Raw genomic sequence first — 144,179 nt, forward strand, 5'->3', positions numbered from 1 at the left:
AGCAAGGACCTAGGGAATGGTATCATAAGTTTGATGCTTTCATACATTCATAAGGATATTCTTGGGAATGATATAGATCCGTATTTATACATGAACAAGGCATGTGATGGTAGCCGCATTATCTTGGTTCATGTCGATGATATGTTGATTGTTGGGAGAGCTCATGATAAGCTCGATGCTTTGAAGTCTCAACTCAAGAAGAGCTTTAAGATAAAGTACATGGGGTAAGCCTCACATATTCTTAATATACATATTACACATGATCAAGGATCTAGACATATATACAGAAGGTGCTTGAGTGATTCCATATGCAGGATGTTAAGTCTATTAGCTATTATTTACCTTTCCATGTGAGGAATAATCATGCCGATTGTCCCCAATTAGATTAGTAGATGGTCAAGATGGCCAAGATCTAGTATGCATTCCACAATGGGCAGTTTGATGTTACTCATTCTAATATAACATTTGTAATAGGAGTTGTGACATGTTATATGGCTACACCTCACCAATAACATTTGGATGTTGTAAGAATATCATGAGGTACCTGAAAGGCACTACAAATGTATGCATTTGTTATGGTGGCCAAGATATTATAGATGTGGATTACACTAACTCTCACTATACAGAACATGCCGATAGTAGGAAGTCCACCTCTAGGTGTATCTTCACATTTTGCCAGAGGTGCTATTTATTGGATATCCAGGGTGCAAAAATACACAGCCTTATCTACTACTACTAAGGTAGAGTATATTATAGCCATTGAGACTTACAATGAGGCTCTATGGTTAGGCAATTTGATTGGAGACCTTGGTATTACCACTACTCCTACACAACATTCAGATTCTATGAGTGCTATTCGGTTGTCCAAGAATCGGATCTTCCATATGAAGACAAAGCACATTGAGGTGCACTACCACTTCACAAGGGAGGTGATAAAGGACAATTGTGTTGATCTTGTCAAGATCTTGACTGATGAGAATCCTACAAATCCACTCACCAAAATCCTCTCAACAGAACATTTATCCTTCCTTAGAAGATGATGGGTATAGGATGAGATGACATTTATTCCTTATTGTGTTGTAATTCATGTACATTTGTACTTTGTCACTTTTTTCTTATTCTCTCCTCACTAGAGGTACATTTGTCTTTAAGTGGAGGGTTGTTGGTAGTAAAGTATATGTGCATATGCTTCCCTATATTTACTTCATAGTGTGACCACACACTTTTATACTATAGGAGGTGGGCAACCTTATCACGCATAACTAACTTCCATTAGAAGGCATGGAGTCAATGTAGTTGCTATCAATAATAATTCCTGGAGAGAGGTGAAATATGTCTAATGGTTTCACATAGAACATGGCCTTTGTGTGACAAACAACTTTCCTAGTAGGCTTTTCAAGGTAGCAACTCCTTTGACAATAGAGGTAGTGGTAACCCTTGGTGATTCAGGAAGCTCCTCCTTTCTTGCAATCCCCTAATGACTTTGCTATGGTGCCTAAGCAAGATAACAAGTTTCCTCTCATGATGACCCTTCCACTTCTTTATGATAGTTGACTCTGACATAGCCATCACTTGCATAGTGACTACTCCCAAGTACACAATATTAGCAACCTTCCTATTGTAGATACCTCTATTGACACCTCTCTAAAATGGTATCACCCTATAGCCATTTTATCATCTTCAAATGTACCAAATGTATAACAACCACCTTCTCCTCACATGTATTTCAAGGTTTCATGATCTTGCCTCTTCCAAACTAACTCTGTAGCACACCCTCCTAGTTCCTTCACCTTCCCTCTTTTCAACCTCATCATCTTGACCTCTTGCTATAGATCACCACCTCTACATCCACACTTCCTCCTCTTATGTGATGATCTCCTTCAAAAGCTTTTTAACTGTAGTTCTATACATATTTTAAAGAACTCGTCACCCTTCCAACTATGCAAGTAGGAGAAATTTAAAAGATCACCTTTACTTCTTTAGGTTGCACAATGAGAGCTGGATTTTAGGACCCTATTTGGACCCGTTCTTGAAGCGTTGGAGCCCGTTTCTGGAGCCAAAAAGTGCCTGAGAGGCGTTAAAAATCCAATTTTCATGAAAAATCAAATGGTGGCAAATGGCCGAGCTAGAGTTTATCTAGATGAATTTTGATGTCAAGAATCCAACGCAAGTCTCGATTCATCGATCGGAGGTTGTTTGACCCTCCATTTAATCCCCGCAAGGTTTGGCATTGTAAAGCAATCACTAGATTCGGGAGCCAGAAGGTGTGTGACGGGGGTGATCCGGTACCATGCCAGACAAGCATTCACCACCCGGGCTTCATCTCCCTTCTTACGCAAGAACTACCCCTTGCAAGAGAGAGAGGCAGGAGAGAGAAATACTAAAAATCAGAATTTCATTCCCTTCATCATATTACACATGGTTACCATCAAAATCTTGCCCTCTCTGCATAGATCAGGGATCTCCCCCTCTCTCTCTACATGATTGAGCATCCAAGAGGCACATACATCCCCAAAAAATGGGGCATCAATCAAAACACGCCCCTCCCTACATCTCAACATATTTTTGCATGTTTTCTTCATTTAGAGTTTCATTTCATTTCATTTATAAAATGTCCGCTTCAAAAAAACCACTTTCACACTTTCGAAGAATTGGACGGCTGGCTTTGTGACGTCAAAATCTATAAACTTGGGCCCTGATTTTTAGTCTTTCTCTCTCCTCCCTCTCTCTCCTGCAAGGGGCAGTTCCTATGTGTGAAGGGAGATGAAACTCGGGCGTGGTACTGGATCACTTCCAAATCGACTTGGGGCTGAAGATGGATGATATTGGAGATGGACTGAGCATTAATGGTGGACTATTTTTCTATCTGGAATCCAATTTTAGAAACTCACAACCATTAAAAAACTGGTAATTCTATTTTATAAAGGAAAAAATGTTTCTTTTTTAAGTTTGGTTGACCAAATGATGTTCATATTTGACGAAAATTGGTAGGAATGTTTTTTGCTGTATGTTTGATGATTCTATGTCAGAAAAATTAGAATACATAATGCCCATAATGCTAACAATAGTTTTCTAAAACCCGAAAACCGCATTTTACAAAGAAAAACTAGGATTTTGTGTGTTTCGGGTGGGGAAAAATGTGCACATGGGCTGGAAATTTGTTTGAGCCTTGCTTGCATCATGTTTGAGGGCTGCACATGGGAAAATGCAAAACCCATAATAAATTATGGTCATAACTAATTACTTAAAACCCGAAAAACATGCATTTTACAAAGAAAATGGGATTTTTGTCATTTCGGATTTGATAAAAATAATGCACGAGGAATGAAATGTAGAAAATGACTGATTCTTAGTTGTCATAATCAGAAAAACTAGTAAATGCTCTATTTTCTTGATAAATAAATAGGGAATAATAGAGAAAAAGTGGAAAAATAGGTTTTTGTGCTCCGAAAAATAGGAAAAAATACGGATAATGTACGTGCATGTTTGGCAAGGTTGAGGCATGAGGTACAGCCTTAGCTCACCATTTTTTTTATGTTTTAGAGCATCTTTATTGCTTTTTATATCGAAAATAACCAAAAAAAACAAAACCCTACCTATGCAACGCAGCACAACCTAAATGTTAGAGGGAAAGGGTGATGTTAAGATATTAAGAGGGCTAAGAGGGTTTAAATCTTTGAAATATTTTATTGTGCATTCCATTTAAAATTGCGATATTTTAGTTTAAGGGGCTAGTAGCACAAGAACTCGGTGTAGTCTCCATACATCGAAGCATACGTTTAGTGAAGATCATGAAAGGGCTAGTTTTGCACATCACAAAATGTTGATTTGATAAATATTTTTTGTGCACTAAGATCATATGCACTATGCATGATGCATGACATTGTATAATCTCTTAGATGCATAGCACTTATATGCTGAACATTGAGCAACACTGAGAGTGTAAGGAGGTCCTAAGCTGTAGGTTAGTTTTGAGGTTTCCTTGGGACTGTTTGGTGAGAATCTATATATTCTTGGATCGTACAAAACAAGAAAAGAGTATAGTTTTTGTGTTATGTTTCATATGTTAGGCAGCACATCTTGGGGCCAATCCCTTTGATGTAGGAGAGCTGCAGTGGAACCGTGGCAGTTAGCCGAGAGGTGCTTCCCTATGTTTGTGATGCAAGGTGTTATACCTATATGTTATGGGATCTCCCTCTGAGGAGAAGGGAAGGTAAACATTGGACTGTGTCCTACTACAAATGCAAAGTCAATATTATAGTTTAGTATAGTGTGAGCCTTAGACGCTCCTGGCCGCAGGGCCTTGCGGGGTGTCTTGTGCGTCTTACACGTCCGGCTAGTGCTAGGGAGCCAGTTTCAGGTCCACTTTAGGTCCTGACTAGTGGCGCGTCTACGGGGAGCTGCCTAGAAGTGATTGTTTCTGAATCTTGGTCATCATATACGGGACCTGTTAGCCTTATTCTTTAATTGAGAGCCGCCTTGAAGCAATGGATGTCAAGTCAGACTGGTTCAAACTTTGGTCATCATTATGCCGATTAATCTAAGAAATCCCCAAAACACAAAAGATACTCTGTCTATCTTGAATGGTCTAGTGGGATCTTGGACGCGTCATGTGATTGAATTTTTTAGCCTTTGCCCTGAAAGTGACACCATGCTTGAGTTTGGATCACTATGGGAAAATATCCATGGAGCTACCCCTAAGGTTAATAGCCCATGAGGATTAGAGAAACGAGAAAGTGAAAGTAATTCTAAGATGACACAATCATCTATGATCATTCATGATGATAATTTCATAGAAGAAAAGACAGTGACAACGATGGTCAATATGCACATAGGAGGACAGGGTGACTATGATTTCAAGAAACATCCGATGCTAGTGCCCGATGCAATTGGGTATAATAGTGTGATTGCTAAGATCCATAAAGCATTTGATGATGTCTATATGTGTGGAACACCATTGTTAGCACGAAAGACTTTATTAGAATCTATCCTAAGTTCGAGCAAAGTGGGGGCAGATGAGAATAGGCTCACTAAAACACCACTAGCAAATGATGGGATAGATTCCATATTGCATAGTGTTGGCCTCCCTAAACCACTTTATGAGTTGGCAGAAAGGGAAGTTCATGGAGCCAATGACTTTTCAACACCAGTAAAGGTGGAAGTGGAAGAAATTAAAGACCCTAACACACTGGTACTAGGTCAAGAGGAATACGAGGATTTTAATGCCCCAATGCTAATCCCGAAGGAAAGGAATAAATGCCCTCCTCCTTAGAGGGATCTCCCAGTGTTTCATGGGCTGGTTAATGAGGATCCGATGGTGCACTTATGAGAATACGACCTAACTTGCCTTGCAAGTGGATATGATGATATTCATCGAATGCTCGTATTCTCAAGTACCCTAAAGGGAGAGGCTAGAAATTGGTACTGGAGCCTCCCAAGGGGGTCTATTAAATCCTTTCAAGAGTTGAGTGATCGATTTTTAGATGAATATGAGAAGAAGGTGCCTATGACCCAAGTTTTAGGGCAACTGATGTAGATTAGGCACGAGTCCTATCCTTCTGTTAAAGAATATGCTAGAGCCTTTAATGATATTTTAAGGCTTTGGCCAACAAGAGCTACTACATTGCCAGGTGATGTGCTATCTGAGCTCTTTTTGAGTAGCTGATTAACATGCAAATCCAAGTGGAAATGCAGAATCCTAAGTCATTAAGGGAAGCAAAGATGCATGCCATTGATTATGAGGGACATATTTAGAGATGTTGGGAAAACTTTTGGAGTTTTCTCCGCTCAGTGCATCCTAGCTTCCAACCATTTCTACAAGGAGATAGCTCACTTGTTGAAACCAAAGCAACCTATGAGGAGAACCTTGGTAGCCAAAATCTCCAAGCAGAAAATGGAAATAGTAGGGATAATATACCCCCAGGGGATAAAAAGCTTCCAAGCCCAATAATTCCCATCAAGGCTTGCAATGATCCCATGAGAGGTAGTTGTGACAGAAACATTGATAGAACCATTGGGCCTGTGAATGTGGATCAGTATTCTATGGGTGGTTCTAGTTTTGCCAGTGGAAAAGCTCTAAAGATACCTTTGCCATCCTTAAATGAGTCATGCTTTTGAGTAGATGTTGTTCCTATCAGTAAGAGCATGGTTCCTATAAATAGGCAATTTGCAGAGTGGAAAAAGACAAGTAAAGACATCTTGCACAGAGAAGATGCGGCATGCCAAAGGTCCACCTACACTAAATAAAAGCCATAAGGCTGTGAGGCCATCTGATAATAGTGATAAATCCATAGTGAGTCCATTGGACCAATGTGGGCAGTCGAGGCAGTCTAAGAATGTAAGAAGGGAGGTGAGATGGGTTTGGAAACCCAAGATCTCTCAAAATGTGGCTGGTGCATTAGATACAAGGCCAATAACACTATATGGATATATTGTGATTAATTCCCACGTAGGTTTGATAAAAGGCCATAATGATACATCTGACAATATGCACCGCCCTAGGATATAGTCATGTGGTGGGTCTCGGATTGAAACTCTACCTAGTTTGGGTTGCAACACTCACTTATGTCAAAACCCAAATAGGGAAGGTTTGAATGAGCACGAAGTTGTGATTCTTTCTGCCGAAGGAGCCTCTAAGCCACTTGAACAACCAATTAATTTGGATGACAATAAATGTGGGACATGTGAGCCCAATGATGGAAGGATAGGCCATATTGAGGCTATATTGGTAGAAAGGCTCGGGCTAGTGAATTTACAAATGCCTAAGATCAAGCCTTGAGCTGCGTGGCATGAGTAGCATGGGGCTAGCCGTCTTATTGTTGCTATCCTTGGTATCCTGGTTAGTTTGATAGGATGTGATGTATATGCCAAGGAAACCATGTATTGTGTGGATTAGAATGGCCTATCTATTTTAGGCTAGGAAGGTTGGTTGCTTTGGATATTATGATCAGATTACGTTAGGCCAAGCAGGCGTGTTAGGTTGTTAGGCACTGCTTGATCTCTTTAGGCCAAGAGGGTCATCTATCTCTTTGGTGCGGGTGCTTTTAATAGTTTTCTGTTTTAATGTTGTACCAAATAGGTTTAATGAAGTGCCTGGAGGGAGCCTTTGTTGCAGTAGAGCTTCTGGTAGCCAATCCAAGTGGTGTCATTTTTTTTGTGTTTCCCTCCTTTAAGTTGTCTTTATATATGTCCTTGTAGGGATTTTATTTTCTTTTGTTGGGGACCGGCAATCAAGGCACGAAGTCCCAAGTTTAGGTTCAGTATGTTTGAGGGAGGTCTGTGTAGTCATTGCCTCCTGCAAAGGCATTGTCAACAAGCACTGAAAGACCTGTTTTAGAAGGCAGTTCTAGTGACCCTGTTCTGCTGACTTGCTAGGAGGCTGTTCTAGGAGTTCTTGTTAGTGTGAGGCAGTTAGAGAAGCCTGCACTTACATATCAAGAGACGAACAAGTTCTGAATCTAGCTAGAAATACATATACGAAGGTGTGTAAAAAGGGATTCTAACCCCTCTATAAAAATAGAAAAGGAAAGAAAGAAAAATCCTTGAGTAGTTGTTTATCGCCTTGCAAAGGCTTGGTAGGTTCTTGGGGACGAGACAAGACCCGGGGCCGATGCCTTGTCTTCTTAGGGGTGGCATCTAGCTGGAAAAATAAGAATAAGCGACGGTTGGAGCAAAAATAAAAGTGAGCGTCAGAAAATGATTGTCACTTTGCGAGGGCTTGGTAGGTTCTTGGGTACCGAGACACGACCTGAGGCCGATGCCCAGTTCTCCTTGGGTCACTATGCTCAGCTCCCTCCTTTTTACACGCCTGAGTATGGACAATAAAGGCCTAAAAGAACAATGTGTTAAAAGATAATACCTCTTGCTCAGGCTATAGGAGTCCTCACCTAGTAGGAGCTCCTAGTTGAGTTGTCCTTAGTTAGGATGGTAGTTCAGACTATTGCTGAGGATGACCTCTTTGATAGTTCTTTTTTGCTTGGCTGTGTTGGAACAGTTGGTTCCTAACTAGCTTTGGGCTTTCTGTCAGATTGTGCTAGGCCTACTCCTCGTGGATTTCATGCGTTTATTTTTGGCAGGGGGTAGGGTGAGAGCTCTAATGTGTTTTGTTACGTATCTATTTTGTATCAGCTTGATGCTCCTTATGATTGTGTATGTGCAGATTTGTTTGTGGGATTCGACGAGCTGAGTCACCCTATCCCGTGGTCGCCAATGAGACCTGGATTTTAGGACTCGATTTGGACCTGTTTTTGAAGCGTTGGAGCCTATTTTTGGCGCTGAAAAGTGCCCAAGAGGAGTTAAAAATTCAATTTTCATGAAAAATCAAACGATGGCAACCAAGTGGCCGAGCTAGAGTTTTCCTAGATGCATTTTGACATCAGGAATCCAACGCAAGTCTCGGTTCGTCGATCATCGGAGGTTGTTTGACCCCCCATTTAATCTCGGCAAGGTTTGGTATTGTAAAGCAACCTCTGGATTCAGGAGCCGAAAGGTGCATGATGGGGCCCAAGTTTATAGATTTGAACGTCACAAAGCCAGCCATACTGTCGCGTCAGAGTCTGTTTGCACCCCCGAATAGGCCGAAAACCCTTCTGTGGTAGTATGAAAGTGATTTTTTTGAAGTGGACATTTTATAAATGAAATGAAATAAAACTCTAAATGAAGAAGACATGCAAAAATATGTCGAGATGCAGGGAGGGGCATTTTTTGATTGACGCCCCATTTTTTGGGAATGTATGTGCCTCTTGGATACTCAATCATATAGACAGAGAGGGAGAGATCCCTGATCTATATAGAGAGGGCAAGATTTTGATGGTAACCATGTGTAATATGATGAAGGGAATGAGATTATGATTTTTAGTATTTCTCTATCCTCCCTCTCTCTCCTGCAACAGATAGTTCTTGCGTGTCAAGGGAGATGAAGCACGAGTAGTGAATGCTTGTCCGGCATGGTACCAGATCACTTCCAAATCGACTTGGCCTGAAGATGGATGATTGGAGATGGACTGAGCATTAATGGTGGACTGTTTTTCTGTCCCGAATCCAGTTTTAGAAACCCGCAACCATAAAAAAATCGGTAATTCTATTTTATAAAGGAAAAAATGCTTCTTTTTTAGGTTTGGTTGGCCAAATGATGTTCATATTTGATGAAAATTGGTAGGAATTTTTTTTGCTATATGTTTGATGATTCTATGTCAGAAAAAATAGAATACATAATGCCTTAATGCTGAAAATAACTTTCTAAAACTCGAAAATTGCATTTTACAAAGGAAAAATGGGATTTTGTGTGTTTCGGGTGGGAAAATTTGTGCACATGGGCTAGAAATTTGTTTGAGCCTTGCTTACATCATGTTTGAGGGCTGCAAATGGGAAAATGTAGAACCCATAATAAATTATGGTCATAACTAATTACTTAAAACCCGAAAAGCATGCATTTTACAAAGAAAATGGGATTTTTGTCATTTCGGATTTGATAAAAATGATGCATGAGGGATGAAATGTAGAAAATGACTGATTCTCAGTTTTCATAATCAAAAAAACCAAGAAAACCAATAAATACTCTATTTTCTTGATAAATAAATAGAAAATTATAGAGAAAAATGGAAAAATAGGTTTTTATGCTTCGAAAAATAGGAAAAAATATGGATAATGCCCTTGCATGTTTAGCAAGGTTGAGGCATGAGGTATAGCCTCATATCACCCTTGTTTTTATGTTTTAGTGCGTCTTTATTGCTTTGGGCCAATCCCCTTGATGTAGGAGAGCTGTAATGGAGCCGCGGTAGTCAACCGAGAGGTGCTTCCCTATGTTTGTGATATGAGGTGTTATACTTATATGTTATGGGATCTCCCTCTGAGGAGAAGGAAAGGTAAACATTGGATTGTGTCCTACTACAAACGCAAAGTCGATATTATAGTTTAGTGTAGTGTGAGCCTTAGACGCTCTTGGCTGCGAGGCCATGCGGGGTGTCTTTGTGTCTTAGAGGTCAGTGTCAGGTCCATTTTAGGTCCGGACACACAAGCAATCTCCTCTTTTTCATTGGTCATGTTTCACTCTCCCAATCTTAGCTTATGCCTACTCACTATCCTAAATCGTGTGGCAGAGAGACTTGCTCAAGTAGCTATGTTGAACACACATAATTCATGCATGGAAAAGCTCACTTAAGACACAAGAAGAGAAATGGAGACCAAGATGTTTTCCTCCTAGTTTTCCTTTCTTCTTTCTTGCATAATATCATATATGCATACTATAGATAAGATAGATAAGATACAACATAAAAGAAAGTGTCCTCCTAAGAGTCAAATGGTATATGACTAACTATACTTATCGGCTCATATTATAATTATACCAACTATAGGTAGGTGTAACTAACTAAATACAATGTCATGAGTCAAAAACCATGCGAGGATCATAATAACCACTAACATACTAATGTAGATATGTGAACCCATGTAACCAAGTGATCCATCATCAATGTCCACACATGTTGGGCTTGCCATCTCAACATCCCCCCTTGCCCCCCGCTCAACTATATCTACACAACTCCAAGTAAGCTTCGAAATCTTCAAACTTCTTTGTACCCGATATCTTTGTGAAAATGTCGATTACTTGGTCCTCTGAGCTAGCATGCACCAAGTTTATCTCACCGCAAGCACTTTCTCTCTCAAAAAATGATAATGCACTTCAATGTATTTTGTCCTAGCATGGAATACAAGATTCCTAACCAACTATATATTGCTCATATTATCACAATGAATGAAAACTGGATCATGTCGCTACATATCTAAATCACCAAATAACGTTTGCTGCCATACTATCTTACATGCTGCCATAGTAGGACCTTTATACTCAACTTTTCTACTCGGTAAAGCAACCATATGATGTTTTTTATTGCTCCAAGAAATTTTACACTACTAAGAGAAAATATTAATTCACTAGTAGATCTTCTATTAGACATGCTATCAGCTACTACAAATTGTGTACCCAAACACATGTGCATCCTTATTTATCTCATAAAGAAATACATAATGCAAAGTGGATTTCACATATCTCAATATATATCAAACTGCATCCAAATGAGGCTTCTTATGTGATTGCATAAAATAACTCACAAGCCCAATAATATAGGAAAAGTCTGGCCTTGTAATAGTCCCAATTCTTTCATGTCAAAGATCTCCCACAATCTTTTCTTGAAAGCATTTCCCAAGTCCTTCATGTCAAAGGTTTCATGCAACCTCTTCTTTAAATCATGTACATCCATTAAGGACTTCCCAGCAATCAGCATGTCATCAGCATAAAGAATTAAGATCATAAGGCTACCATCCATAGCCTTCCTAATGTATGGGCAGTGATCATTCTTACTCCTCATGTATCTCTGAGACTACATAAAGGCATTCAACTTATGATACCATTTCTTTGGATCCTCTTTCAAACCATATAAGCTCTTCTGTAGCTTACACACCAACTAATCATTTTCTTTCCATCACAACAAATGCCTCATGCTACTGCATGTAAATATCCTCATGTAAGTCCCCATGCAAGAAAGTGGTCTTTACATACATCTAAACTAACTCAACATCCTCTCTAGCAACCAAACCAAGAACCTTATGAAGGGTGGTCATCTTGACTACTAATGAGAAGATCTCATCAAAGCGAAGTCCCGTTTACTTACTTGAATCCTTTGGCTACCAATCTTGCGTGTACTTAAGCAATGCATCAAATGGAGATATCTTTTGCTTCTAGGCCCACTTACATGGTAGTGCATGTTTACCATTAAGCAAAGGAACTCTCTCCTAGGTGGCATTTTATCCCAAAGAATCTATATGTGATTGCATATCCCTCTGCTACTTATGACTATCATCCCTAGTCATAGTATCAACATAATAACCAGATTTTCCATAATCAATAAGCATCACATAATCCAAAGATGGAGTGTATCTATTTGGCTCTAGAACCCTATAGACGTGCATAAAATTGGCCCAATAGAAGTTGCTAGCTATCCATCATCATGTGGTACTTGTTGGGAGTAAAGGCGCCTCTACCTCACCACCCGTGTATTACTACATTGATAGTACCCGTGCTGCTTGCACACTCTGCAAAGGCAGCAAGTGCCCATCACTGTCACTTCATTCTTTGTTCTTTCAATGACATTTGAATAAAGGGAAGGATGGTCACACATTGTAACCATTGGAGTTCCCACATTGTGTGTGTCTCTCTCTCTTGCTCTTGCTCCTTTCACCATAGCTCTTGCTCTCGCTCGTGCTTCCACTTCTAGGGCTCACCTCCCTTCAATACTCTCACCTTAGTATTAAAATGTTGTCCAAGCCCTTTATCATGTGGAATAGGTCATACCATTTGCTCCTATACTAGTTTCCCATCCTCCTAAAACACGATTGTACATATCTCAACCATTTTGATAGGTCGAGCATGCATCTTATCCTCATTAAAGATGACATCATAGCTGCATGCCACCCTTCTCAATTCCAGATCCCACAAGCAATAGCCCATTTCATCAACTCTCCAGAACCAAGAAAAGTGAATTTCTTTGAGGACTAAAGATCAAGCTTTCTCTGCTTATCCCTAAGTATATGCATAAATGCCTCACACTCAAAAATACACAAGTGATCATAAAGGTTCCTTTGTAGACTATAATTCCTCTAGTACCTTGCCATTCAATGGCTTGCTAGGATACCTATTGATCAAATGCACTACTATCTGTATAGTTTTAGCCCAAAATCCATTATTAAGACCAATATACCATAAATCCTTTCTTGAATGGTCCTATTCATCTTCTCTACCATACCATTTTAAGAAGGATTCTCAAGAGCTCTCAATTCTCTCTTCATACCACATCTTGCATAAAAGTTCATAAATGCATGCAAGATGTACTCTCCACCATTATTAGTCCTCAAGCACAAGCTTCTTACCTTTTTTTTTCTTTTGCAAATGCCAAGAAATTTTGAAATGCATCTAACACATCACCCTTTTGTAAAGAGGATAAGCCCAAACCTTTCTTTTGGCATCATCTATAAAAGTGACAAAGTAGGATACTCCACCCAATGAAATAGTAGATATTAGCCCACACAAATCAGTATAAACCAAATCAATATATCTTGATCTTCTATTCCAACTACCTCTTCTATGCAACATTTGAGTCTTCTTTCCAAAAAGAAGATTCTTATAAAAATCGAGATTAGAAAAAAGTAGATAAGATAGTTCAAATTGCATAAAGCTTTCATTATAATGTGACTGACATATATCTGAAATGGTGATGCCATAAAGAAATAGATGGTTGTTAAATAATAGCTGCAATATGGTCTTTTAACACTAGAAACATGCAAAGGATACAAAGTACCAAACTTTGGTGCTTTGGCATAACAAGAGATCCCTTGTAAATATTCAACATTGTTGAGATATCAAGCTCCACTCGTGATACGCCAGGGTGACCGTTGTGTATTTATGTCACCGACTTGTCAGTTGCAGACGCGGTTGGTACACCGCCCATGAATAATAGCTACATGATAGCTATCCTTATCTACTCTAGTTCGTGGCTCAGTTAGTATGCCACCTTAGTTAGTTGAGTTTGGTTTGAGACCCATATATAGGGTTCTTCTATTTCTTTGTACAAGAGTTCTTTTGGCTTTCACAACTAAGAAGAGGAAAACTGTTTTCAGCCTCCACCCTTGTGTGTATTCCCCCATTGTGCAAGCAAGAAAGCTTCAAGCGAGACTCCTTCCTTCTCTCCCACAATCTTGACATGGTATCAGAGCCTTGTTCGTGGTAAGGAGCTCAAGAAAGCAAGCCAAGCTCGCGGTGTTCTGGTAAGAGGAGCAGTGTTGCTTTCATTTTCTGTTTTGGGAGCAGATCTCTGCAGGTAGCACAGCCGGAAAGTGCAGGAGTGCATTGTCTCAGGTTGAGACGCCCTTCGCGGTGAAGCAAGACGACCTTGTTTTTTTTATTTGAGGCCATTTCGGGGCCTGTTTTGGAGGCGGAAGTTTTCTGCACGCACTCAGGAAAAGGCCCAGTTTTATGCTGTGCAGCCACTGTTCTACAGGTCGGTGAATAGTTACTGTAAAAATTGCATTGTATGCTTGTGCGCAGAGACATTGGGAGTTACAGAATCATCCCTGTTGCCTGTTGATGCAAAATCGTCACTAGGAAGTGACTGTGTGGTCAAATACCACTTTCGTCAGTTTTGCAGATTTTCCCTTGTGAGGGTGAAGCTGTGGTTTTTGCAGTGACAGAATTTTTTGCAGTCTTCTGTAATGGCATCTGATTCTCTTTCACAGATTGTCACTGAAAAGCTTGACAAGAACAACTTCCAGGCATGGAAGTTTAGAATGACGAATTTCCTTATGGGAAAAGGATATTGGGAATTTGTTGCAGGAAATGAAGAAGAACCAGTTCTTCCTGATGTTCCCAATCAACAGCAAATGCAGGCATTCAAATCATGGCATGAGAGAGCCAGGAAAGTTATGTACTGGCTATCTATCAGTATTTCAGACTCTATGATTGTGCATATTCAGGATGCAAGTACGCCAAAGGAGGCATGGGATACTTTGTCAAAAATGTATAGCACAAATACGCAAGCCAGGAAAATGCAGCTCAAGCAAGAGTTGCATAATGTGCAAAGAGAAAGTATGAGCATCAATGACTACCACATGAAGGTGAAGAAGATTGCAGATTCACTTGCTTCCATTGGGTCGCCAGTGGAAGATGATGATTTAGTTTCTCTGACCTTGAATGGTCTAGGAAAGGATTATGCACAGTTTCGGACATCCATTTCAGTTCGTGAAAGATTTCCTGATTTTGAGGAGCTGATTGCTCTTCTAATTTCTGAGGAGCAAAGAAATGGTGGTGCATCTTCTTCAGGAGGAACTTCAAAAGAAGCTGTCTTCTACTCAAATGCTGGAAGAGGTAGAGGCAGAGGTAGAGGAGGCCGATATGGAGGCCGTGGTAGAAATCAGAATATGCAGCAAACTCAAGAAAACCAGTCCTATGGAGGAGGACGTGGTAACTCTAGAGGCAGGGGGAGCCAAAGAGGTCGTGGTGGATGGCAAAGAGGCCAAAATGCAAACAGTAATGTTGAATGCTACTACTGTGGTAAAATGGGTCATATGGCTAAAGACTGCTATAAAAAGTAGAATGACATCATGAATGGAAAACTGCAACAAGGAAATTATGCATCTTCTAGTAGACAGGGTGATGACAGAAATGAGCATTTGTTTATGGTGCAGCACATGAACAATTCTGTGACAAGTGCAGAAGAAAGCAATGATGTATGGTATGTTGACTCAGGTGCATCAAACCACATGACAGGTCATGCAGAATGGATGGAGGATGCAAGGAAAATGGAAAAACCAGGATTTGTGGAGACTGGTGATGATACTGCACATCCTATTGTGCAGATTGGAAAAATTCCTTTGTCTATGCAGGATGGGAAAAAGAAATACCTGTCCGATGTATTTCATGTCCCGAATATCACCAAGAATCTGGTTTCTGTTGGTCAAATGGTTGAGCAGGGCTTGCAGGTCATATTTAATCCTCATGGATGCTTTGTTGAGGATATGAAAAATAAAGGTCGCTTGATAGCAAAAGGAAAGAAGAAGGGCAGAATGTTTACATTGGATGCAGACATGTCTGAATTGAGTGCAGCAATGTTTGCACATGGGACCGGTGTAGTTGCAGATATTGATATCTGGCATAAACGCATTGGTCATGTTAATGTACAGCGACTTAAATCAATGCAGGCCCAAAATATTGTTGCAGGATTGCCTAAATTCAAGGTTGCAGAAATGCATAAGGTATGTGAAGCCTGTCAGTTTGGAAAACAGGCAAGGAAACCATTTCCTAGACATGTTCAAGAGAGTAAGAAGCCATTGGAATTAATCCACTCTGATGTGTGGACAACTAAAGCTGCATCTCTTGGAGGCTGTCATTATTTTGTCAGTTTTATTGATGACTATAGCAGAAAAGTTTGGGTGTATTTTATGAAAAAGAAAAGTGAAGTTTTTGGGCATTTCAAAACTCTTAAAGCTATGGTTGAAAAAGAAACAGGTCTGCAAGTAAAATGCCTAAGGTCAGATGGAGGGGGAGAGTACCTCTCAAATGAGTTTGCAAGGTTCCTGCAGGAGCATGGCATAAAGCAGCAATATTCATGCAGTCATACCCCACAGCAAAATGGAATTGCAGAAAGAAAAAACAAACATATTGGAGAGGTGTCTCGTGCCATGCTCAATGAAAAAGACTTGCCAGATTTTTATTGGGCTGAAGCAGTTGCTACAGCAGTCTATATAATGAACAGGACTCCCACTGCAGCAATACATGGAATGACTCCAGAGGAGAGGTATACTAGTAGGAAACCAGATATTTCTCATTTGAAAATTTTTGGTTGCATTGCCTATGTACATGTGCCAGATGAGTTGAGATCCAAGTTGGATCCAAAAGCTGAGAAGTGCATCTTTATTGGTTACTCTCTACAGCAAAAAGGGTATAGATATTATAACCCTTCTACTCGTAAGTTTACAGTGAGCAGAGATGTTGTTTTTGATGAGATGAGTAGCTGGTATAAACCAGTAAATGTGATTGATGATGTAGATGCACAAAATGGTAATGCTGCACAAAATTCACAGCAGCAGTCACAAAATATTAGTGGACCTGGAGCGTCCTCTAGTAGTGGTTCACATTCTTCGCCATGGACAGGCAGATTGAGATCAGGAGAATCTTCTCAAAGTAATGCAGATAGTGGTATGCAGGTATCACGAAAAGGAAAAGAGAAGGTTGATCGGCCCATGTTTGATGTGAATGCAGGTCACTCTTATGTGGATGGTGAATCCAGTGGCTCAAATCAGAGCATTGATGATGAGTTGGGTATTCCTTCTATTGTTACACCTGGAGTAAGGAAGACCAGGGATGTTTTGAGAGCACCTGGGAGTGAACCCACTTTGCGCAGGTCTACCAGAGTTAGGTATCCTGTGGATAGGCTGAAATATGATGGATTTACAGCCATTCACTATGCATATATGGTCAAAGTGATACAGGAACCAGAACCCACTTCTTTTGAGCAAGCCATGGGAAAAGAAAAATGGGAGAAAGCCATGGATGAAGAAATGGATGCCTTGGAAGCAAATGCTACATGGGAATTGGTACCTTTGGCTAAAGGTAAGAATGCAATTGGCTGTAAGTGGGTTTATAAGGTGAAGCACAATGCAGATGGTTCTGTGAATAGATACAAGGCAAGATTAGTAGTCAAGGGGTATGCACAAACATATGGCATTGACTATGAAGAAACATTCAGTCCGGTTGCAAGGATGGCAACCGTAAGAGCAGTCATTGCTATGGCTGCATCAAAGGGATGGTCTTTACATCAGATGGATGTAAAGAATGCCTTCTTGCATGGTGATTTGCAAGAAGAGGTATATATGGAGCAGCCACCAGGTTATGTGCATGCTGTTCATCCTGAGTTTGTTTGCAGGTTGAAGAAAGCTTTGTATGGCTTGAAGCAAGCACCTAGAGCATGGTCTGACAAGATAGGACAGTATCTTGTCACTATTGGCTTTCAGATTTCCAAGGCAGATTTCTCACTTTATGTGAGAAAAACAGAGAAAGGTATTATGCTACTTGTCATTTATGTTGATGATTTGATTATGACAGGTGACAGTGATGAAGATATCCTTCATGTGAAAATGCTATTGAAGCAAAAGTTTGAGATGAAGGATTTGGGAGAGCTGCGTTATTTCTTGGACATTGAGGTGATTAGATCACCAAGTGGGATACAGCTCTTGCAGAGGCAGTATGGATTGGACATGCTGTCCAAATATGGGATGACAGGCTGTAAGCCTATTTCAGTTCCTTTGGAGCAGAATGTGAAGCTGAGCACAGATGCAGGTGAGCTTCTAGAAGACCCTACTATGTACAGACGCATAGTAGGAAGTTTGATTTATATGACTATTACCAGGCCAGATTTGAGCTATGCTGTTGGATTGGTAAGTCAGTTTATGCAGGCTCCAAGGAAATCGCATTTGGATGCGGCTAGACGCATACTCAGGTATGTGAAGTCCACATTGCAGTATGGACTATTTTATGAGACTGGGGTTCAGATACAGCTGCATGGATACACTGATGCTGATTGGGCTGGTAGTATTTCTGATAGACGATCTACCAGTGGATATGTGTTCTCTTTTGGGAGTGCTGCAGTCACTTGGAGCAGCAAGAAACAGCCTACAGTTGCCTTGTCGAGCACAGAGGCTGAGTACAGGGGTGCAGCAATGGCTGCATGTGAGGTAGCTTGGTTGCATAAGCTACTTTATGATATGCATCAGTCTACAGATGGACCAGTTGTCATTTATTATGACAACATGAGTAGTATACACTTGGCAAATAACCCAGTCTATCATGCTAGAACAAAGCACATTGAGGTGCATTATCACTATGTGCGAGAGAGGGTTTTACTAGGTCTTATTGATCTAGTTTATGTCAGCACAGAGGATCAGGTAGCTGACATATTCACGAAGGCATTGGGCGCAGAGAAGCTGCGCAAGTTCAGAGACCTGCTTGGTGTGCAGGAATTGGGATTGAGCTCGAGGGGGAGTGTTGAGATATCGAGCTCCACTCGTGATACGCCAGGGTGACCGTTGTGTATTTATGTCACCGACTTGTCAGTTGCAGACGCGGTTGGTACACCGCCCATGAATAATAGCTACATGATAGCTATCCTTATCTACTCTAGTTCGTGGCTCAGTTAGTATGCCACCTTAGTTAGTTGAGTTTGGTTTGAGACCCATATATAGGGTTCTTCTATTTCTTTGTACAAGAGTTCTTTTGGCTTTCACAACTAAGAAGAGGAAAACTGTTTTCAGCCTCCACCCTTGTGTGTATTCCCCCATTGTGCAAGCAAGAAAGCTTCAAGCGAGACTCCTTCCTTCTCTCCCACAATCTTAACAAACATATGATCACCAAACATCACTCTAGAAACACAATCACCAAGCTATCCTATACTAATCAAGAAAATTTTCAAGTTTAAAACATGTCGTACATTTTCCAAGACAAAAATGTGCCATTTGACAATGATATATGTATATCGCCAATGCCCACAATGTTGCATGCATAGATATTTTCAAGATAGATGCATCCTCTCTTTCCAAACATGATAAGTAGAAAACCACTCCCTATGTGGGGCACTATGAAACGATGCTTCGAAATTTGAAAGTCAGTTTTGAGACATGTCAATATGCATGGCAATTAATGCAAGACCAAAAGGGAATAAATACAAAATATCACCATCATCACTATTGCATGCATTTATCTCCTCTATATTTGCCTTGCTTTTCTCTTCTTTTTTGCCATAATCTGCCTTTACCTTTTTGCATGTTTACTTGTTCTTTCACTTGTAGTAATCCTTTTTTATGTGTCCCTTCCTATTATAAAAGAAGCATTCTACATCCTTTTTGTTGCTAACTTACCTCTCCCACGATAAGTGCATTGCAACTCTTTGACCCTACATTGTTCTTTCTATTCCTTAGTGAGTTGATTGCTCTCAAAATCGACACCCATAAGACCACTTGCAAGTGCATACTTATTAATGGTAGTCTTGAAAGTATCTCAACTCTCAAGCAAGGTGACTAACAAGAATATGGCCTTCACTAATTCATGAACGCCAGTCTTCACAGATGTCAATTGATTGAAAATAGTGTTTAACTCATTGAGTCAATTAGACATTGAACCCCCCCTCTTCCATGCAAAGGTCAATGGGTTTTTTCAATCAATAAACCTATGAGGTTGCACCTTCTTTTTCATACAAATCATCAAGCTTTTGTCATGCACCATATACACCTTTCATGTTTGTCACATTAAAATATATGGGCATTGAGAGAGTCAACATAATAGTGGAGCATGCCAACTCATCCAATCCATCCCATACATTTGGATCCATGTTCTCAAGCTTAATTCCACTACATTTAATTGGCTTCACCTACTTCTTCTAGACCAAAACATTGTATATTTACTCTTCCAATATGAAAATTTTATCCCATCAAGCTATTCAATATTGAACGATGCATTCATTGATCTTGATGAAGAAGCCATAGTGAGAAAATATGTTAGTGCACCAAAAACAACAAGGTATACCAAACTATAACCTCAAAATAAACTAATGCACTGCAAAAAAAGTGCCTTGTAAAGCCAAAAAATGGCTATCCACATATCAAACCTACATAATACCGATGCAATTTTAATATTTCAGCACTCCCAAAGTTATATATATATATATATATATATATATTTGCAAGATTTCCAAATATTATGACTATCTTTTGAGCATAATATAGCCACCAAAGTCCAAGTATACGCAAATGCGTTCACAAATTGATTTCAACCCACATAATCACTACAAGAAGCTGAGCATAAATTAGCATGAGAAATTTCACCTCCCAGATAAAGTTTTTGTCAAAATTTGTGTGCAATCCAAAATCTAAGAGTAATCTAGGAGCCTCTAACTATGAACTAGTCACTCTTGAGACTAATGTTTAAATCTCACAGAAAAGTTTCTATATTAAAATAGATGCCCTATAGCATCCAAATCATTGACAATTTTGAAAAATTTGCATGAGCAACCCAAATCACCAAAATGCATCAGCACATATTGCTTTCATCATAAACGACCTCTTCGTACATCCAATTAATAGCAAAACCCATAAACATTGTGATCGCAACAAATGATCAAGTCTCTCACTCTTTCCTTTTCTCTAGTTTTACAACACACGCAAAGCCTTTGCTTTTAAGGCCCTAGCTTGATCCCTCTATTTAAACCCTCTGCTTACACAAGCAAGGCCCCTACTTTCAAGCGACAAGCTGCCCCATGCTTAAGCATGCCATATGCTTGCATACATCAAAACCATGTACCAAGATCTCTTCTCGAGTATCCAAAGCCAAGCTATTTTGTTTCACTCCTAACCACTAATGGCTACCCAAATCAATGCCAAAATGAATTGTTGTTGCCTCAAATTAAGCCTCAATGGCTCAAGCACCTGCTTGACTTAAGTCTAGATCCCAATGATGAGAATAGTAACTCTATCAAGCTATAGGCAGAAAGCATCAATATCAAAGAAGAAGCTCAAATCCTCAACCTTGGTGAAAATTTTTACTCCTTTCCCTCCTTGCAAACAACTTGTTGGAGGTGTTTGAATGGTTTTGTAGACAAATTTGACACAATATCAATATTTACATTACAATCACATCATGTAATACATCCTCTTTGGCAAAAACTATATGAATAGTAACTCAAAAAAGAAAACAAAGAGAGATGCAAACTCATGAGCAAAGCAAATATCTTTACAACCACTACAAGCAAGGTAGAGAGAAGGCTAAAGATGGGTTTCAAGACAAAGGAGATGTGAACCATATAAGAGGTTCATGTGCAAATGGAAAGTCTTCACAATGGTTGGCCTCAGAGATAAGAAAAAAAGTGGGTCCACAATCAAGGATCAAAGCTTTATTTTCCCTATGTGGAATCGCAAAAAGTGGCTCCATCTGCTTTTCTAACCTTCCATCTACTTCATCTCTTAGCTTTGTAGCTCTATAATTGGTGTTGCCATAGTTGGAGGTAGTGATTCTATATAGGAGCCCTTCTTTTTTTGCTTGTAAAACTTGCATTTTCTCGTAAGGGTGCAAGTTGTCCAATTCATTGATTCCCACTGTAACAGCATGAGCATCATAAGAGAAGTAATTGGGAGCCCTCAATGATTGACACCCATATCTAAGGTTAAACACCCACAACATAAATTGATTTTCGACCAAAAGTACATTTGTTGCATTCACTAGGAGGGTATAACCACCACAATGCCTAGTTAACACTTCAAGTGCGAACATGGGGAACCTTGCATTGTCCAAAGAGAAATACTTATGGAAGATTATGATCTGTAAAGCACATGTACATTATTATTCAAAACAATTTTATATTTCTAAAACAAATTAAGAGCCATTGATTGTTTATATGTTACCTTTCTATTGTTCAATTGACTAATATATTGAGAGAGAACCACATCCTTGTTATATGCAAGCACCAAATATCCTTGAGCCTCTTGCTCAAAAGTTATCATCCTAAACCAAGGCATGTTGCAAAGTTCCATTATTAGAGAAAAATAACCAAGAACTCTTAATTGAAAATAATGAGACAAAAAACAAAATACATAAGCAAGAAAACTTTGAAAAATTGGAGCAAGCTAGAGTACATGTGCTTGCTTGCTTTCTCAATCTTTTATAATGTATGAAGCTTCCTTTTTCTTTTAGGCTTAGTTACTATAACAAAAAAAAGTTAGGGAATGTAGACTCCTTTGTACTTTGACTTTCTCTGTCACTATGTGCAAGCACATACAAGAAACACCTTCTCTCACTCTCTCTCTTTGTCTCACACATAAAGATACTGGAAAACTAGTTCTTCTTCTTCTTTTTCTCCTTCTTTCTATCTTCTACTACATCTCATAAAGTACATGTTAGACTGTACATGTGTAGATTTAATTTACTAATGTAACAAGACATATATGATGGGCCAACTATTGCATCTAGTAGGTGTATTTTTTTGTTGCATCCACAAATAAGATTGATGATGCATCCCATTAATCATGCTAACACTTCTAGGTTGAGTAGACAAATCGTCCTAGCTAGAGCTTGCTATTTCAACAATTTGTGATAGGTTACTTGGGACTTGTAAAACTATAAAAATATGAGTTTCTTGATTATGTTGTAACACCTCATTTTTTTAAGAATTCCAAATATAATACTTTTTTTTTGTTTTTTCATCTTTTACATGCTACAACCAAGACATAAAAGTAGTGATTTTAATATTTTTTGGCTATTATATTATTTGAAATCTTCATTAATCATCAAATGCAATAATCAAAGTTGATAATAAAAATTATTGTACATGGATTAAATTTATAAAATAACATTGTTGAATTGAGGAGATAAAGATATTACACATTTTGGTAGGGCTTTGCTTATGATTTTTCCAAAAGGGATAACAATGGGACCATGAGTTCTTATTGCAAGGTGGGTAAGACATCCAGAAGGGTCCTAAGATTTAATTTTTAAGCCATATAACCTTGTGAATGACATCCAATTTGATTACTAAATTTGGGTTCTATGAAAGAACTATTCGTACTTTCCAATAAAATAACATCCAATAAAAAGTTAAACTACTGGCACATATGGCTATCAATTGAATTATCATTGAGAACAACAAAATAACTAGAATCCTTCATTACATCCCATCATTCACTATTATTAATGAGTTATGATCATAACAATACTGGTAAAGTAGACTACATGAGTAGAGAAAATTACAAAGATACTCAATGAAGACCTTGAATTTCACCATTAAAGAATAACCTTTGGTGTAGTATCTAACATTACTTCTACAATGCATCATTACTTAAGACAATTTACATATTAAATGAGTAAAATTTTAATGTGACAATGTCAATATGCTTTCGTATCTCAAATGACTTTTATATTCTAATTTTGTAGTATTGCATTTATATGTAATTATAGTTTAAAAAACCACAGGAAAATAGGCATATATGCAAATCAATTTTTGAAAGCATAGGAGCTTCATGCATTTTGCGTGTACTCTTTGTCACATTTAGATGCATGTATATTTGTAAAGCATTCTCAAAATTGTGATTCATAGCACTAATATATGAAACATTCTCATAATTACGTCGATATAAGGGGACAATGTTGTCAAATGGACCGATTGGGCACTGAGTCAAGTCAAAGCAACCAATGCATGTACGAGTAAAAAACCTATGGCACAATACAAATATGAAATGCCTCCTCTTCAAGCTATTGAGCCCCTATATCTTCTAAAGACACTATCCTCCATCTAGTGCTTCAAAGCCTCATAAGAGTGCATGGATGGACAAAGTCTTGGACCAACAATTGTATTAGAATATATTTTTACTTTAAATAGTTTCTTGGTATGTGTTTGCCAACTTCTCTTTCATAGGAGAAATATAAAAGGACCATAGTAGCCCACAAAGACCTCAAAAAAAAGTATGACACTCTTTTATTATGTACTTGTGCCATGTCTTAAGAAGATTTGTTGGGCTTTGACATTTCTAAGTTCTTTGTTGCTTGCTTATTATGTCACTAAAATTTGCTATTTTAATCATAGTTCAAGTTGCAAAGTATCATGCCTAGAAAGATAGATTTCATTGTTGTTTTGCCCACATGGGTATTCAATGTTCTAAGTAATTTTATTTATTTGATGTTTATCATATTGTGCCTAATCATCTATTAATAAGTCTTGGTAAGAGGAACTTCGCAACTATGGAACAAAAGAAATAAGCTCTTAAAGGAGATAGAGATATCCATCTATTTCCACTTCAAGTTTCCAAGCAAAAAGATATCTATTTATGGCTAGAGAGTCAAATAAATGCTTGGAGAGTTGGAGAAGGAAAGTCACATTCTCCCAAAAATACAATGTTATGTTTTCGATTTATATAATAAAAGAAGTCTTAGATTTACATTTATCATGATTCTTGTTGGCTTCCTAAGCTTTAGATATCTACAAACATGTATCATTATTCATTGATAACACTTTTAGATTCACACTAACATCAAAGAAGTCTTTTTCTTCACACCCATTCTCTCAATTTTTACATCAAACCACTCAATTGGAAAAAATGGTTCATATGTTGTTTTAATACACAATTCAATGCTCACTATTTTATCAACATGTCTATTGAGATTCTATTTAGCAACCTCCCAAAAATCAACCAAGATTTTGTTATTTTCAACTCATGTCCAAGTTCTCCAAGATCATCGAGTCTATTTAGCAACCTCCCAAAAATTTTCTTGAAACATGATTGATTGATAACAAGAATAAGAGCGTTGATCTCAAAAGTGACAACAAAACCAATTCAAACAAAGGCATTTTGAGCTAACAAAACTCAAAGAAAACCCCAGCTCGAAAGAAAAGCAAGAAAGAACCTCAAACATAGGAGAGCTAAATATGAGAAAATGTTAAAGATGACCCTAATGTCACTAAGCCTAACAATGAGAGGGGTTCTTGGAGAAAATTAACAACATGCTACATTTGCTCCTTTCTACTAGACATTAAAAAATAGAAGCTTCTCTCTCTCTTTTACTCATCGATAGAATTTGTAATAAGCTGTCTACTAGAATTGTGCTTTGACCAATTGTAATCCAATTCAATGTTTGCATCTCTAAAATGATAATTTTTTTATTTTTAAATCAATATTATTTATATTTACAAAAAGAAACAACTAAAGACACAGACTATGAGATAAGATAGTCTATTGAGGATACAATGTAGTTAATGCAAAAGACTAATTTATTCATTATGGCATAATGGCACTTTTAGATATTTTATTGAGGATACAATGCAGATAATTGATTTAAAAAATGGTATAATAGCGCTTTCGAAGGACTCTAAACATTGGAATTTTTTTTCACATCTTTTGATCAACTCTCTATTCATATGAAATTAAAAAATTCGTTTTATTGTGTTGATGGGCATTTGAAGAGATTAGTGTGAATCTTATAATATGTGTCTCTGAAAAACCTAGAGGTTACCTTGTATATATGTGATTGATAATGTGATTTAATGATCGTGGCCTAAATATAAGGGACACATTGTGAAAATTTTTCTACATTTAGCATCAATTTCAAATAGGAGTATATATAACTCTCCTCTCATTTCAAAAGCCGAAATTGACAAATGATTTATATATATTGGCTAGAAAAAGCAACATGATATGGACTTGTAAATGTGAGAATGAGCCATGGAAGCAAAAGAACACAATTGTTGAATGCTGAGAAGATTGGATAGTCAAAGAGAACACAAGAACTCAAAGCATGAATGGATGGGAAATGGAAACCACAACACCAAGACATAAGATTTATTGTACAAACCACACAGGGGATGACATTCTCACTCTCTCCAAGTGGATGTGATTTGATATTAAAAGATTAAAGCACCTGAGTAGACTATAAGAAAAGACTTGAGGCGAATAGAGTAGCCCTAAGTGAGCCACCAGCTACACATACAGGTGCCTTAATACAACCTAATGAATGTGCCCATCTAGCACCCATCAAATGTACAACACAAATGTACTCTTGTATATCATGGGTGATCAATATTATAAAACATACAATGATGGAGGGCATGTGAGTCACTAGAAACTTCACCATGTCCCATACCACACTAGGTCTACAAAAAGCTTGTAACTATCATATGCATAAAACAAAGTTGCTTGAAGACCATGCTTGAAGTACTTGAATGCACCATCAATATTACTCCAAGACTTCATTTCTAGATCATGACTCCCAATCCAAAAGAGATCTAAATAAGCAACACCAAGTTAGTGCCAATCATACTCAAAACCCAATCACAAAAGGTAGAAATAGCTAGATCTATGAGTTTATTATGGAAAACCTTGCAAAAGACACATCGTGACCATAAATTCCTTGAGACTTCAACTAGACCACTGAAGTGTCCACCCATGTGAGACTAGACTAGGAGCAAACACATCTCGTTGTCCAAACCTCCATCATAGACTTGAAGTCAAAGTAGCTCCAATATTTAAACCACCAGACTATGTCAATGCATGTAGAAAGTGCCTCAAAATCCACCGCATCATGTAGCTACGTAAATGCATTAACATGCCAAAACCCCTATGCTCTCTCAATAATCCTTCTTTGGCTTGGGGATATAATGGGCTATCATTCCACCACTATAGGACAAGGGCATCCTCGCTCCATGCCAAGCCAGGCACCAGACGAGAATAGATATCACACTAGAAGAGACAAATCTCACATAGGCAAACCCACCAAGCACTCTAACCTAGCTATGTCACAAGAGAAGTTGACCTCCCTCCCTAATCCCTAACTTGGAGTAACCATCCAACCTATTTGGAGGCATCAAGGACTAAGGCAGCATCCATTTGTCTAGCAATCAACCAAAGTCAACCATGCCACCAAAGAACCTAATGGCCCTCTCTCCATCGATCACTCCGTCAATCAATCAATATGATCACCATCACAAAGCATGACACCATCTCACTTATGTAGCATAAAGATGTGGCGTCAATTTAACTAAAAAGCAACTACCAAGAAGACTCAATGAAGCATGTCAAAAACCACCATCCACCATCAAAGCGACTTGGAGCATCAAAGAGATAGAGTGAAGCTCAAAACTCAATCAAAGCATAAAGTGGTGAACTTCTAGTTACAAACCAAAAACCAAGCATACTCCAAGCTCGAAAAGGAAGTTTCAAATGATCAATGTCAAACCATTGTGAGGAAATCTCAAGCCAAGCATTTAGAATAGTTATAAAGAAAATTCATATGCAGGATGATGACAAAGAATATAGTAAGAGATACATGGAGTACTTGTGGTCAACCAAACCAGACAATCATAAGATTCAATGGTTCAATAATATAGGGCACACACAAAAAGTAGTAAAAAAGTAGAGAAACGAAGGCGAAAATGAAGTGAGTTAGGCAAGGAATTACAACCACGAACATAAGAGACCCTCTACAGCTAAGAATGCGAAACATATGTGAAAACAAACAAATCAACAAAAGCACAATGTTTACTACAATTCAAAGTAGGCAATCCAAAAATGCAAGACATGGTTCAATAATGTAGGGCACACACAAAAAGTAGAGAAATAAAGGCAACAATGAAGTGAGTTAGGCAAGGAATTACAACCACGAACATAAGAGACCCTCTCTGTAGCTAAGAATGCAAAACACACGTGAAAACAAACAAATCAACAAAAGCACAATGTTCGCTATAAATCAAGGTAGGTGATAGCATCTAGAAGCAAAACAAAGAGCATTGTAGTAAAATATGGGTGGGCCAAGTAAAAACACAAGGTCTCCAGCACACGAGGGTGCTAAAATAGGTCTCCCATCTTCTAGACAAGGTCTCCTAACATGGAAGTATGTCATGTAGCCTCCATAAGAGCTTGCAACAACAAAACACAAGTATTAGCAAAACTCCAATAGTGAAAAACATGCACTTTAAGCAACTAAGGGAATAGCAAATCAGGTTTCCTAACCTAGAAGCAAGTCATTCTATATCCAAGAGACTAGAGATCATCAAAAGGCAACACTTTTGAGTCCAGAAAACAATGAAAAAAGCAACATAGCACCAAACTAGCAACACAAGTTGTATGATACCATATGAGAATGAGAGATGAAAATGAAAACTGAAGTAGAGAACACAAGAACTTAAAGCATGATGCATTGTCAATGGAATCCATAACACAAGACATTAGCTATAATGTACAAACCACAAACAAATATTCCACTCTCCTCTAGAAGTATTAGATCATATCTAGTTGGAGAGGGAGATTGGAGACATTGTTGGTCATTATACTTACCACACAAACTACAAGATGAGACCTAAGAGTGGATTACCCCCAAGTGGGCCACCCAACTACCCATACATGGGCCCTAAGTACAACCTAATGAATGACATCCATGAAATGCACACCACTAACAATATGGACCCTCTAGAGAAAAGCACTATTTTCAACTAAAATTTAAGGATATGTCTTTTATAAGCTTTCTATTAGTCTTTTAGTGGATTGATGAATTATAAAGCACATTTCTTATTACAAATATTACTATTGTATAAAGGCAAGTACAAGTATCGTCTTAGAATGCATCTAATTTCAAACAATTGAATTGCTTGCTTTCCACAAACACTTCATTGATATGTCTTGCAATCAACACACTGGCCCTATCTTCCCTTCCTTTGCAATAATGCAATTTGTTGGCTAATCTACTCCTCATTAACTTGTCTATTAAATTGATTTCAATGCAATTTATATAAAGTTTAAGATATTTTCCCACTATTTAAATGAATGTCCATAAGTAGCGAGTGGATTTTTTCCTCCTCCATGATTATCATAGCAACTATTGAAAATTGCTCTCAGATTCGAATCTCTTGCAATTTCTCAAAATATACTACTAATACATTTGATCAATTTTTGCAAAAGAATTAGTTACTATATTGAGAAGAATGATTCTTAATATGAGATTTTGTGTTACACTTACCAGAGATGCTTTTGGCACAACCATTATCGAGCCAATTCTCCTCTTTAAAAGCTTATGCAACATTAGTCTCAATCTCCTATCCTAATCTAGTTGACCAAAGGTCACATAACATAACCCATGTAGCCTTTTACTATTCAAAAAAAGCCTATGCAATATCTACCTTTCAATCTCTAATCTAGTTGATTATGGGACACACAACCAACAAGGCCATTCAGCCTTGCCCTTCGACACCCCAGGAGAAAAGAGACCAACAAATGAGCTCAAAGGCTACTTCCTTAAGAATTTCCCATCAAACCATAAGTATTCTAATGTGATGTTACAACTCGAGCTCAAACACTGCCATTAAAAAGCCCTACACCAAAACTATTGGTTTTCTTTTCAAGCAAGCAAGCTAAACACTGGTCTAGAAAACTAGTGTCATATAGTTGCTCAAACAATTTGGCAAATTCAAATGCCTCACGCGGCAAAGAAGTTTTCAATCACATAGATTGGGCATTTAAAAGGGGTACAAGATCCCATGTGAATTGCACGAGTTTGTGGGATGCATTGCTCGGGAAAGGAAAATCACACAAGTGCAATTGGTTTGCATTTTGGCCAATGCATCCATCATATATGCTAAGAGAACTAAAACTAGGCTCTTGCTTCTGGCCTTGAAAGATGGAGACTGAAAACCATCTCACTTTTAGGTGCCCAATTTATGCAGTTTCAATAATTAGCCTCGTTTGAACTAAGAAATACAACTTGATTATTATTTCCCGACTTGCTACACCTATGAATTACAGACATAAAAGATTGAGGTACTCATGGGCACGGATAATTTAAGAAATGGTACAAGACCAGCAACAGCAACTCCATAGCCAATCGAGCTCTGCTTTTCTTGTAGCACATAAGAGGGCAAACCACTTGCTTGCATTTGCTTATACTCAGCTTGCATGCTTATACTCCTAAGTTGTTTATACATCTTAGGAATGCTAAAGATGAAGTACAGATGGCATCCAAGCATTGTCATTTTTTGTGCCCTTTTGAACTCTTCTTTGAGACGCTGCCATGTTGTATCTTGTATCTCTGCTGTTGTGTGTGGATTTCTCTGTCCCTCCTCCATTGAAGTAGACTTTTCACCCCTCTTTCTTATGTTTTTTGGAAACACTGCCATTCTGTTTTTCGCCCCTTGAACTACCTGGACTCCTCTGTCCATCCACTGCTGTACTCCCTGCCGCCTTCCTCTTCTTCTTGGCACGCAGGACATCCCTCTTTTCCTCCCTGAGAATTACTCCCAAGTTAACCATTGATACATGAGAGAGATAAGTACATGGAACCACACAAGGAAAAGCACCTCGACTGTAAGATCTCTAACAAACTTCAACCAAATTTTGAGACCTAGGAAAAATACCTTAACTTTGAGATCTCTTCCTTGGAAGGGAAGCTCTTAAAATCTCTTCTTAATAACCTCTTCCGTTTTTTCTCAGTGGTGGGGCCAGAGTGGTCCTCCTCTGTTAACTCTCCATTGCCAGATCCATTAGTAGTTCTAATGTTATCATCCACAACCTGCATTCCGTCTTTGATGCTGTCCTGAGACGCATGTGCACAATCATTCTCACTCTTGCTCTCCAGTATCCTCCCTTCCGTATCATCCCCGGTCGAGTTCCGCTTATCATGATTGCTGAGCTTCCTTAGCTGCCATATCCAAGAATTTGTTTTCTTACCAAAATACACAGAATGCACACCCGGTTATCCCCACAAAGAACATTAAGTACTCACCTTAGCAACAAAAAACCCATCTAGATTGTGAACATGGGGATAAAAGCGACGTGTGTTTGATATCGAAGGATGAAACCGATGCTCTCTGAATCGTGTAAACCTGATATGACAGAAAACCAGTTGGAGATTAACAGCTGACGAAATGTGGTTTGGAAGGGAAGTATTATTCTTGCAGTCCATACCCAGGTCGGCCAAAGTCCAGCCCGCATGGAACAACCTTAACATCTCGCTTTCTGAGGGCATAATCAATGACAGCCTCATTCTGATGGGCAAACCAAGAAAGAAAAACAGGCAGCTTATATCAAGCATTGCCATCTCCACTGTTGCTATAAGTTGCAATAGATGCATAGCCCTTTTACCTCCGCAACTGTAATTGAACAGGTTGAATACACGATGAAACCTCCTGACTTTGAGAATGCATCCACCATGTCTATTGCAGCTAGAATCAACTCCTGAAACCCATAAAGAACTATAGTACATGAAAAAACAAAAATGCATGAAAGAATACAGGCGGGTATAGAAACTTGTTGAAGTAACAAGACAAGAAACCACCATTTCTAGCTAGCATAAGCAAAGAAATCATAGGAAGATACTCGTGATAGTATAACGAGGGAGTGGGGAAGGACAGAGGGAGTGTGACCGACATAGTAGTTGCAAAACAGAATCCAAGCAAATAGCAAGCGTTCACCTTCTGAAGCACTGCACATTTTTGGATATCCAGACTGCTTTTGGAGACTTTCACAGATTGATCCTTCGAAATAATCTGCACAGAAAAATAATATAAGATTAAAACCCCTAAAAACTGCCCTTTTCCCACTGACCTTTATGGAAATCCTGTGGACAGTAAAATAAACTTAAGACTTTTGAGGCACTCTACAGTAGAATCTTTATGTGCTGATAGGTTTTTCTAGTGCATATCTTACACCAGTTCCACTGCATGGTGCATCTAGCAGCACTCGATCAATTCTGTTTAGTCCAACAACCTTGGGTAGCTGAAAGCAAACATCGTATGTTAAATTAATTTGGCTGCCGATCCAAAGTAACACAATGTACACCCACCCCTATTTTTTCTCAAATTTAAACTAACCTCTCGCCCATCATAATTGCAAATGATGGTATTTGAAACACCCATCCGATGCAGATTCGCAGTCAGTGACTTTAATCTTTTTTCCTTGAGTTCATTTGCAAAGATAATTCCTTGGAAAGTAATGCGATGGTTTAGTATTGAATGAATATAAAAAGGTATGCAACAAATATTATCAACAACTACAAAAAAGTCTGGCACAGATATTATCAACACTAGTTTGCAGGCCACTATACATCAGTCCCATCTGCGTTACTAACCTTCCTAGTATAAGCAATTCCTCTCGATACTTTTTGAGAGCACATTAAACACACAATGTGGACAATTAAGATGTAAAAACCTGTATTCTTCAGCAAAGCAGCTATATATGTAGTCTTGCCTCCAGGTGCTGCCCTGCAACAATTGGAAAAATGAACTTACAACACACGATGGCAACATGCTAGAAATTTTTTTGAAAGTCTGAACAGTTTAATATCAACAAGGTCATACGCCATATCAACTATTGTCTCTCTTTCCTGCGGTGCCAGTGCCATTACGGGAAGAAATGAACTTGCACTCTGGAGCTGCAGAAATAGTTTCAAAAGGAAGCTGCTCAGCCCACTTCTAATGCTGCATGACTCTTAGGAGAGCACATGGTGCAGAGCAACAAAAGCTTACCATATAATGCCCTGCCATGTATTCTGGTGTTGCACCAATAGGAACTTGCGAATCATAAACTACCAGTCCCACCTTTCAAATAATACAGAAAACTCATTGAAACAAGAGTTCCAAAACCAATGCCACGTTGATTTGGACAGGACTGCTAGCCATTATTATTACACACAAATACAGAAGGGCACATGAATACCATCAGCAACTCTCACTCGATAAAAGCTTGCATGCTTGAACATCAAAGTTCTTATAAGAAACACCAACCTTAGACCATTTACTAAGAGGGTCTAGATTAACCCCTCTGTTGATAAGTACCCCTGCAAGATCTCGCCGTCTAGTCTGCAGATTGAAAAGTTACATGTAAGAACAAAGAGAGCATCTTAGCTTACAAGCTGACCTAATTAATAGACAGCAACTAGCTATAACAAAGTACTACCACTGCACATATACAATTGTCCTCTGTGAAGACAAAGGACTAAAGCCTTTTAAGCTAATAGGGTTGTGTGTGTGTGCGCGCGCGCGCATGTGTTGGGGGATAAAAAAAGCTTTCTTTGTGAGCCGCTCAAACCAAAGTTCATCTGAGCAACTGGAGGGCAAGAGCAGCAGCAGCACATACCAAACAAGTCATTAGGGAAGTAATAGTACTAATCCAAAGGACATGCAATCCCTCAATATAAGATCAAAATACCTCCTCCAACAACATGAAGTGACAAAATTCTTCACTCCCAACAACAAAGGAAAATCACTGGTGAATATGTCATAAAGAGGGGGCATATCACAAGAGTGTCATCTTTAATGAAAAGCCAGTGCAGGACAGTTCTCCAAGGGCCAAGAATCAATAAGCCAATGTCAGCAGGATGTGTTTTTACAAGTTCAAAAGTAATATAAGCTTAGCTCGTAGGTCTTTGGGCAGACAAGGCATTGCATAAGTTGTGCAGGACGTGGGTAGGGCCATTAATGGCAAGGATTTGATGTGTGTGTGCATGCACGCACAAATGCGCCGGGTATTTGAACACAATTCTCCTTTGAAAACAAGATTCAAACAAAGTTAAGGAAAAAGTATAAACTGATTTAAAGATCGTAATGTCTCGACATCTTTAGAAGTTAAATGTCTAAACAACATCTTATAAATCATGTGACTATAATATATATAGTTTAAAAAAGATTCTTCACACTAAAGTCTCCAAGGTAATCCTAGGATACTTTAGATCATTAAGGTAAAAAACACTTCCAAAAAGGGCCCTTTCTTAATCCCTAGATTAAGAAAACAGCCAAAGAAATTTTGCCACATATATAAGAGTTTAGGCTTCCACGGCATGCTTGTTATGGATACCCAAGTTTTGATTCTATTCAACAAGTCAGTTGGAAGGGTATAGTAGAGGGGTTGCCGAATTTCCCTTCGAAGATTCCATCTATTTGCCCTAGCTATTTGAGGGGCAAATACCATATGCACCTATGCCCAAGGCATCTACTTGTAGGGCTTCTATATCTTTGCAGCTTGTCCATCCAAACTTGTCAATTGTGTGGCCCCATGTGCATGGTATTATTTGGCAAGGCCAAATACCTTACGCCCCTAGTTGATGATTTCTCAAGTCCCTCTTTGTTGGAGCTCAATTCAAGGTTTATTTCCAAATTTGTGAGTAGAAGACCTTTGTGGAAAAGTAGTCTCCTTTGAAGCTTCAAGGAGGACCTTAGAGAAGAGTTCGCCTCTCATAAGTTTGACAAGTTTTCAATTTTGTAGGCAGCAAGGCATTCATATGGAGTTTGCTACCAACACGCCATCAAAGAATGTAGTGGAGCGATAAAACATAACCATGTTGAAGATGGCTTGAACACCAAGGATTATCCCATACCCTTTGGGATGAAGTATTACCGACAATAGATCTATTGCAAAGACAGTCCACATTGTGGAGATATGGTAGGGTTTGCAAAAGAAAACATTGAGTGCCCAACCACAACCGAAACACAAAGAACTCAAACACAAACGCAAAACACAAAAACACAAACAAAGAAGGAGAACTTTGAAGTGAACGAAGGAATGCTATTAATGAAGAAAAGAATATACAAGATGCTCAGGGGGAGAGCTGTCCAACAGCCGATGGCTATCGTGGGAGTGAGCCAAGGGAGGTGTCGATGTGTGTCATCCACCGGAGATGAATCCAGAGTGCAATAACCACTAGTCAAAGTAAAGGCTTTTGGCCTAGGTGTGGAGTAATTACACGATTAATTTAATAGAAATTGAAAGATTAAATCAATGCATAAGAATCCTCGATCACAAATGAAAGACAACGTATTAATGAGCAAGAGAGAATACAATGCTCAAGGCGACCACAATGAACAATGCTACACTATTGTGCTAATGACACACAAAGTGTCTTTTTATAATAAAATGAAACCCTAACGGCCTAACTGTCAAAGAAACTCTAACCCTAGTATCATTTAATACCTAGTATCACTTAGTGCCTAGGAAGCTAGGGGCAACACTTGTGTTTAATGACAGTTTAGATACCTAGGCCTAACGGTATTATTTAGCAAGGCCAAATACCTTACACATTGTATTTGGCATCAATGTGTAGTCCATGAGATGACCTAAAAAGTCCCCTCCATGAAATGGGCGGACTGATCTAGGAACAATGAAAAAACCCTAAAAAATAAAGAAAGATATAAGATTATATTTGCACAGTTCATCCTTGTCGACATAGCAACCTATGGAACAAAGAATGACAGACCACAAAACAAATGGAATCAAGTTCAAGGCTTGTCAAAAAGCCCAGAACTTTGGTTGAGGAAGAGCCTTTATTAAAAGATTTGCTAAGTTTTCAATGGGTACATAAGACAACTCTATATCTCTAGCTAACATCCACTCACGAACATAATGGTAATGAACTTTTATATGCGTTGTTCGGGCATGGAATACTAGGTTCCATGCAATGACCAAAGCACTCTGGCTATCAATGTAGATAAGTGTCAGAGCCATCTAGTGCACATGAAGATCTGCAAGTAACTTGAAGAGCCAAACACACTCCATTGTGGTTGTGAATGGTACTCTATACTCGGCCTCACAACTAGAAGTAGTAATTGTAGTTTGATTCTTGTTGAACCAAGAAACAAGAGATGTACCCATGCAGAAGCAGTTGCTACTATGAGAGACGCAAGAATCTAAACATCCAACCCAATCGTTGTCAGAATATCCATGCAAAGAGATTGTAGTTTATCCAACCCAATCGTTGTCAGAATATCCATGCAAAGAGGTTGTGAACGATACCCTATACTCAGCCTCACAACTAGAAGTAGTAATTGAAGTTTGATTTTTGTTGAACCAAGAAACAAGAGATGTACCCATGCAGAAGCAGTTGCTACTATGAGAGACGCAAGAATCTAAACATCTAACCCGATCATTGTCAAAATATCCATGCAAAGAGATTGAAGAATCAAAACATTCAACCCAATCGCTGTCAGAATATCCATGCAAAGAGGCTGAAGAATCAGTTGTGTAGAAAAGGCCTAGATCATGGGTGCCTTTAAGATACCGAAAGACAAGTTTCCTTGCCCGCCAATGAAATGAAAAAGAGTTGTGTATAAATCTGCTCTACTAGAAGACAGCAAACTAAAGATCAAGCCTCATGTGACACAGATAAATCAAGTATCCAACAACCTATCAAAGGATCCGCTAGGATCATCAGAAGTGAATCTAAAACCAAGCTCCAAGGGAGCAAACAAAGGCTTGCAATCCTCAAACTAAAAGCACTAAAAAAGCTATCCAATATACTTTGACGGTATCATAATGATGGCCTCATGTGACACACATAAATCAAGTATCTGTCAGAAGTGGAGCAGCGGTGAAAGCATAAACATGTGCTGAAATAAACTGCTGAAACACAAGACAAAAAGAGAAAAGAAAGAACACGATACAGATGAGAACTCAGATGTATGCACGGGAAATGGAATCCATATATCTGAACACGAGACAGTCGCATACAACAGTGAGTCACTGGCTGCGTGGGCACTGGCACTGGCTCCTCTCTCCACAGAGTCTGCAGATGGTGAAGATGATGATAATGACTGAGGAGGAGCCACTGAGTATATATAGACTGAAAAAGTGGGGAGCAATAATGCTGGTCGGACAGCATTAAAGCTGGCCGACTGGTGCATAAAATGCTCCACTGGCATAAAATGCCACACCAGAAAAATACCTAAAATACCTAATAAAAATGCCCAGCCCAGATCAAGCTCAGACTCACACATGAGCTGACAAATACTCTGCTAACACCCTCTCTCAGATCATGAGTGATCTGATACAATACAATAGTACAATGAAAAGGAATCAGAAACTATACAACATAGAACCACCAAGTAGAACCATGGATACCCAAGCAGTGGGTGATCAAGCCACCACCAAGGTGCCTCGGAGAGAACCTGATGTCGATGTCGATCATACCAAACATCTGAAAATAGAGAAGATCATAGCATGTCTCTGTGTCCATCATCAATGTCTCGCAGTAGCATACAAGACCATCCTGTCAAAAATGCCTCTGAACATAGGTGACCATGGATTCCCCGCCTTTGGCCAGACCGCCAAAGTGTCCCCTCATGTGAGCTCTAGACGAAAGCCTCCCGCCCTCTGTCAGAGAACCAGCTCATCATGAACCTGGATGTCAATCCCAGCTCCAGGATTTGATTCCGCCAGACTGAAGTGGATGCATCAGGGACGTCCCTCTCTGGAACCTGTGCACCTGTATAAAAATATAGATGAGGCGCGGCTGCCCCATCCGAACACCCGCTCACACTCCCTCTCTGGCACAAGAGAGTCGTGAGGGATGACCTCATCACCACCACTAGAAAGCAGCCGAGGAAGGGGCCACCAAGCCCTTCCCGCGATCCGAAGAAGAGGATCCCTTCCGCGCCTTGGACTTCACCTTGGTCGGAGGATCGGAGTCGGAGTCCGATGAAGGAGAGAACTCATCGGTAGAGTCAACATCCCGCTTCGTCTTCTGCTCCTTCTTCCTGGAAACCGCTAACTTCTTGCAGTCCTTCCGCAAATGTCCCTTCTTGCCACAGTGGTAACACTGGGCCTTTGACTTCTTCTTCCCGTCACCCCTCTCTGAAGCTACATAAGCCTCACCTCCATAATGTGCCGGAAGCCGCCCCTGTAATCTCAAGGATGCCTCATGCAACTTATCATCAGGGGAAGTGTACGGAGGAGCCATATGGAGAGGAGAAGAAGAGAAGTAGAGAAGAGATGGAATTTAGAGAGGAAACACAGCCAAAACACAAGCACAGACTACAGAAAAAGAGAGTTCACATGCAACATAACCCAAAATCTGATCAATAGAAGACAAAATCTGCTGCAGAAAGTCAAAAAATCAATCAAAAACTGCCAAAAACAGAGAAAACGGCCTGAAGGAACAGCCACCCAGCCACGAGAGATGCTGAATCAGCAAAATGCAGGCTGTAAACTGGAGAAAACAGGTAGTAAACTGTCGCTAGCAGCTGCAGATGAAAAATGCAGGCAGCAGAGGGTGCGTAGGCAGCAGGCGATGGCAAAACTGCAAAAAACGCAGGCTGAAAACAGCCCCAAAACAGGGCGCCTGGCTGCAACAGCAGTCGTCTGATCAGCAGGGGTACAAAACAGTCCTGAAATCAGCAAGAAAACACAGCAGAAACACAAATCCTGAAAACTGATACCATGTCAGAAGTGGAGCAGCGGTGAAAGCATAAACATGTGCTGAAATAAACTGCTGAAACACAAGACAAAAAGAGAAAAGAAAGAACACGATACAGATGAGAACTCAGATGTATGCACGGGAAATGGAATCCATATATCTGAACACGAGACAGTCGCATACAACAGTGAGTCACTGGCTGCGTGGGCACTGGCACTGGCTCCTCTCTCCACAGAGTCTGCAGATGGTGAAGATGATGATAATGACTGAGGAGGAGCCACTGAGTATATATAGACTGAAAAGTGGGGAGCAATAATGCTGGTCGGACAGCATTAAAGCTGGCCGACTGGTGCATAAAATGCTCCACTGGCATAAAATGCCACACCAGAAAAATACCTAAAATACCTAATAAAAATGCCCAGCCCAGATCAAGCTCAGACTCACACATGAGCTGACAAATACTCTGCTAACAGTATCCAACAGCCTATTGATATAAAGTAGTATCAAAGGATCCGCTACCATCATCAGAAGTGATTCTAAAACCAGGCTCCAAGGGAGCAGACAAGGGCTTGTAATCCTCAAACTAAAAGCACCAAAGAAGCTATCCAATATACTTGGATGGTGTCATGATGATGCCCCCCTCAATGGTGGCAAATTGGATACCCAAGTAATAGTGAAGGAGACCAAGATTTGTCATGGCAAAGGTCTGTTGTAAATCAGCCTCAAATGTTGCAATTTGAACAGCATTGGTCCCAATGACAAGCATGTCATCAACATAAAGTACAAGAATAATAAAATCAGATCCATGATGTCGAATGTAAAGAGTAGCCTCAATAGGGCTATTCTAAAATCCAAGATGCAATAGATGAGAATATATGTGAGTATACCAAGCCCATGGAGCTTGCTTTAAAGACTACAAAGCCTTCTTGAGACAATAGACTTTGTGCTCGAAGCCTTTGACTGCAAATCCCAATGGCTGAGAAACATATACCTTTGCACCTATCAATAGCCCATTAGCAATGAGATTGAGAAACATATACCTTTGTACCTATCAATATCCCGAAGGCTAAGAAACATATTCCGAAGACAACAACCATTAGCAACAAGGTAGGCTTTGTACCTATCAATTGAACCATCTAACTTTCTTTTAATTTTATAAACCCATTTGGTACCTTTTGTATGCTTACCGTGAGGCAAATCACATAGCTCTTAAGTGCCATTCTAATGGATGGAATCAATCTCTACCTTCATTGCTTCCACCCAACAATCATCTGAAAAAGCATCTTGATAGCAAAAAGGTCCTTCATTGCACGTTGTAGCCACCAATGCACATGCAAGAAGATTACCTTGTTTCTTGAGAGCGGAGGCTTGTGTATGGGCAGCCAAAGGAAGAGGCTGCTTGCCGTCCTAAAGAGTGTTTAGCAGCCAACAAGGGACTCTTTTAGGCTGCTGAATTTCAGCCCTTGTGTGCTCCAACTGATCATGAATAGGGGGACTGCTCATCAAACAAGGTATCATAATGCTATTCTAGCTGTAAATCAGGCTGAATGGGCTGCTGTAATGTATATGTAGGTGGTGAAAATGAAGGCTGAGAAGAAGGAAAAGCCATGGAACCATTTTAAAAAAGTGGTAGTAGGCTGTCAAAGATATCCGACGCATCAATAATAGGCTGTTTTTGCCAGTCCAACAAGGGGTGAGAAGCATTTTTGGTGAAGATAACATCTTGGCTGACAATAATCTTGCATGTAGAGAGTTGATAAAGCAAATACCCTTTGCTTTTAGCACTATATCCAATAAATATGCCGCAAACAGCCTTATCATCTAGCTTGTGCCTCTTCTAAGAAGGCATATGGACATATGCCAATGAACCCAAAGTCTTTATGAGTTAGAGCTAGTCTTCATATGAGTTAGAGAGAAGGCATATGGACATATGCCAATGAACCCAAAGTCTTCATATGAGTTAGAGCTAGTCCATGTGAGTGCACAAGGCTCTTGTGGGACACCTGTTCAAAACATAAGCAGCACATAGAATAACATCGAAACAAAAAGAATTAGGTAAATTCTTACTCTTCAACATGCATCTTGCCATCTCCATGAGTGACATGTTCTTCCATTCCGCTACTCCATTTTGTTGTGGAAAGTAAGGGATGGTGCATTGATGATGAATACTTGGAGATGCAAGATACTCGGTACAAAGGGTCTGAATACGAAAGCCGCTTTGATTCTCCACCAAGGCAATAAAAGTCTTGAAGTAGGAAAAAACTTTAGACTTAGTCTTCAGCTCATATACCAAAGTGAATTGGGATTTTTCATCAATAAAGGTGACAAAATATAGGAATCCACCAAGAGATTTGGTCTGCATAAGACCCCAAACATCATTGTGAAGAAGATGCAAAATACATGGAGAAGGAAGATAAGGATACTTAGGAAAGAAAAGTCAACACATCTTACCATGTAAACAGCCTTCACAAATGTGATTCGATAGCAAGTGATGTTTGGAAAATCTCTATCCATGTCCTCTAATTGGAGCTTCATCAATGCTCAATAGTTAATGTGACCAAGCCTCTAATGCCATAAATATGTATCTTGGAAAGATTCATTTGTTAATAAGACATTGTTGATAGGATTTTCAATAGATTGTTCATTATGTGTCAAGACAATAGACACCTTTAGTAAGGTTGTTTGTCAAGACAATGGAAGAAGAAACTTGATCATCATATACCGCACAATAGGAGCCATCGAAAATGACCTGAAACCTTGAAGTTGCAATGATTAAGATAGAAATAAGATTCTTCTTGATGTTGGGCACATAGAGAACATCATGCAATGTGAAAGGAGTGCCCAACCTACACATGAACAGTACCTTTAACTACATAAGAGACATTGTTAGCACACATGATTGTACCCCCTTTAGCTAAATGAGAGAGAGAAAAATAATGCTCGGTAAGAGGTAATGTGCTTAGATGCACCACTGTCAAAATACCAAGTAGAAGCCGCATCAATGATAGAAAAACAAGTATCATGAATAGAAGGATTATCCTAACACTAAATGAAAAAATTATAATCCTTAAACTGAGTATAGTTCGCGGTCTCGCGTATGAGGGCAAAACCAGACTCCTTCTCCAATGCAATGTTCTTACGACATTCAATGATATCATGCCCCGTCTTTCAATAATAATCATAACTCTTGGGTTTGTTAACTATATCCTTTGAAGGGTTGGAAGAGGATGGACTAGTATGAAAGGATGTCTTCAATGGAAAAGGAGTGGAAGTGGAAGGATGGATTGTACCCTTTGAAGGGTTAGAAGAGGATGGACCAATATGGAAGGATGTCTTCGATGGAAAAGGAGTGGAAGTAGAAGGATGATCAGCATCAAAGTTTGCTGATTTTTTACCAGCACACTTGTTTTTTACTTTCAATTTGGATTTTCCACGATGATGAGTGAAAAAGGCCTCTTCAATTGCCATAGTAGCATTGCAATTGAGACGGGTTTGTTCTTTCTACAACAAAAGAGACACAAGCTAGTTGAAACTGTAGGGAACTACCAACCACAAAGTGGTAGCGAAACCTTGATATGACTCTGGTTGGCCATTAAGAGTGATGGAAACAAGCTGATTATCGAGAACCACTTCATCAATATTTAATAACTATTCACAAAGATCTTTGATTCTGTGAAATAGGCATCCATATTACCTCCCCCTTCCATGCAAACATCTTCCAATTGCTTAAGTAGGTAAGCAATACTCACTTCATTGTGCACTTGATACAATGATGCAAGCTTATCCTACGCATCCTTGGCTATCTTGCATCCATATTACCTGATTCTGATGAGATAGGCATCCATATTGCCTCCCCCTTCCATGCGAACATCTTCCAATTGCTTAAGTAGGTAAGCAATACACACTTCATTGTGCACTTGATACAATGATGCAAGCTTATCCTATGCATCCTTGGCTATCTTGCATGATTGGATGTGTGGAATGATACCTCTCTTCATGAATAAAGTAATTAGGGCATGTGCTTGGGCATCACGGCCATCCCCATGAATCTGCTCTTGAGTGGGAGGCGATGTGGAAAAGGAAGATGATTCGGAATCATGAACCACCTCTCGAAGTGGAGGCGAGAGGTGGTGTTGGTATTGGAGACACCTACCTTTTCTCGATACCATTGACAATATGCCATAAATTCTTTGTGAAGCAACAAAAACATATCGCATCATGTAAGCCCACATTGGGTAATTGGAGCTGTCAAGCTTGTTATCGGTGCCAAGCATACCCAACAAATCATTATTATTGCTGGCCATGAGTGGATATCAAAAATAAAATAAAAACTTCCAAGTGAAGAGAGAGAAAATAAATGCCTGAATAATGATGAAACACTGATGGAAGAGATAAATGCCCGAATAATGATGAACCACTGATGGAAGAGATGCTGGCTGCTTCAACGCAGTATAATAATATGAAGAATAATAATTGTCTCTTGATGTTTTCCTGCTGAAGAGGGAGAAAATTATGCTGAAAATAATAATTTTCAGAAAGAATATATTACCCAAACAAGGCGGCAATCAGCAATGTATGAAATTAGAGTGGCTGAAAATGCTCCAATAATGTGAATAGCAGCAGAATTTGAGAGAATTTTCCCAATAAATGCACCAAAATAATGGAATTTGTCTTCAATGTCAAGAGAAAACAGGACCAGCAGCCAAATAATATCATTTTTTAGCACATCAAGGCCAAAAAAATGAATTGAGGCAAATGCCCCAAATTTCAAGTGCCTCGCAGGTGAATTTGGGCAAAAGCCCTAAATTTTACCTGAAATTTGAATAGAAATTGAAGAAACTAGATAAATTTATCACCCAATAGGTATCGAGACTGCCACACCTCAAGCTGAACTGAGCCTTGATTTTGATGAAAATTGATGGATTTCAGAAAATCCCCAAATTTTCCAAAGAAATTTGGATGAGATTGAGCTTGAATGGTGAAAAGCCCCAAATTTTAACGGGAAATTGAAGAGAAATTCAAAGACTTTTTGTGAAATTTTTACCTGAATGATGTTGAATGTTGCGCCTGTTGATGAATTGAGCCTCAATGTGGATAAAGAATGCCAAATTTTAGAAAATATCCAAATTTGGAGGTGAAATTCGAACAAAATTTGGCCAATTCAGTGTGAAAAGCTCCAAAATTCATAATGATTGACGGCACATTTCTTCAATTCAATGAAGATTTTGGGAAATTTGATGGAAACCCCCAAATTTTCATGAAGCTTGGGCACAAATTGAATGAAATATGAGAAAAACCCCAAATTTGTGCTTGGGAAGGGGCTTGTGTATAAACAAGGGCCTACTCGTGTAAAAGAATAAAAATAAGTGGTAGACTTTTATTTTTAATTTTAAAAAGAGGCTCAACTTGTCAACTAACAAGAAACACGGCGTCAAGTTATCAACGTGTTTCGATGTGGCAGGTCAATCATGACGAACGAGCAACAAGGCAATGACGTGGCATGGGGGCTAACCTTTGGCAGCAACAGTTTGCAAACTGCACACCACTTAGCAAGTCGGCTGATTCGGGAACAAGTAGCGTGCATGGCCGAAGACGGCCAACGTCAGGCACCTGGCAAGCAGGACATTGAGGCAGCTTGCACAATGGTGATCAGCAACATCAAGTGCATGACAAGGGAGTTACTGCTACAGGGACTGCCAGCAATCATAGTGTGCAGACTGCTAGCAAGTATGGGCAGAACAGAATGGTTCGAGGTAGAGGCGGAGGCAGGTCAATCATGGCCTCTTTGACAGTAATGTTTGTTGCTTGTTCATGCAACAAGGCAATCAAGCGTCGATGACAATGACAATACAGTGACGTGCAATGATCGGGGACAACTAATCAGATTGACAAGAGTCGGTGTAGTGGCAATGGCTTTGTGCAACAACCATCCGAGGCATAGCACTCAATGGCAATGGCTATGTGGAATGTGGTCGCAAGCAATGGCAATGGCGATGAAGGTAGGCCTCTTTGATATCAGTGTTGGCCTAGGGGCGGAGTAATTGTACGATTAATTTAATAGAGAATGAAAGAATTAATCAATGCACTGATAATAATAATAATAACAAGAGGAGGAGGAGTGCCCCGAAACGGACCGCAAGATGTCGAAACGCCGGTTTGCCGTTTCCGTTTTGGTCCGAAACGGCCGGTCCGTTTTCACAGCCCCGAAACACCGTTTCGGGGTACTAAGATATGTACCTTGACAAACTCAATACTCTTGCTATCAAGTACATCCCTGATAAAATGATACTTCACCTGTATGTCCTTTGTCTTTGCATGAAAGACAGGATCCCATGCTAGCATGATAGCACTCTAACTATCACAGTGGATTCCTGTCCTTTGGGCAAATGCACCAAATCCCAAGTGCCATTTTTCATGAGAGATTCCATCTGTGACTACATAGCCTTATGCCATTTCTTACTATCTTTTCTGTCCATTCCTTCTTAGAAGCATGATGGCTCACCACAATATGTCAACATGATATAATCAGCCACATAATTGACACCACAAACAAACCTATCTAGTCGTCTTTGTATTCTAGTCGACCTACGAACCAAATGATAAAGATTTGCCGACTGTTCAACCTACAATTCTGCATTAGCAGCTTGTTGTTCTGCAAGTTCGATGTGCTGTACAACTAGTTCCGATTGTTCCAAAAGCATGTGTTCTTGCTGAATTTGTGGTACATCATGGGTAATATCTTGCTAATCATTTTTAGCATTATTCCCTACATTTTCAAGGACATTTAAAGCAAGTATTTGCTGTTGTCTAGCGAGTATCCTCTGTTGTCCTATCAATACATCTTCCCTAAATACAACCCTTCTAACTTCCTCAATCTTTTCAAGTTATTTGTGGATACAATCTTCCCGGAAGATAACATCATTGCTGCATACAATTTTCCTTTTTTCAGAATCCCATAACCTATACTCCCATTTCACCCTCATCACCATATCCTAGGAAAATACATTTACGTGACTTTAGCTCAAGTTTGCTATATTCTTCCTTGTGAATGTATACAAGTGCCTCACAATCAAACAATCTCAAGTGAGCATACAAAGGTGGCTTGCCCAATCACACTTCTTAAGAGACTACCCCCTCCCCAAAGACCTATTTGGTAACCGATTATTCAAGTGTACAGCTGTCCTAACAACTGTTGCCCAAAATCCAGAAGGTGAAGCAATATGTGACAGCATTGTATAGACCCTATCTTGAATGGTCTTGCTCATACGCTCTACAACACCATTTTGGGATGGATTATGAGGGGCGGTGAGCTCCCTTTTAATCCCTTTGCTGTCACGAAAGTCCTAAAAGACTTTGGACACATATTCTCCACCATTGTCAAACTGAAGACACTTTAATGTCTTGCTAGTCTAAATTTCAACAAGTGCCATAAATTTTTTAAATTTATCCAAGGCCATTTACGACGGATTGGATAAATCCATACTTTGCGTGTGGCATCATCAACAAAAGTAATGAAATACTTCTTTCCCCTTAGAGATAATCCCAACATTTGACATACATCTGAATATACCAACTCTGAGGGTGAAGACTTTAAAGAAAGAGATATGTGACATTTAAGCATGCTTACCATAAATACAATGATCACATTGTTCAAAATCAGCACACCTCAAGGGTAACAAATGACCCAAACAAGAAAGCACTTTCATTCCAATTTGACTCATATGTCCCAACCGACTATGCCACAAAGAAACACTTGGTTGCTCGGTTATGGCGACTACATAGTCATGCATGCTAGATACATGCAAAGGATACAAAGCATCACTTTTGGAGCCCTCCCTACTTGCAACTCAGAGTGCTAGTGAGGGCACCAAATGGAGGCAAGAGATGAAGATGATGATGAGGACTGGCACAAAAGGTGAAATGCCTAAATAAATGACAGAGTGAGAGGCAAGCAGCTATAAATAAGGGTAAATTTTGAAATTATCCAACTTGCATTAATGCAAGTCAAACCAACAAATAATGCAATAAATGTCAATTGTAATGTACTCAATGTTGCCCATGTGCCCGATAATCCGTCTTCCCCATGGAAATAAATGCATGCCTAGAAATGAGAAAAATAGGCTACCAAGTGACAATGCAAGGATGAATCTTTGCCTAAAATATTTGAGATAAATAAATTGACAAAGGGCAAATACATGGTTAGAGGTCCTAATGTCCTCATCTGACTCAAACTAAGGTTCATAGGGAGGAGATAACCATGCATGAAACACATGATTGCTAACACCCTCTCTTAAATCTTGGATGTGGTGAAAGGGCCAAGGAGATGGAATGGATCTGAGGGTGGTGGGAATGCCACTCTTAATGAAGACCATTGATGAAGAATGCCAATCAAGGAATAAGATTCCCTTTCCAAACGAAAGCCTAATCCAAAGGGAGGCCACCATATGCCAATGTGGAGTGAAGAGGCCTCAAATGGATCACTCCAGGATTGTCCAATCGAAAATGGGTGGGCCAAAAGCCTCTGACCCAATAGAGAGACGATAGCAAAGAGCTATTGAAGGCACTGAAACCCACCAAAAAAGAGCTGTAGGGACCATAGGCCAAGGCATGGGCATCCAAGCAACACAAAATGGTAGCCCAATGATGTTAGAAGTGGATGCAGTGATGAAAGCATGGAAAGTTGTTGTAATAGACTGCTGAACACAAGAGACAAAGGAAAAAGAAACACTACAAAAGAAAAAGAACAAAGCATATCTCCAATATAGCACTTGTAGATAAGTAAAGAATATTTGCATGTTAACCATCAAGAGGAGATGCCGGAGGAACCATGATGAGGGGGATACAAAGAAGAGGAATAAAGACAAGAGATCATTAGGGAAAATAGTATGCCAAAAATAGAGACTCACAAGGATTGTACGAGTTCAAAGCAGAAAGAAAGCAGATAGAGAAAAGATCAACAATAACTAGAGTGTAGTGATGAGAACACAACCACCAAATGCACATGAACCCTCTCCAAAGGTGAGGCAATGTATCACAAAGTGAAAAGACGGACCAAACACAGCCAGAACAAGCCTGAAATACTGTCACCCAGCCTTGCACAGGAGTGAAAAAAACAAAACGCAAAGGCTGATCGGTAAAACACAGTCAAGAACTGTAATAAATGCAGTCAACCTGCAGGAAAACAGGTCGCCTCAGCCTGCTGTCCCCACAACGGAGATGTGGAAGGGTCAGTAACAGGTCCCAGCTCTAAAACAGCCTAATAAACTGTAAACATAGATGGCAAACAGCGAAACACGGGCCAAAATGAGCAGAGGATGGTTGCCTAGGCTGGAAATTAGTCACACAATGTAGAGCATGTCCAAACAGCAATGTGCCCAGCCCTAAATGGCATGCACAGACTCACACATAAACTGACATATCCACTAACAAATGATGACAGAAAGAGGCCTCTGCATGAAAGAAAGGCCTGTCGTAGACCACAATCCCTAAATTATTTCCTTACGATTTTAGGAATCCTTGTCTGAAACAAGGACCAAGGAATCCATAGTTGCATCTCCAAAATCACCCCCCTCTAAAAGAGAGGAGGGTACTAGGGAAGCACTAGAGGAGATGGTGGGGAGTGGAACATATGGGATAGGAATGGGGGTGCACAAATGGGAATGGGTGCAGCAATGGAAAAATGCCTCGGAGGGACAGGGAATGGAGCTGGTATAGCCCCCTCTCCAGCCAACCTATTACTAGAGGCTCTTGATGTAGAGTTCTCAATAAATACGGCCTGCTTGATGAAGACAACCCAAGACAAGTAAGGCCATGAACAGAGAGGATGGAAGCCAAAGTTTGAAACATGGAGGACTTCCAATATGGAGCTCCAGAATGGACGGGACGGTCAGAGCAAGGTGCCAGCACCACAAATAGCCATCAATAGATGTCACCAACATCAGCACTTCTAATTTCATTTTTGAAGATAGCCAACATCAGAAAGCTGCAATTCAAGGCAGCACTGCAGCAGGAGGTTATGTTTTCAGTTGGAAGCAAAAAGAGCTGTGCCTCACCAGAGACTTGTTTTCAGATGTGGCAATGGCCAAAGTCTGTGTTCTCATCAGGCAAGCCAGAGAGCTACATTTTAGCAGAGACCGTTGTCAAACAGAGGCAAAACAGCATTAGACAATTATGTTTCAGTGGCAGCATCAGAGTGCTATGTTTTCAGCCCTGCTTCTTTGGGCAATCATGGCCCCAATGAGGTTGCCCACATTTGAAAAGCTGATGAGAAATATGGCATATCAAAGAAGATGATTACACCTGCACTAGACACGTTAAATTCTGGCTGTTGTAGGTACTGAGTAGCCTGTCAAGATTAACAAGGCGAAGGAGAACTAGGACCAAAAGCATGATACAGCTGACACGTGTTTGGTATTCTCTCTTTTTAATAGAGTGTCATGAAATCATCTGCATATCTTAACAGCACAATAAGGAGCTTTACCTTCAGGGTATTTGTTCGCAAGCAAATAGGTCGAGGAGTTTCATTTGATTCAAAAAATTCAAGTGCTTCAGCAGGAGGAAACATCTGCAAACAAAAAAACAGATATTATTGGAAGCAAGACATAAATGTTCAATTAATCACAGCAGATGCATACCACTTGCCTGCAAAATCATATCGATGTAGTAGTCATTATATCCATAGTAGGAGCTGAGATCAGCTGAGAGCTGTTTCACATAATCTTTCCGGGGCACTCCATCTTGATGAAGAGACTTGAAATCAGACAAGACTCTCACGACTGCAAAAGTGGATTCAACAATAAATCAGTTTTAAAAATAAAACAAAAAGGCACTCATGCAGCAACAGAATGCCTGATCAGTGATAGCACTTACTATCCTTGATTCTCTGTAAAATTGCAGGCAAATTTGGTGGTCTCCGCCCCTCCTCTTCCACTTCCTTCAGCCAAAAAACAACAAGATTTTCAGATTTCTGATTGTGATTGCTAAGCTGTGCACCGCAACCGCCCCCCCCCCCCCGGGCAGCCCGTCTCATCCTCCCTCCTCATGTTAGGGCCTTCACCTCCCTTCCTCCAACCTTCCTTTCCTACTTCCTGTTAGGGGCCTTCTCACCCTCCCTGCTTTGGCGCTTCATAGCTATGCCCCTCTACTTGTCCAAACGGACTAATAATGGTAGTACACAAGGCTGCACCTATAAATGGGTATGGTATGTGAGTTTGGCCTTTCAGCCATGCTAAGCAGAAAAGTAAAGTTTTTGAGTCCAGAATTATTAAATAATGGAAGTCAAGCTACGAGGTGACAAGTCACACCAATGTGAAAGGTGTAAGTTGTGATAAAGTGTCACACAAGGGGAGATGGCAAAAAGATGATCCACAAATGGGTTCAGCATGCAACACAAGCTTCTGCAAAGTTGAGACACAATCCTGGCCAACAATCAGACACACTTCACATAGTGTTTTAGTGTTAACTCCATTTTGGTTTCAAAGAGCCATCAAACATCAACATTGTAATTGGAATCAGAACAGTAAATTTAGAACAGATAGACCATAAACAGAGTTTGGCATCCCCGAGATGTGCATGCAATAGGTGACATGTGGTAGTCTGCCATGTTGAAATTGGCTCCCCATGCTGACACAGGTCCCTATGCATCCCTTCTGTAATTTTCCCAAATTCTAATTCTGGCAGGCCCAGAAAAGGATCTTTTCGTTTGTAGATACAAAGTTACAAGTTTGTTATCTTGCAGCCAAAGCTCTCATCTCAATCTGTAATGAAGATCATCAGCTGTACATCTGAAGATCTTCCTATACATGGCTGGACACCATATGTTACACCTTAAATATGGCTCAAAAACATTTTAGCATGATGTACTTCCGTTACATTCTTGATTTTCCAGTTGATTGTATGATGTAATGAAACAATTACAGGTTCAGAAAATTTTTACCTCTGGAGTAGGCAATTTGAAGTCATCCTCTCTTCCTTCTATATTCAACTGCAATTCTGCTTCTGCTTCTTCCTCTTGCTGAGCCTTGTCAAGATCAAGTAACCTAGCCTTCCTTTCCACATCAAGTTCACCATCGCTCTCTGCAGAGGAAAACCCAGGTAAAGACATCCAGAGACATTACTATCTGTGTCAGTACAAAACCTCAAAAGACCCAACACCACTTTGAGAAATATTGCTGCAGAATAGCTACTTCAATGAGCAAATCCTAAGAACCCCATCAGTTTCAAGAAAAGGGAGAAACTTGAAGTGCAGGATACCTGTCTGCACAGCTGCTGCTGCTCTCCTAAAGAGGAGTCTTTAACAGGCCCAAAAGGGGGTTGACAATTTTTCTAAGTTTTTCATCCCAACCTTACCTCGACACATCTATCACTATGAAATTGAGAGTTCCTCTCGGATGATACAATAACCACCTACACTCACCCCTGAAACTACCCATGCTCCCACAAGCAAACTGTATTTCCATATTAAGCTTTTTGTGTTTCTGAGATCAAACCCCCCTTAAATGTTCATAAGGTGGGGTAGTCCCTCCAAGCTCCAAGTATTTGCAAGAGACCAAAGCAAAAACCACATTTGCATGCTTCATATAGCATGAAAGCCAAATTAACAATGGAGCTTGATCACAACATGATCCTCGCCTAAGTGAATCTACCGAGGATGACTTGAGTAGGTTAGAAACAGGACTGTACATTAGTACAACACGTGTGAATCTACCAATGAGGACAACAAACCAAGTGCTTGAGTAGGTTAATGGCCAAATGAACAATGGAACTTGATCAAAACATGATCCTCTTCTAGATGAATCTACCAAGGAGGACAACAAACCAAGTTACCAAGTGCTTGAGTAGGTTAGAAACCAGACTGTACATTAGAACAGCATGTGTCTCCATCAAAGTGATGCGTCCAGCAAGACTTAACTATGACTGCACAATTATTATGTGCCCAAAGTGTTAACCAATATGGCATCACCTTTTCAACATTAACATACTAACCAAGCATCAAATTAAGATAGATCGCACTTTTGCACAGATGAGGTGTCTAAGTAACATATGAGTTTTAAGTATAAGTACACATTATAGTTTTGTTTCCAACTATCCATCTTAAGTTTAATTTGACTAAGGAACAGCCACTTCTCCATGTGTTGACTACATTCTTGCATTGGCAACACAAGATATATATCTCAGTTCTAATTTTCAAACAAATTAGCAATCTTTGAACTCTTTGCAAACTGGATTCCTCTTTAGATAGGAAACTGGTGGTATGCTTTATAATATCCAACTAAGAAATGCACAACACAAAATTAAAGAAGCTCTTGGGCCTATTGTGTCACTAATGGTTTAAGCTCACTATCTACATCATGCAACAATCCAGCAAAAGGAGATAACATTCTGATGTAATTCATCTGTGAAAACTTTGACAGTCTTAGGAAAGGTTCCATAGATCAGGTCAAGCTAAATGTAGGGTTGTTTTGAACTCAAGTAAGACCTTTAACCAAGAGACTGCTCAAAATCTTAAAGGTAGCAACTTAAAGTTGAAATCTAATCCCCTAAACTATTTAAAAACTTCCATACCTTCATTCGACACCTCATCATCAAAATCCTCGAAACGTTTGAGCTCTTTACTAGCTTCCATAGTAGGAAATGGCAGCTTCACCTAAGCTCATCATAAATTCAAGACAAAATCCTAGCTTGAGATTGTGTCAGCACCAGCTAGATTAACATATAACTCAGAGCATGAGAAAGAACAATCGTAAGAGGCATATCTACAAATAAAGTGGTTACAAGTTTACAAAGACATGCATCAAGATATGCATAGATGTTTTATGATATACACACAGTGTATGACGTGCCATCTGTAGGTGGTGTGTCTGTTTATGTGTGTGCAGTGTGCACATATGTACATGCATTCATTTAACTGCATCTGTATATGTGCCTAGAGCAAGCTACTATCTGGAAAATAGAAAGGGTCCAAGTGGTCCTGTCAAGAAAAAGAACAAGTTATTGGGCCAGTGATTCCCTCTCAACAAAAATAACTAACATCTCTGTCCCAAGTTGCATGCTTTTGATCATTCGGAGTCTTATCCCAAAACTTCACCTAAGAAGAAAACAAAGTATGTACAGAGAATCCAACTTTATATCTAGCAAAAATTTTAAGAACATTGAAAAGAAAAAACCATGGAAGCTCAACAATACAGTAAATATTCTTTTCAAGCCAAACTATATACAGCATTTTGCCCAAGTGATTTTATTCTTTGCAAAAGCTTACCCACACACATTTTGGGAATATGCAATACAACTATACAGTTGCATTTAGAAAGCGTAAACTGATATCAACCACAAAGAACAACACAAACTCATCTACCTATCACGTTTACAAGAAGCAAGATGATAACCATTACAGTGGCAATAAAAAGCATGTCAAACTTCATATCACAATATCCAATATAAAGAATATAGGAAGCAAAGACAGGGCACCAAGATCTCAGAGCTATATATCCATATGCCATCAATGCAGATGTCTAAGATCATCTTAATTGTTAATCACATCATTATCTTGTTTAATTTGTGAGTCTTTACCTTTTTTTCACTGTTTTCTTCCTCTTTGGACCTTTTCTTCTCTTTTTTCTGCATTTTCAGCACCTTCTTCGTAGCCCTGGCAACACAGCCACTTAGTTAGAGCAGAAAAACATGAACAAGTTCCTGCAAAATAACCAACACATACAATTGTGCTACACCAGACTCTACAACCTCAAAATAGATGTTCTTAAAAAGTTGAATCCCATCATATATTTGGAACTGTCCATTTAATGGCATGGGAGCAGATGGCTGCTTCTGAATCCCAATAGGTTCCTTTGCTTGTGTAGCATTCTTGCTTTTCTTCTTAGCTTTCTCAAGAGTGCACAAAAAATTCAGCAAATCTGGGATACTCTGTGAGCTGAGTAAACATATCAACTGCATTAACCAGCTATGTTCTGAAAATTGCATCTGCCTCATTATCTTCCACCTATTTTGGACCTATACGCTGAGATACATTCACATCATGAGCATCTATACACATGCTGTGCTTCTGCATGTTGGTTGCCTAATACATGCTCATCATCTAACAATTCTTTCCGGTAAAGATCTCATCCCAATCACAGATTCACATTAATATCTTACTGACTTTCAATTGCTGAAATCAGATTTAGCAATCAGTGTTTACACCAAAGACAACCTCAGGATTGTTAGTTTTATGCATATCATGGGTATGGGCACTATATGTATTGTGCATTTCATGGGCTATACCATTGGATGGCTATTCACACTATAGGCATCCACTACTGGTGCTGGTACCCTGTTGGTATTGTACTCATTCTCATGCTTTCATTATGATTCCATTGCCCATTCATGAGTTCTCCCTGAGTTCATTGTTCATTGTGCCGTGTTTGTGTCTTGAGTTCATTGCTTCTACTTCCGTCATTCATTCTCACACGATATCAAACACCTGATTCTGCTACATCTCGGTGCTCTCTATGCTTGCATTTGGCTCATTTCACATATTAAACTGAAATGTTTGACTGGTTAGGAGCTGTTGTCCTTGTGTTTATCATCCTCCTTGTATAGTTGAAACTTTCGAGCTGCTGTTGATCATTGTGTTCCACCTGTCTCAGCATTGCTAACCCTAGAGGGCCTGTTTACAACCTTGGTGGCCCACTTTGTTGGCTGACAGCAACAATCTCCACCTATTTGAAGGAATCGATTAGGCACGGAGATCGATGCAGACAGTCGTTACGCGCAGTGAGAGACAGAGGGAGAGTGCAAGAGAGCAAAGCATAGAGTGAACACGTTTTTAGGTACAATGACGAGTGTACCACTTTAGGTTTTAGATAGATATATGTATGAAAGTACAATGTGCTAAAGGTGTATTCACACCCGTGCACATATAAAAGGCACGATGGCCCTTTATTCCCAACAACCTCCCACCTAAAGGCAATGTGCCTTAACAGGAGAAAAGAATCAGCTAAGTCTAAGTATGTACAAAGCTGAAATAAATATATCTATCCAACTCCCATCATCTGTTGGCAATGAGCTAACCGCTCTGCTAGAAGACCCTTCGTGAGAAGGTCTGCAGGATTATCATCTGTATGCACTTTGACAAGCTCAATGCTCTTGCTGTCAAGTACATCTCTAAAGAAGTGATATTTCACCTATATGTGCTTTGTCTTTGCATGAAAGACAGGATTCCGTGCTAGCATGATAGCACTCTCACTATCACAATGGAGAACAACTCCATGATGCCAAGCTCTCCCACCAGACGTGAAAGCCATAAAGCCTCCTTGCATGCCTCAGTGGTAGCTACATACTCTGCCTCTGTAGTAGACAATGCAACACACTTTTGTAGCCTGGAGATCCAAGAGACCGCTCCTCCTGTGAAAGTAAACACATACCCAGAAGTGGACTTCCTGCAATCCGCATGACCAGCATAGTCTCCATCCGTAAAGCCAACAACAGATGCTTTCTGCTTTCCAAAGCAGATGCACAACTCCTTTGTGCCTTTGAGGTATCTTATAATACCTTTCACTACATCCCAATGCTTCTTGTCAGGGGTTGCCATGTATCTGCTAACCACTCCCACTGCAAAAGCAATGTCAGGACGTGTAGCAACCATAGCATACATCAAACTCCCAACAGCTGAAGCATATGGTATCTTGGTCATTTCAGCCTTCTCATCATCAGATGTAGGGCTGTCCTGTGCACTGAGTTTCACATATGGAGGCAATGGAACCCCAATTGTTTTCCCCCCCTCCATATTGAAACACTGCAAAACTTTGGAGATATACTCCTGCTGAGATAGATAGAGTAAACCTTTAGATCTATCTCTGAGTATTCGCATGCCAAGGATGTGATTTGCATCACCCAAATCCTTCATGTCAAAGCTGCCATGAAGACTTTGCTTCAGTGAATCCAAGGCATGAGTATCTCTGCCAGCAATCAGTATGCCATCAACATACAAAACCAAGATAATCAGGCTGTCATCTGCTGCCTTCTTGGTGTACAAGCAGTGATCCACTTGACTTCTATGAAAGCCTTGGGACTGCATGAATATATCAAACTTATGATACCATTCTCTTGGTGCTTGTTTCAGCCCATACAAATTTCTTTTGAGTTTACATACCATTTGTTCTTTCCCTTGTTCAACAAACCCTTCAGGCTACTGCATATATATGTCTTCATGCAGATCACCATGTAAAAACGCAGTCTTTACATCCATCTGTATAAGCTCCATATCCTCAACTGCAACCAACCCCAAAATGGTTCTGAATGTGGTCATCTTGACTACAGGAGAGAAAATCTCATCAAAGTCAATTCCGTACTCCTGCTTGTACCCCTTTGCAACCAATCTTGCTTTGTACTTTGGTGAGGAACCAGAAGTGACCTTCATTTTGTAAACCCATTTGCATGGAAGGATTTTCTGCCCTTTAGGCAACTGCACCAAGTCCCAAGTGCCATTTTTTTCAAGAGATTCCATCTCTAACAGCATGGCTTTATACCATTTCTTGTTGTCCTGTCTGTCCATTGCTTCCTTGAAGCTTCCTTGAAGCAAGACAGTTCACCACAGTCTATCAACATGACATACTCAGCCACATTAAGTGCACCAGGAACAAATCTATCAGGTTGTCTAGTAGCCCTAGACGATCTCCTAACCCAATGGTCATTGTTTGCTGGCTGTTCCTGCAAATTTCCATTTTCAGCATGCTGTCCTGGCATTTCAGCCTGTAAATCAGCATTAACAGCTTGCTGTCCTGGCTGTTCCTGCACATGTAATGGCTCATTTTCATGGACAATAACTAGCTGATCATTCCCAACATCATTTCCTGCATTTACAGGTTCATTTACAGCAGGTATTTGCTGCTGCACAACGGGCACATTTTGCTGTCCAAAAGGTATTTCTTCCCGGAATACAACCCTACAGACCTCCTCAATCTTTTCGGGTTGTTTGTGCATGCGATCTTCCCGGAAGATAACGTCATTGCTACGCACTATTTTCCTTTTCTCGGGATCCCACAATTTATACACCATTTCACCCTCGTCACCATATCCTAGGAAAATGCATTTATAGGACTTTGGCTCAAGTTTGCTGCGTTTTTCTTTACAAATGTGCACAAAGCCTCGCAGCCAAACACTTTCAAATGAGCATATGAAGGTGGCTTGCCCGACCACGCTTCTTGGGGAACCCCCCCCCCCCCCCCCAAGACCTATTTGGTGACCGATTAATCAAGTGAACGGCTGTCATAACAGCCTCTGCCCAAAAACCATGGAGTAATGCAGCAAGAGACAGCATCATACACACCTTATCCTGTATGGTCCGATTCATACGCTCTGCAACTCCATTTTGGGGTGGATTATGAGGACCAGTGAGCTCCCTCTTTATCCCTTTGCTATCACAAAATGCCTGAAAGGCTTTGGACACATATTCCCCACCATTGTCAGAGCGAAGACACTTAAGTGTCTTATCTGTCTGATTTTTCAGCCAATGCCAAGAATTTTTTAAACTTGTCAAGCACTTCATCCTTGCTACGAATAGGGTAAACCCATAGTTTCCGTGTAGCATCATCGATAAAGGTGACAAAATATTTCTTTCCCCCTAAAGATAATCTTGGCATTTGACATATATCTCAATGTACTAACTCTAGAGGAGAAAATTTCAAAGAAAGAGACTTTTTGTGAGAAGTCTGTGCATGTTTGCCATAAATACAATGATCACAGTGCTCAAAATCAGCATAACGAAGACAAGGCAAGTAACCCAAACGAGAAAGCACTTTCATTCCGGTTTGACTAATGTGTCCCAACCGGCTATGCCACAAAGAAATACTTGGTTGCTCGGTTACAGCAACAACATGGTCACGCACACTAGATACATGGAGTGGATACAACGTATCACTCTTGCAACCTCTGGCAATAACCCTAGATCCCTTACAGATCTTCAATTTTCCATCACCAAAGGTGGTATGAAAACCATCATCATCTAGTTGTCCTGTGTTGATCAAGCTCTTCTTGAGTTGAGGTACATGGCGTACATGCTAAAGTGTAAAGACAGAGCCATGCTGAAACTGTAACTGCATACTGCCGATACCTGCAATCTCACATGCATAGTTGTCCCCAAGACGGACAACACCATGTCGACCCCCTGTATATGCGGAAAACTACTCACGATGAGGGGTGACGTGAAAAGAAGCACCTGAATCAAAAATCCAGGTATACATGTCATCATGTGTATCTGCAAGTAGAGCATGTGCACCAAAATGTGAAGAGACAAAGAGTACATTACTCCCACTGTCACTGTCATGAGTGACTACATTCACCTCTTCAATTTTTACACTGCTTTTCTTAGGCTGACTGTCCTTCTTCTCTTCCTTACAATCATCTATCTTTTTGTCTTTTCCTTTCTCTTTCTTCCATTTGTAGCAGTCACGTTTAAAGTGACCCTTCTTGCCACAATGATGGCATTCAACATCTTTGCCACATGATTTACTGCGTCCCTTGCCATCATATTTTCCCTTTTGCTATGATCTGCCCCTAGTATGCAAAGCACTGGAAGACTTGCTAGATACATTGTTCTGCCGATTCATCTCTTTCATAAGCAGAGCACTCTCTACATCAGCATACAAAAGGATCACATTAGAATTGCTCATAGCAGTCCTGAATGTATCCCAACTCTCTGGTAGAGTGCAAAGCAAGAAAGTAGCCTTAAATTCCTCATCGATCATAAATTTCAAGGCAACCAGCTGGCTGAAAATGGAGTTAAACTCACTCAAGTGAGTAGACATTGCTGTACCTTCTTTCATACGCAAATCCATAAGCTTTTTCAGCCAATACACTTTACTTGCAACGCTCTTCCGTGCATACAGTTCTTCTAGTCTAGTCCATATAGCATATGCAAAATCCAAACCTTCAATTTTGAAGAGCAAGGCATCAAAAATCGATAGCTCTATGGTTGAGCGTGCAAGCTCATTCAACTCATCCCAATCGTCCTGATCCATGTCCACAGGCTTTGCCCCTTTAGTTTTGATTGGCTTTGCCTGCTTCTTTTGTAACAGGATATTGTAGCACTGTTTTTGCCACACAATGCGCCTTCAAGCTACTTTATATGCATCAAATTATTGCTGTCATTGCTGCCAACCACCATGGGTTTCAGCTCAAAAGTGACCAAAAAACCAGTAAATGCAGGCCCAATTTGTCACCCAAGTGACCAAGGTACAAACGAGTGCCAATCAGCAATAAATGACCACGCAGAAGTACAGATTTCAGATCTGTAATTCAGTTTTCAGTAGCACCAAACCCCTAGCAAGATCGCCAGCACTATCCAACTGATTACAGCTGTTCCAAAGGGCATGTGCATCACATTACATGAGAAATCCCAAAATTTCAGCTGCAATTTCTGTTGTACGTGTACCCACAGGCATAAAATTTGACACGAACGGTCAAAAAAGCCCCAAAATTTTGTGCTTAAAAGCATCAAACACACATCTACATTTCCTCTGTCATGCATAGGGCTGTCCAATTTTGCCAAAATGAAGCAATTTCAGCAAAAACCCCAAATTTCACCAAGTATTGATGTCCAAATTGCATGGAATTCAACTTGCATATACATAAGATGACCAAATGCTGCACAAATTTTGCCCAAATCGCAAAAGCCCCAAATTGCACGGGGTCCAATGTGCCTCAATGTCGAGAAATTGAGTCAATTTCAGCCCAATTTGTGCATGTACATGAAAAGCCCCAAATGTCGGGGACAAAATGTTGCAAATTCCTGCAATTTCTGAGACAAATATCACTGCTGCATCTTGCGCGCATAAAATCTGGACAAATCCCCAAATTTTCCAAGTCCTACGTGCACTAATTTCAGTGAGATTGAAAGAATTTCACTAACAATGTGAAAAGCCCCAAAATTCCCAGGCAAATGTGCACCGACTTTGCAATTTCTGAGTCAGATTGTCCAATTCTGTGTTGAGATCCCCAAATTCAAGAAAAGCCCCAAATTTCTGAGCCAATTTTGCACAGATCTGAAGTCTTGTGCTTACGCGCGCGAAGCCCCATCAATGGGTGAAGCAATTTTTAGAGAAAAAAAAGTTGAATTTTTTGAAGAAAAAAAATGACGAGAACGGGTCCGTTGACCCGCCAGGCATCGCCCGACAGTTACGCCTGCCAGCTGGTCGCATTCGTCAGTGTCCGATGCAGTCCCGTCGCGTGAAGCTGTCGTGCCCTGCTACAGCTCCTGTTGCGCCGCCTGATGCCACGGGAGCTGTCGCCTGCACGTCAGAAGCTATTGCCAGTCTGTCGCTGACCTGTCGCATCCCTGAAGACTATCGCCTGCAGCCCGTTTCATCAGACCTGGTCTGGTCGTTGTCACCAGGCTGTAGCGCTGGACACGAAGTCCGTTTGTCTGCGACTACTGCCCGTCACACATGCTGCTGCCCACCGCTGCCCTTTGGTCCATGCTGGACCAGCTGTCACTAGCTGGACCTGCCGCCTGCTGGCCAGTTTGAAGTGATTGTTTCCACTCTCCTGTCTGCCAACAGACAAACACCCACCTGTTGGCCAGTTTGAAGTGATTGTTGTCACCAGGCTGTAGCGCTGGACACGAAGTCCGTTTGTCTGCGACTGCTGCCCACCGCTGCCCTTTGGTCCATGCTGGACCAGCTGTCACTAGCTGGACCTGCCGCCTGCTGGCCAGTTTGAAGTGATTGTTTCCACTCTCTTGTCTACCAACAGACAAACACCCACCTGTTGTACGTGAGCTGCCTCTCCCTGACGACCGTCTACAGCACCTTACGCTCTGATACCAGTTTGAAGGAATCAATTAGGCATGGAGATTGAGGCAGACTGTCATTACGCGCAGTGAGAGAGACAGGGAGAGTGCGAGAGAGCAAAGCATAGAGTGAACACGTTTTTAGGTACAATGACGAGTGTACCACTTTAGGTTTTAGATAGATATATGTATGAAAGTACAATGTGCTAAGGGTGTGTTCACACCCGTGCACATATAAAAGGCACGATGTCCCTTTATTCCCAACACTATCGACCCACCTAATCAGCCACCAACCCCTACATTTTGCCTCCTGTGGTGACATCTGCTGTTTGGACTAACAATGTGTTGAAATTTGATTATTTTATGCTGTCATCTTGCTACTTTTAATTGATGATTGCTTGAATTGCTTGTTTTGCTTGATGATTGGTTGTCCACAACGACATTTCGGCTGATTTGATAATATTTGCTGCTCATGTGTGCTTATTACTTAAGCTTGTATTTTTTATACTTTCACACTTTTAACATCTTGAGAGAGGGCTGCCTTCACCTAACACCCTCACTAACAAATCATGCTACGTGTAGGGGCTGACTAGGACCAGCCTCGTATCATTCAGCCTTCTATTAATTTTGTTCCTTCAATTCCAAATTGCTAGCTGTAAACGCAGCAGTTCTAGCACCTCCTACTATCTAGATGATAGCAGAAGAGAAGGCGCCAAGGGCTGAAAATGATGTGGCTGCAATTGATGATGGCTGGACAGCAAATAATGAAGCGCTGCGGGCTGGAAACAAGGTGCCAACTACAACAAATGGTGTGTGGACTAATGTAACCTATAAAACAAGGATGGGCTGAATGGTGGACAACTTGTCTATTTATAGATTCAAAAGGATCCTCCCAAACTAGGGTTTTGCTTATGGGACATAGAAACTCTCTAGGACCGCACACTGGCTAACAAAAGTTTTCATAATTTACATGTTTTGGGGCTGTTTTAAAGAGCTAACCATTTTGTAATGCATTTTTTGCTCAACAGCTATCATGGCACCATTTGTTTAAGTGCCCATCCCACCCTCTCTCCCCACTACCAAAAAGTTGGATTGAACAAATTCCTTTTGTCGTGCAAAGTAAAGTGCTTCCTCGACACATTTGCCCTATGGGAGTTCATCACTATCCCTCATCATTGACCTTCCATGAATATTCAAGTTGGAGCAACCATGGACTCAATGGCTTTATGAGATTGGCTCAATTGTTCACCTACCATTTTAAACTGTTAGTCCATCATCTCCTAGTTGTGAGCCTAGTCAGAGTCTGACAAGGACATTGAAGACTATGCTTTCCCTTCAGTTTTGTGTGCATTTCCTTTTCCAGTCAATGTCAAAGTATTCACACTGATTGCAGCCATATCCTATGCCTTGAGGCTGTGTAGCCTATCTATTAGTGATTTGCCCCAAATTGACCGTGATCAGTCCCAGATATACAACATCAACATTGTGCACTGCATTAAATGCAATCAAACTGCATTTATGCAGTCGGCCAGCCACCGGGTTGTCCAGATCCGATGGACGAGTCGACCTGTCCGATCCGTCCTGTCCAGTCCAACCCATCCCATGGCTTCACTACGCCGGTCAACCGCATTCTCGTCCAATAACTCTCCTCTTCTCTCTCTTATAAAATTCACTTTCTTCCCCCCCCCCTTTCTCTCTCTCTCTCATGACACACACAATGCGACAATGCAGCCACTTTCTCTCTCTCATCACACACATCCAAATTTGAAATCTCTCTCCTTCCCTCCCTCTTTCTTTCTTTCTTTTTGTCTCCCTCTCCCGCCCCCCCCCTCTCTCACCAACTCTAAACCCTAAAACACTCTCCCTCTATAAAAACCTCTCCCTCTATGTTAGGACTCTCCCTCAGGAGCACCTACTATCATGCCAATTTATTCCTTCTTATGCTTCTATGATCAAAATCCAAGACCAATCAATACTTGATGAGCTTGAGCAGAACTATCATTCCTCTAGTCCATTCTTACAGAAGTGGTTTTCTTATCAACTTGAGGTTACTTGTGATGGCAGTCATCTTATGACCACACCTAAGCAATGTTGTACAGTTAGTACAATTTAGGCTGACTCAACTTATTGTGAGTCCACTTGACTGTGCTCTATCATCCTAGCTCAGAATATCACCTTGCCATGAAAGTTGATATATCACCCATTACTTGACAAGATTTTGATTAAAGAGAAACTCCACATTGCCAGTCACTTTGTAGGACCCTCTTTGCTTGGCGATCTGATTACTTACATTTGTGGAGTAGTCTCTAAATAGCATGGGCAGATTATCTTTTTCTATCTCTTGCAAGTGCTTTGACAGGTTGCAGCATCCTTCTCCATCTCCATCAAGGGCTGCTGGCTGCACACATTGTCTTTGTCACCGTCTCTGGTGCTGTCATCATTTTCCAGCCTGATCCAATGCCCTCATTGACAGTTTGGGCTGCATGCAGAGACTAATCAGTCCACCCTTGTATTCAGCATTCATTTCAGATTTAGTGCAGATTTCTCTTCTCTTCCTACTGAGTTTTCTCTCCTCCTTTTCTCTCCACCTTTGTGTTCTTCTTCTGTTCCACGTAAGTGTAAGAAGTGGATGCAGTGATGGAAGCGTGGAAAACTACTATAATAGACTATTGAACACAAGAGACAAAGGAAAAGAGAAACACTACAAAAGAAAAGAACACTGCACAAAGAACTTAGAAGCAAAGAGATGCTCAAGAAATGGAATCCATATACCAAGATATGAGACAATACAAATCCAACGTGAGTCACTTGCTGTCAAGGCACCAGCACTGGCTCCCTCTCTCCACCAAAACCTAAAGGTGATAAATGACTGAGGAGGAGGAGCCCCAATATTTAGGCATGAAATAGGCCTCAAATAAATGCTGGTCGGCCAGCATTAATGCTCGCCAATTGGCATCATAAATGCCAAAACTGGCATAAAATGACCACAACAAAAATGCCTAAAATAAGTACAATGTGCCCAGCCCTAAATAGCATGCATTGACATATCCGCTAACACGAAGTGGGGATACAAAGGTTTCCTTTAGAGACGGCCACCCTACTGCTGAAAATGCAAATTTCCAGCCTGCTATTTGCTGCAGAAAACGTAAATTTTTTGTGTTTTACAAGTGCTTTCAACAAAGGTAGGACATCTACAATCGCTTCCTTGCAGGTGTAGCTGCTTATTCTGTCCGTTCGGGCTCTTCTTCAACCAAACACAACTGATTTAGTGTGTTTTCACGTCTAGAGACATGGAATATCACCAATTCTAAGGCTTTGATGACTTAGATGAGGAGTCTCTTCCTACTCGTCTGAAGATGGCGTGATCATCATCACAACATCAAGGGTCCAAGCTCCATTCTGAAAACAAAAACCCTCTCTTCCCCAATCACATCAATCAGGGCAACCCTCTCCTCCTCCTCCTCTTTATGTCTCCCATGGAGCCATCCTTTAGGCCCTTAGATGCCTATGATGACACCTTCTGTTCAAATGCATGTTCTTCCTTCTCTCCCCAAAGAAGACCATTTGGACGGATCAAATTATTCCCTTTGGTCTTGCGAAGTGGAGTGTATCCTGGACACCTTCGATCTTTGGGCTTTTGTCACTACCCCCATTCCTTGGCCCATGGAGTCTCGGTATTGGCTCATCAATGGATCATGCAGCCCTTTGGGATAGGCTCAATTCTCAAGCCCAATCATTTCTCTTTACGAGCCTTTAAGGACTTTGTTCTTGTTAATGTTCGCAGGTTAAAGATGGTGGCAAAAGTGTGGACAAAGCTTTGCTTCTTTCTATCATCAGAAGACCTTTGCCCACATCATCATCTAGGAGAACCTTCTAATGCTCACTATTGATGACTCTACTATGAAAGATCACATCAATAAACTGGAGGATATAAGGGATGAGCTTGCATCCCTCAAGGGGACAATATCTTCGAAGGATATGGCACATTCTCTTTACTCAACTACCATCTCCAAAGTATGATAGTATTCTACACCAACCTTCTTACATCGAGGACCCATGAAAATCTTCTTTGGGAGGAATTAGCTCTGCTTGTCTTGGAGCATGATGATGTCAAAAAAAAATGACAAGAGGCCAAAGAGACTGTAGGGTTTGCAAGGAGAAACACAGAGTGTGTACAACAAACACTAAGCGAGAAGAGAAACTCAAAAACACAAGAACATAGTGATGATGAGCTGAATCATGCTATGAGATGAAAAGTTGATATAGCAGAGCCGAAGCTCAAAAGATAACCACATTATCATGTTTGAATCAGGTAGCAACACAGTCCTCCGGGCAATGGGTATCACGGGGATGTGAAATTTTGAGATGCCTTAATTTTGTTAATAACATTTGATTAGATAACCAAAGTGCCTTAGCTCTAACAAAGAATCCTATATTGCATACTCAGATGAAGCACATTAACCACATTATCATGTTTAAATCAGGCAGCAACACTTGTGGGAATCTACACAGTGAAGGGAGTAAAACACAGTCCTCTGAGCAATGGATATCACGGGGATGTGCAATTTGAGATGCTTTAATTTTGTTGATAACATTTAATTATATTGTCGATAACCAAAGTGCCTTAGCTCTAACAAAGAATCCTATATTTCATACTCACATGAAGCACATTGAAGTTCAATACCACTCACTATGTTTGGAAGCTAATCATTGGATTCTGAGTTAGCAATGGCTAATTGTCTTATGGAGAACAAAGCATTGGATCTCTTCACAAAGCCTTTGCCCAAGGCTTCAATGCTTCATCGCATGAGGTTGTTGGGTTGTCAGACACTCCTAGGATCTAAGAGGGGGTGTTAACCTACCATTTTTCTTCTATTAAGCTATCATCTCCTTGTTTTGAACGCTAATCAAAATCTGATAGAGATATCAAAGCTCTAACTATGTTTTTCCTTCAGTTTTGTGTGCATTTCCTTTTCCAATCAATTTCAAGTATGTTTACACACTGTTTACAGCCATATCCTGTGCTTGGCAAATGTTGTGATGTCAAAAGTGAATGTAGTGATGGACGTGTGGAAAACTACTATAACAGATTGCTAAACACAAGACAAAGGAAAAAGAAAGAAAAACACTGCACAAAGAACTTAGAAACAAAGAGATACTTCGAAAGTGGAATCCATATACCAAGATATGAGACGATACAGAACCAATGTGAGTCACTAGCTGTGAAGGCATTGGCACCTACTTCTCTCCCTCCACCAAAACTTGTGAAATGATGAATGGCAGATGATGTATGATACACACTGTGGTGGAGGAGTGCCTAAAATAAATAGGCAAAAATAATGCCATAAATAATGTCAAGTCGACCAACATAAAATGCTAAAATGACCATCATAAATTGCCAAATAAAATACCTCAATAATCTAGGAAATGTCTTGGTGCCCCATGCCAGTGATATGCACAGACTCAGCCATGAATTGGCATTTCTCCTAACACCCTCTCTCAAATCATGGGTGATCTGATACAATAGAATATACAATGAGAATGTCCCATCATAGTACATACAACAAGGACCGCCAGAGTAGAACCATAGGTACCCAAGCAGTGGGTGTGCAAGCCACCACCAAGGCGTCTCGGAGAGAACCCGAGGTTGATGTTGATCGTATCAGCTCCTAAAAGTAGAGAAGAATCATAGCAGCTCTCAATATTTGTCAGCAATGTCTCACATTAGCATACAAGACTATCCTATCAAAAATGCCTTGAAACATATATGACCATGGACTCCCTGCCTTTGGCTAGACCGCCAAAGTGTCTCTTCATGTGAGCTAAGACTACGAGCCAAACCCGCTCTCTATCAAAAAACCAACTACTTGGATGTCAATCCCAGCTCCAAGATTTGAACATGCCAAACTTCAAGTGATGTGTCAAGGAAAACCTTCTCGAGAACCTATACACCTGTATACCTGTATGGATTATGTGTACCAACCCCATCTCACCACCCTCTCACACTCCCTCTCTGGCATTGGAGAGCTGTGATTGAGGGATGACCACATCATCTATACTAGCAACCTGCCACGTAGCTAGAGCCTAAACCTAGACCTAGAGACGAGGAAGACTCACCGAGAGAGTCATCACCCATTGTTACCATCTGCTCCTGATCCTGCCGTAAAGTTGCTAATGTCCTGCAATCCTTCCGAATGTGTCCTATCTTGCCACAAAAATAGCACTGAGACTTCTTCTTCCATTGTATGGCACCCCTCTCTGAAACCAAAACATCTGAAGCACCAAGGTATAGCATCCTCACAAAAACCTGAAGTTAAACATAGTAAGTCTCCAGAATAACACTTAAAGATGAGGGAACAATGTTGGCATGCTAACCATTAGAAGGAGATGCCGAAGGAGCCATGAGGAGGGAGATATAGAGAAGATGAAGACAAGGGATCTTCGGGGAGAAGAGAAGATGAAGACAAGGGATCTTCAGGGATCGCCCGTTGTTACCATCTGCTCCTGATCCTGCCGTAAAGTTGCTAATGTCCTGCAATCCTTCTGAATGTGTCCTATCTTGCCACAAAAATAGCATTGAGACTTTGTTACATAAATAAGGTGAATTACGGGAAACAGGCACGAGGGATGACCGTCCGGGGGTTTTGGGCGCCGGGGAAAAACAGCTTCGCGGGTAAACGGAGCGAGACCTGTCGGCTCTTGAAGACAGAATGATCCGACGACTACTAAAGAAGGAGGATCCAACACCTGCGCTTGCTCTGATACCAATGTTGTAGTAATGATGGCGATTCAATCCAGAAACTGATATGATGAGGAGAATGGAAGACCACACAGTCCGATTCTTAATAGGGGCACGAGATACGTTTCACCTCCCAACCTTGCCTAGTTAATTGCTAGCAACTCCCATCGTGATCCGATTGCCAACCGTCACTTCTTGGTGAGTCCTACTATTCTTGGACTCTCTTTAATTCTAGGCTTCCCTAAACCCCGTTCGGGCGCCTAAAACCCCCGGACAGTCATCCCTCGTGCCTGTTTCCCGTAATTTACCTTATTTATGTAATGCAAGAAGAACAGTGGGAAGACTTCTTTGCCACACGAGAACAATTTGATGATCTAACTACTCGTGTGCAGGCACAGGGGGTTCAAATGGAATTTTTAACTCAAACACTTACCGAAATAAAATCCCAATTAACTTTATTACTAGAAAGGGATTAAAATAAGATAGAAACCTCGGATATCCCATCTTCATCGAAAGATTTGGATGTGACTATGCGAGATCCTAAGGAACCCCACCACAAGTTTAGGGATAATCCAGTTTTGAAAGATATGAAACCCCCTCAGTTTCACGGGGAGGAAAAAGATAGAAATAAAGACACTATCTTTAATTTCCTCCAAAAATGGGAAGATTTACACAAACTTAAAAATACTCCACCACATCTCCAAGCGCTGGAGGCTAGTTTAACTTTGTAGCCAAAGGCGTATAAATGGTGGCGAACTTTAAAGGAGGCAAATAAAATACCTGAAACTTCGGCTCAATTTGAATCCGTCTTTTTGAAAGAATTTCTTCCTGAAAATGAAATGGAAAGAAATTGGAAAGATTGGGATTATGTCACACAAAAGAGAAGACCCCTGCTGACATATCTAGAGGAATATCGTGAGATAATCCTCAAATTGGAAGGAATAGATGAATTTCAAAAGACAAGAGGATTCATTAGGGGACTAGATTGTCAGAGTACAGCGGTGCGGAAGCGTAAGACTGAAAGAGAGAGAACACAGAGAGAGGAGAGAGAAAGAGACAGTGGAAGATGAAGATCTGCTGTATAAAGTGTGCTGTATACAAAGATATGCAGATATATACACGGGCCCAGTGCGCTGGACTACGTGTCTCCACCTCGACGATGCAACCTGCTGTTCACCTCGAAGTCCGCTGCAGTCTGCACGATCTCCTGTCTGAAATCTGCGAACAGAGACGGAATCTGCACGTATCTCCAACCTGGAACATGCATATTGAAGTCGAGAAGACTACTGGAAAAATCGGCTATAAATAGCCAAAAAACAAGCGCCCAGTAACTGCAGGTCGGCTGCATTAAATGCAGCCGACTTGCGCTGCGCCAGGTCAGACTGCCACGTGGCAGTCCGACTGGTCAGTCCGACTGACCAGACCAGAACAAGATCTGAATCGCTAACATAGACAAGGCATGTAAAAAGGAAGTAAAAAGGAGTTCACTTAAGACACTGGAAGAGGCAATTAAATTTGATTTAATCAATGAAGATGGTACGCGTCCAGGTACACTCACTAGTCTCACTGATACGGAGCCCAAGTCTAAGGAATTGGAAACCTCAAAATTTGTAGGCAAATTTAAAAGGAAAATGCCATTTTTTAAGGGCAAGAAACAACCTTTTCAAAAGAAACAATATGTAAGGCCAAAGTTAAGTCCAGATGACTTTGATAAGGCCAAAAAAGAAAAGATGTGTTTCAATTGCCTATCCCCTAACCATGCTGCTTGGAATTGCCCTCAAAGGAAAAAGGGGGAAGACAAAGGAAAGGATAAGAACAAGGGCAAGGGAAAAGAAAAACAAATCCATGTAGTGCAGACTCTAGAATTAAAGGGGCATGAAAGGTATAAATCTTTAGAGGTCTTGCACAAGGATGTACAACATAGGTGTTGTATGTCAACTTCTATGTGGCAGCCTACCTTTGGGCCACACGATTTAGTTAGAGTGCATGGATTAATAGCTGGAAAGAGGGTTAGAGTCATGATTGATGACTCTGCTACCCACAATTTCATAAATTATGCACTTGTCAAAAAATTGAAACTTCCCCAACAAAAGAGTGGGCATCAATATGTTGTTCGTATGATGCAAGGTCAAGATAATAAAATATGGGATACAATGGTATCCAATTTGGAAATTGAGATCCAAGGATATAAAGATAAACTTGATTTCCAAATTATGAATATGGAAAGAGCCGATATTGCTTTAGGGAGAGAGTGGCTATGGGGATTGGAACCATCCTTAAAACGTAGTTATCATCATAATACACTGGAATTTGAAAGGGATGGTAAGACTTTTGTGATTCAAGGTAAACATGAAGTATCTGATAATCCTTTGTTGTGTTCCACTGAGGTTCAGAAACTGATAAAGAAGGAAGCTTGTGAGGTATATATGTTATGGTCTCTTCCTGTACAAAACACTTTTACTTTCTGTAATATAAAGCAACAATTTTCTTATGTTTATGAGTTGAATGTAAATAATGAATTAAGTAGTTTGTTAGATGAATTTAAAGATGTGTTTCCTTCTGATTTACCAAGTGGCCTTCCACCAGATAGGGGTGATATAAATCACCCAATTGACACAAATAAGGATACACACCCTATTTCTAAACCACCGTATAAATTAAGTGAAACACAGCACCAAGAAGTTGAAAGGCAAATTAAGGATTACCTTGATAAAGGGTTTATACAACCCAGTAATTCACCTTGGGCTTCGCCAATTTTATTAGTAAAAAAAAAAAGATGGTTCTATGTGACTTTGTGTTGATTATAGAGCACTTAATAAAATAACGGTGAAGAATAAATTTCCTATGCCCAGAATGGAAGATCTTTTTGATCAATTACAAGGGGCAAAATTCTTCACAAAGATAGATTTAAGATCAGGCTATCACCAAGTAAGAATTAAGGCACAAGATGTTCCTAAGACAGCATTTCATACTAGATACGGGCATTATGATTTTTTGGTGATGCCTTTTGGCCTCACTAATGCACCAACTACCTTTATGAAGCTGATGAATAGTGTGTTACGGCCCTATCTAGGACATTTTGTAGTAGTCTTCTTGGATGATATCTTGATCTTTAGTAAATCAAGAGAAGAACATTTGGAACACTTACAATTGGTATTCCAACTGTTAAGAACACATTCCCTTTATGCGAAGAAAACTAAATGTGAATTCTTTGCACAAGAGGTCAAATATTTGGGGCATATTATCTCGAAAGAGGGAATCAAGATGGATCCAAAAAAAGTAAGGGCAATTATTCAATGGCCATCTCCAAGAAACCTGGAAGAGCTGCAGATCTTCCGAGGTTTATCTGGATTTTATCGTAGATTCATTCGAGATTATGCCAAAATAGTTGTTCCAATAACAGACCAACTTAAAGGGAAAGGAAAGAGCTTTAATTGGGGAACAGACCAAAATGAAAGTTTTCAAAAAACTTAAGGTAGCTATTGCTACAGCTCTAGTACTATTAATTGTGGATCCCAATAGACCATTTGTAGTTGAAGCCAATGCCAGTGATAAGGCGATAGGAGCGGTCTTATTACAAGAAGGTCGACCACTTGCTTTTGAAAGCAAGAAATTAGACCGTGCAAAATAGAATTATTCTGTTTATGAGAGGGAGCTGTTATGCAATAGTACATGCAATGAAGAAATGGAGGCACTATTTGTACGGTGCCAAACTTTTGATCTTGTCGGATCATGAAAGCATTAAGTGGCTTAATGACCAACCGGATCTACAAGGGCGTAAAGCCAGATGGACCGAACTCCTTCAAGAGTTCGACTATGAGATAAGATATAGAAAAGGAAAGTATAATATAGTAGCCGATGCACTCAGCAGAATGCCCATCATAAATTAATTGAGTTTTACTCAGTTCACTTCGGACTTGCTTGAATCTTTAAAAGGGAAATGCCAGGTTGATCCGGCATATTCCAACATATGGGAAGCAATAGAAAATGGGGATCCAAATGAAAGAGCCTCCACTGAGGAAGGAATATCTAAGGATGTTCAACAAGAAAATGGAGCATCAGGGGTTGCTCAAACCGGATCAAGTGGAAGAATTTTACCATTGGTAATGGTTATTTACTCTACAAGGGTAGGGCATCTGTCCCGAAAGATAAAGAAATAAGGTGCCAGATACTCTTTGAGTGTCATGATACCCCTAGCGTGGGACATCCAGGAGTTAATAAGACTTATAGTCTTATTAAAAGGCAGTTCTATTGGCCTGGAATGAATAAGGACGTCCTTGACTATGTGGTCAAATGTAATAAATGCCAGGTTAATAAAGCTGAAAGATTGAAAATGGGAGGACTTCTCCATCCATTAGAGATTCCTTCAAGAAAATGGGAGAGTATCTCAATGGATTTTATTGTTGCATTACCCAGAACACAGAGGGGGCACAACTCTGTGTGGGTGATTGTGGATAGGTTAACTAAAATGGCTAGGTTCATTCCAGCTTTGACTCATGTTAAAACACCAGAATTGGCTAGATTGTTCGTAGAGAACATATACCGATTATATGGCCTTCCAGCAAATATAGTTTCTGATCGGGATAGAAAATTTGATAGTCAATTTTGGCGTGCAGTATTTAGGAAGTTGGATACTAAACTTAACATGAGTACGGCGGACCAGCCGCAAACAGATGGGCAAACTGAAAGGGTTAACCAAATCCTTGAAGATATGCTCAGGGCATATGTAAGTAAAAGGCAAACTAATTGGGAAGAGTTTGCATATAATAGTGCCAAGCACTCTTCCACTGGGTATAGTCCATTTATGTTAATGTATGGGTTTCAGCCCAGAGCTCCTCATGCAGTAGGACTGCATAAGGAAAAGATTCAGGCAACCAAGGACTTTTTAGAGGATATAAATAGTATGTTAAAATTTGCTCAAGAAAATATTAAGAAAGCTCAAAATCGAGCTAGAGCTTATGCAGATCCTCACCAAAGAGACATCTCCTTTGAAGAAGGAGAATTGGTCTATCTTAAAGTGCCTGAACAAACTAAAACCATGAAAACGGGACAATGTCTAAAGCTTTCACCCAGGTATTGTGGTCCTTTCACAATACTTAAAAAGGTGGGAGAACAGGCTTACAAGCTCCAACTACCTACTGGTAGTAAAATACATCCAGTTTTTCATGTGAGTAAGTTAAGGAAGAAGCTGGGTGATTTGGATAATTTAATCTTAAATGATAACATTGAGGAGCTATTAGATGACCAATCTAATCCACGTGAACCAGAAAGAATATTAAATGTTCGTAACAGACGGACAAGGAATACTATTTATCAAGAATGTTTGGTCAAGTGGAAAGATTGTTCAGAAGAAAGCTCAACATGGGAGCGAGTAAGTACCCTAAGAAAAGGTTTCCCAATTTACAGTTAGACCTTCCAAGTATCGTTTTCGAGGACGAAACCGATTCTTAAGGAAAGGAAATGTTACATAAATAAGGTAAATTATGGGAAACAAGCACGAGGGATGACCGTCCGAGGGTTTTGGGCACCCGAACGGGGTTTAGGGGAGCCTAGAATTAAAGAGAGTCCAAGAATAGTAGGACTCACCAAGAAGTGACGGCTGGCAATCGGATCACGATGGGAGTTGCTAGCAATTAACTAGGCAAGGCTGGGAGGTGAAACGTATCTCGTGCCCCTGTTAAGAATCGGACCGTGTGGTCTTCTGTTCTCCTCATCATATCAATTTCTGGACTGAATCGCCATCACTACTACAACAGACTTTTTCTTCTTCCATTGTATGGCACCCCTCTCTGAAACTGAAACATCTGAAGCACCAAGGTATAGCATCCTCACAAAAACCTGAAGTTGAACATAGTAAGTCTCCAACATAACACTTCAAGATGAGGGAACAATGTTGGCATGCTGACCATTAGAAGGAGATGCCGAAGGAGCCATGAGGAGGGAGATATAGAGAAGATGAAGACAAGGGATCTTCAGGGAGAAGAGAAGATGAAGACAAGGGATCTTCAGGGAGAAAAGTATGCCAAAAATACAAACTCATAAGGATTGCATGAGTTCAAAGCAGTAAAGAAAGCACATAGAGAAAAGATCAACACTAACCAAAGTGTAGAGATAAGAACACAACAACCGGATACACATGAACCCTCCCTAAAGCTTAACAGTGTATCACAAAAGGAAAATACGGACCAAACACAGTCAATAAATAGCCTGAAACCTGTCGTCCAGCCCTGCACAGAAGCAAAAAAGGCAAAACACACATGCTGATGGCAAAACACAATTAGGAACTGCAATAAATGCAGTCAACCTGCAGGAAAACAGGTTGTCTCAGCCTACTGTCCCCAAAACACAGATTCGGAACGGTCAATAACAGGTCGCCAGCCCTGAAACAGCCCCCAAAACTGTAAACACAGATGGCATACTGCAAAACACTGAGAAAATAGCAGAAGAAAAGGACGAAAATTAGCAAATGATGGTTGCCCAACCTGCAAATCAGTCCACAGCAGCAAGAACAGGTCTAAACATCAGACAAAAAGTCAAAACTCAGACTTAAAACAGTGTAAAACAGCAGCAGGAACAATGATCCGGCAATCTAATACCATGTCAAAAGTGGATGCAATGATGGAAGCGTGGAAAACTGCTGTAGTAGACTGTTGAACACAAGAGACGAAGGAAAGAGAAAGAGAAACACTGCAAAAGAAAAGGACAGTGCACAAAGAACTCAGAAGCAAAGAGATACTCAAGAAATGGAATCCATATACCAAGATATGAGACAATACATAACCAATGTGAGTCACCGGCTATGAAGGCACTCGCACCCCCTCCTCTCCCTCCACCACAACCTATCAGATGATGCATGATACACACTGTGGTGGAGGAGTGCCTAAAATAAATAGGCAATAATGCCATAAATGATGTCAGGTCAGCCAGCATTTAATGCTGGTTGGCCAACATAAAATGCTAAAATGACCATCATAAAATGCCTAAATAATCTAGGAAATGTCCTACTGCCCTAGCCCACTAACATGCACAAACTCAGCCATGAACTAACATATCTACTAACATGTGCAGCTTATCTATCAACAATTTGCCCCAAATTGGCTGCAAACAATTTTGAATCTACCACATCAGCATTGCGCACTATTATATTAAATGCAGCTGGACTGCATTTATGCAGTTGCCAAGCTGCAATTGGCCAAATTCAGCATTTTGCGGTTGGTGGATGAGTGCTTGAAATAAATAGGCAAAATAATGCCATAAATTATGTCAGATCAACTAGCATTTAATGCTGGTTGGCCAGCATAAAATGCTAAAACAGCCATCATAAAATGCTAGATAAAATGCCTAAATAATCTAGGAAATGTCCTAGTAACCTAGCCCGCTAACATGCACAGACTCAGCCATGAACTGGCATATCTACTAACATGTGCAGCTTATCTATTGACAATTTGCCCCAGATTGGCTGCAAACAATTCCGAATCTACCACATCAGCATTGCACGCTACTATATTAAATGCAGTCGAACTGCATTTATGCAGTTGCCAAGCTGCAATTGGCCAAATTCAGCACTTTGCAGTTGTTTACAGCCATTGTTAGGCATGGGCAAATTATCATTTTGTCTTCTACAACAGCAAGTGCTCTAACAGATTGCAGCATTCTTCTCGGTCTTCGTCAATCTAGTCATCTGTTACAAAATGCTACCAAAAATATGGATTGAAAACCATCCATGTTTCTAACTTGGGGCATTGCATCGCTCGCCAAGCATATGCCTCCCCCTATAACATGTTTTGTATCTATCCGATATGCTGAGCGTCATCGAACTAATACAAATCAAACTATATTGTCCATTTAGCCATGAATCGATGTTCGTCTCATCACATAATGAAACATCCCCCTAGGACCCAAACTACACACAAGATACGATACAAACAATGTCCACAAATAAAAGGGATTGGACATCAAAATAACCTCCCAACCATAGAGCCAAATGGACTCCCCCTAAGAGTAAAGCTAGAAGCACTTCGAGTCACAACCACATCCCAAGGGTTGGCGTCCCAAAACACCAGCCCAAACCATCCCGTTGTACAAAATCGGAATGTATCGACCAACAGGCCAAGAGTCAAAGAGTAGTGATCACACAATGAATGTGCACAATAGGGCCTTGGGTCCTATAAATAGGACTCCGCTACCCTAACCCCGGCATGCCCTTAGTGCATTCACACTAAGTCACTTCATGACTACTATGGCCAATGCTACTAGCACCCATCCAAATGTAAGGATGTAACACCATAGATTATAGGCACAATGCCTAGCCTTGACTTGGGAGCCAGATAAAGTGGACTCCCCCTAAGAGTAAAGCTAGTAGCACTTCGAGTCAACCACATCCCAAGGGTTGACGCCCCATAACACCAACCCAAACCATCCCGTTGTACAAAATCAGAATGTATTGACCAACTAGCCAAGAGTCAAAGAGTAGTGATCACACAATGAATGTGCACAATAGGGCCTTCGGTCCTATAAATAGGACTCCGCTACCCTAACCCTGACATGCCCTTAGTGCATTCACACTAAGTCACTTCATGACCGCTATGACCAATGCTACTAGCACCCATCCAAATGCAAGGATGTAACACCATAGATTATAGGCATAATGCCTAGCCTTGACTTGGGAACCGAATAGAGGCAACTGGGCAACTCATTTAGGGTTTCTCCATTTTCTCGAGCCTCATCCTTAAGCTCTAGAGTCTCATCTTACGACTGCTATGTATACTCCACTCTACTCTTAATTCTTGTATCACCGCATCATCTACGTCCTTAGAGGGAGATTGGAGGCATTGTTGCTAGTCATAATTGTACCAAAACCTTGGTGGTATTGTACTGTACATCTCATGGTTCATCTTATAGACTCCATTATGTGTGCATTCTAAGTCCTTGTGTTCATGTGTTCTTTCTTTTTGTTAGTATTCATGCCTTCTCTTTCTCACTTCCAAATATTTGTGTGTTCTCATAGCAAGTGTCTAAAGGGCTCACACCTCATTCAAGACAAGCAGTTTTCAGCACAAACCTCCAACTTGTTGGAACATGAGTGCATTCTTAGATCACAAGGGAAATTGTTATCAACTATACTCGGAGAGAGGGGTGACAAGAAGAAGATTATGATGTGTTACTTTTGTGGAAATAAGGAGCACCTTTGGAAGGACTACAAGAGCTAACAACTCTAAAAAAGGAGGCAAAGAGAAAGGATGACTTTAATTCTTCATTCTTGTCCAAGTCCGATTAGGTAGCTAAGGCTATTGTAACCAAGGAATTTATCTTCTGGCCCTAGAGATGTGGTGCTCACGTGTTTCTATGTGAGAGGGACTATGAGAGGGTGGTGATAATGTGGCATCCATGTGTCACTCTTTAATGCAATGGTTCCTTAATTGTGGCTTTTTATATGCATCAACTTGTCTAACAATTATGAAACCCTAAAGCCAGTTATATATATCAACTTACCTAACAATTTTGAAACCCTAAAGCCAATGTGCCTTAAAGACTGTGACGAGAGTTTGCCAACAAGCTCGCTTTGCTCTTGGTTGGCTCTCACATGGGTGACCCCTTTGGAAAGATGGACAAAGGCAAGAAACCCTTGGTCATCATGTGCTTTTGTAGGCCTCTTCATGACAAACAAAGGGTCTCAAGTACTTCTACTTACTAGAATCATAGTTCAAGTATGATCAACATAAACATCTGTCTTCTTTGAGGCACCTCTAGCTTTGGCTTGATCACACAAGACTTACTATTTATTGTCATTAGTGTATTTTACAAGGCACATGGATCACACAAGGCTTACTATTTATTGTCTAGCTTTGGCTTGATCACACAAGGCACATTGACCATCCTAGGCAACGTATTTTACCATGTTGGGTGAAGCATTCATTGTTGGCCAACATGTCTTCTTGGTTGACGCGATGCTTAACAACTTGCACATTTAGTGGCTCCATTACTAGCTATTTATAGTCCTCCTACTCATCTATGGGCACTATTGATGATCTTCTAAGTCTTGGTTACCCTAATGCTATTATACTTGTTCTCATAATTTCTCTTATCGATTCCATTGCCTGTTCATGATCCTCTCTAGGTTCTCTGTTATCTTCATAAGAATCATCATTCAGTTGTGTTACATTTTATGCCCGTGATTTCTGCTTCCACTTCCATTGTACACTCTCACACTATATAGGACAATGTTGATGACATTTTCACAAAGGTTCTTCCTTGGCCTGAAATGCATCATCATCTGCATGTTTTGGGCAGGGCATTCAACTACTCCCAACATCTAAGGGTAGGTGTTAGCAACTATGCATATTCATGTCTTTTCTTCGTAACGAGTGGGATACACGAGAAGTAGGGGTTAGACACCCAGTCACACTTAGGCCACAGGTACAGGTAGCAAGGACCACAATTAGTTACAGCTTTTTAGAGCAAGCAGGAGCTATGGCTAGAGACTCATATATATCTAAAGGTAAAATAGCTAACTTAGCAAGTCGTATCAGAAGTGGTGCAACAGTGGAAGCATAAACAACATGCTGAAATAAACTACTGAAACACAAGACAAGAGAAAGAAAGAATGAATGAACACAAATACAGATGAGAACTCAAATGTATGCTTGGGAAACGGAATCCATATCGAACACAAGACAACAGCATACAACTATGAGTCACTGACTGTGTGGGCACCTTGGCACCGGCTCCTCTCTCCCCAGAAGAATCCACAAATGATGGCTGAAAAATACACCAGAGGAGGAGCCCAACAATAAATAGGCATCAAATGGGGGGAGCAATAAATGCAGTCGGCCAGCATTAAATGCTCCCCAGCCCTAGACAGCACTCCAAAAAATGCCAGATAAATACTACATAAAATGTTGCAGCCTTTGCAGCACAAACTCACATCTGAGCTGACTAATCTGCTAACACCCTCTCTCAGATCAGGAGGGAGTTGACACAATATAAGAGTACAATGATGGGAAATCATAAACTCTACAACATAGAACCACTAGAAGAACCATGGATATCCAAGCAGTGAGTGGCCAGCCCACCACCAAGATGCCTCAGAGAGTATCTGACATCGATGTCGATCATAACAGCACCACCGGAAATAGAGAAGAAACTTAGTCCATATTGCCGAGGAGGAATGTCGATGATCGAGGTTGCGTCTTGTATCGTTGTCAGCTGTGCAAGAGGTACCAAGGTGTCTTCACAGCACACGTCCTTCGTGGCAGGGACCATGTGGCAGCATCGAGGGAAGTAGCTGGTTGAAGGAATCGCAGGAAATTCGTCGATGACGAGGGATATTGCACTCAACTCACGAATATTCAAATGGAATGAAAGAGCAGTCACTCGCCCCATTACTAACATCACTCAAGGAAATAATGATGGGACCTGAAGCGCACACTTGGTTTAGGAATCGACAAATGAATGGTGTAGAGGGAGTATGCCAGGGTGCACAGTTGAGGGTGCATCAGTGCATCCAACCCATATGGCATAGGTGCAAGGAGAAAGGCCAAGGAGCCTTGTAGTGCAGTGTAGAGAACATAGTGACATGTCCTGTGCTAATGGCAGAGACCCAGCTTGTGGATGCATAGGAAAACAGAAACATACCTGACTCCAATGGTCATAACGTCCATCAATCCTCACCTCTCAATAATTGATTGAAGAAACACTAGTCACACTCAGCCCACCCTCTGTCTCATGCTCTATTGATAGATACAGAGGGCAGCCCATTCCTAAAACCCATTGATGTAATCCACACCGTCACTTATGCAAAGGTTGTATACCTTGTGCACATTGGATGGTGCAACTGTGCATCCCACCCTGTGCATCATAGCAGCTCTCTGTGTTATGTCACCGATGTCACTCAAGACGTACAAGACCAATCTGCCAAACATATCTCTGAACATGTGACCATGGAATCCCCGCCTTTGGTCAAAACCGCTAAAGTGTCCCCTCATGTGAGCTCCAAACGAAAGCCTCCCGCTCTCTGTCAAGTAACCAGCCCATCATGAACCTGGATGTCAATCCTAGCCCCAGGATTTGTACCTACCAGACTTCGGTCGATGCATCAAGGATGTCCCTCTCTGGATCATGTGCATCTATATAGACATATAGATGAGGCACGGCTGCCCCATCTCACCACCCTCTCACACTCCCTCTTTGGCACGGGAGAGTCGTGAGGGATGTCCGCATCACCACCACTAGAAAGCAGCTAAGGAAGGGGCCACTAAGCCCTTCCCACGATCCGAAGAAGAGGATCCCTTCCGCGCCTTGGACTTCACCTTGGCTGGAGGATCAAAATCGAAATCTGAGGCAGATGATGACTTGTCGAAGGAGTCCACATCCCGCTTCGTCTTCTTCTCCTTTTTCTTCTTGGAAGCCGCTAACTCTTTGCAGTCCTTCCTTAAATGACCTTTCTTACCACAGTGGTAATACTAGGCCTTTAACTTCTTCATCTTCAAACCCCTCTCTGAAGCTACAAGAGCCTCACCTGAACCTCCATAATGTGACGGAAGCCACCCCCGTAGTCGCAAAGTAGCCTCATGCTCAAGTAGCATGGAAGACATGTGAAGAAAACTGACAGGAGTAGTAAATATCTATGCCCGTAAAGCATTCGCCACTCCATCAAACTCCCAAGGAAGCTTGTAGAGTACCATACCAACAAGATGTGCCTCTGATAGGGCAGATTGCATAGTGCGAAGCTGGTCCTGGAGTTGGGTAACACGAAGTAGGAAGGATTCAATCACTTTTTGTTACACTCCCCCTTCTCTCTCTTCTCCTACAAGCTGCCATGGCTGACAGCCCCAAGAAGCTCCAAGATCTTACTCTAGCCTGCCCCAAGCCATCAACCAGCACCGGAACTCCATCCCTTGCATCCTGGGCTTGAGATTAAGCAATGGAGTGGTCAATTGCTGCCCCTTGAGGCCTGTAGAGAAGTCCCCCGCAATTTTCGGTGCATTTTGCGATGGTTGCTCCTGCCTTGCCCAGCCCTCCTGCTGCTCTCTGGAGCTCCTTGCCAACCTTGGGAACTCCTTCAGCGCTCTTCTTCCCCCTCTTAACATTCTTGGCCCTGAAGCAAACCCTCAAAGATAGACAACAACTGGACAATTTGGGCAGCCATGGATTCTTCATCTAGAGCTATCTCAGCCATTAAAGCTCAGCTCAAGCCTTCCCACCTTTGAAATCTCAGCCCTCAGGAGCTCCTTCAGCTATTGTTGACCTCTCTTACCCGGAGTGAAGACATGGAGCTCAACATGCAGGGATTTCTTGAGGGCAACCATCAAAGCTCCCCTTGAAGCTTTCCATTACTGAAGATTAAGCTCAAGTACAAGCACGTAAGTCCTACTATCAGTGGATGCATCAAATCCTTGAAGGCTTCATCCATCGGAGTGCTCTAATCAACCAGGCTAGCTTGATAGAAAAATTGGCATCATGGTGGATCATGCTTCTTCTATCTTCCCCAAACACTAAAGAGGTATGTCAATCCAATCTTAATCTCTCATTTTAATAAACTTGCTAAGCTTAATTCCTTTTGTTGGAGAGATTATGGTTGCATATGCTCTCCTAGTTAAATCCTTCATCGAATGCGTGTTACCCACCTAAAATCAATGGCCCATTTGCCTTCCAATGCATCATAATTAACTCTAAATCAATTGCTTCTTTTGCTGACATTAACTCTTCCTTGATCTTGTATGCTTTGGATTAATCCCAAGTGGATAATAAGCAATTGTAAAAAGAGTAAGTGGTAGCCAATAAATCACTAGACTACCAAGGTAAGCCCTACCCAAACTCTTGTTTTATCCTTGCATCTCATGAAAAGATCCAATGCTTTCTTTCCAATGCACCTCATGTTGGTTGCTTAAGTAAAAATGTCTACATGTATACTTTAGTTGAGGAAAAAGGCCAATACCAAGCAAGGTGATGAGCCAAAAGAGAGGTGACTCTCCCTTACCACTTAAGACCTTGAAGGGGTGCACAATCCGGCTTGGGGGAAACTTTGCCCATCTCCCAGTGATCCGAAGCCCGACACTTGTATGCATGTGCAGGTACACTTCATGGTTATCCCACTCCTGATGAAATACCCCCATTCGGACACGTTCAGTGCTCATGGAACCCATGTATGACACTTAGACATGTATGCAAATAAAGGAGATGTATGGCACCAAGATCCACTTATGTAATGATGACAAAGAAAATGGACATGAAAATATACTCGGGATTATGCTCAGTATGCCCAAAATGTTGTTTATGATGATGCTCAAACCCCTCAGCCCATGAGCCATTCATACAGTGCAATTGGGAAAGCGGACAAACAATGTTTTAGTCACAATCACTTAGGGACAATCACAACAATCCAATTACAAAAAATTTAGAATTACACCTGGGAGTGAACTCTATAGCTCATCTCAAAGAGGGCTTCATCCCCTCCAATTTGAATCAAAAATCTCCCCAGTTGGAGCTACGGTCTACAAGTTATGGCCATTTTTGTGCACCGAGGTCATTGTGGACAGGGTGTTGATCACTCCAGGACAAGCGCAGAAATCCAATTGCAGAATTCTCTAATCATCTTCCTCCCCTTCGGTTTAAATCAAAAATCTCACCGACCGGAGTTTCTCACTAGAAGTTACACCCCAGTTATTGACAGTGGATTCTGTGGACTGCATCTACATAGCTGGCCAGAAAGGCAAAAGTAAGGCCCATGAAGAGGTCCAGAGGGAGATTAGGGGCTCCAGGATCTCAATGAATGATAAACCTAGCTCAACACAAGATTATCATGGTGATATACATGAGGAAGTGCCCGATATGGATCCCTAAAACCTGCTCAACCACACCATATGTCAACATGAGCTTCGTCACATGGAGAGGCATAATGGCATGGTTACCAACCATCACCACATGATGTCTAAAATTGATGTAGCCATTGAGAAAATGGCCCTCTTGAACTCTAGGACTCAACAAACCCTAGAGCAGCTCACCACTCTTGTAGCTCAGTTAACTACCACTTCAGCCCAAGAAAAGGCAAACGAGTCCAAGCACGAGTCTCAACGACCTCCATCACTAGAGCCACCACATAGCCCACAAGGCATCCTTGGATCCAAGGGTATCCCCCCTTCTACCTATGAAGTCAGTGAACCCTCTTATACTAATGACAAGCCTTTGTTGAGCTCCCCCATCATCTATACAGCCAACTCTCCAATGAGACCCCCATCCACCATTGGTAGAAGCTCCCCTACTCTTCCTCGGAGCCCAGAACTTATATGGCTCAACCTCATCATGGACAGTATGGTATTAATGGCTAACATGGCAATAATGGGAAGCATGGCAATAATGGGCAACATGGCTATAATGCACAGCATGGGATAAATGCATAACATGGTATGTATGGACAGCAAAGTAGGTACGGCCATCATATATGTATGGACAGCATAGCAATAATGGGCAGCATGGCTATAATGAGCAGCATGGGATAAATATATAATATAGTATGTTTAGACAACAAAGTGTACAACCATCATAGTATGTATGGATAGCAAGGTTTCCATGGGCAACAAGGCCCTATGCATAGTTACCAAGAACGGGAAACGGGAATGGGACCTATACATACATACATACATACATACATACATACATACATACATATATATATATATATATATATATATATATATATATATATATATATATATATATATATATATATATATATAGAGAGAGAGAGAGAGAGAGAATCAACACTTAGTCTTAGAATCTAGAGAGATATCATATTAACCATAATTCGTGAAATTAGAGACATAATTCGTGAAATTATAGGCAGGCAGGAGAGGCGCTTGGCAAGCGGGAGAAGCAGGAGTCAGGAGAGGCGGGAGGCGGGCCAAGCGATCGAGCGGCCAGGCAGTCGAGAGAGGCACGAGAGGCGAAAGGCCGGTCAAGCAAGCAAGAGAGGCGAGAGTCAAGCCAACTGGCGCGAGGTGGGGCAAGAGTCACGATAGGCGACCCATGACAGTAATCACAAGAGACAAGAGTCGGACCAGCTAGCGCGAGACGGGACAAGACAGGATTGACATTTTTTTTTAATTATTTTTAATGCCCCGTTGCTGGAACGGCTGTTCCAAACAGAGAACAGCCAAGAAACGGCCTAGAATGGGTGGGAACGGTACAAGGAACGGGTTGGAACATTCCGCCAGTGTTTCCTCGGCTTGGACCTCTCGGAACGCATTTATCCGTTTCTAAGTGCCGAAACGGGTGTTCCCTATCTCTTTGCCCTAATGATCTCCGTGACAAGATCCTTCTCACTAAGTACAATGAGTAGTCCCCATCACCATCAGATTTGGAATAATGGACCTCCAAATTGGAGTCCTACTTCAATATTTGCCCTCCCATGGATGATCAAAAAAATATATTTGCATCTCTCAACTTGAAAGGATTTGCCCACACATGGTGGCGCTATATCAATCGAGAGAATCATCAGTTTATTGATTGGGAAGACTTTAAAATACATATTGTTCAAGTATTTGTATCCCCCGTGGAAAAAGAGCGGTTGGCAAGACAATGGTACACTCTTAACCAATGTAATCTCACTGTACGAGAGTATATAAATCAATTTATGAACTTAACCATGTATGTGGAGAGCATTAGTGATGATGCCAAATTACACGAGTACATCTATAGGTTGGAACCAAGCCTATCAGCAAATGTCATGGCTCAAAAGCCTACTACACTATTTGAAGCAATTGAATTGGCTGAAAGATATGCAAGAAAGTACCCGTAAGAATGAGAGTTCTCAGCAAGGTTATGGACAACCCCACACCCCATTGAGGTCAGCCCTATATGGGGGTGATTTTAGAGGCAACTCCTGTCAGAGTGCAATGATGCGGAAGCATGGGACCAAGACTAAGAGAGAGTGACCACAGAGAGGAGAGAAAGAGAGAGTAGAACAAGATCTGCTATAGGAAATATGCTGAATACAAAGGAATGCAGATTTGTGCACGAGAGCAGTGTGTATGTCTGTGTATCTCCTCCTCGATGATGTCACCACATGCGCACACCTCGAGGACAGCAAGGCCTCTGATCATGGTCTGATCTCCACGAACTGTTAAGAGTGCCTGTGAATGAATGAGAGTGTGTCAGAGGACTGGCTATATATAACCTAGAAAAGACAATATCCAACATCAGGTCGGCTACATTAAATGCAGCCGACTGCATAAAAGAATGCCCAAAATTGTCTGACTGCACAGTCCTTTGCCACGTGGCATCTGCAACAACATTCCCACCACACGTGTGACTGTTGACCTAGCAAAAATGATGACATGGCACTCAAACTGACCCTGACCTACTCTGCACACTGCCTGAAAGAGGAAAATACATGTGTCCAAGGGATGATCTCTAATAACTCCATGCCTAATAGCAACCCCAAAATACCCACTTACCCCCCCCCGCCCCTCCCCTTTCCATGCTGAAAGAAAACAAGGCAGTTCTGGGACAGCACTTGGCTCTAATGGTGAGAACAAATATGCTAAAAATAGACACCACACTACATCACCTTGGAATGGTTCAAGTGGTCAAAGGTTCATTTCCCCGGATGTTGTGAAGAAATGGAAAGAAAAAGCCTATGTTTTAAATGTGGGGACAAGTATACAAACAACCATGTCTCCAAATGCCCTTACAAGATAGCCAAGGTCAAAGTTCATAGCATGTATGTAATGGAAGATTTACACAATGATGATAAGAATCACTTATTGAAAATGAAGAGCATGCTGAGGATGTGGACCAAGAGCAATTCTATGATCCAGAGGATGTGCTTGCCTTTGACCCAAGCGGTTGCCCATCCCATACTCTTGATTTGACATCCCACCTGACTACCACCTCCCTTTGCTCTATCTCCTTGGAAGCTTGGACTGGTTCTAGGAGCCCCAGCACCCTACGCATTCAAGGCGGTATAAATGGGAAGCATGTGTTCATCCTTATGGATAGTGATAGTACTTGCAGTTTTGTCAATAAATCAGCCATTAGTTGAAATGCACCCCTACAAAACACCACCCCCTAAAAGTTCAAGTAACAAATGACAAGGAAGAAATCAACACACATGTATGAAGTCCCCCTATGCTTGGCGGAGAATTATGTGGCATTGGTTGGCCTAATCGCATTAGACATGGACCCCATTGATGTTGTCTTGGATTGTGATTGTCTAAAACAATTAAGAAAATTTGCTATGGACTTCTCTCAGCTCTACATGGAGTTTATGATGCATGGATAGCTCATCCGCTTAGAGGAAGTTCATGATAATGCTAATTTTCAGCTCATTATAACAAAGCAACCCAAACAGGAGTTTAAGAAATGCTCACAGATCTTTATCTTGCACTTGAATAAGGAGAATTCAAATCAACCCTCCAAAGTATCTAAGGATTCAGCCTTGTAGACTCTACTTGAGGAGTACAATGATTTATTTCATGCCTACAACTCTTCTCCCTAAGAGATAAGTAGACTGCCCACTTGATTTATAGCCCCATTTCAAGCCAATAAACAAGCCACCTTATAGACTCTCCAAGTATGAAGATAAAGAGGTTGCAAAGCAAGTCAAGGAGTTACTTGAGATGGGTTTTATTGAACTAAGTTCTTCTCCCTATGCACCTCCCGTCTTGTTAGTCAAGAAAAAAGATAGCTCTTTCCACATGTGCATTGACTACAGAGATTTGAACAAAATCACAGTTAAGAACCGGTACCCCATCACACGAATTGATGACTTGTTGGATGAGTTGAAAGGGGGACGCTTCTTCACTAAGATTGATCTACGCTCTGGCTACCATCAGATCCATATGAGGAAGGGTGATGAGATCAAAATAGCTTTCAAGACTGATCGTAGGCTTTATCATTCTCTAATGGAGCCTTTTGGGTTGACTAACGCCCCTGCCACATTTCAGAGCCTCATGAATAAAATCCTCAAGTTTGTGCTCATTTTCTTTGATGACATTCTCATTTACAGTAAGTCACAAGAGGAGCACTCAGTACATGTCAAAAGGGTATTTAATATCTTAAGAGAGCATTGACTCTTTGCTAAGAAAAGTAAGTGTATCTTCATACAGACATCAATGGAATACTTGGAACACATTGTTAGCAAAAATGGTATACAGGTTGACCCCACGAAGATATAATGTGTTAAGGACAGGCCCATCCATCCACCACTACTTCATTACATGGTTTCCTTGGTCTCTCCTTATTTTATCAACCCTCAAAGTAAAGCCGAGTTGGATCACATGCAAGCCCTGCTTCAACAATGCAAAGTGAATCTTCAAAAGGTACAAACCCACATGAAGCTCTGAGCTGATGAGAAAAGAAGACATTTGGAATTCCAAGAGGGAGAGCCAATCCTCTTAAAAGTGCCCAAGTTCCATTACTCTACTCTCAAAGAAAGCAACAATAACAAGCTAGCCCACCATTTCTATGGCCCCTATCGGATCCTCAAGAGAGTTCATGACTTAGCCTACCGATTACAGCTTTTCCCTACTACCAAGATTCACAATATCTTTCATGTTAGCTTCTAGCTGAAGCCTTTCATTAGCGCCTCAATGGACTAAGTGGAAGAGCTTCTCCCCATAAACAAAGAAGGTATCATTCAATATATCCCTAAGGCAATCATTAAGCAACGAGATAAACACTTAAGATCTCAATCCATCAAGGAATACCTCATCAAATGGCAAGGCTTACCCCTCGAAGAAGCCTCCTAATGCCCAACCACTATTTTCAATGAATTTCCTCACCTTTAAGATGCCCAATGGGCTAAAAACTAGCAACTTATGTCCCTTTTTTACCCCACCCTACCTGCAGACTACACACTATTTTAGAATAGTTTTGTACCTGCCCATATTACAACCATGTGCTTCCTACATGGACTGAAAGTACATGTCACTAGCTCCATTTCAACATGTGGCATGCCCCATTTGGAGCAACCTATTAAAAGTTGTGGTAGATTTACCTAAGCAATCCTGTAGTAGACATCATGCTATCCATAGTCTTCACCCACCCATTTTCATTGTCATATAGATCAAAGTAGTACTCTGCACCCCACACCTTAGACCCTCTATTAAGTCCCTCCATTTGTCTTTAATTTTTTAGAGCAAAAACTTTCAAGGTGAGGATGGATTGTAACGAGTGGGATACATGGGAACTAGGGGTTAGACACCTAGTCACACTGACTAACGTATATAAGACGTAAGAGACCCAATTTAGGGTATCCATATATTATCAAGAATATACTCATCACCTTCATCTCTAGCTTCCATGGCTTCCTCCTTCTTTCTCCCCTCTTCTTGTCTTTCTCTCTCCTCTTCTAGTCTTTCTTCTTCTTCTTCCTTCTCTCTTTCTCTCTCTTCAGCTCATTCTCATCTCTCCTCTCAACCTCATTCATTATACTCTATGTCCATTCCTAGTTGTGAGCCTCAATCTGAGTCAATCAGGGACATTGGAGCTTTGGCATTGTCTATTTAATTCTTGTCTACCAATCCTTGTCCAACCAAGGCTCAAGCACACCACCAATCACCCCCAAGATTTTGGAGGCATCCGATTACACATTGCATTTTCAGCAAACAGCTTTCCAGCAAAAAGGCAAGTTTTTAAGGCACCGGTCCCACTTGCATTTATAGTGGACCAGTACAGCCATTTCCTCCTATTTTAGTCATCACTGCTGGGCACTGTTTATTCAATCTAGTCACTCTTCTCAGTGTTTTACCTCTCCCTTCAATCATTGTTGCCCTCTTCATCCTAAAGTCCTGTCCAGTGCCCTCGTTGCCCTGTTCTTCATACAACACATGCAGGGGCTCAATCTCATGGATGCAATTGTTCATTATCTGCAGCATATTCAGGTTTCATGCTCATTTTTCTCTCGCCTCCATTCCTCTTATTTGTGATCCGCTTCTGCATGCAGAGGCACACCATTGTATATAAAACTTGAGGGAATGGAGGAGTTTATTTATGCTAGTCGACCAACACATACAATTAGATTGGCCAACAATTTCTCGTGTTTGAGGTATCCCAACTTATCCCATCTCTAAATTCAATCACCAATTTCCTCCTCAAATTTGGAAAATTGCTGTCGAATTGGGAATCGGCCCTTCAGCCTTGTCTCTCTCTTGATTTCATGCTGTATTTGTGAGGACGATTTGCATCAAGCTTAGTAGGGCAGCCTGTTATCCAAGGTATCAAGTTGGATTTAGTGCTACACATGGATGCCTCTAACGTTGGGACTCGCTATACATGGTGAGCGGTCGAGAGCTCCACCAAATCTTAGACAAATACTCAATGCTTGTAGCGCAGGCCTACTTCAAAAGATTTTCCTTTATGTCACATTGCAAAGCATGTCAAACTTGTAAAGGCTGATACCAGGAAGAGTGTAGCGGGTCTTACTTCTTCTTGCTGATGCGATGTAGCGAATCGTCTGCTTCAATTTCTGTCATGTCGGGAGTACGCGAGAGTAGTCGTTGAGTGCTGAGTTTCGTGACGCTGAGGGGAAGGGAGGCAGAGCAAAGAGAGCTTAGTTGCCGCTTCGCCGCGGCAGCACTTGGAAGTGTGTCAGCACTCGGGAAGAACTACCCACGGCAACCTAGGGTCCGATGGCAAGCCACTCCAAACTTTATGTCACGCTTAAGAGGCCTTTCCCACCCACGGCCTGGAACGGCTTTTTATTAACGAGTTGTGGAGGTGTGACGGGTTCGTAAAAGGCTCCGTTATCCTAATTGCCGAAGTCGAAACGGTGCCAAAACGCTGCCGTGACAGATTCTCCCCTTTCATTGCTTTTTTTTTCTAATAATAAATTTATAACGCTCTCCAATTGGTCAAATCTCTTTTTTTTAATGCGACCATTCATTTTGAGATGTCACCTAGGCCTGAGCATCAGCACCCATTTCGAGGTTGTGCATTGGCAAAGAGCCCCTTGAAGCTGCTCACACACCCAAGACTTCCCATGACACACACAAGTATCCTAACCAACTCAGCTACCGCTCGAAAGTCAATTGATCAAAATTATTATGCACTACAAGGATCTGTGAGGCACGTAAGAGCCAAGCCACACCTAGGTCATGTGACCTGGGTGAGGTCACAACAGTGAAGTGCCAAAACGTGTGGCCGCATGACCTTGACTTCTCCCCGCAATGTTCAAGACTTGGCACAGTCATGGAAGGAGGGCTAAAAATGGAAGGACCTGAGGTGCGCATCTTTCTCCAGTTTCCCCCTCTACCTTTCTTAGATAGACTTATTACCTTGCATTGGCTCTCTTTCACTGTCACACAACTAAGACTTCACAAAGAGAGACAGACAGACAGACAGAGACATAGACAGAGGAAGCAACAGATGGTGTGCTCATTGCAAGACACATTCGCAAAGCCTCCATGCCAAGTCTCGTATGCTTGCCTATCGAAACCCCACCATGCAACAATTGCAACTCTTGAGCTCTACGAAGGCCAATGAAAGTCTATCAATGAATACATATGAATATCACATATTCTTGGTTTAGGGTTCTTAACTTATGCATCGCTTATGTGAGTGGTGCACAGATCAGATGTTGTATGCGCGTGTAGTAAACGCCAGAAGGTCCCCAAAAACAAAAGAACTCTACTTTTGCACAAAAAAACAAGAGAGAAGACTTACACGACATGAGGCAAAAGACCAATTGGATACAATTTATTTATCTCAAAGCTCAAAAATAGCCCAATTTACAATTAGCATGCTTTAGCTTTTGTGTTTGCTTTTGTCCCACTAAAGAATTAAAGCTATTGAGCGCCCAAAGAGTCGGGTTGTGCCCAAATACAATGTCCAATAACAAATATTTAAATCATGCGCCCATGCATATACAAAATAATAAATAAATGTCAAGAGCTTCAATAAATAAGCGCATCAAAATAAATATTAGCGACACACCTAAGATGTGTGCCCATCAAAAATGATAATTTATTCTAAATAACTTGAATACATGCTATCGCCCAGTGCTTCCCAACGCCACCGCTATGTGCTCTACACATCAACTGAAGCATTCACAATTGTTAGAAAATAATAAAATTAAACCGACAAAAGTGAAGCAGTCTTCAGCTACAAAATAAATAAATTGGTTAGAACTCAATCCTAACCTTAATTTATTACGAGTACGCACTCTAAACTCATAAACGTCTATTAACTAAAATATGTATTTTGCGGAACCACCCACTATGGAATCACCCACTTGCACATTAAATTAACAAGACACCCGAAAAGGATAGGCGTCCCCATCGACTTTTCACACAAGGAATCCACCTTGTGTATGAGCCCCGGCAATAAATATAATTTTACGGAATCCACCGCAAAACCTCACGAAATCCACCGTGGAATATGTCTCCTGGCATCAGTAAGGGCAATCTATGTTTCAGTTCATTGAATGAGTGCAAATTGCATTGATTTTTTGCATTCAAATTTGGTTTAATCCTCTCCATGCTGAAAATGATGTCAATGCTTAATATGTGTCCATGGCATAAATTGTTTGTGGTCACCACATCAAATCAAAATTGTGTTGTGCATCACATTTCCACTACCTGTCAACACATGTCTGATGCATGTCCATAGCATATACTGACTATGGGCAGCACTTCAATTAAAATAATTGTTGCCCATGACACATCAAATGGTTGACACAACATGTACATGATTCAAGTATTATTGTTCATCTGTTAAACAGTGAATAGCTTTTCTTTGCAAAGCATTAATCTATGCATTTCCATAGAACATTCTACATGGCTTGGTTATGTAAACATAAGTTAAGAGTATTTGCCCTTTTACTTTACATTTTTTCCTAGAAATGGAACCTCATTTGCAATGCCACACATTCAAACTTATCATTTTGCAATATTAGGAAATGGTTGACAAAGATCACAATGCGTCCATAGACTATTATCATTAGAATAGTTTAGTGTTGCTTTGTCCTTCTAAAATTCATCGTGGTGCAAGATGTCTTTTGTAGAATTAAACACATTTACCTTTTTTATGCTTCTTGACAATGATTGTAGAGTTTTTTCAATAATCTTCCCATATGGGCATTTTGTATAGCAATAGTGGTTGATAAAGCATGTAATGCAAGGATTCGTTTTGCAATTACAATGATGATGGATGCATTTCATTGTGATAATTTTCAATATCTCAATCAAACTCCATGTCATCGTTCATGTGTTTTATGATTTGAAGGGGTGTCAATAATGATGTTGTTATTGTCCATCATAACAATAATTCTAATGTTTTTGCCATATGGACAAATGAGTCTCTTTGACATTACACAAGGAGCTTGTTTAAGCACTTTCTTCATGTCTCGTGTTATAACCTTGTGGATGTAAGCACCTACCATGCGAGAACTAGACCTAGACAATTCTTTCCTTTGGTAGGGGGCATGTTTGCTTGTGAAACAAATATTTGTTGCAATCAAGAGAGTCACAAATTACTTGTCTCTGCATTACTCTCCATTGATGTCTTGCATGTAGATTGTGCAAAATGGATGTGCTTGCATTTCAATTCTTGTTATTGTTTCTTGCATATAGGCAAATTTGAAGATCGATACAACTTTCTTAGTACTTGCACATTAGCTCTCATTGTATTCATAGCACTCAATATGCACTTCTAGTTCTCTAACACATTCATATTCTATGAAGCTTGCAACAACTTCTTTATATAAGCAATGTCGCCTCAAAGAACATACACATTGCCTCATTTACAGCTACAAATCACAGTTGTAAATATACATTTGATTTTGATTGTGTCTAGTTTGAGCATGTAGACATAGTGAATAAATTTTAATGTATCGTGTGTTTTACTTCGCAAAGCATGGTTGGCTACATTTAACTCCAAACTTGCATAGTATGGCCATTTAAACGCAAATATGTGCTCACATTTCACCAATGTTAATAACATCAATATTTTTCATGTGTTATACTCGCACTAGCAATGATTCCCAAACATTTTTGCAAAACTTGAAGTATTTTGCATTAAGACTTTCAGCAAACATTATTTGTATTTCAAAATCAAGCCCAGCATTAGTTTCAAAGATATATATTTCCATTTACAGGTTGCCTTCTCTGCAAGACCTCCCAATGGTGCAAGATCTACAAACAGTGAAGTGACATGTCCTCCATTGTAAGTGAAACACATATCCCAACTCGAAACTAGTGACTCAATAGATATGGTCCCTCTCACTCGAGATCTTCATGCCCTCAGGCTATTGGCTTTCAAAGATGTAACTTGCTTCTTTTGAACCAATACCTACCATATCTGTGTCTTTCAATAGGTGAAGTTTGTTCCATCAAGCTTTTCAATATTAAAAAAGGTACTATCATTCAAAGAATTAGCCATAATGACAGCATACCAATGTAAAATCCAAGAGAATGGGTTGCTATAAGTGATTTCGAATCAGCCCCCAAAACTTAACCAAAAAAGGCAAAACAAGAGGGAATACTGAAGTATAGAGCTGTCCACCAACTACAAGCAATAGATTGCCAAAGTACAGTGTGTGCTCTCTATAGACAATGTTGAAAGCTATATTCATAACAATGTTGAAATAATGATAGATGTATATGTCAATCCAATTATGGACATAGCCAAGAAAGCAAGCTCCCACTGCCACGGATATCCAAGTAGTAACTAGGATACAAAGAATGCAACTAGTAGTAACTAAATATAGACCATTGATACCAAATATTGTCTCACAAACTCAAATTGTCAGTAAGCCATACATCCTATAAGCATATATATCACAAACGAACAACAAATAGACGTAAGTACTAATGTCCAAAGCATACAAAATCAATTTAGCCCCCACAAATGGAGGTAACTATATCCAATAGCATACAAGAGAGCATATACATGAACCAAGAGTCCCACTATCTCAAGGAACCAAGCTTTGCCAAGTAAGTACAAGCATCTCTCATTGGAAGAAAATCTGGAATGCAAAGTCAAGACATCTACATCAAAGCATTTGGGAAGCCAAAGCATATCACAAATACATCTGGGAGCATGAGTGTCAAATGAAGCTTCAATATCTATAAGTGAGTAAGTATAAAAACTCAAAGCAACTTATCAAAGCCCAAGTATATCAAATATAGCTCAAATCCAAGTGTCAAAGCATATCATAACCATATTTGGGCTCATACATCAATGTTGAACATCACCTTTGACATGTAGCATACTTGAAATACTATGTAGGCACAATAGGCATTCAAAGCATGAAGCTCACTATTGCCTACTTGTTATCCAAATTGTTATGATAACAGTATACATCTAAAATTTGAGCTAATCAAGCTCTAAAAGATCCAATTAGCATTCCAAAACCATAATCATACCATCTGGCACCAAAATAGCATCCTTGAAGCATCAAACATGCATTATGGAATTTATTGTTTGCTATTTAAACTATAACTATTTTGTTTTGTGTGAAATAAAGAATAGAAAACTACATAAAATCAACTCTCTGAGTGCCCAAAATTGTATCTCTCATTGCGCTCTTCATTGTTAGCTATAGAATGCTTGAATCTAATACTATATGCAAAAGTGAAGGCCAAAATACAACAATGTTGTCAAGCTATCTTAACTATCAATGACTTCTACAACATGCTCTGTATCCACTCAAAATGGATAGGATGACTACCTCTCAGCTCAAAAAGCACTCAACAAGGCTTACCAAGTCATGGGAAGCTCCTGAAGAAGTCAAGAGTAAGTTGGAATAAGCCAAGAGAAGGGAATACTCAATACATATACCTTGGGAGGAAGAAACAAAAATTATAACTAGCCTCGTCTTATTCAATAGTCACTGAAAGAATAAATAATAAAGTGATAGTGATGGGCACCCACCACTTGCAATGTACATGTGTGCAGTCACAGTGTGTTAAGTAAATACATGTCCGTGTAGGCACAAGTGCCTTTATCCCCCATAACAAAAATTCTCAAAGGCTTTAGATACATACATTCTCCCATTGTAAGATTGAAGGCATTTCAACCTATGCCTAGATTGGTTCTTAACAAAAGCAAGCCAATGCTGAAATGTAACCAATACTTTTTGAATTTTGCTTTTTAGAATATGACCAAACCCTATGCGAGTAATTATCAATGAAAGTAATAAAATACTTTATGCCACCTAATGATTTACAAGGCATAGGTCCACAAACATCAAAATGAACAAGAGCCAACTATCCTCCAAATGATTTACAAGGCATAGGTCCACAAACATCAAAATGACAATAATAAAATACTTTATGCCACCTAATGATTTACAAGGCATAGGTCCACAAACATCAAAATGAACAAGAGCCAACTATCCTTCCTTAATTCCCCACCTACATACATATGTACCACATGGCACTTTTTGAACTGGCTTATAACACCACATGACACTTGTTGAATTGGATTATATTGCATATACATTTACACTCACATGTTTTCTCATTCTCATTTTTGGATGTGGCTAATGACTTTGCTTTCAAATTAAATTGTGAGTCTTGAGCACACTTGATAGATGAAGTTTAATTGCAAGAATGATGTGTGTGCCAATCATGTGTGTGTGTGTGTGTGTGTGTGGCAACATGGAATCCATCAAACATGGTGGATAAAATAAAATTTATTTAAAATATAGTAGATTGCGTACATCAACAACATTACATAAGACCAATCAATCATCATAAAGGAAATTTAAGAAGAATGATATAGGGAGACATAATTAAGAACAACACATTCAAGAAGGAGGGGTATCACCTGTTACTTGCAAAACCAAACATTAGCCTATTAGTAAGAACTAGATAAACTAACCTATGTTGCAGGTGTCAAAAGCAATGCTCGGTTGCCATCCTTGTCACCCTCATAGAACAAGTGTACCTTGTTCATGTCCATATGGTTACTGAGGCCACAAGTGGGGGACTATCGTCCTTTAAGCTAAGAGTATGTAGATGTATGAACTACACATAAGTTTGGAGTATGATGAGGCCTTGGGGTAGTTCATGTAGGTCATAGGTAAGAGAACCCACTACGAAGTATAATAGTATGAGGTACGTGTTTACCTTTATAAGAAAGGGGAAAGAGTGGCAAACGAGTGGCTATGTCATCAAAGCAAAGAACATGGTCCATTGGCTAAGGTTGCCTTGGGTTAAAAGAATAGGTTTACATGGTAAGAGAAAACGGGTAGAAGTAAGAATTGATTAAAGGTTAATTAAACAAAAAGGTTTTAAGATTTTATAAAGTAAGGTGCGAGATGAATTAAATATTAAAATAAAAATGTTGTGGAATGAACGATACTCGTCTTTGCAGACCTTACAATGTTTATAATATTATCATTTTGGAGTATGAGCTTTTAAGAGAGTAATAGAATCTACTTTTAAGAGGATAGTAAAATAGGATTACTAAGGGGGCTAAGGGTGGATACACGCCCTATCATTGCCCAAGAGTGTCATTATCATTATAGGCCTACTCATTATCCCACTCTACCAAATGCCAAACTTAAAAAATAAAAAGTTTTAGAAAACATTACATGCTACCATATGAAATCAATACTTGCAAAAATACACCATTAGCAATCGATCCCTATATTATTTAATATTGAAATAGTTTAAGGTGGTAAATAAATTACTAGCATAATCATAGAAGACTACAACTAAATTCGACCCCATCACAGTCTACTAATATTGGGGTAAAAGCTAAATTTCATTTATTTGTAGTAGCTAATGCCATCTAGCTATGATAAATAAAACCTTATCATGAGTCATGGGTGAAAATCACACCTTAATGTAGACTAGGGGTAATATGAACTCTGTCATTGCCCATAGATTACCATCTAAGATAATTTTTTATGAAGAGTGTTGCCTATTCACACATAATGGGGTAGTAGAAGTACATGCAGAATTTTATGATGACAACATATCTAGAATCGTTAGCTTAGTTCATGCTAATTAACTAGGGATGATTACATATGGACATATCCCCTTAACAAATGCAAGAAATCTTAGATAAAAAACTGAGCAAATCATTTTAAGATAAACCATGCATATTCAATACCAATTGGCAGGCACATATAAGTAGGGTGGGGGAGGTACATGTAATGACAAAAAATCCTCATAATGTAGACCGAAAAATACATCATTAAAATATAAAGGTCACTAATCATTAGTATACAAAATCATGGCCTAAATCTAAAAAGGCTTCCTTTCCAAAAAAGGTTAGCAAACCGACATGCAATAAATCAACTTACCGTAGCCTGTTGAGGTAGGGGATAATAGTTAATCTCAAAGGAAAATGCCAAAGGAAAAGCACATGCACTTAGTAAAGGATAGGCTAGATTAGCCTACTATGATAGGCAACCAAAGTTGTAGGTCATGGGGGAGTAGCTATCTCAAGCCAAGTATTGCGTCTAATAGGCAATAACATGCATAGCTAGAGTATCGCCATGGCCCATGTTGGGATGCTTGTTGATGAGAGAGTATCATTAAAGCACCAAATGTAGCTCCATTTCTATGCAAGTCATGCTTGAAAATTGATTAAGGATTTTTGTCTCATTCACCACAATGAGACTAAGACAACAAAAATTTCTACCTATGCATCAAAGGCAACAATGCAATTTTCCTACAACATCACACCATAATTGTAAAGCTAAGTTATGCCATATTAACTATGATGAGATGATAAATTGCACTAGCACTACCTGCATAATAGAGGTAGCCATGCGATTATTTTATAGCACCATAACATACTTGCAAAAGGAGTAGGATAGACCAAGGAGGAGAGAAGGAATGGACATCCAATGAGCCATGAAGAGCAATGGTGGAGCAGCCCATAGGCTAGTTAGGAAAGGGGAGGGTAATAGGTATAGGGGTTAGTTTAAATAGGGGCTAGGTTAGGGTCAGGGCATTTATGTAGTTCTTATAACTACGAGTTAGCCAAAGGTATACTTCTAGTGTAGCAAATAATCTAGGGCAAGACCTATGATGTGTTATGGGTCTTAAACAAATGACTATCTAAAGAAAGCTATACAAGTGAAGGGAACAAGCTAAATTGATGCGATCATCAATGCGGTTTATATATGAGCTAGTAGTTATTATGTCTTAGTCATTAATGATATGACTTAGTGACGCGTGTGTTTTATAGGCTAATGATTGACATGTGATTAAGGATATATCTATTTGCAACACAAATGAGTTTTGAGTTTTTATGCTATAATGTGCATACGACATTGTAAAAATAACAATAATTGAACATGTATTCATTACTTAAGCTAAAACACCTACGTTACATGTTTAGTTAGCATAAGAGAGAAACACGATGTGAATAATAAGATTATCATCATAAGCATAAATAGTATTCCAGTATATTTAAACAACCTGTATCTTAATGTAAAAATCCATACTACAAGGTAGGGGATTTTAGCAACTAGTTAATGTAAGGGTGAAGAAATTAAACTAAAGAGTAGGGATTTCCCATCATGAATCATCATTTCCATGTTTTAGTAAAATAGTTATGTATTAAGCCCACCATCATCCCATACCAATTGGGATATGATCGTGTGGTGATGTACTAAGGGACAACCGCCCATCATATGAGAGGTTCCTAAGATACACACCATGTTTGGTCCTATAATAATGTTTTTAGCTATACTAAATCCAACTTGAGTGAAGGTCAATTGGTTTTCAAACATCCAACTATGAGCCACCATAATCATGCCTTTTCAAATCCATTGGAAGAAAATCTATCATTAGGGTCTTTAATTGTACTATTGCCTTAGGCAACGCATTGTTTGAGTAGAGAATAGGCCCGATTTGGGAAATTATTACTTTGTGAGACCAGTCCAATGGCCGGTTACTACTCCTATGAATGTATCTTATACATTGAAAAGACAAATTTTCATTTTTGTCATATGTCTCAATGAGAAGAGCTTTGGTTGAGCATATTACATGCATGTTCAAAAAGTGGGTTTTGTGAGACATGAAGTGCCCGCTACAGAAGAAATGGAAGGAGTTTTCTGAGATGTCAAATTTTAGGCACACACCATAGTAGATAGAAAATATTGAGGACTATAATTGATTAAGGAAAATAATAGGATTAGGGATGTTGATTAGAAGTAGATCATCATAAAATCTATAAGCATGTTCAAATTGCCTTAGAATATCAAGTCTATTTTCCATAGCCAACTTTTTACAATAGTTGTACTCGAAAAACAAAGGTAGAGATTACACCACATGGGGGAGCAATTGAATCCCATTGGTATACCATGGCATTGCCTCTTTATAATCCTTGAAAGTTGAATAAATGTATTATTCATAATCCACGAATTAAGGTAGAGGGATTCTTTAGGAGTGAAGCATAGCTAGTTTCTCTTATATAGGTTAGTCTAGCAACCTTTTTTCCTTGATGGGTCAATAGCCAAAAAGTTAGCCTTCTTATGTTTGTAAGCTAGAGAAATCATCTTCCCAATTATTTCTGTAAGTTGAAACTCCATGTGATGTGGGATATTCTCATAGCATTTTATAATATCTACTAAGCAGTAGCTAAATATAGAATCAACAAAGTTTATAAATGCCTTTAGGTTGACTTTACAAGCCAATAGGATTGTATATGAAGTCTAGATGTCAAGTATACTAAGCAAAGAAGCTAGATCCATCAATAATTATTTGCATGTTTCTAATATGATAGTGAGATTATATGTGCCATCACTATAAATGGAATTAGTTGCATTCTTGAGCCACTAGTAATCATTCTTATGTGCTTCAAAGGTACACATAAGAAACGGGAGGTTTGTCATGGTATCATTGGTAACCATTGACTTAGATACCCTTTGTCAGTCATTAACAAAATACTTATGTCCAAGTTAGTCCTAAAAAAAATTGAACCATTGACCTTTCTTTGGCAAGATGTATCACCGATTTCTTGCAAAAGAATGCGAGGTTATTGGTTGCCTTGTCAATGCTAGGAACATAGAAATCATGAAGGAGTTTACTTATGTCATGGGAATCATGACTCATATCATAAATAAATTGCTCCTTGAGTGGCAAAGCATGCAATTTCTTATCTATGAAGCATTCAAACTAGGCCTAATAAACATTTACGTTCAATCCAATGAGCTTGAGAAAGTCAGTGAAGCCAAGAATGAGGACTTGTTTAGCTTCATTTACAATTGAATGCCTTAGAAGGAATGTGGTCAAGGCCTTTTACCAATTAATTTATCAAGTTGGCCACAATATCCAAATTTGTGGTGCCAACAAAACCATATTCCTTAAAATAGAAGGATCTTGAATATAGATGACAATACAACCTTTAGCGATGGAAGAAATGACCATCCAAAAACACATGTAGAGGCAGAGGTTCATCAATAAGAAATAAATATTCCTTGAAGCATCTTCTCATTGAGATCTTATCCCATAGGCCATTACAAAAAGTGAAATGGATAATAGGAGTAGATTTCCTTTCTAATGATTTTGACCCTACCATGAGGTTGCTGGACCAAAACTTGCATACATTAGCCAAATAATAGTTGCTTAATAGTGGAGCTACATTCATCAAGATATACACCTTTCCTCATAAGGCCTTGAGAAATAAATTTATTACTAGATTGAGTAGATATGCTAGCCATCCTATGGCCAAAGTTTTTTGGCATGTAATGTGCTTTTGGGCACCTATTGCCTCTAGAGATGGAGCTAGAACTTCTAGTCAAATGGGTGCTATTTACTCCTTGTTGGAATTTGGATGGGTTGAAGCATCTTTCTATGAGCTTTACATCATCTCCTTTTTTGTTTGGGATTAGATTAGAGCTATTCTTGGTGACCATAAGTTTTTTTGTTGCCAAGAGAACCATTTCTCTAAAGTAGGTAAACATTATCGATTCTTTAATAGATTCATGCACCTCCTTTGTAACCCAGTTGAAAAACAACAACATGGAGCCTCGCAAGGACTTTGTAATCGATATTGTGCATTACAAACCAAAGGGCATGATCAAACCAAAGGATTGTGTTATTTTTGCATTTTTCCCTATGGCTTATGATATCACATGATTTGAAAAAGGGGCATAGAAAGTTGAAGACCCCATATAGGAACTTGGCATTCAGTTTCGTATAATTAGGTTTAGAGGATTTTGCTACCATACAAATACCATAAGGTAATGGCCTAAACCATGGACATATATATAGGGCCATTTAGAATACTAGTTTTGGAGAGTGAGGATGCCCCTTCCATAGCCAATGATGAGAATTCATTTCCTGTTGCTTTAGTATTATCTTCACCAAGTAAACGAAACCACATCTCAATAGGGATGGGGCCATTAATGTGAAGTTAGTTTAGTTCAATAATAGTAGGGTCACCAGTAGTCTTTTTGGTAGATGGAGGTGTGGAATTTGTGGTCTTCTTCATGATGGGGCACTTTGGCAGCCATAGCCACTAGTTACCCTCATAGTATCCTTGGGCATGCAACAAGGTCTTGGGAACCCAACGTGGCCTTATAGGTGTCCTCCTTTGACCATAGCACCACCCTATACGTTTGTATTTTCCAAGAGTGTATGCGAGGCTTAGGTGGTCTAGAGATTAGAGTTTCATAGCTCATGTTAGTATTAATTTGTGGGTGGATGTGTTGACCAGTGGTTAGCTCACGTACATGCCTCCATTTGGCTATTTGAGCATGTTTTAATTCATGCAATATCTGTTTACCCCCCTCACTGGAATTGGTGACATATGAAAACCTTGATGGTGGTACATGTCGTTGGCTAAGGCCTGGATGCCCTTGCTAAAAGCTGTTATTAACTTAATGTTGGCAAAGTGAGATGAATATGTTGGGTCTCAAAATCAACATTGCACTAAGTTTGTTTCTTGACGGTTCATCCCAATAATGGTTTTTGTCCCCCTCCCTCAATGTTTGGAAGCACATAAAAAATAACAAGAAGGCTTTTAGTCTCGATGGTAATCATGATCCTGCACTTTTCTAACAAGAAGTATGGCTTGTCTCCATATGGATTGATTGTGGCGTTGGCCAAGATCAATTGTGGCTGGCCTGATCTTAGTCCAATCCTTACATGTGAGTATGTTGTTGTCGGCTCCCTCATCAATTAGTGCATCAAGAACATGGTCTCGTGTAGTTGTAATACACAGTCATAGATAAGTTGGTACAATAGGTTCCTCATCTTCCAAGTCAATTTCAGTGATTGACATAGCTTCGATGTTGATAGATGGTAGTAGCATAGGGGGCTCGTGTAGTGGGTGTACGCACAGGTAGTATTTCTTGATGCGACTTCCATTGAAGAAGCCAATCCCCTCCCCATCTAGTGTTTCGAGCTCCTCATTGCTAGTTCTACTGATCTGATGGCCCTAATTCACAAAATTTCTTTTTTTGCTTATGGCCCTTGAATGAATATTGCAACACCTAGTCACCTTTTTCAAAATCGCGTTATTTGACATACTTGCCCTCCTTTATGCCTTTTTGTAAATGAGCAATAAGTCAAGTTTTGGATAGTCTTTCTAATTTGTTTAAATGTTTAGTCCATTCCTCGTGGACTTCCCATCACTCTTGAATAGCTATCTACAAGCTTGGAGCAAAAAACTCAATCGGCAATGTCACTTTTGTTCCATAGGTTAGCTTAAATGGCATTTTTCCAGTAGCCATTTTGTAGGCTGTGCGATACACTCACAAGGCTGCCATTAGCTTATTGTCCCAATCACTTTGCAAAGCAGAGACAATTTTGTCAGCATATTGACCAAGATTTTGTTTGTAGCTTCCACTTGACTGTGGGCTTGGGGATAGTATAGTGATGTCTCTCTATGGATGACCACGAAGGTGGACAATAGGTGCTTGATTACTTCATTGATGAAATGAATGTCTTGGTCACTAACCAGCTCAATGGGATAGCCAAACCTACAGATGACTTGCTCCCAAAAGAACTTGGCTGTGGTTATTACATTGTTTTTCCTTGTTGCCCTAGCCTCTGCCCACTTCATGAGGTAGTATGTGGTTACTATGATGTATTTTGTTTGTGAGTACTGAGAAGCAAGATTAATGGGTCAAACGAAGTCGAGGCCCCTCTTTTCTAATGGTTAGCATCCTATCATTGGCATCAACTCCATCTTGTCCTTACGTATGGGAACTTTGGTGCACTTGCACTCATCGTAGTGTTTAACAAATTTAGCAACATCACAGAATAGCATGGGCCACCACAATTGGGATTGCAAGACCTTTCGTATAGTGTTGTCCCTATTGAAGTGTCCTCTTGTGATTCCACCATGTGCTTCAGTGAGCAAATCATGCATTTTATTCTCGTAGACACACCATCTTAACAACCTGTCCTGTCCTAATTGATAAAGATATCTTGCAATCATTTGGTATGGCTAAATCTTTTAGATGAGTCGTCCCAATCTAGCTTTTTTGATGGGGCGATTTGGGATCCTATTCTCCAAAATCTGCAATATATCATGTGCGGAGTATGGCCTAAGGTTCAGCTTTGTAAAGCTCTTTTTTGCTGAATACTTTAAAAAGGTGAGCATTAGGCAAATCATCCATGATGCCTTTTCTATTAGGCTCTTTTGTGGTTATGCGAGACATGTGATCTACCATATAATGCTATTTTCCCTTTCGCACAACCACTAAAAAGTCAAACTCTAACAAGAGTAATAGCCATCTGGCAATGCATCCAGCTACATAAGGCTTGTTAAGAAGATAAAGCAATGCATGATGATCAACTGATAAGGTGAATGGTGTAGCCAAAAGGTAATGTCTAAAATTTTTAACATTGAACACCATTGCCAACCCTTCTCACTCAGTTTTTGAGTAATTCATATTTGCATCAATGAGCTGCCTGCTTGTGAAACTCGTTGGGAAATCCATGTTATGTTTGCTAGGTTAGCACAACACTACTCCTACTACAAATTTTGATGTGTCAATATGCACATGGAAGATAATAGTCCAATCTAGGGCTCATAAGATAGGTGCTGATATCACAGTCTCTTTAAGCCATTCATAGACTTGTTGGCACTCATTTGTCCATTCAAATACAATCAGTAGTTTGTATAATGGTCTAGCAATCAGGGCATAGTTCAACACGAGCTGTTGATAGTATCCAGTATGGCCCAGGAAACATTGAACTCCCTTATAGTCGGTTGGAGGTGGAAGATCAACAATCACCTTTACTTTTGAGAAGTCCATGGCAATTCCATTTCTCGACACAACATGCCCTAAGATACAACTGTGTTTTACCCAAAACTGGCACTTCAAAGGGTTCAGTGGTGATACCCTACTGCCTACATCATCCAAAGACTATACAAAGTTTTTCTAAGTGTTCTATCCAATTGGTGTGAACACACAGGTCATCAACAAATACTTCTAACCGCTTCCTAAGCATGTCTTTGAAGATTGCACACATGAGGCATTAGAAGGTGGTTGGGGCATTAGTTAGTCCAAATGGCATGACTATGTAAGCAAACACCCCCCATTCAATGGTGAATGCTATTTTGTGCCTATCATCAAGGTGGACTTACATTTGATTATAGCCTAAAAAGCCATCTAGAAAGTTGTATGCCTCCTTCCCTACCACTCTCTCAAGCATGTGCTTGATGTATAGTAATGGATAATTATCTCTCTTGGTTGATGCATTGGCTTTTTTCTAGTTTATGTACACTCTAATCTTACTATTCTCTTTGAGTACAATCACAATAGGTGATACCCAGTCTGTGTGCTCGATTTCATAGATGAATCGTGCACTCAAGACTTTATCAATTTCTTCTTTCACCACAAGATCATGCTTAGGATTCATGGAATATGGTCTTTACTTTATAGGTATTGGTGCATCAGGCACCATAGGGATGTTGTGGATTACTATGCTTAGATCATACCCTTGAGCTCCTTAATGGACCATGGGAACACATCATAGTACTCTTTTAAGAGACTGACGAGGTTAACCTTCTCATCTGTGGTCAGGTTATTTGCTATGAATACTGGCTTGAGGTTTTTAACATTTGTTAGCCAAGTTGACCTCCTTAACCTTAGTGGGTCCTTTGATGGGCTTACTGGTTTGACCTTGTCTCTTTGCTCCTAGCAATATGACTATCCTATCGCCCTTTTTATACTTTGTGAATCATTTGGGTAGATCTTGAAGTTTCTTTTATCTTTTAGCATCAGACTCCTTAGATTGTTTCCTTGCCTCCTCCTTTAGTTGTCTATGTGCCTCAAGTGGAATGGGGGGTCTCCTTTGGTGCATCTGTTACTAGGGGGTTTTGGAATCTTAGGGTCACTATTAGAGCTTATTTCAAAATCGGAGTTGAATTCACAACCTTCATTGACAGAAGGAGTCTCACCAAGTAGTTGGAGCTCATATACTATTTCTATTTCATATAAAGTTGTGACAACAAGCTAGATTATCCCAATGTACTCATAATCCACTACATTTCGATGTTCCAGCTAGGTCCACCCTCATTATGCCTTTCTCTATCTTGAAAGCATTGGTACCTTTGGGCTTAGAGTCCATAATTATCTGCTCAATGGCCAACCTGTTAGTGTCATAGTCTATGGTTTTTGACTCTTCCTCACTTTTCTCATTTCTAAAGTCACAATCCATATACTCATCATCGGAATCCTCCCACTTCGACGGTTCATCCTCCTCTGATTCATCGTCCTATACATTTTTATTTTCTCTTAGTAGAGCCCACTTGTATAGTAGGGCCAAACCATGCACTCGGGTCCATTTCCATCTTGTTTCTTCTTCTAGGAGATCCTAAGAGGTTTTAGGCTAGCTGCAAAGTTGCAAGCCTGTTCTCTCGTTAGATACTCAAGGATTTTGTGGAGCTCCAGTTTGTTGGATGGAATATGATAAGTCATGCATGATGGTTTCATATTTGAGCTTTGTGCCAACATGCACATAGGTACCATATGGAAGGCATCATCCTTTGGTACATGAGCTTTAGCTTGGGCAGTGAAAGTGCTTGGCTTTTCCATAGCCCTTTTGTAGTCATCCTCGTTGTCAGAGAGCGACAAGTTGATGGGGTTGCGAGCACGTGCATCCAATCCCACTCATCCTCTGGACATGGTACATACTTGGTTAATGGAATGTAGTTAGGGATGCTTTGTGATCCTCCTTTGAGCATGATTGAGATGGCATCAAGGTCAACGGGTGAGGTCTTCCAATTGTCCATCTCCACTCGTACTACTTCCTTTCTATTTCCAAATAATATTAGTTTGTTATCCTAGTCCTCTATTGCACGAGTATTTCTCATCCAAAGTCCTCCCTGCAAGATATTGTAGTCGACACTTGTCAATCACGATGAAATTCACAAAAAAACTACAATTTGGCTATCTTGATTGACCAATCCTTAACCAGTCTGAATGGGCAAACTTTTGTACCGTTAGCCAGGGTCACATTGAATCTAGCAGTTTCCATTGACATACTTCCCCAAGCTTATAGTATAGTGTGGCTAAGGGTGCTCACTCCTGCTCATGTGTCTACTATGCCTTTTTGTGCTATATTCCCGAATGCCATCATGGGTAGGACAACATGCATATCGATCCCTTCCCAAGAAGACATTTATTTGTAGTGATCCTACGACTAGAGACGATGTTACATTAGATATGTGGGTGTCGCTATTGGCTCCATCTAGTGGCATAGTTTTCTCTCGTCTCTCAACCCACGCCTTAAAATTGTTCCACAATTCCCAATTTTGCCTCATTAGTTGCCCCAGGGGCAACAACACTTGTATTGACACAAGGGATGACAGTAGTCGTGCATCAATCTTGTTGGTTGTTCGTCATCTAGGAGGTTGAGTTCCCATCCCTAGGTCAGGTTGCTGCAACATGGTTTCCTTTGGTTGAGGGGTGAGGTTTTTGCCCATGGCTAGTCAATTCTCTCAAGTAGGTTGGCAAGGAGGGCGGTTCTATGCTAGTTATATTGTGATCCTCATGATGTGGTAAGGATTCTCCCATGTGTGCCTGAGCCTCTTCTACCCATCCTCTTACTTTCTCTACAATTTCCATTAAATGCCTAGGGTTGGGGTACTCTCCTACTTTGGCACTCCCCTTCTTCTCAGTCTTTGGTGTAGACATCTCGGGTTTTGCATCGGGCACTTGCCTTCTTGATGTCAATGTCGTTGCACTATCACTTTTTAAATTGATTTTTCCTTCCATTCTCTTCTTCTTCTTGCCAATGGAAGATACATCTATGTTATTAAGTCTAGACACTATCACTTCATCTTATTTTTTTGTGCCTGAGTCATCACATTAGTGGTATGGGTGTCGCATAATCATGTTAAGAGTCTCTATCCCAAACAATCCCAAGGGAATTGATGGAATGTTAGAGCCACTTATTGATGCCTTTCTTCTTGGGAAATCATCATATAAATGGGTTATGCTACACCCAAGGCATCACAACTCAGCCTTGTCTTTGTTCATTTGTTCCTTTTTTGGGCATTGGGAGGAGATGTGTCTAGGGTGATTGCAATTCCAGCATGTCACTAGTTCATGTGACTACATTCCTTTGGATCCACGTCCTGTTTCTCCACCCAATGTCATCACCAAGATGGGTCTGTAGACCATAAGGGTTGGGTTTCCCTCTTCATCATATGAGATGTAGGGGTTGACATATGGCTCCTCATTGAGGGGTTCCTCCATATAATGCATGGGAGTGTCGCTTTGAGGCAAGGTGATGATTGGTGCTAGGGGTCTAGGTATTCTTGTTGGATTGATACCCTTGGTGCAGTTGATCTTTGCTCATTGGGAGCTGGTAGAGATAATGGACCTCCTCGACCAAACTAGAAGTGGAGATTCCTTAGATATTATGGCCCAATAGGGTTGCTAGTATGGCAAGCATTGAGGCAATTTGCAGTTCATAGCTTCATGCCCGTACTTGCCACAATTTGCACAAGTCCTATGTCATGGCTCTGGACATTCTACTGGTAGATGATTGCCGCTACAGTGCACACATTGAATGTTTGTCCTTGTAGGTCTTTACAAAGCATCTTGAAGCTTCATCCATGTTGAGCTTGAGATTAGACATATCCTAGGGAAATCCACACTCTTGCCTTTCTCTTGAGTTTTAGAGGTCGTCTGCTTGCTACAAATGGTGGATCTTTTGCTATGGATAGTAATGATTCTTGTTGGTTGTCAGGTTTTGCTGCTTCTTTCCTTTAGCAGATCGTCCAACCTCATGGCCTCATTGAACACATTAGCCAAGACATCTCACTGTGTAGACTTGAATATTTTGAAACGGGGCTGAAATCAAATTGGGCTAATGTAATTAAGATAGTGCATATGTTGGTAAAGAGAGAGTAGATGAAATTAAGATGGGATACAACCACCACACTTGCTAATGCTCAGAAGGGGGCCGAATTGCAGCCAAGGTTCTTGTGGCTATGGCAAAATGATCAACTATACCTGTTGGTCCAGCTCTTAAAGGTGATGCTATGGATGAATTAATCAAGGGCATGTATGATTTGAGGCTAAATTTGACAAAAATCAATGGAAAGGTCAAAAAGTTGGATGTTAAGATAGATAGAAGAGAAGGGTTGGGTAATAGCCTAAAGACTCTATAGAGAAGGATACAAGAGGAGATGCATTTGGTGTGACAGTTTACAGTATGAAAAGAGAGATTGTACAACCTATCGTGAAGCGGAATAAAAAATGTTAGTCTTTTGGAAAGATGACAAAATACATGCAACAAAAATTGGTGTTCCAATAGAGCCAAATTTTGAAAATGGTGGCATGCAAAAGAGGTTGGAAGAGATGGTTGCAAGGATAGCATTTGTTGCCATAGATGCAACCACATATGGGCTGAGAATTGAAAGGACTGATGAAGCTCATAAAGGATGCATGGCTAAAGCAAAATCTCACGTTTGGATGCAAGCATTAGATTGCGTGGAAAAGGGCAAAACAACAAAGTCTAAATTGGTAGATGCAAGCCAGAGTTTACGAGGAAGAAGAGGATAGACTGCATGAGTGGATTCATTTTTAGCCTATGCTTATTTGGCTGAGGTTCATAATCAATAAGTTCTTGTGGAAGAAAAGAGAAGAAGAGATGAGGACCCTACTGGTCCTTCCTCTTTAGGCCCATTTAATGCATAACACAAAGTAAAATGGAACAGCAGAAAGAGGTTGAAAAAGCCATATCTGAGCATGTTATGGAGGATGCATATCAAGAGAAGAAACAAGAAGGGAAAAAAAGGGACAAGCAGCCCGATTACAGGTTATAATCGGATCTTGAGACTGCCACAAACCTTAAAAAGGTCTTGGAAGATCACATACTTGGTAGTAGAGTGGAATTCACACTTGGAGAAGTTCTTGGAATCACAAAGCATGAATTTCATGATGCAATCATTGATATATTAAAACAAAAAAGAAAGTTTGATGGTGAAGTTTTGCAAGCATTAATGCAGGTTGACAAAGACATAGAGAAACAACTTTAGAGGGAGTATGATGATGCATGTAATGCTGATTTGAAGCAAGGTGATGTTGAAAATCGGTTGAATGGAAGTACAGATAGCAAGCTTGTGGCTGAAATCGGTCTTACAGGCAACAGTAAGCATAAAGAGAAGGCTATGTATAAGGGGGATGTCCATCAATAAGTACATGAAGAAGAAGATGCTCATTTTATTCCAAGTAGTCATTATTCATGAACACATTGTGCTCATGCTACAACAGAGACAATTGTTAAAGTGAGAGAAAGAGAGACACCTTGCATAGCTCTCTTGGGTCATGGTTCCGAAATCAATGTTATGGCACATAGCTTGTACTAGAATGGAGGTTGCTCGATTGATGTAGATACAGGATGGCGCATGCAGGCAACAAACAATTCATCAAGGGATCTTCATGTGGCTTGTTTGAATGTATCCGTGACTATTGGAGATGTTAGGGATGCATATCATTTTTTAATGTAGGATTCATGTAGTTATTCGGTGATTTTGGGGCAACCCTATATTTCAGAATCAAGGTTGGAAACAAAAGCCTTGGATGATGGTTCTTCATATTCTCGAGTTCGGAGTAAATACAATACAAAGGTAGTACGATTTCTCACTGTTTGTGTGAATCATCCCTGCAATCGAGATAGGCTACGAGATAATCCCATGTCACCTAATGCATGAGAGTTTAAGGGTTTTTAGACAGCATTTCTATAAGTGGAGGCTATGGCAATGCCTCTAAGAAAATAATTATGCCTCTAAGCAAGGAGGAAACAATGTCTATGTCTGGATTGCAAGGATGGACAACATGGAGTCCTGGCTATTTTAAGAATATCTTAGCCATGTGTAGGGCTGAAAAGAAATATGTAGGATGGGCTGAGAAAGAGTTGAAGACATATGGTTTGATGGCTGCAAAAATAAATGTATTTCAAGGCTATTTTCAGGGCTGGTTGATGTTGACACATGGTTGAAATTTCTGCAATAATTAATGTTGAAAACATGGCAGAAAAAGAGGTTATTTATGTTGACACTCTAGAAATGTATGAAGTCATTCAAGAGTTTGTTGAGCACGAATGTTATGGGTTGCAAAACAGGGCTGAAGCAAGGGTGGATACAAAGTACAAAATAGTTGCAAAGAAGGTTAAGCCTGTGGCTTTGCCTTTACCACCTAAAAGTGATGGGTTGGCTGAAAAATTGACTCAGTAGCCTAGTTTATGGGATCCACATGGAGTAGGACATAAATTTATAGCTGAAACTTTACAAGAGCTAAAAATTGGTAATACAAACTTCCTTTTGCATGTAGAAAGAGATTGTTTCTTGTAGATGTTGGCAAGGCATGGGAAAGCCTTTACATTTTAGCCAAATGAAATTGAATGTGTTGATCCGACCATAGTTGCACATATGGTGATCTTTACAGTACCTCATGTGCCATGGAATTTAAAGCCTTTGAATGAGAAGATCAGAATGCAAATTTTGGAGCCTTCTTCAGCTCCATATTCGAATTGGTGGTTTATTGTTCCAAAGAAGAATGGTGCTTTGAGGTTTATACATGATTTACAACCAGTTAATAAAATCACCATAAGGAACATTGGATCTGGGCCGATAGTCGATGAATTTGCAAAAGCATTTGTAGGCAAGGCAATATACTCTATGGGTGATTTATATTCAGGATATGATTAGTTCTAGCTTGCATTGGAAAGCCGGGATATCACTACCATGAAGACATCACTTGGACTGGTTAGGATGTGTACGCTTCCACAGGGAGCAAGCAATTCAGTGGTGCATATGATGAATGCTATGCATAAAGTTTTGAGGGTGCTATTCGGTTTGGAGCAAAGGTCCTTAATGAATGGCAACGACATTATTCTCAAGTCAAAAGAGAGCTTTGGGGTATAGTGACAACCCTTAAGTGTGATAGGGAGTATTTTATGGGAGCTCATGTAGTGGTAGAGACTAATTGTCCACCTCTATTGGGCATGGTAGTAAATTGCTCAACTCCCAATATTGCCATGTTACGGTGGATTGCATATATAAAGTCACTTAACCCTAATTTTCAGCATATTGTAGGTAGAGAAAACCCGTGATTGACATGCTTTCATGAGCAAGGTTTGAAGATGAAGAGGATGATGTGATAGGTGCTAAAAATGACTTTATGATAGCAGGGAATGAGTATGCAGCTGTTGTTACTATAGGTACATATATGAAAATAGCAAGTACATCTGTCATTAATGCTGATACATCTGTCATAATAGCAAATACAACAGGTACAACTGTTATAACATGGATTTCAGTAGTAAGAAAAGAACTTACAACCATGGAGAAGAGATAAGTAGTAGAGAGAAAGCATCATCAGTGTTATGCTTTAGTGAGAACACAATGTTTGGAAGAGTTGTATGAGGATGATTGGCTTAAAATAGGCCAATATCTTAGCCTCATGACAAAGAAGGCTGAGTGGTTTGAAGCTAAATTCAAAAGGATTAAAAGAAAACCTGATGGGTTTTTCTTGAAAGACGGATATTTATGGAAGCATGCAAAGAAAAAGAGAGGAGCTCTAGTACGTGTATTAGGAGATAGGGCTTCTCAACAATAGGTGATGCATGAGTTTCATGAAAGTTTATGGGCTGGACATAGAGGAGTTTGGGGCACATTTGCCAAGATCAAAGAGAAGTATTAGTGGCAGAACATGTATAAAGATGTGGAGCATTATGTGGAATCTTGTAGTGACTGTTAGATGTATTCCATTATAAAGCATAGAGATGGGTTGCAACCAACCTATCCATTGTTTATGCATTACAAATGGGCAGTTGATTTGGTTACCATGCCTACCAGTTTATGGAATATGAGATATCTTCTGCCTCTTCTGCCTGCACAAGAAGACTTGAGAAATCAAGTGGAAGGTCAAGCTCTTAGTACAAAGACTACTCAAACAGTTTGTAGGTTCTTATTAGAAGAAGTCTTTTGCAGGTATGATTGTGTTGGTAAAGTGGTTGTAGATAGAGGAGAATTGGATGCAGATGAGGCTTGTGAACTTCTTTTCACAATAACATATCAAGTTGGCTTTAACTTCAGCCTACAATCCTGAAGCAAATGGAAAAATTGAATGAGGTCATCGGCCTATCATTAAGGCATTATCAAAGTCATGCAAGGGCATGATAAAAGAGTGGCCAAGAATGTTACCCTTTGCTTTGTGGGATGATAGGACCACTCATATGTAGTTATAGGGTATGTACCTGCTGAATTAATGTATGGACAGTAGCCAATCATGCCTATTAAGGAGACTATTGCTACTGGGAGTGTTCTATCATAGGAAGAGGGTTTGAAGAGAGAAGAGTTGCTGGTCCTATGCATTAGATAGTTAGAAAGAAGGCTTGAAGACATTGAGAAAGCCATGAAAAAGTTGAAGACTACAAGGATCAAGAACAAGAAGAGGTTTGACAAGTGATATAGACTTCGACCATGAGCTATACAAGAAGGAGACTAGGTATTGGTTTATGACAGTAACTTGGAAACTTAACATAATGCTAGTTGGAAGATGGTGAAGCGGTGGTTTGGTCCATTTGTGGTATGGTTTGTTTTTGATAATGCTAGCTATGCATTAAATGAGATGGATGGGACATGTCTAAGGATTCCAGTGGCTGGAAAATGTATCAAGCTCTTTAAACATAGGGAGTCTTCAACATATGAGTTGAATGGTGCATAGATCGGATGCTCTATGCATGCGTAGTGAATGCCGGAAGGTCTCCAAGAACAAAGAACTCTACAAACCTTCATAATTTCAAGTACCAAGCAAAAGCAAATTTGCATGACATGAGACAAAAAGACAAATTGGGTGCAATCTCCCCCCATGCCTTATGTGAGCGCCTCACAAGGCATGCATTTATAGATCTTTTAATCTTCAAGCTAAAAAATAGCCCACTTTACAAATAGCATGCTTTTGCTTTTGTGTTTGCGTTTGCCCAAATATAAAGTAAGGCGTTTGGGCATCCAAAAGTCAGGGCTGTGTTCAAATACAAATATCAAATAATAAAATATTTAACCGAGCACCTATGCATACAAGATAATAAATGTTTTATTAAGCACTTTATTAAATAAGCACGCTTAAATAAATATTGGGCACCACGGCTTTAGTGATAAGATATGCACCCATCAAAAATAGTAATTTTTCTAAGCATTTGGATCATGCTATCGCCCGGTGCTACCCAACGCCACCACCGCCTGCTCTACACATCAATTGAATCATTCACAATTGTTGGAAAATAATTAAATAAAAGCCAACAAAAGTGAATACCTAGCAGTCTTCAGCTACAAAATAATTAAATAGGTTGGAACTTTGTCCTAACCTTAATTTAATTCGAGTGCGCACTCTAAACTCATGAACGTCCATTAATTTAATATGTATTTTATGGAATCACCTGATGTGGAATTACCCACGTGTACATTAAATTAATCTGATGTCCGAAAAGGACAAGTGTTCTTGTCAGCTTCTTGCATAAGGAATCCACCTTGTGTACGAGCCTTAGCAATAAATAGTTTTACAGAATCCACTGAAAAACCTCACATTATCCACCATGGAATATGCCTCCTGGCATTATACCCCTCAGGTGGAATAGCAATTGTCCTCAATTGCTATTAGCTCAATGTGGAGCCAGCAGTGAGGGGTAAGTACTTAGGTCACGGGCGTGCATCCATTGGGCCTCTTCAACAGGATGATTTTTAAACTTAACCAAATACCTAGAATATCTATGGCCAGTTCTACTGGTCATAAAGTTAGTTTCTAGAATAGTTTCAGGCTCAAGGATTTTAGTTTCTTCTTCTAATAAATGAGGGTTTTCATAGATAGGGTGGACATGTAATTGGCCTTTAAAAGGTCATAACAAATTGATATGCAAAGTGTTATGGATCTTCAAATGTTTGGGTAGTTCTAATTTAAATGCATTGTTATTGATCTTGTGAATTATTTTGAAAGGTCCATAAAACCTAGGTGCTAATTTAACAATAGGGCGTTTCTCAACACTTTTGAATATTCTATTTTCAATGCGTAACCAAACATAATTGCCAACATTGAAACTCATGAATTTTCTTTTCTTATTAGCTTGTTTAGTGTATGATTTGCTGGGTTTTCACAATCATATATTTAACTTGAGCAAAAATAGTAGCCTACGTATTGGCAATATCATTAGTAGCTTTAACTTTATTCGACAATGATGTGACAGGTGTAGGTAATTTATGTCCATAAATGATTTCAAAAGGTGCTTTATGAGTAGATGTGTGTGGTATATTATTGTATTGAAATTGAAGTACATGTAAATGTATGTCCCATGTTTGTGGTTTTGAAATTGTGTATGCATACAAAAGATCTAGAATTGTATTATTAGTAGCTTCTGTTTGTCCATTGGTTTTAGATGGAATGTAGATGAGAAATCAATCTTAGTACCCAATTTAGCAAACACAGTAGTCCAAAAATTATTACAAAATCTAGAATCACAATCAGAAATAATAACTTTTGGCAAACCATGATTAGTGAAAACAGTCTTCAAAAACAATTGTGCAGCTTGAGATGCAGTTAATGTTTTCTTGCATGGTAGAAAATATGCTTGTTTACTAAATCGATCTATTATAGTCCAAATCATATCATGATTAGCTTGTGTATTAGGCAAACCAGTTATAAAATCCATTGAAATATGTTCCCATGGACGGTCAGAAATTGGTAAAGGCATTAACAAACCATATTGCTTACCATGGTGTCACTAGACTCTTTGGCAAATTGAACACTCAAAAACAAAGTTAGAAACATCAGATTCCATTTGTGGCCAATAAAAATCTTCAACCAACGTTCTTAAAGTGGAAATAATACCTATATGACCTTGATATGGAGGACAATGAATTTCGTGCAACACAAATGATCTAAAATTGAATAGTGATACACAATCTTTTCTCATAAAACATAAATCCATCAGAATAAGACAAAGAATCAATTGGAATCCAGTTATTAGCAACTAAATTGTTCCAATCAGCTTGAAAATTGGGGTCATGGTCATAGGTATCCTTCATAGGAGTAAAGGAATCAAATGATAAAACGTAAATATTATGAATACTTGGTCATCTACTCAATGCATTGGCAACAACATTTTCTCTTCCTAGTTGATTTTGGATAAGTGGATGAAAACTTTGAATGAAAACATCCCATTTAATATGGCGGTCAGAAATTTGTGGCCGAGTAAGGAGATGTTTGATACTTTGTTGGTCAGTTGTAATCATAAATTCGGATCCTATCAGATAGTGTTTTCATTGACGTAAGGCTTAAACTACATCTAATAATTCTTTATCATAGGTGGAATACTTTAACTCAAAAGGTTTAAGTTTGCAACTAGAATAGGCTATGGGCTGTGAATCTTGCATAAGGACAGCTCCTATTCCTGGTCCACTAGCATTAGTGAGACCACTAGGAAGAATGATCGATTAAAATCAGGTAATCGCAAGACATGTGCATATGTTAAAGCATGTTTCAACAAATCAAAAGACTTTTGCTGGTTGTTAGACCAACGATACACAACACCTTTCTTTAACAATTTCGTCAAAGGTAATGCAAGCAATGAAAAATTTCTCACAAATTTTCTATAAAAATTGGCAAGGCCTAAGAAAGAACATAACTCATGCACATTTTTAGGGATTGACCAATTCAAAATTGCCTCTATCTTTTTAGGATCAACATGAATACCATCAGAAGAAACAATGCGATCTAAGTATTCAATCAGGATTTGGAAAAATTCACTCTTGTTAGGGTTAGCATATAATTGATTCTCTTTCAACAATTTGAAAACTAAAGGTAGATGTTCACAATGCTCATTCTCATCCCTACTGACCAAAATATCATTAAAAAAAATAATCACACAAATCTGATACTTCAAAAATATATGATTCATCATACAACTGAATGTAGCTGGTGCATTGGTCAAACCAAAAGGCATAACAAGAAATTCATAATGACAAAATTAAGTTCTAAATGCAGTCTTAAAAATGTCAAGTGTATCCAAGTGTACTTGATGATATCTAGACTTGAGATCTATCTTGCTAAAAATAGTGGCCCCTTGTAGTTTATCCATGAGGTCATCTACCCTAGGGATCAGATATCTATTCTTAACAGTGATTTTGTTTAGGGCACGATAGTCAATGCACATCCTATAGGTATTATTTTTATTCTTAACTAATAGGACATGTGCACCAAAAGGAGAACTACTAGGCCTAATGAGTCCTCGGTTCAATAGTTCCTTAACTTGTGTTTGGATTTCTTTTTGTTCAATCTGATTGTGTCTATAAGGTGTTTTACATGGTGGTTGAGAACTTGGGATTAAATCTATTTTATGGTCTTCAGGACATGTAGGTGGTAAAACAGGTGGTAAATCAACAGCAAAACAAAAGAAATTGTGCATACCTAGGATGCATTTGATTTTCGTTAGCTTTAATTTCATTCGCCCATACTAAATATGTTTTAGTGTATTTTCTCAATGCATGTTTAGCCTGTGTGTGACTAAGCAGTGGAAAATTATCAAAGGTGTGCAATCCATGTAATGTGATTTGGTTTCTATTAAAATGAATTTTCATGGAATTTGTGGAATAATCTATGTCAGGGCTATATTTGTGTCACCAAGGCATTCCTAAAATAATATCACTAGCTTGCAAAGGCACAATCAATAAATTTATGCGCTCAACATAATCACTGATTTTAATCTCTAAATCATGCACTTCTTGTTACCATTGTATCTAATGCCTAAGAATGCAACCTTTATGTGATAATGAGTTGAAATAATAGATCAATTCAATTCTTTTACCAACATTTCAGAAATAAAATCATGCTGCTTCCATCATCATGCAAAACAATCTTTTCTTGACCATGCACCAGACATTTCATTGTTAATAACGAATGAGGATTTGGCATAACAGGTAAAGTATTTGAAGCATCCCCGATATCACCATCATCTTCATTGAAGTCTTGCATATCTTCATGGTCCTCATCTCATCAGTTGCTCCCAAGTGATTGATTTGAATAGCTTGCTTCTTGGACTGACAGTTTGTTGCTAAGTGTCTAGGCTGATGACACTTGTAGCAAACCATAAGCTTTGCTTTGGAGACATTGTTGGTAAGGGCTAGATGTTTGGGTATATTGGGATTTGCTAGAGGGAAGGCTTAGGGTTTGAATTAGTATTTGATGGTAAAGTAGGAGACCGAGTCTAGGGTTTACGAAAAGAAGAAGGAGCAAAGTGATTTTGACTGAATTTTTGGAAGTTAGAATTGAATTGCTTTGTACCAAAGTTACCGTTAACTGAAAATTATTGCGGTCACTTTTCTCATCCACAAATTGTATCCTCTGCATCATGTGCTAGAGAAATTGCATCCTCCAAAGTCTTTGGCTCGAATATATTCACTTTTGCATAGAAGTGACCAAGCAAACTAGACATGTACTTGCACTTGTGGGTCGCCTCAGGAACATCTTCAAGCATTCGAAGTTGAAGTAAGGCACTTCAGAAAAGCTCAATGTATTGCGGGATGGATTCACAATCTCTTTGTTACAAGAGATCCCATTGTTTCACGGCTTTCTCATGGAATTGAGAGGGAAGAAAATTCTGCAAAAATTTCTTTTGAAAGGCTTCCCAAGTAGAGGGACAATCAACACTCTTGCGGACAACAGTTCACCATAATGATGCTTTGTCTGCTAGATGGTTAGCGACGCATTCAAGTTTATCTTTTTCAGCATATTGCTCTTCATGAAAATAGTCGTCAAATTGACTAATGAAAGCAAGAACAATTTTTCCATCATGTTGCCCATTAAAAGTGCGGAATTTAAAATTTCTTTTACTTATCTTGGCCTCTTTCCTGAGAGCTTGTGCATGGAGTGTCGCATCAATAGTACGTTGAATGACATCTTTAGGTTGCGCTCTGTCTTGCTTGACAACGGATTGTTGAAGTGCAGCCAATTGTGCAGCCAATTGTCGCATCAATAGTACGTTGAATGACATCTTTAGGTTGCGCTCTGTCTTGCTTGACAACAGATTGTTGAAGTGCAGCCAATTGTGCTTGCAAGTTTTGATGTTCCCTTCACTCTTCTTGAAGTAGCATCACGATTAGATCCAATTTCTATTGCATAGTTAGCTTTGGCAAATTACCTTCGCCCATAAAATCGTCCATGTTATGATCAGACATCCTAGATTTGATCGAAGATCCATCGCTCGTCCTCTAGTAACGTATAAATAAGATCACCACGAACTTGCTTTGTTTATTAGTATGCTTTTGTTTTTACAATCTTGCTTTTCTCAGATACGACAATTGAAAACGATCTTCTTCCAAGCAAAATAGTCTTCCATAGACTGTGCGTGACAAGCTACTTGCTGTAAATCCATTTAGCCAAGTTGCAGGTGGGAATAGGGGCTTATTGAAGCTTTAGAACCAGTTTGGGAGTACCACAGTATGAACACTTGCTATGTTAAATAATTGGTAGTTAAGCTTTAAGCTTAAGTTAAGCTTAATAGCTTAAATCTTCAAAAAAAAAACCTTAAGTAATTCGTTGAGAATCAGTGCACGATGGCGGCATGTGTTTGTTGGAGTCGACGTCAGCGAGTACATGCCAAAATCCTAGTATGAGAAGTTTTGAGCTTAAGCATTTAGCTTAACATTGCCATTGCTTTCTCAATCTCCTCTTTGAAAATCAATGACTTGTAAAACAAACTTCTTGAGTGGTCCTTCACTTGCTGCGAGAGGTCCTTCGTGATCATTGTTGGGTCATCATGACATTAAAACTTAGGACAATGTGTGACTTGTGGCTAGGGTTAATCCCAAGGTTAGAGCTAGTGTCTAAGGTGCCTCTACTAGGGGCAATAGCTCATCTCCATTAGAGGCTATGATATGTGCTTTAAGAGTTCCACTCATTCCTGGCTTACAATGGGCTTCTTAGTGTAGGTATTAGATTGCAAGGATCTTGAGGTGGGGTAGGCTTGCTCCATAAGCATTGAGGGTCAAATTTGGCTCTATGGGATTTCGATTCTCTTTGAGAGGATGACACACATTAATCTTCTTGGAAGAAGCATTGTGGTGATGTACTATCCATTGCACTTGAATCAACTCTTGTTCATGCTTGGAGCAATTCTTGGTGGTCCAATTCGGATCATTGTGCTCATTAGGAGCATGCGATAGCTTTGTAGCTCAAGTTAGTGTAATGATGGTTTCTTGGGTCATTAGGAGTATTTGCCACACAGAAGCTCAACATCTCAACAAATATTAACCCAAAGGTTATTTTTTGGAGGTTTTCTTGGTCACCAGGCTAAATTTTTAAGCTTCAAGTCTCAAAAAATAGCCCATATATACAAACATATAGATATTTTGGCCTAAAATTTTCCCAAAAACAACTTTAAAATAGGGTTTTCTCGTAATATTTTCCCAAAAGCCTCCACAAACTGAGATATGTCTCTATATATGCCTTTCCACCAATACCTTTCCTTAAACTTCTCATGTGTTGCCCATACACCCTTGGGACCAGCCCGTAGGAGGCTCTCATGAAACTCTCACATAACCTGTAGTAGCAACTAGGTAGCCTTGTCATAGACTACAGGCAACAAGGGTAGACCTTCTCTCTTCTTGGGATGCTTCCAAAGCATTTCGTCTGTCAAGAAATATCCATAGGCTTTTCTTATGATCTTCCTAAATTTTGCATATATCCATTCATCCCTCTTGGTCAACGTATTGAGATACTAACCTATTTGCAATCACTCTCTAATGTAAAGCTCCTCTGAGAAGGTCTCAATGGTGGAAACATGACAGACATTATCAAGCATGGTAGTTGAAATCTATGTATCATCCTCATATGTAAGTAATGACTCCTCATCCTCAAACGTGGCTCTAGAAAGCATATATGCAATAATCGAGTTTTGTTTTCTTGCTATATGCTTGAATTCTGGATTCAATGACTTAATGCAAGCAATCCATCTCAACATAGCTACATTTGGGGTAGAGAAAATATGCGAGTTGAATTTTAGAGCCGAATTTAAAGCGCAAAAGTGTCAGAAGATCCATAAAAGAGACATTTTTGGTGAAAAATGTGTTGATTACGGATCAAGTAGCTAGAGTATTCCTAGGTGGATTTCAATGCTGGGAATCCAATGCAAGTGTCCATTTGTTGATTTGAGTTTGTTTGACCCTCCATTTAATGGCCACAAGGTTTGGTGTTATGAAGCAGCTACTTGATTTGAAAGCCAAAAAGCAAGTGTGTGATAGAGGTCATAGCAATAGATTTCGATGCCAGAAAGCTATTCGTCCAATTGGATCACAAATCCAAGGTTGTTTGCCACTCCATCGATATGAAACCACTTGCAGGATAGTATAACACGCTAGAGTAAACCAAATTTTTTGCAAGTTAGAATTTAGTCAAGTTTAAAAGAAGCTTATTATAAGAAAAGTCACAAACAGGGGAAGGGGGGGCATATTTTTTTTGGTGCCCCTCCATTCCATTAAAAATTTGATTTTTGTGCCTCTTAGAATCAAGCCTCCTCCTCTTGGGGTTGAGATGTTGCAATTTGATGTTGTGCATCATGAAAAATAGCAAGTGGTTTGATGCATTCTATGAAAAGATAGAAATTTAGTCTTTCTATCTCCTCTTTCTCTCTTGCCATAAATGCAGTTCATATTGGCTGAGAGGATGAGAGGGAATGGATGCCAATTTGTGACAACATATGAGAAATATAACAATGAAGTGCAAAGGAGGGCTATAAAAGAGTGTCAGTGGCTTCTCGTTTTCAAAATATGATGGGATGTGTATGCGATTTATAGAGTAAGTGAATTTTATGATGAATCTTTCATTCTTGTTATGAAAAATGATTGGAAATGTTTGAATATGTCTGAAATTATAGAATAAGCAGTAATTTCTAGCAATTCATGTAACGGAAATCAAAACCGTAAAACTTGCAATGCAAGATTTAGTAGAAAAATGATAATTTCATTGGATTTTAGGGTTCAAATGGTGTTCCTATGGAGTTATATTGAATGTAATATTGAATCACAATCCATATAAGCTTCATAAATCAAAAAATAAAAAAAAACTAACAATTAATATTAAAATAAATGATTTTTTAATGAAAAATAGATTTTAATGTAAATTGTTAATTTTCATGCATAAAAAATTAGGGCATGGGGATTTACCTCAATCTACCTCTATTTTTTTGTGAAAATGTGTGTTTACTGCTTTTCTACATGGAAAAAATGACAAAAAATATCCTCTTTAAACTGGTCCATTAATGCAAAACCTAAATGGTAGGGAAAAAGGGATTGTGGAAAGTTATCAATTGAATTTTGATTTCCATGCAAAATATGACATATAGGACTTGCTTCATTTAAGTCTAAAGGGACAATAGCATAGATTAGTCCGGTATTGTTTCTAGGAAACACAACACTTCATTAGAAAGAAAATCATGGAAAGAATGTTTTTCACACAACACGTTGGCTGATTTATGGTTAATTTTTTTGAGCATTATATGTCATTACATCTTACATTTGCATTCTTATACATGGTGTTAAGAAAGAGGAAGTTTCCTGAATGCACTGCAATTGGTTGCTAAAAATATTGACCAACAATGAGAGTGTGAGGATCCTTGAGCTGTAGGACAATATGATTTTCTTTGGGGACTAATTAAGTAAGGAAAATAAAATAACTAGTAGAATGTGATGTTTGAAAAAAGAGTGGAAAATGTTACGATTGTGCTTTATGTTTGAGACAATGCATCATGGGGCCAATCCCCAGGGTGTAGGAGAGCCATAGGAGCCACAACCATCGACTGGGCGGTGCTCTATATATGTGTACAATGAGGTGTTGATCACATGTATGTGTAGTATACTCCCTCTGTTGTTGGAGTTGGGATAGGAAAAATCATTGGACTACAAATCAATACAAATGCGTGATATAATTAGAGTAGTGTGTAGCCCCTTTAGACTCTCCTAGAAGCCATGAGGTTGCGAGGATGGTTTAGTGAGTATAGGAGCTCGGCTAGAGCCTTAAAGCCAGTGTCAAGCTTGTTTTAGGTCTCGACAAAATGGTAATCATTCCTAGAAAAAAAGGCAAGCAATATGTCTTAACCACAACTGGGGCTCCAATAAAATACTCTTTGTCACACTTGAGAGATGTAACAACTCCCATAGCTCCCTCTTAATTTGTGATTGGATAACTCCTCTGTCTCTTGTTTAGGACTTTTGCCCCAAACCGAATGGTATACCTATGACCCTTCTCATCATCATGACCAATAACCCATGTAGGATTAGTATTAATAGTCAATACGATAGGTCTTCCACAAGTGTAGTTTCCTTTCCTAGGAGTAGGACTATAGCAATCTCTTCATCTTCTTCATGGCTCTAGTTTCCTTTCCTAGGAGCAGACTATAGTAATCTCTTCATCTTCTTCATGGCTCTAGTATGTCTCTCATCCTAGAAGAATTTTTGCCCCTTTTGAAGTAATTGATACAAAACATGTGCAATATGTGGTATCATAATCATATAAAACACATAAGCACCAATGAATCTCCTCATTTGCAATGTAGTAGAGCAATACCCTATAATTTTTTTCAATAATATCCACCTTTGTAGGTGAGGGCCTCCCGCCATAGTAGCTACACATGTGCCCAACAATGATAATCTCATTCTCACCAAATATGGATTTATGTCCTGAGAGCATCAAATTTAGCTCCTCAAGTGTGGTCAAAATCTTCTCATAATTTGGCATACACTCTGCAACAAACTATCTACATCCTTGCTCATTCAGACTTTCATCTTTCTCCTCTTCTACACATGCCTTTATGGGTACATCATCCAAGAGAGGCATCGTGAGCTAAGGGATATACTTGAATAAGAACTTGTGCATAACATTCATCATATGCGCAACAGAATTAGTACCACTTGAGGCAAGGTACATATCTTGACAAGGCCTATTAGAGTTCGCATAATAGTAAGATCTGTACTCTCCAAGTTAAGTTTAAATTGATCATAGCAATACAAATCACCTAAAGGATTGATGGTATGATATGCAAATGCCTCAACAAAGTCATCCATAACTAGACACCTATACAACATTCATGATCGTCACCTTGTTCAGTAGCTACATATCCTATACCCGTCCTATATGAATCTCAATGATCCATTCTTCTTTGTAATTGTAAACTACCTATTTGAGTATGGTGCAGATGATGGCTCTAAGATTCCCATCCGAATCTTCTCATTCAAAAAATCAATTAGCTTTGGGAGGTGTGCCTTGGACATTGGAATAGGGTGGAGGCTCCATGGAATATGAGGGATGGTAAAGATCACCATAAGGTCAATAATATTTGGGCTTACACAACCAATCTCATGTGGAAAGAATAAAATGCGCTACCATGATGCTTAAGCATATATTGGAAACACTTATTCTTTGCTAGTAATAAGAACTTATCATTTCCAATCTTCAATTTTGCAAGACTCTTTGTTGAAAAATTATGGCCTATGTGCTCTAGATCTCTCAAAGTTGGCACTTTATAGCCTCCTGTACTTGCTCATCACTATTAGGTGGAAGCGGTTCCGCTTTACCTTTTTGTCCATTGTTTTGTACTTCATCAACTCTTAACTCTTTTGGCTAAAAGTGATAAACCCCATACACTAGATGCTAAAATACTTTAGTAGTAAACTCAATAGGTTGAAAATAATCACCCATAAACTCTGTTTACTAAGTTACCCTAGCCTCTAACTCTGATCTTTGCACAAAATCTACAATTTCATGAAACATGTCCAAGGAATGCATTAGTACAATACTAGGACCATTGTGCATCTCAATTTTTGACATATCTTCTATTTCCGATAGTATGTCTACACAAATCAAGCCATCATACATCCCATTTATATGCTCATTGTATTGCAAAACACTTGAAGTCCTCAAATCTTCCTCCTTCCTGCATATATATTACTTGGCAGCTCTAGGCAATTCTATAAATTTTTGAAAAGAAAAGGAACTATTTATTGAAAAACCAACAAAGCTAGAAGAAAAAGAACTACTACCAAGAGGCAAGAGCTTTTCCCTCCTTGTACCATCATCACCCCACAAGATAGTGGTACCTAGAGAGAATATGGATCTTTTGTGGTGGGTAGAGGAGAATCCCATGAAGTGTCTCTACTTCTGGGATGATTCACACATATTGTCATAAACTATATTGCTCTTTTTCCATCTCTACAATTGTACTCGTGCATATGCAAAATTGTCATCCATCACCTTTGTCTCCATTCATGCTTTTGTAATTGGTGCCCCAAGAGGAAAACCAAGGAAACAGGCAGTCTACTAGAAGAAAATCTATATTGTCACCAACAAGCATATTATTCATACTTTAATCAATCACAAGAAGAAAAAGAAGACCAATCTTCACAAATCTTCACGCAGCATCACATAGTGAATCTCCCATAGATTTATCACAATAAATCGTCAACATATCTTTCATACGCTTTATAAAAACCATCAAAGAACCACAATGACACAAAGGAAAGTTCAAGTTTGAATAGAATTCATCACATATTATTCATATTTCATCATCTTCATAGTCTTTCTCTCATGTAGATACAATGTTTCTTCATAAAGAAATGTCTCTCTCTCTCTCTCTCTCTCACCCTCTCTCTCTCAATAGTACATTGGAATATCAAATAATAACTCTCAATAATCCTCTCTTGGTTGTGGATACTCCTCCCAAGAGGTATGCTTGATATGAAGGATCACTAGAGCCACTACAATGTCCCTTGAAAGCTCATTAGTATCACTCTCACTTCACTCTTTACTTCAAGTCTTCATCAACTACTTGTTTTGCTTCTTTGAGCTATTTCAAGATTGTATTCTTCCCCTTTCAAGATTACAAAACATTCCCCAAGCTAAACATCCATCCATCATAACACTTATAGAAGCAAGAGGCTTACATACCAAATAACAAAAACTCTATAAAACACTATAAAAGGCAGCAGAAGGCATAAAACTATATAGCTCACACCAAAACCACTTCAAACTATCAAAAACCATCCAACACACTCTCAATAATTCCTCAAAAGACTCATTCATAATCTCAATCTCACAAATAGAAAGAAAATAGACCAAAATAGTGGCAAAATAGACCTTATCTCAGAACCAAATAGACACATTACAAAACCTATCAAAACATCATATTTCAATCAAAAACCATCAAGAGCTTCTTAAACATACTCAACCCATCCCAAAACTCTTCAAAACACTTCCAAACTCAACAAAAATCAACTAACACATCAAAAAATCAACCAGTTAGCTCATAAAAATAACAATAATCAACCAAAAAAAAAGTCAATTTAGCCCTCTACATATCCCCACGCTTAATCAAGGAGTGTCCTTGCTACCTTGAAACTAGGAAAAATACTAAGCCCAAAAACTAGGAGCATCCTTGCTACCTTGCAACTAGGAAAAATACTAAGCCCAAAAACTAGCTCAATACTTCTATCTTCAAGAGGCGTATCTAGGGAGGTAGCCAATAGATCAGGAACTTGAATTGCATATAGAAGAGGTCATCTATTGTAGGGATCAGATGCAACTGTTGAAGCACAAGATGCAACACACCAAGGAAGGTGGCTTTAGAACTGCATCCTAGGGATTTCCACTAAGGAGTCAACTACTTCAAGACTATAAGGTGTTGCCACCTTTTCCACAGCCAGCTTCCCATCCAAGCATGTTTGCCACCTTTTCTTGGAGTGAGGCCTATTATGATAGGGAATTTCTTCATTTTATCCCATAACAATTTTTATTATTCTTTGAGTTTTTGTTTCTTTTTTTAATTTTCACTAATCCTGAGGGTCTTTTCACCTTTTCTCGATCAGCATGATGGGGAGGATCGAATACCTTTTCTCTCATGACCTTTTTTTTTCTCTTTTTCTTTTCTTTCTTCAGATAAATGGAAGAACATCATAGATCAGAATTAACCTCGCCATGTCAGTTGGATTGAATAGGAGGGTAACCAAACAGAGGTGGTAGGTGGAGGCGAGGGGCTAAAAGAATGAGGCCACATTGTTAGAATGAGAATGATGGATATTAGCAACAACATGAAAAATAGTAAGGAGCTGTCAAGATTGTGGGAGAGAAGGAAGGAGTCTCACTTGAAGCTTTCTTGCTTGCACAATGGGGGAAGACACACAAGGGTGGAGGCTGAAAACAGTTTTCCTCTTCTTAGTTGTGTAAGCCAAAAGAACACAAGTACAAAGAAATAGAAGAACCCTAGATATGGGTCTCAAACCAAACTCAACTAACTAAGGTGGCATACTAACTGAGCCACGAACTAGAGTAGATAAGGATAGCTATCATGTAGCTATTATTCATGGGCGGTGTACCAACCGCGTCTGCAACTGACAAGTCGGTGACATAAATACACAACGGTCACCCTGGCGTATCACAAGTGGAGCTCGATATCTCAACACTCCCCCTCGAGCTCAATCCCAATTCCTGCACACCAAGCAGGTCTCTGAACTTGCGCAGCTTCTCTGCGCCCAATGCCTTCGTGAATATGTCAGCTACCTGATCCTCTGTGCTGACATAAACTAGATCAATAAGACCTAGTAAAACCCTCTCTCGCACATAGTGATAATGCACCTCAATGTGCTTTGTTCTAGCATGATAGACTGGGTTATTTGCCAAGTGTATACTACTCATGTTGTCACAATAAATGACAACTGGTCCATCTGTAGACTGATGCATATCATAAAGTAGCTTATGCAACCAAGCTACCTCACATGCAGCCATTGCTGCACCCCTGTACTCAGCCTCTGTGCTCGACAAGGCAACTGTAGGCTGTTTCTTGCTGCTCCAAGTGACTGCAGCACTCCCAAAAGAGAACACATATCCACTGGTAGATCGTCTATCAGAAATACTACCAGCCCAATCAGCATCAGTGTATCCATGCAACTGTATCTGAACCCCAGTCTCATAAAATAGTCCATACTGCAATGTGGACTTCACATACCTAAGTATGCGTCTAGCCGCATCCAAATGTGGTTTCCTTGGAGCCTGCATAAACTGACTTACCAATCCAACAGCATAGCTCAAATCTGGCCTGGTAATAGTCATATAAATCAAACTTCCTACTATGCGTCTGTACATAGTAGGGTCTTCTAGAAGCTCACCTGCATCTGTGCTCAGCTTCACATTTTGCTCCAAAGGAACTGAAATAGGCTTACAGCCTGTCATCCCATATTTGGACAGCATGTCCAATCCATACTGCCTCTGCAAGAGCTGTATCCCACTTGGTGATCTAATCACCTCAATGCCCAAGAAATAACGCAGCTCTCCCAAATCCTTCATCTCAAACTTCTGCTTCAATAGCATTTTCACATGAAGGATATCTTCATCACTGTCACCTGTCATAATCAAATCATCAACATAAATGACAAGCAGCATAATACCTTTCTCTGTTTTTCTCACATAAAGTGAGAAATCTGCCTTGGAAATCTGAAAGCCAATAGTGACAAGATATTGTCCTATCTTGTCAGACCATGCTCTAGGTGCTTGCTTCAAGCCATACAAGGCTTTCTTCAACCTGCAAACAAACTCAGGATGAACAACATGCACATAACCTGGTGGCTGCTCCATATAGACCTCTTCTTGCAAATCACCATGCAAGAAGGCATTCTTTACATCCATCTGATGTAAAGACCATCCCTTTGATGCAGCCATAGCAATGACTGCTCTTACGGTTGCCATCCTTGCAACCGGACTGAATGTTTCTTCATAGTCAATGCCATATGTTTGTGCATACCCCTTGACTACTAATCTTGCCTTGTATCTGTTCACAGAACCATCTGCATTGTGCTTCACCTTATAAACCCACTTACAGCCAATTGCATTTTTACCTTTAGGCAAAGGTACCAATTCCCATGTAGCATTTGCTTCCAAGGCATCCATTTCTTCATCCATGGCTTTCTCCCATTTTTCTTTTCCCATGGCTTCCTCAAAAGAAGTGGGTTCTGGTTCCTGTATCACTTTAACCATATATGCATAGTGAATGGCTGTAAATCCATCATATTTCAGCCTATCCACAGGATACCTAGCTCTCGTAGACCTGCGCAAAGTAGGTTCACTCCCAGGTGCTCTCAAAACATCCCTGATCTTCCTTACTCCAGGTGTAACAATAGAAGGAATACCCAACTCATCATCAATGCTCTGTTCTGAGCCACTGGATTCACCATCCACATAAGAGTGACCTGCATTCACATCAAACATGGGCTGATCAACCTTCTCTTTTCCTTTTCGTGATACCTGCATACCACTATCTGCATTACTTTGAGAAGATTCTCCTGATCTCAATCTGCCTGTCCATGGCGAAGAATGTGAACCACTGCTAGAGGACGCTCCAGGTCCACTAATATTTTGTGACTGCTGCTGTGAATTCTGTGCAGCATTACCATTTTGTGCATCTACATCATCAATCACATTTACTGGTTTATACCAGCTACTCATCTCATCAAAAACAACATCTCTGCTCACTGTAAACTTACGAGTAGAAGGGTTATAACATCTATACCCTTTTTGCTGCAGAGAGTAACCAATAAAGATGCACTTCTCAGCTTTTGGATCCAACTTGGATCTCAGCTCATCTGGCACATGTACATAGGCAATGCAACCAAAAATTTTCAAATGAGAAATATCTGGTTTCCTACCAGTATACCTCTCCTCTGGAGTCATTCCATGTATTGCTGCAGTGGGAGTCCTGTTCATTATGTAGACTGCTGTAGCAACTGCTTCAGCCCAATAAAAATCTGGCAAGTCTTTTTCATTGAGCATGGCACGAGATACCTCTCCAATATGCCTGTTTTTCCTTTCTGCAATTCCATTTTGTTGTGGGGTATAACTGCATGAATATTGCTGCTTTATGCCATGCTCCTGCAAGAACTTTGCAAACTCATTTGAGAGGTACTCTCCCCCTCCATCTGACCTTAGGCATTTTATCTGCAAGCCTGTTTCTTTTTCAACCATAGCTTTAAGAGTTTTGAAATGCCCAAAAACTTCACTTTTCTTTTTCATAAAATACACCCAAACTTTTCTGCTATAGTCATCAATAAAACTGACAAAATAATGACAGCCTCCAAGAGATGCAGCTTTAGTTGTCCACACATCAGAGTGAATTAATTCCAATGGCTTCTCACTCTCTTGAACATGTCTAGGAAATGGTTTCCTTGCCTGTTTTCCAAACTGACAGGCTTCACATACCTTATGCATTTCTGCAACCTTGAATTTGGGCAATCCTGCAACAATATTTTGGGCCTGCATTGATTTAAGTCGCTGTACATTAACATGACCAATGCGTTTATGCCAGATATCAATATCTGCAACTACACCGGTCCCATGTGCAAACATTGCTGCACTCAATTCAGACATGTCTGCATCCAATGTAAACATTCTGCCCTTCTTCTTTCCTTTTGCTATCAAGCGACCTTTATTTTTCATATCCTCAACAAAGCATCCATGAGGATTAAATCTGACCTGCAAGCCCTGTTCAACCATTTGACCAACTGAAACCAGATTCTTGGTGATATTCGGGACATGAAATACATCGGACAGGTATTTCTTTTTCCCACCCTGCATAGACAAGGGAATTTTTCCAATCTGCACAATAGGATGTGCAGTATCATCACCAGTCTCCACAAATCCTGGTTTTTCCATTTTCCTTGCATCCTCCATCCATTCTGCATGACCTGTCATGTGGTTTGATGCACCTGAGTCAACATACCATACATCATTGCTTTCTTCTGCACTTGTCATAGAATTGTTCATGTGCTGCACCATGAACAAATGCTCATTTCTGTCATCACCCTGTCTACTAGAAGATGCATAATTCCCTTGTTGCAGTTTTCCATTCATGATGTCATTCTGCTTTTTATAGCAGTCTTTAGCCATATGACCCATTTTACCACAGTAGTAGCATTCAACATTACTGTTTGCATTTTGGCCTCTTTGCCATCCACCACGACCTCTTTGGCTCCCCCTGCCTCTAGAGTTACCACGTCCTCCTCCATAGGACTGGTTTTCTTGAGTTTGCTGCATATTCTGATTTCTGCCACGGCCTCCAAATCGGCCTCCTCTACCTCTGCCTCTACCTCTTCCAGCATTTGAGTAGAAGACAGCTTCTTTTGAAGTTCCTCCTGAAGAAGATGCACCACCATTTCTCTGTTCCTCAGAAATTAGAAGAGCAATCAACTCCTCAAAATCAGGAAATCTTTCACGAACTGAAATGGATGTCCGAAACTGTGCATAATCCTTTCCTAGACCATTCAAGGTCACGGAAACTAAATCATCATCTTCCACTGGCGACCCAATGGAAGCAAGTGCATCTGCAATCTTCTTCACCTTCATGTGGTAGTCGTTGATGCTCATACTTTCTCTTTGCACATTATGCAACTCTTGCTTGAGCTGCATTTTCCTGGCTTGCGTATTTGTGCTATACATTTTTGACAAAGTATCCCATGCCTCCTTTGGCGTACTTGCATCCTGAATATGCACAATCATAGAGTCTGAAATACTGATAGACAGCCAATACATAACTTTCCTGGCTCTCTCATGCCATGTTTTAAATGCCTGCATTTGTTGTTGATTGGGAACATCAGGAAGAACTGGTTCTTCTTCATTTCCTGCAACAAATTCCCAATATCCTTTTCCCATAAGGAAATTCGTCATTCTAAACTTCCATGCCTGGAAGTTGTTCTTGTCAAGCTTTTCAGTGACAATCTGTGAAAGAGAATCAGACGCCATTACAGAATACTGCAAGAAATTCTGTCACTACAAAAAACACAGCTTCACCCTCACAAGGGCAAATCTGTAAAACTGGCGAAAGTGGTATTTGACCACACAGTCACTTCCTAGTGACGATTTTGCATAAACAGGAACCAAGGATGATTCTGAAACTCCCAATGTCTCTGCGCACAAGCATACGATGCAATTTCTACAGTAACTTTTCACCGACCTGCAGAACAGTGGTCGCACAGCATAAAACTGAGCCTTTTCTTGAGTGCGTGCAGAAAACTTCCGTCTGCAAAACAGGCCCCGAAATGGCCTCAAATCAAAAAAACAAGGTCCCCAGGGGCTAAAGCCCTCTCCCGCAGCATATACTGCCCTCTTGCTTCACCGCGAAGGGCGTCTCAACCTGAGACAATGCACTCCTGCAATTTCCGGCTGTGCTACCTGCAGAGATTTGCTCCCAAAACAGGAAATGAAAGCAACACTGCTCCTCTTACCAGACCACTGCGAGCTTGGCTTGCTTTCTTGAGCTCCTTACCACGAACAAGGCTCTGATACCATGTCAAGATTGTGGGAGAGAAGGAAGGAGTCTCACTTGAAGCTTTCTTGCTTGCACAATGGGGGAAGACACACAAGGGTGGAGGCTGAAAACAGTTTTCCTCTTCTTAGTTGTGTAAGCCAAAAGAACACAAGTACAAAGAAATAGAAGAACCCTAGATATGGGTCTCAAACCAAACTCAACTAACTAAGGTGGCATACTAACTGAGCCACGAACTAGAGTAGATAAGGATAGCTATCATGTAGCTATTATTCATGGGCGGTGTACCAACCGCGTCTGCAACTGACAAGTCGGTGACATAAATACACAACGGTCACCCTGGCATATCACAAGTGGAGCTCGATATCTCAACAGGAGCGACACTAAAGAGAGGAAGGGATTGTTAATTGTGATTCTTAGGATCCCCAAGGGGGGTAATACTTCAAAAGGGAGCTCTCTCACTCAACCCCCTCGAGACCTACGGACCACTTATTGGTCAAGCGTTTCAAGCCGGGCGGCCATGGCTACCTCTCACATAGCCGATGCGCTCTCCCTACCTATGGGGTGCAACGAGCTTACCTTGATGCCCAATTGAGTACTCTCCTCTCTCATGCACATGAGTAGCTGCATGATCCTCAATGCCAGATCGAGCAACCTCAATACTTCTCTGTCAAGATCCATCCTCCATAGCCGCGCTATTGGAGGGGTTTTTGTTGAAAGGTCGTATTATCCACCGGGGATCAGAGATAGAAGGAAGTAGAGATATGAGATGGAAGAGAAGAAAAATAATAGACAAGAGGTAAACACAATAAAGACAAATCACAATGAACCAAATCAATATGTATTGACAGAACCTGAAATCCCTTATCTGGCACTACTTAGAACCAATCTCCAAGCATTAGATCTCTTGGAGCTCCTTCCTAGACAAAAAATGTGCATCAAAATATTAGCTTCTTCTCTACTGCTTGGAACTCAAATCTAATGGCTCTATTGGCTCCAAAAGGGGGGTAAAACCCTAAGACACTCGGTTAGGGATCTCCTAGATCACTCCTTCCTCTCTCAATTCAAAGTGCTATTTATTGCTTGTCCACTGCAATTGTGACGCGTGTGATTTTGCCCATCTTTCTCTTTTATGAAAAATCCCAAGACTGATTGAAAAGCCACTTGCTTTTTGCATGCCGTCCTAATCTAGAAGTTTTTCTAGCTTTTTAGGATATTTACAATAAATAATATCCAGCATATTAAAAATAGACTAAAATTGTTCAAAAATCTAGTATTTTTGGACCATCCATGCCACTCACACTAGCACTAATGACTCAAATGACATTGACTCTCTTTATCAATAAGAAAGTCAGATGATGATGCACTCTAGAGTTTTTCACATTGTGTTTGCATAGTGGCACGACATCCACCCCCTCTAAATTTGCACATCCTTTGGTATGTGCCAAAATCCTAGTTGTCATTGGATTTTCAGTCCTCCTCATCCTTTGCAACCATATCCTTTGCTTCTTCATCTTCATATCTTCCTAGATAGCCCCTGTTTCATGGGCACTATTTTCTTCCAATTCTGGCAACTCATAGGTAGTAGATTCCCACCTCTTGAATAATTTGATTCTTTTCTCTACTACTAGAATTCTTATGGCTGTCCCATCCAGCTCATTTAATGCATAAGTAGCATTATCAAACACTAGTCTTACCACATAAGGTCCAAACCATCTTTTGGAAACTTTACACATGGCACTATGCTGATTGTCTAAACTATTATCATAAAACAATACCCGATCCCCATCTTGTATGGTTCTTGGCCTCAGTCTATGTCTTTTGTCGAATCGTTTCTTGTTCTGTATCCTTGTTGCCCTTAACTTTGTAACTGTTGCCTCTATGTCTTCTGACTTTCTTTCCAATTGTCTAATGCGTAAGGCCAACAACTCCTCTCGATTCAACTCCTCTTCCCAAGGTAGCACACTCCATGTGACTGTCATCTCTACTATTGGCATGATAGGTTTTTGACCATACATCAATTTAGTAGGCATATATCCTGTAATAGCACTATGTGTTGTTTTGTTAGCCCACAAAGCATAAGGAAACAATCGTGGCCACTCTTTTACCTTCTCTCCATATGCTTTTTCCAATGCCTTCACAATAGGTGGATGACCTCTTTCACTTTTGCCATTTCCTTTAGGGTTATAAGCTGAAGTTAAAGCAAGCTTTAGGGTAAAGTTGATAAAGCTTTATCCTCAACTGTGTAAAGAAATCATAAGCTTCATTTGAAGTGGATGGTGGATTTAGTCACAATTCCTACAAGCCTTTGACATATGAGGTATCTTGTACTTGCCCATGAAGACTTGACTAATCAAGTGGAAGGGAGAGCTCTACGTACTAAGATAAGAAATGAAGTGTGTACTTTTCTCTTAAGAGATCTTTTGTCGATATGGCTGTGTGGAAAAAATTACTGCTGATAGGGGTGAGCTGGATGCAAATGAAGCTTATGATTTCTTTGCACAGTTGAGGATAAAGCTTATGATTTCTTTGCATAGTTGATATGCCTTCACAATAGGTGGATGACCTCTTTCAGTTTTGCCATTTCCTTCAGGGTTATAAGCCTCATTTGCATCCAGCTCACCCCTATCAGCTATAATTTTTTCCACACAGCCATACTGAGAAAAGATATCTTAAGAGAAAAGTACACATTGCATTTGTTGTCTTAGTACGTAGAGCTCTCCCTTCCACTTGATTAGTCAAGTCTTTACGGGAAAGTACAAGATACCTCATTTGCCAAAAGCTTGTAGGCATTGTGACTAAATCCACCACCCACTTCAAATGAAGAGACAAGGGATATGTGGGCTGCAATCCACCTCAATGTCTCATAGATGAATACATTTGACATGTCGTACATGTTTCCACAAAGTGAGCAACATCCTTATACATACCCTGCTACCAATATCTTTCTTTCATCTTTGCAAAAGTACCCCAAACACCTCTATGGCCAACCCATAAGCTTTCATGAAATTCTTGCATAACATTTACTTGTGAAGCTCTGTTACCCAAACTTGCATGTCCTGTTTCTTTTTAGCATGTTTCCATAAGTATCTATCTTTTAAGAAAAACCCATAGGCTTTCCTCTTGATCTTCTTAAACTCCTCATCTGACCATTCGTCTCTCTTTGTTAATGTACTAAGGTATTGACGAATTCTCAGCCATTCTCCTACATATTTGTCTTCTAGAAACACTTCTACACAAGACACAAAACATCTAAAGTGTCTTCTCTTTGTTGTCCAAGCTTCTATTAATGCTGTAGCAACACCTTGCATTGCTAAATTCACTCTTAAACATCATTTTCAGCTGCAAGAAAGTCATCTTCTTATTAAGGAAGTCTGAAGTTTTCTAGGCTTGATAGGATGGTACATGTTTTTTTATCAAAGATGATGCCTTGATTGCCACACCCTTGACTGATTTACTCAAGAAGCAAATTGCCATTTTATGGACTCCCATTGTACAATCTAGCTTTGAGAAGCTTCAACAAAGCTTGATCACAACTCTTGTTCTAAAACTACTTGACTTGAACCAATAATTTAAAGTTGTTATTGATGCAAGATCTCTTGCATTAGGTTGTTTGCTCATGCAAGAAGGCCTTTCAATAGCCTATTCTTCTAAGAAGTTGAAGATTCATGAGAAGAACTATGCTACCCATGACATGGAGCTGCTCACTGTAATTCATGCTCTCAAATTATGGAGATACTATTTTCTTGGCACAAAGTTATCCTAAGTCACCGATCATAAAAGTCTCAAGTGGATCTTTACTCAAACAAATCTAAACATGAGGCAACAATGATGGATTGAAGTCTTGTAAGACTATGACTTCGAGATCAAGTACACACCAGATAAGGAGAATGTTGTTGTGAGTGCCATAAGATGCAAAGCATTTCTGAGTGCCCTTATCTCAGAAGAACCCTCCAAGGCAAGGTCTCTCACAATAATCATGTCAATTCGTGGTAATCCAATCATAGAAATAGCTAAGGAGGAAGCAAGTAAGGATCCCAAGTATCAACACATGATAAAAGAAGTCATGTCTAAGGAGATAGACCCTAAGTTCAAACTCAAGTATTTGAAATTCTCTACGAAAGAAGGACTTTTCTACTTCAGGAGGAGGTTGTGCATCCCAAGTAGCCAAGACCTCAAGAAGAAAACACTTTGGGAAACCAAATGATTCTCTTTTCTCAGGACATTCGGGCTATGTAAAGACTCTCAACACTATAAGAAGAAGCTTTCATTGGGAAAAACTCAAAGGAGATGTGATTAAATATGTCACTGAATGCTTGAGCTACCAATGATGAGTAAAGGCTGAGTGCATCAAGATGCCACAAAAGCTCCAATAACTTAACATCTTGCAAATGAAGTGGGAATTTACAAACATGTATTTTGTAGTTTTTATTACCCTATGTCCAACAAGGATACAACTCAATCCTAGTCATTATGGATATGCTAACTGAGGTTGCTCACCTTATGCCAGTTAAAACCAACTACAAGGGAGGTGCAGGTCCCTCGAGTAGGTTGGAGAGAAAACGCGCACTGTGACAGGTCCTCCAAATTGGACCCTAGTGTAGCAATGGCTCTACACGAGCATGGATTCTCACTTACAAAAGAACAACCAAAAGCCCGTACCCGAATAGAGGCAAACAGAGACCCTAGAAACTCAATGGGCCCATCTAGCCAACAAGGGCAAAAAGGCCACACTGCAAAAACACATACGTGTTGCATTCAGACTGCATCTAGTCAAAGCGGAAAGCAACAACATCAAGCTACAATAGCGAGAATGACTAGATATGACAGTCTTGACGATGCTCCTTGAATAGCACTACACTGACGATCCAAGACACCAGTGGTGGAGAATCCACATCTGGTCGTGCAGTTGGGGACTCAAGGGCATTTGTTAGAAGGCTTAAATTTACAAGCCAAGACCCGGAAGATGAAGACACAGTACCACCTGCTTATCTTAGGGTCAAACTCACCGCGAAAAGAGAGCATACTATTGATGCTCTGATTGATGAAGGAGCAGATTTTAATGTCTTGACCTATGAAGCATGGACCCTACTAGGCCAACCAAAGCTCACACCGACTAATGCAACTCTTAGCCCTTACAGGGGACACCCACAAGCACTCATAGGGAAGTACAAAATCCTTGCGACAATTGAAACTGAAAGCTTGCCTATCCTATTTCATGTTCCTCCAAATAGTGCTAATTGCGGGAAGGAAACCCTCCTAGGAAGACCCTTCAAAAGGGTGACCAAATGTGAGGCCGACTATGAGCACAAAGGATACACCTAGCACTACCGGGTGTGAGGATAGTCACAACCTTTAGCAAGAGTGACCTCATCGAACCTCGAGGGAAAGGCAAGGAAGGTGCTGACATAATAGTCAAGCCCACTAACGAGGGCAAGGACTTGTTTGAAGAGTTGATGCAAGCACAGGTCGAACAACGAGAACCAGTGAGTGAGGCCATGACTGAAACAAGAAGGTCAGGAGACAACGCCATGGTCAATCTGTGGACTTACAAATATCGTAGAAGACCCCAAAAGAAACCCAACCCTTATAGACGAAGGCATCGATGGAGGGTCAGCACAACGCCATGATGGATATCCAAAGCGTTGTTATGTGCTCAAGGGTATTACGTAGGAAACTGATGGATTTGGGTGCCAAAACCCCCTGCTTAGACCTCCTCTGTCGATTGAAGGCCAGTTCGTATCAAGACAAAGAAGCGTAGGAGGAGACCTAAACGAAAGACCAAGTCTCGAGTCAAAAATGTTGGAGTGACCGAGCCTCTCACGATCGAAGTCAAGAAACCAAACGAGACTAAGAGAGTAGATCCTCAGCCTAGCGTGCTTGACAAGCAGATATCATATATAATCGTTGAGGATACACGAAAGCCACTAGCGCCCAGGGAGCCTTTGATTCCCCAAGAGGATAAGGAGCACCAGAGGCACCACGCTGCTTGTGAGATGGCTAATTTCTCAACAAAACAAATGACATAATCATCTAATAGCCTTGAGCAAATCACTCAGCCAGTGCCAAGTCCACCTAAGAGTCCTAGATCTCCTACACCCTCTTTTGCCAAACGGACATAGGAAGCACAACAGCAGTCGTCAAGGGCAGCTACTCAATCCCAATCTCCATCTCCATCTCCATCTAAGCTTCCAAATGTCCAAGAGGTGGGACATGACACCATCTGTAGCTCTCGGCCCAAGGATATGCCTATGCAACCTAAGGTGACTAGATCAACTCATGCTCGAACTCATGCTCGATCTACACAGGTGAATGTTCACATGAAAACAAAAGACATGACCACTTCCGATTGCCCTAGGGACTTGACACCGCAATCCGCCAAGATTAGCCAGCCCATTGGATTAGCCGCTACTACTTTCAATCAGGGATCACAGCAGCCACAACACTTGGGCGTGGCAATGCCCCTTGCGGAATGTGTCCTTAGCAGTTCACCTGGGGAGGAGGTGCCGCAACCAGTGTCCTTGACAACTCCAGCACTTTCAAAGCGCCTAAAGCCTAGAGTTGAGGAGTTAAATAGAAGGGAAAAGCTAGACTCTTCCAAAAGGGAGACAATTGTACCCTCACAACCTGGCGAGGCCAATCAATAAGCACGGCTATGACCCATGTGGACATACTAGAGAAAGGAAAGGCTAAGGCCCAACCAAGCACAACAACGGTTGACCTAGTCTAGGGTCTTGAGTCGTTGAAAGATGCACCTTCACCGACCAAGAAAAAGAGGAGAAAACAGCGGAAACAACAACAATTGCATGTGGTTGAGGACCCCAAGAGCATTGAGACCAAGAGCGCTGGAGAGCTGGGGAATAAAGCATCAAGTCCACCCACCAATGAACCCATTGATGTCTCTCCTAATAGCAGTGGAACCTCAGACACATCTGTGTGCTCTGAAAAATCAAAGCAGCCATTGCCATCAACAGTTGCTTGCAACACTCAATCCACCGACAATAGAACTTGCATTCACTAGTCAAGAGTGGATATAACGCTGTCACAACAGGATGACAAATTCATACCAGTCACGCCCAAGAAGAACCATGATGCAATAACGAAGCCTCAAGAGAGACATGGAAATCCCAGGCGCATGAGCACTCCTAGCATTGACCAATCTTGCTCATTTAGGCCTGAGCCCCCAGCTATGCTAAAGCCTAAGGAAACCCTTAGAACTTTGTATGAGATAGCAACCGAGCAAGCCCTTATAGAACATAGAGATGTAGCAGAGTGCTTGATCGAGTGGGACACTAAACTGAAATTATTCGCACGTGTCTATGTTCATGCAGACATGGGCACATTCCCTAGGGAGCAGCTTGAGGAATATTTGCCTTATCCGCTATTGTGGGAAGAGCAAGAATATCTTGACGGACATTATGACAAGCTCTTACATGAACGCATGCAACTCATCTCTGACGAGGAGGCTGACGAACTACGCTTAACTGTGACATTTAATGAAATGCTCTGCCAGCCAAATCTCTTAGAGATAGAGCAACTAAAGCGACAATTTGAGGGTAGAAGCCAATTTGAAAAATGTTGGTTTGAAAATCGCGCTACAATGGCTGAACTTGGAGCCCAAATCATGACAGTCTCAGAGGAGCGACTGGCCAAATGGCGGTCCCAAAGAGACTCGACCTATGTGGCACCAACTTCATTTCGAGTTCTAGCTACAGTTCGAGGTATGGACCTAGTTGGAACTAGCCTAGAGAGCCCTTTGATTAATAAAGTTCTCACTGAGGAGGAGCTACATGTTTCCAGTAGACTCGGACAAGGTACCATGTACTCCATGTTGCCAAATATTTATTATTGCTAAGTAGGCTATCACAGAAGCTAGATATGTGTGCCACACTCGAGTACAATCCTGAGTTCTACAATTGGTTTTTATCCTCACAGAGTGACATGGTTTCATGAACATGTACATAAATAAACAACCACTTGCATGAACATGGTTTCATGAACATGAACATGCCCGATCGAGTACTCTCCTCTCTCATGCACATGAGTAGCTCCATGATCCTCGATGCCATATCGAGCAACCTCAATACTTCTCTGTCAAGATCCATCCTCCATAGCCGTGCTATTGGAGGGGTTTTTGTTGAAAGGTCGTATTATCCACCGGGGATCAGAGATAGAAGGAAGTAGAGATATGAGATGGAAGAGAATAAAAATAATAGACAAGAGGTAAACACAATAAAGACAAATCACAATGAATCAAATCAATATGTATTGACAGAACCTGAAATCCCTTATCTGGCACTACTTAGAACCAATCTCCAAGCATTAGATCTCTTGGAGCTCCTTCGTAGACCAAAAATGTGCATCAAAATAATAGCTTCTTCTCTACTACTTGGAACTCAGATCTGATGGCATTGTTGGCTCCAAGAGGGGGGTAAAACCCTAAGACAGTTGGTAAGGGATCTCCTAGATCACTCCTTCCTCTCTCAGTTCAAAGTGCTATTTATTGCCTGTCCACTGCAATTGTGACGCGTGTGATTTTGCCCATCTTTCTCTTTTATGAAAAATCCCAAAACTGACTGAAAAAGCCACTTGCTTTTTGCACGCCGTCCTAATCTAGAAGTTTTTCTAGCTTTTTAGGATATTTACAATAAATAATATCCAACATGTTAAAAATAGGCTAAAATTGTTTAAAAATCTAGTATTTTTGGACCATCCATGCCACTCACACTAGCACTAATGACTCAAATGACATTGACACTCTTTATCAATAAGAAAGTCGAATGATGATGCACTCTAGAGTTTTTCACACTGTGTTTGCATAGTGGCACGACATCCACCCCCTCTAAATCTGCACATCCTTTGGTATGTGCCAAAATCCTAGTTGTCATTGGATTTTGAGTCCTCCTCATCCTTTGCAACCATATCCTTTGCTTCTTCATCTTCATATCTTCCTAGATAGCCCCTGTTTCATGGGCACTATTTTCTTCCAATTCTGGCAACTCATAGGTAGTAGATTCCCACCTCTTGAATAATTTGATTCTTTTCTCTACTACTAGAATTCTTATGGCTGTCCCATCCAGCTCATTTAATGCATAAGTAGCATTATCAAACACTAGTCTTACCACATAAGGTCCAAACCATCTTTTGGAAACTTTACACATGGCACTATGCTGATTGTCTAAACTATTATCATAAAACAATACCCGATCCCCATCTTGTATGGTTCTTGGCCTCAATCTATGTCTTTTGTCGAATTGTTTCTTGTTCTGTATCCTTGCTGCCCTTAACTTTGTAACTGCTGCCTCTATGTCTTCTGACTTTCTTTCCAATTGTCTAATGCGTAAGGCCAACAACTCCTCTCGATTCAACTCCTCTTCCCAAGGTAGCACACTCCATGTGACTGTCATCTCTTCCATTGGCATGATAGGTTTTTGACCATACATCAATTTAGTAGGCATATATCCTGTAATAGCACTATGTGTTGTTTTGTTAGCCCACAAAGCATAAGGGAGCAATCGTGTGGCCACTCTTTTACCTTCTCTCCATATGCTTTTTCCAATGCCTTCACAATAGGTGGATGACCTCTTTCACTTTTGCCATTTCCTTTAGGGTTATAAGCTGAAGTTAAAGCAAGCTTTAGGGTAAAGTTGATGAAGCTTTATCCTCAACTGTGCAAAGAAATCATAAGCTTCATTTGAAGTGGGTGGTGGATTTAGTCACAATGCCTACAAGCCTTTGGCATATGAGGTATCTTGTACTTGCCCATGAAGACTTGACTAATCAAGTGGAAGGGAGAGCTCTACGTACTAATATAAGAAATGGAGTGTGTACTTTTCTCTTAAGAGATCTTTTGTCGGTATGGCTGTGTGGAAAAAATTACTGCTGATAGGGGTGAGCTGGATGCAAATGAAGCTTATGATTTCTTTGCACAGTTGAGGATAAAGCTTATGATTTCTTTGCATAGTTGATATGCCTTCACAATAGGTGGATGACCTCTTTCAGTTTTGCCATTTCCTTCAGGGTTATAAGCTTCATTTGCATCCAGCTCACCCGTATCAACTGTAATTTTTTCCACATAGCCATACTGAGAAAAGATAACTTAAGAGAAAAGTACACATTGCATTTGTTGTCTTAGTACGTAGAGCTCTCCCTTCCACTTGATTAGTCAAGTATTCATGGGCAAGTACAAGATACCTCATTTGCCAAAGGCTTGTAGGCATTGTGACTAAATCCACCACCCACTTCAAATGAAGAGACAAGGGATATGTGGGCTGCAATCCACCTCGATGTCTCACAGATGAATACATTTGACATATCATACATGTTTCCACAAAGTGAGCAACATCCTTATACCCTGCTACCAATATCTTTCTTTGATCTTTGCAAAAGTACCCCAAACATCTCTATGGCCAGCCCATAAGCTTTCATAAAATTCTTGCATAACATTTACTTGTGAAGCTCTGTCACCCAAAACTTGCATGTCCTGTTTCTTTTTAGCATGTTTCCATAAGTATCTATCTTTTAAGAAAAACCCATAGGCTTTCCTCTTGATCTTCTTAAACTCCTATTCTGACCATTCATCTCTCTTTGTTAATGTACTAAGGTATTGACGAATTCTCAGCCATTCTCCTACATATTTGTCTTCCGAAAACACTTCTATACAAGACATAAAACATCTAAAGTGTCTTCTCTTTGTTGTCCAAGCTTCTATTAATGCTATAGCAACACCTTGCATTGCTAAATTCACTCTTAAATATCATTTTCAGCTGCAAGAAAGTCATCTTCTTATTAAGGAAGTTTGAAGTTTTCTAGGCTTGATAGGATGGTACATGTTTTTTTTATCAAAGATGATGCCTTGATTGCCACACCCTTGACTGATTTACTCAAGAAGCAAATTGCCATTTTATGGACTCCCATTGTACAATCTAGCTTTGAGAAGCTTCAACAAAGCTTGATCACAACTCTTGTTCTAAAACTACTTGACTTGAACCAATAATTTAAAGTTGTTATTGATGCAAGATCTCTTGCATTAGGTTGTGTGCTCATGCAATAAGGCCTTTCAATAGCCTATTCTTCTAAGAAGTTGAAGATTCATGAGAAGAACTATGCTACCCATGACATGGAGCTGCTCACTGTAATTCATGCTCTCAAATTATGGAGATACTATTTTCTTGGCACAGTTATCCTAAGTCACCGATCATAAAAGTCTCAAGTGGATCTTTACTCAAACAAATCTAAACATGAGGCAACAATGATGGATTGAAGTCTTGTAAGACTATGACTTCGAGATCAAGTACACACCAGATAAGGAGAATGTTGTTGTGAGTGCCATAAGATGCAAAGCATTTCTGAGTGCCCTTATCTCAGAAGAACCCTCCAAGGTAAGGTCTCTCACAATAATCATGTCAATTCGTGGTAATCCAATCATAGAAATAGCTAAGGAGGAAGCAAGTAAGGATCCCAAGTATCAACACATGATAAAAGAAGTCATGTCTAAGGAGATAGACCCTAAGTTCAAACTCAAGTATTTGAAATTCTCTACGAAAGAAGGACTTTTCTACTTCAGGAGGAGGTTGTGCATCCCAAGTAGCCAAGACCTCAAGAAGAAAACACTTTGGGAAACCAAATGATTCTCTTTTCTCAGGACATTCGGGCTATGTAAAGACTCTCAACACTATAAGAAGAAGCTTTCATTGGGAAAAACTCAAAGGAGATGTGATTAAATATGTCACTGAATGCTTGAGCTACCAATGATGAGTAAAGGATGAGTGCATCAAGATGCCACAAAAGCTCCAATAACTTAACATCTTGCAAATGAAGTGGGAATTTACAAACATGGATTTTGTAGTTTTTATTACCCTATGTCCAACAAGGATACAACTCAATCCTAGTCATTATGGATATGCTAACTGAGGTTGCTCACCTGATGCCAGTTAAAACCAACTACAAGGCTTTAGATATTGCAATGATCTTTATGAAGGAGATCTTTAGGGTGCACGGATTGCCTAAAAGGATCATCAACAATTGTGTTTCTCTCTTCACTTCTCATTTTTGGAAGGGTTTGTTTGAGGCCATTGGTACCCAATTTTGTTTCAGCACCACATATCATCCTCAAATTGATGGGCAAACTGAATGAGTCAACCAAGTCATCAAAGACATACTTAGAGCTTATTGCTACAAGGATCGTAAGTGGTGGATACAATACCTACCTTTGGTGGCGTTTGCTTACAATGCATCCTACCATCAAAGTATCCAGATGACCCATTCCAAGCTTTGTATAAACAAGAATGCCTTACCCCACTAAACTTTTTTGATCCTACCCTAAAAGTAGAAGCTTCCAAGAAGATATTGGAAGAGATGGATGAACAAGTTAAGGCTATGAAACAAGATATTCAAGCTGCCAAGGATTGACAGAAAGCATATGCTGATCTACAAAGACAAAAACGGATATTCAAGGAAGGAGACATGGTTTTTATTCATGTTTGTCCTAAGTGTGAGAAATGCGAGATCTAGAGCATGGCAAAAACCGGAAGCTATGGAGGATGGAAAAAGAAGTGTAGACTCATGATGGAAAGGACACTGTTTGTTACACAAGTGAATTAGGTTCCAAGATTGAGACTTGGACTCATAAACACAATCTTGTGTATGTGGACAATGACATTAACACTTTACTGAAATGAAAAGAGTACTATCATTGCATTAAGAAAGGAAGCAAGTACAATGCTTTATAGGAAGTAGGAAACTGCAGTAGGCACCATTGTGCATATGGGATAAGTTAGCCTACATATCCTTGACCCTGAGACTCCATACAAAGAGGCTGTTTGAGTGTGATTGCTGATTCTCAACACCCCTCCTCAATCACAACTAGAAAAGGCACAAAGTGTGTAGAGGCTGTAATGAGAACCACCTGCAAAGTGTGGGCATACCACAGACATGGCAAAACACCAGAGGCTGTCGCAGAAAAAGCTAAGTGTGGGTACCATAAACATGGTGGACATCCAGAGGCTGTAATAGGGGCCTCACAAAGTGTACATGGACTGTAATGCCAAGTCACATAAGGAGTTTACAAAGCTTATGGCAGGAAGAATTAGGGCAAGGAAGTACAAGGCTTTTTAAAACAGTCTATCAGAATTATGAGAGTACAAGGACTGATGAGTCTTGTCCTTCCGATCCTGGTGGTCTTCATCTTCATCTTCTTCTTCCTTTACTCCATTTTCTTCTTCTTCTTTGACTGCGACTAGATAGGCCTTTTGGGATCTCTTTCTTGCATGGCAGAACTTCTCGGTGTGTCCGGTCCTTTTGCAGAAGTCACAAAAGAGCTGATCTTTCTTGCCTTTGTACTTGTTGCCAACATATAATGCATGCTCATCTCTAGAGGTACTTGGTTCTTCTTTAGTTTTTAGCTTCTTTTCTTCTTCTAACAGTGATGCCTGGATATCAACAAGTTCAGGATTTGACATGTTGATTAAAGTTGTTGATACATTATTATATTCAGGAGGCAAGCTCTTAAGTAGAACACCGATGCAAACATCTTCATCCATTTTAATGTTAATTCCTGCAAGTTGGGTTAGGAGTCCTTCCATGTAATTAAGATGTGTGGCAAGTGATGTGCTGGACTTCATTTCAAGCCTGAAGAATTCAATTAGGAGACCATACTTTGATGATTTAGATTGTGCACCGAACAGGGTGTCAAGTCTT

At 40.0% G+C, this 144,179-nt stretch overlaps 1 protein-coding gene across 2 annotated transcripts; it reads right to left on the bottom strand.

Moving 5' to 3' along the window:
* Positions 1-29,555: 29,555 nt before the first annotated feature.
* On the bottom strand, positions 29,556-88,470 carry LOC148015065 (26S rRNA (cytosine-C(5))-methyltransferase NOP2B-like). Of its 2 annotated transcripts, XM_087665353.1 has the most exons (19): positions 88,183-88,470; positions 52,808-52,883; positions 51,803-51,884; positions 50,175-50,314; positions 49,109-49,172; positions 48,881-49,014; positions 48,720-48,803; positions 32,841-32,915; positions 32,583-32,654; positions 32,415-32,488; positions 32,266-32,318; positions 31,929-32,038; positions 31,765-31,833; positions 31,530-31,604; positions 31,201-31,293; positions 31,024-31,103; positions 30,842-30,941; positions 30,474-30,757; positions 29,556-30,343 (listed from the first exon to the last, which is right to left on the bottom strand). In XM_087665353.1, exons 1-19 carry the CDS (start codon positions 88,230-88,232, stop codon positions 30,199-30,201), a joined length of 1,860 nt encoding a protein of 619 aa, XP_087521479.1. In that variant the 5' UTR covers positions 88,233-88,470; the 3' UTR covers positions 29,556-30,198. The 2 variants fall into 2 exon arrangements, with proteins under 2 accessions (XP_087521479.1, XP_087521480.1); XM_087665354.1 differs by lacking the exon at positions 88,183-88,470 and having other exon boundaries at positions 51,803-51,886; positions 52,809-52,883.
* Positions 88,471-144,179: the final 55,709 nt, after the last annotated feature.

The sequence above is a fragment of the Lygodium microphyllum genome, chromosome 24, assembly GCF_053477565.2.
Source record: "Lygodium microphyllum isolate KBCC chromosome 24, Lygodium_microphyllum_v1.1.10, whole genome shotgun sequence".
Taxonomy (NCBI): Eukaryota; Viridiplantae; Streptophyta; class Polypodiopsida; order Schizaeales; family Lygodiaceae; genus Lygodium; species Lygodium microphyllum.

Excerpts from the sequence above, each read along its gene's own strand:
- LOC148015065 (XM_087665353.1), bottom strand. The coding sequence starts at position 88,232 with ATGACAGAAATTGAAGCAGACGATTCGCTACATCGCATCAGCAAGAAG. Across the intron at positions 32,489-32,582 it reads ACATGGCAGGGCATTATATG|CTCCAGAGTGCAAGTTCATT; the intron begins GTAAGCTTTTGT and ends CTATTTCTGCAG. Across the intron at positions 31,605-31,764 it reads CACCATGCAGTGGAACTGGT|ATTATTTCGAAGGATCAATC; the intron begins GTAAGATATGCA and ends TTTTCTGTGCAG.